General features: G+C 38.9%; 2 protein-coding genes across 7 annotated transcripts; one reads left to right on the top strand and one right to left on the bottom strand.

The window, feature by feature from the left end:
* Positions 1-50,020: 50,020 nt before the first annotated feature.
* LACC1 (laccase domain containing 1) lies at positions 50,021-61,526 on the bottom strand. Of its 4 annotated transcripts, none has more exons than XM_066380851.1 (7): positions 61,380-61,526; positions 59,721-60,328; positions 58,897-59,075; positions 57,960-58,125; positions 55,024-55,249; positions 53,219-53,379; positions 50,021-50,998 (listed from the first exon to the last, which is right to left on the bottom strand). In XM_066380851.1, the coding sequence occupies exons 2-6, from the start codon at positions 60,268-60,270 to the stop codon at positions 53,220-53,222; spliced, it is 1,281 nt and encodes a 426-aa protein (XP_066236948.1). In that variant the 5' UTR covers positions 60,271-60,328; positions 61,380-61,526; the 3' UTR covers positions 50,021-50,998; position 53,219. The 4 variants fall into 4 exon arrangements, with proteins under 4 accessions (XP_066236948.1, XP_066236949.1, XP_066236950.1 ...); XM_066380852.1 differs by having other exon boundaries at positions 61,329-61,525; XM_066380853.1 differs by lacking the exon at positions 61,380-61,526 and adding an exon at positions 61,284-61,366.
* A 252-nt stretch (positions 61,527-61,778) lies between these two features.
* On the top strand, positions 61,779-102,110 carry CCDC122 (coiled-coil domain containing 122). Of its 3 annotated transcripts, none has more exons than XM_066380856.1 (6): positions 61,779-61,960; positions 75,456-75,537; positions 76,442-76,557; positions 78,564-78,962; positions 79,734-79,850; positions 101,530-102,110. In XM_066380856.1, exons 2-6 carry the CDS (start codon positions 75,492-75,494, stop codon positions 101,677-101,679), a joined length of 828 nt encoding a protein of 275 aa, XP_066236953.1. In that variant the 5' UTR covers positions 61,779-61,960; positions 75,456-75,491; the 3' UTR covers positions 101,680-102,110. The 3 variants fall into 3 exon arrangements, with proteins under 3 accessions (XP_066236953.1, XP_066236952.1, XP_066236954.1); XM_066380855.1 differs by lacking the exon at positions 61,779-61,960 and adding an exon at positions 69,447-69,581; XM_066380857.1 differs by lacking the exons at positions 61,779-61,960; positions 75,456-75,537; positions 76,442-76,557 and adding an exon at positions 69,447-69,581.
* Positions 102,111-144,179: the final 42,069 nt, after the last annotated feature.

The raw sequence follows: 144,179 nt of genomic DNA, 5'->3' as shown, positions 1-144,179 counted from the left end.
CTCTCCCTTCCAACTTGCCCAGAGCCCAGCAGGGCAAGACTTTTTTCAGCAAATCACAAACTCAAGATCTAGGACGTAACTTTGATTCCCCAAAGATTCCCAAAATATGTCCCAGGATGTCAATGCCCTACATGTCTGGGAAACACCAACACCCTCCTGGTGCCTTATCACATGCTCACCAGCCCTTCACTGTCTACATGGTTCCTGTTATGTGTGGAGTGGGGGGGGGGGGGCTTCAGCCCTGGCTGCAGGGGCTCTGGAAGCGATCCTGGGAAAGGTTGTACAAGGGGTACATGATGCGGCATCACCAGGGCCAGCAAACGCTCTGGGGCCTACCAGCACTTTCCGTGAGTTGAAGAGATTGCTTCCCGAAATGGAATTTGGGGATAGAAAGAGTTGGAGTAACAGATCACTGCTTTTCATCTATGACCTTATAAAGCTATTTGACTAAATTATATACATATGTAACTTTTATTAAAAGTAAAATTAAGTATAAAATATTAGAAAATGTGCCAGCTACAACTTACTGGTACAAAATTGTAAAGAAAAAAGAGTTTAGTTAGAACTGATTCTAAAATGTATATGAAAATGCAAATTATCTAGGGTAAACAAGGCATGAAAATACTTTTTGTAAAGCTTCATAAGTGAGATGGTGTGGCACTGGAGAGAACTAGACAAATAAAGTAATTAAACAAAGTAGAATGGATAAAATATCCATACATAAACAGCCATCTGATTTGTAACAACATTATCAATGTAACTTAGGGGGAAAAAGTTGAAAAAAAATTTTTTTTATCAAGTGAGAGGCATGGAGGTGGAAAGACAGACTCCCACATGCATCCCGAGTGGGGTCCACCCAGCAACTCCCATCTGGGCTGATGTTCTGCCCATTTGGGGCCACTGCTCCATTGCTCAGGAACTGAGCTATTTTAGCACCTGAAGGAGGCCTTGGAGCCATCCTCAGCGCCCGGGGCCAACTTGCTTATTTGAGCCATGGCTGCAGGAGGGGAAGAGAGAGAGAGAGAGAGAGAAGGGGGAGGAGGAGGGAGAGGGGTGGAGAAGCAGACAGTCCCTTCTCCTGAGTGCCCCTGACCGGAAATAGAACCCAGGACTTCCACTCACCAGGCCGATGCTCTACCACTGAGCCTACAGACCAGGGCTGAAATTTTCAATACATGTTTCTGAACTAACTGGATATCCATGGAGGTAGGGGGAATTAACCTAGGCCTCTACTTCACACCACATATAAAAGTTCATTAGAAATACATTACATATTTAAAAGTAAAAAAAATAAAGCTTTTGGAAGAAGACAGGATATTTATGAAATTGGATGAAATTTAAATATTATAAGTCTTAATTAAAAAATAAAAGATTGATAAATTAAATTTGATCAAAATTAAGAACATCTGTTAATCAAAAAATATCATTAAGAGAGAGAAAAGGCAAGTCGCAGACTGAGAGAAGATGTTTGCAGGCAAGACTAATTTTTAGTGATACATATTAGAGCGAGGACAGCTATACTGACTGAAAAGGAACACAAAGAAACCTTTTGAGATATTGAAAATATTCTGGGAATTTATCTGAAGAAACCCAAAACACTAATTTGAAAGAATATATGCACCCTTATATAGTATTTATTGCAGCATTATTTCCAATAGCCAAAATTTGGAAGCAGCCCAAATGTCCATCAATAGATGAGTGGATAAAAAAGCTGTGGTACATTTACACATTGGAATCCTATGTAGCCATAAAAAAAATAAGGAAATCTTACCTTATACAACAACATGGATCGACCTGGAGAGCATTATGCTGAGTGAAATAAGCCAGTCAAACAAGTAGCAGATGAATTTCACTCATATGTGGAATCTAATGAATAAAATGAACAAGTAAAACAGAGACATACTCACACATAAAGAGCAGGCAGACAACTGTGGGGAGTGTGTTGGGAGAGGAGGTGGTGGAAGGACTGAGCAAAAAAGGACCAAAAAAAGAAAAAATCCATGAACACAGACAACAGTGTGGTGATGGCAGGGAAGCGAGAGGTGGGGGAAGCACAGAGGGGATAGATGGTGATGGATGACGACTTGACTCAGGGGAGCGAACACACAATATGATGTACAGAGATGTGCTATAGAATTGGGCACCTGAAACCTGTATAATTATATTAACCAGTGTCACCCCAATAAATTCAATTAAAAAATATCCTGTATTTTGATATGACTGGTGAATCCATGGATATGTTCATAAAAATTCAACAAAAAATACACCCATGATGAAGGCACTTTACTGGATATGTTATACATCAGTAGAAAAGTTTGTTTGGGGGGGCATCCTCTCACAACCTCTTTAAGCTCTTGACCTCACTCCGTGTCTCCATATCACCACTACCTCTGACCTCCAGTAACCCTGGGGTGTCCTGTCCACTCTTGGAGCTACGATGAGAGCAGGTTCCCAACTGTTCAGCCCAGGATTCTTCCAGTGTCATATGAGACTCCTTCTTCGCTAACCACTCAGAGCTAGAGTTTAACCGTCTGAAGCTTCATCATCTCATAAATGTGTACTATTCCCAACATCCTGGCCTTCCATCAGCTCTAAGTGAAATGCTTGCTCTAGGGGAAACTACATACCTTATTTTTAAGATTCCATGCTATCATGGTATCTCACATACTAAGCTTGCTGTGGTCCTGCTCCTTTCCCATGCCCTCAGAAAGAACAAAGGCAGAAAAGAATAAAGAACAGGTGGCTCTGTAAAATTTTTCTTGGAGGCATAAATACTACTTTATCATTTTATTATTTTCATTTTTTTCTGCCTTTCCCTTTCTTTATTATTATTGTTGTTGTTACTAATTATTTTAGCAAGTGAGAGAGAGAGAGAGAGAGCAGCATCAACTCATGGTTGTGGCACTTTAGTTGTTCACTGATTGCTTCTCATAGGTGCCTTGACCAGGGAGGTCTAGCCGAGCCAGTGACCTTTGGGCTCAAGCCAGTGATCATAGGATCATTCTGATGATGCCATGCTCAAGCCAGCAACCCTGTGCTCAAGCCAGCAACCTCTGGGTTTCAAACCAGGGGCCTCAGCATCTCAAGTCAACACTCTCCACTGTGCCACCAGTGGTCAGGGTGCCTCTCCCTTTCTTCTACACTATTGCTATTCCTTCTCTTTTCTCTAGCTATTTCTGATATATTTTAATGTGACAAATGAAGAATGAGATAGCTCTAGAATGATTTTTTAAAAATTAATATACCTTTTAGAGCAGTGTTAGGTTTACAGAAAAATTGATGGGAAAGTACAGAGAGTTCCCATATACCCCCTCTTAAAAGCACCCCATCTTCTGCCCACATTTTCCTTATTATTAACATCAGGTATTGGTGTGGTACAATCTTACATTGATGAACCAATATTGATACACTATTAACTAAAGTCTACAGTTTAAATTAGGGTTCACTCTTTGTGTTGTACAGTCTATGGCAGGGGTCTCAAACTCGCGGCCCGCGGGCCGCATGCAAACTGCCGAACAATTTTGTGCAGCCCGAAGACTAATCCACGAAGTTCAAAATATTTTGGATAAAATTAAGTAAGCCTAGGGGCCTACTTGTATTTTTCATTTCTCTAGCATCCTAGCTAGATATTAGCTTAGTTAACAGCAGTTGTGATGCGAACTACAGTTTCTGGTCGTTTTGTGACACTGAGTAAACTGCATGTACGATTGTGCTTGTTGTACTGATTTTTTTTTTGTTTTCAACTGCAGTGAGAAAAATGTTGCGTAACAGTTGCCTTTTGTAGACCTAGTGTGGCCCGCCAAACCGCTGTGATCTTGCTCTGCGGCCCACATGCTGAGTTGAGTTTGAGACCCCTGGTCTATGGGTTTTGATATATGCATACTCATGTATCTACTATTACATTATCATACAAAATAGTTCTTCTGCTTAAAAATGTCCTGTGTGCCAATTGTTCATCTACCCCACCCCCCATTCCCACCACCCCCACTGAATCCTTGGCAATCTCTGCTATTTTTACTCTCTCTATACTTTTGTGTTTTCCCAAATGTCATATAGTTGGCTTCTTTCACTTGCAATATGCATTAAGTTTCCTCCATTTCTTTTCAGGTTTGTAGCTCATTTCTTTTTAATTGCTGAATAATATTCCATTGTCTGGATGTACCACAATTTGTTTATCCATTCACCTATTGAAACAGATCTTGGGTGCTTCCAATTTTGGTAATTCCGAATAAAGCTTCTATAAATATTTGTGTGTAAGTTTTTACGTGGACATAAGTTTCCAACTCACTTGAGTAAATACCTGGGAGTGTGGGTCATATGGTAAGATTATGTTTAGCTTTGTCATAGAATAATATTTTTAACATTTTAAAAATAAAGAAATAAGACACTTTTTTAGAATGGGACCTTGGAAGTAGCCTTTCTTCCTTTGCTACTCCAGTCTTGTTCAATAATAGGTCTCATAATAGTTGATGTTTTAACATTTTATCCTCTTCCTTTCTTCTCTTATAAGAGCCTCTGAACTCTTTACAACAAATCAGAGTCAAGTAAACCTGAGAGGGGAGGAATTAAACCAAGTGCCTTGAGCCATGTTTCACTGCTAAGGTTCCTATCCTTCCTTAGGTTAATGAGCTTTGAAATCAGTTAGGTCAAGTTTGCCTCCAAGATTCAAGTTTGACTCACTAGCTCTTCATGGCAGTTACTTAACCTCCTATAGCATCAGTTTCCCATCCATAAAATGGTCATAATTGTAACAGAATAACAGCATTGGAGAAAGAAATTTGATGAAATGGCATGTGCAAGCAATAGGACAGAGCAGACACAGGGGAGACACTCAAAAAAGTTTATTTCCCTTGTTTGAGTAAGACAAGCTGAATAGCACACTATATTTTCCCTCCACTTCCCTGGGCCGTCCATTTCAGTGGACAGACTAGGTCTTCTCAGGAGATCACCCTCTGATAAGACTTCCAAGTGAAGTTTTAAAAAGTCTTAAAAACACTTCTAAGAATGTGTGACATTCTGTGGAATCATCAGGTGTAGGATGGAAATAGACATTGGCAGCTCTTTTGATAGTTTTACTCCTTAATGCTCTATATAATATATTACCTTTCCTGGCATATTTGCATTTTAAATGAGGATTACAGAAGATAATATAAAGAAGGTAATGCCCAGTTGAATTTCAATCTATTTTATGGTTTATTCCCCTTAACCTGCCTCAGGAAATACTGATCTTTCCCCAACATAGTCTATTTTGTCCACAGAATTCAGTTCAAACTCCTCAAACAACAGTGTAATGTGGGATCGTTGTTCCTACAAGAACTGAGAAGTTCAAAAGAAAGGAACACCATGTTGAGACTGCTTGGAGTTTGTGAAAGTGAGACTGCTCTTTTTTGTGGATGTGTGTGTAAGAATCATTTTTGTGGAAATATATCTATCTTTAGATGTTAGATCTACCTACCACAGGGCGTATCCTGTCACACAAAGTTAAGTGAATTAACAGAGATGGAAAGTGCTGGGATTTACTGAGCACATCCAGGATATGTCAGATTTCTCCGAGTTCTGTGCTTTTAGTATCATAATAAATAATATCTCCCTTTTGTCTCCCTAAATGATTACAATGTGATGGGATTAACAGCTGTTAAATGCACCAATATTACCACCTTCTGCCAGTCATACATCCCAATATTTTTCCCCCAGGATCATTCACCATCCTAATTCTCAGGGTTATATTTGTATCATGAAACCAGTATTTTTTTTATTCCTAAAAAGAGGGCATGACCCATGTTTTACTTGTACATGAACTATATAGCATAGAGCTTTGTGCACATAGTGTTGAACAGCTACTGAAAAATACTACATCTTTATTGTAAAACAGTCAATTAAAGATTCAAATGCTTTTTTTACAATGTGATTACCAACCCAATGGTTAATAATTTGCATTTTATAATTTGCTATACAACAGGAACTATGTGGTAATATTAAAAGTAATTAAACAGACCTTGACATTCTTAAGAGATATGTTCTGAGACATTCACAAATTCTCAAAATCACAGATACCATTATAGCATAGAATTTCTCTCATTAAGTTCAGTCGGGTATCACTAAAAACTTTTAATTGACCCTTTAAGACCTTTATAATTCTATAAATAAAGGGCTAGACTCCTTTATAAAGCTAATAATAAGAATTCTGTCTGGAAAATCTATTGAAATGGTTTATGAATTGCCTTTCCTCATTTCCCTATGGAGCACATGGTAAAAGCATTCAGATCATGAGTCATTCCTACTCTATAATTTATCCCCAAATTCAATTTTACTGCATAAGCATCATCTATTTCTTAGACCTGTTAACTTTCTCTTCACTTCCATGCCAACACTCTTCACTGGTTGCTTTGGATTGTTCTTTTATTTAGCAGGGCATTTTTCATATAATACAGAGAGTTTCTTGCTTCAAAAAAGGTGCATGATGGGAAAATGAATTAAGCACTGTAAAATCAGGGTAAGATGAAGGTGCTTGGTATTGGACAGGCTCCATCCCAAAAGAATGACTCACTACTGCCAACCAGCCTCTTCCAGTATGTAGGACTCAGTTGCACACCTCCAAAAAAGCCAAACCATTACAGTATGTAGATCACTGGAGCTATTTAGTGAGAGTCAAAATGGAACATGTTAATTCTCAAAATGCCAACAGTCTTTAAATGACTTTTTAAAAAGCTAATAAAATTTGTGAATATACCTTTTGGAAGAAAGAGACTAAATTAGTGAGCCCTCTGTGAGTAGAGCTGGGATACTTGCTTTATGCTCTAGAGACATGACATCATTTAATTATCCCTGTAACTTTACAAAGTAGGTATATTATTCCTGTTTTTACCAGAAACAAAACTCTGAGAAGATATAAATGGTCTGAATATTATACAACAAATAATTGCCTGGGAACTACTCCAAAGCTAGATCTTTCTGATATTTTTATTGGAACATTGCTGTTCAAAATGGCCTCAGCCAACCCCACAGTTGAATTCTGAAGCTTCCAATGGCTTCAGCACCAAGTCTCAGCCAGAGGTGACAAGTTTTTATATCCCCACGTCAACCAGTACCCGTATACCAGCTGCCCCGAGGAGGCGCGGCAGCTCCGTTGGTTGAGACAATTCCCAAGGAAAGCTGACAGCTAACACTATCTGTCTTCAGTGCTCCAGCACCCGGGAAATGTGTTTTTGTACTGAAGGAGGAAGTGGGGGGCACTTCACAGGAGCCGCCCTTTGGGTCCACTGATCTGTATACATTCTGGAAGCAGCTTTGTTAGGAGGAGGAGGAGTCTTTTCTCAAGTAAAACATATTGAGGTGTAGTGGCATGAATTGCAGCCCTAACCACTGCAACCAGTCTTGGGATCCCAAGTGCAACACGTCTCCCTCCTCTTCTATCCATTCTATATTCTCCCCAACTTCACCTAATACTTCCATGAGTCTAGGTGTCAGCCCTGGTGGCATGACCCAGACCCTCATCCCTGAGGGGTCTAAGGTTCTAGTCATCAGCTCCTTCTCGGACTATGGCTTCTGAACTTAGCTATTCCTGTCAAAATTGGGCAAAAGTATACCAAAAAGCCCCTAAACAAATCACTTGGATGCCAAATATATCTTCCCTGCCTCCACCGTGTGACAGTTGTGCAGCCTCCTCCTGATGCCAGGTGCCTCCTTTCTTGCATGTTGGTGCCTTAGCCCAAAGAATCCAACATTACCCAAAGCCAGCTGTAGCTTATAATTTAATAGAGCTCTTGTGTCCTCAGGTGGAAGCATTCCCATTCGGGCATCAGGAGCCCTGAACCCATAGAACCTGGACATGCAAAGGGAGGACAGCAGGTAACTGGGAGTGACAGTGAGCAGAGATATTCCCACATCACGCTGTATATCTGCCTCATGTACTCTCTTCTACCTACAGGAGATACAGCACTATATAAAATTCATTGACATCAAGTCCACACTGTACCCTATATCAGTGGTCCCCAACCCCTGGGCCACAGACCGATACCAGTCCATGGGCCATTTGGTACCGGTCCGCAGAGAAAGAATAAATAACTTACATTATTTCTGTTTTATTTATATTTAAGTCTGAATGATGTTTTATTTTTTAAAAATGACCAGATTCCCTCTGTTTACATCCGTCTAAGACTCACACTTGACGCTGGTCTCAGTCACGTGATACACTTATACGTCCCACCCTAAAGGCCGGTCCGTGAAAATATTTTCTGACATTAAATTGGTCCGTGGGCCAAAAAAGGTTGGGGGCCACTGCTTTAAATGATGACCATCCTCCTCCCCACAAGGTGTCATCCCAAAGCTACTGCCTCAGCTGTGCCTTGAATGTACCATTTCATCCCTCTGCCAAACCAGCAGCTGTTGATGGCGCATTTGATAGGAGCTATGAATCTCATAGTCATGTTCTTATTCCTGCATTTTTACTTTCCTTGATAGTGGGTCCCTAACTGATGCAGTGTGTGAGGTACCCATGGATCGATTATTCTATAGACCCACAAATAGTGGTGCTGGCTGAAGTCTCATGGGAAGAAAAGGCAAGCCCAAACACAAAATATATTTCTATTTTTGTCAAAATAAGCCACTTTCCTTTCTTGGGTAGAAGAGGTCTATTACAGTTAACTTGCCACCAAGTGGCTGGTTGGTATTCTTAAGGGTTGGTGTTATATTGAGGACTCAGCCTTGGTCTCTGCTACTGGCCGGTTGGACTTCATTTCCGCCGCCAGTAATGGTGTCTTTATTCCTAGCTAGGTAGCAGTATCTGTTTCCTTGGTCCTGCTAAAACTAACTATTGCCAGTCAGGGCTCCCAAGAAGTAGACTGAAGCAATGACTAGTCAGCAGAAAGCTTATTAAGGAGTGCCTATGGAAGAAAAGGAAACAGGATAGGGCAGAGAAAGAAGTTGGGTAAGGATATGGTCTCAACAAAGGCCTCATCTGACCCTATAGAAAGCTGGAATGGACCTTCAGAGTTGTCCTGAGCTGGGTTGAGGTATTCATCCTATATACCTTTATATTGACCAGTTATTAGATAGGGACTATCCCAGAAAGGGCAAGGTGACTCTCTTTAAAGTAATTCCCAAAGGAGGCTGAGAAGTGAGGGTTGTCTGCTAACAGCACCCTCAGTGACTGGAGAAATAAGAGCAGTAGACCTGAAGGGGATCTGGAAGAGTCATCACAGAGTTCATTACAGGCAGGTGTCATCTGAAATTACTGTGCTTTAAAAAAGCATTATCTTATTTATTACATATCTTTCTTAATGAAAAAAAAAACATCATGAGGGCAGATTCTTTACCTATCTGGCATGTAATAAGTAGGCTCTCACTAAATAGTTGTTGAATTTTGAATGAATTAATTTTAAACTGATTATAACCCCATCAAAATAACTAATGGTAATTTATAGAGTTTTATATGAAGAAGCAATTTCACCATTAGATTGAGGGTTCTTTTGTGTCTTGTGTTTCACTTTCTCTCTCTCTCTGTAATTCAAAGCCAGAATATCAAGGTCTAGAGGTCATACAACCAACCAGATACCTGAAGATCATTTCCTTTTTTGGATGCCATCTAGGGAATAGTAGCTACTTGGGGGCCAGGAGAGAAAGAAAGAAAAGGAAATAACCTTGGGACTAAGCTATTCTGTCACTAGAGGAATTGCTTTTCAGTGGTAATAGTATGAGAAAAAGTAAATGGGGGTACTCAGTGTGGAGCACACACCGGGGAGCGAGGTTGGCTCCTCGTAGCCACCACAGGGAGGTCCAGACCACGTCCCCTGTGTCTACAGCCAAGACAGTGTTAACACTAGAGGACTGGGCTCTGTGAAGCCAGTGGCATTGTCAGAGAAAGCACAGTTTGGAATGAATTCTTCCTGTAGCCTGGGACAAAGTTGTGAGAGTGAACTGGCAACCCTTTTAGGGCCACCACAAGCATCAGAATATGAAGGAGGAATTTTAAAAATCAGACTAAATGACTAGAATTTATGGTGCCATGTAGACCTCAAGGGCTTTGGTTCCAGGAACCAGAGCTCTATCATATTAAAATTTATGGAAGGTTCTGAGCTTCCATTGGTATTTATTCTGCTTTACTCCAATTTCAAATTACATTTAAAAAAAAAAAACAAAAGGAAAAGTTATGTCCTTTACACTCATTTATTAACTGTGTATTTGTCAGATAAGAAACCAAATGCCAACTTATTGCCAAAAGCCAAGTGGAATTGAGGATAAACTTTATATATAGTTACTTAAAGAAAACCATATAGAAATACAGTTAACATTTTATATCTGAAACTATCTATCTATCAATCAATGTAAATTTACACATTTAGATATATAAAGATGTATCAGATGTTAGCAGATTGCCAGATAGAGAAATTTGTAATATTCAATTGAAAATAATACTCTTCATGACCATAATTTTTACTCAATTGCTAGGACTAGTTTACCCAAAACACACTTTTAATAATGGCATGAGATATGTGGGAAATACAAGGGAAAAAATTATAAAAGCAGCTAATGCCAAAAGCAAACTGAAAACTCAAGGCATCCAAAGCCCAAAAGCGGTTATGTATAAACAGGCAGCCAGGCTGCAGCTGCAAACAATTCTCTGCTGAGCTGCATGGGTCAGTGCAGGATTTTCTCATTTATCCTGTTCCTTCTTCTTTGGTTTCTGCATGAACCTAAATACTAACTACATTCTTTGTCTAGAGGAGTGTGTCCACCTTCTGTTGTGTGTCTAGCGCCTGGCTTCAGAAAGGAGCCGCCTATTGACACTGGCTGTGGAACTTGGGGTTCACATTGCCTTTGAGCTGCAGGCTTGTTTGCTCTGGGAAAGGAGTTGTCTGGAGGGAGGAGGCGCTTTCTCCCTCCACCACTGAATTTCAATGAGCAGAATCAGTCAACAATGTCAGGACACTGTACCCTGACAGGCGCTGGGCTCCTCTGGAATGAGGCCAGGCTGGGATTTAAACCCGACACAGAACTTGTTACATTTAATACTAAAGAAATATACAGCAGAGAAATGACCCCACGAGGCCCTTTCTCCTGGACCCTGAGGAGTGGAAGTTGCTATGGCTGCATCGCATTTCCCATCCTGCCCTGGTGTCTGAGGCTACACGGAAATAAAAGTATCCTCTTTTGAAGTGAGTTATAGAAACAGAGCATAATAGTTTCTAGTTATACATTTTACTAACGTAATTAGCAAACAAATGCCACGGGTTATACACTGGAAGTGCTTGAATTTAGAATATTATTTTGTTCTTACATTTCTCTTTTTTAAAACTCAAAAGCCTGTTCATTCAGCATAAAACAACTCCACATTTTGGAGGACAGACAAGAGAGCAGGCCTACCTACAGTCACCAGGAGAGCAAAATTCAAAGGTTCACGGCAGAGCTTGGTATATTTTTATCCAGCCGTGTATTGGTGGGGAAACATTTAGTTACAGTAACTCCTTATGCAGCACTTCTCTTAGAAGGTCTGTCTCTGATTCCTCTCAATTTGTTTCACTAACAAAAAGCATGTTTTTAATCTTCCTGCATCACTGAGCCAATGGAGAAGAGATGAGCCCCATTTCTTATGAATTATTGAAGCACGTTGTCAACATTGATAAATCCTGATGGCCACGGAAAGCCTCAGAAGCAGAAAGGACACTGCCCAACCTGTGGAGCCTTGTGGGACAAGAAGGAAAGAAAAGTCACTTCTCCGGTGGAAAATTGAAGAAACACACATCTAGATTTGAAATATGGATTTTGGGGATCTCATTGCAGTCAACCGCAATGGAAATTACTCAGTAAGGTTTTTTTTTTTAATGGTTGGATGAAGTTTTTATACTATTTCTGTTATTCTTGTTCTTTCTTGCACATTTTTACCTGGTTGGGATCAGCGTCAACTAACGTGATTTAAATAAGTTGCAGAGGAAAAGCTTGTGGGCACTTAATACAAGTCCCTCTTACACCTTTTGTAAAAGGATCTTTTTTAAAAAGTACATAAAATAAAAATACCGTAACCACCTGATGAAACTGAAATAAAGGATACCGACTATTTTCCTGGAGCTCCTGTACCATTCTCCCTGCCCTCAGTTCTAATTCACGAGCTACTCATCCAGCGAGCATTTGCTAGGGTCTCTCAGTGACTTCCTCTCTGCTCTTTTTGAAACAAATACATTCTTGGAAGATATTTAAAACTTATTGACCAGCAAAGGATAAGAAAAAACTTATTGACCGGCAAAGGTTAATTTAGGAATTTATTTCCATCCATCCTACATTACTAAATGCCAGGGAGCAGCAAATATTAATTAGATGGTATTTTGTGTTTTGTTTTATTTTTTCAAGAAACATCATGAGGTCCACAGGCTGATTCAGAATGGGCTGGTGGCCTAATGTCAAAGGGAAATAAGGCCCATCAGATGTCAGTTCCCGTGCACCCAGCCTGGGAGGGGAGGCAGCCTGCCCTCTCAGAGCCTGGCGACCTGCACTCATAGGACCCAAGGAGTAAGGCCTCCTTACATTGGGCACCCCAGGCATCTCACTCACCTACTCTACCCGGACCCCCCAGTGACACCGCCTTGGTGAGCTTTCTGACCCTGAGACAGCTTGGATATGAAGAGCTTCTCTCTCTGTCTCCTCGGACTGTACGACCAGTGACTCCAAGACTAATTGTGTCCCCAGAGCACAGATGCGGCTCATGCTTTCCAAGGGAGCTGCCCCTCCCGGGGTGGGGAGATGCGGCTGCACAGAGCGGAGGGCAGTTTCTCAATAATGCTGACTCTGAGCGTTCCTGCTGTGTGCTCATTGCTCCTCTGCTTGCTGTCCTGTGCTTGGGCCCTGAGCTTTTGCTCACTGTGACTTTTGGCTCTGGTTCCTTTCCGGTTTCCACCCCCTGGCTCCCACCTTGTCTTGGTAGCAAAATTTCCAGCTCTTCCTATCAGCTGTAACCTTGATCTGGTGTGTTGCATATATTCCCTTTAGGTCTTCTGCTTTCTTTTCCCCAGAGTCATGAGCTGAGGTCTGAAGGGCACTTCAAAATCAACGGTCTGGTCCCTGACAGCATGTCCCGGAGAGGAAAAATGAGACAAAAGCATGTCTTCTAACATTTTTTCCCTACCATGAAAAACAGACAAAACGTATTTTGCCCTTTGGACTACACAGGTGTGTTATAAAGATTAACATCCGTGAAGCCTGTGTGGATTAATGTGAAAAGCAACCACGCAGAAGATTGCCAAGCTGTTGCCTTGGCAACGTGTCCACATCAGGAAGAAACCTATAACACAAGCTATAATTACAAACTAAGGAGGCTGTTTTGTTTTTATCAAACACACTAAACTCTACCCTTCTAGGTGCCTCTTGTCTCCTTCAAATTAGCCATTGTGGAAAACCATCATTTATTGCACTGTTGCAGAAATTAATCCCTGTTTAAAAACTGCTTGGAATGACCTTTTGGTATTTCCTTTAGAACTGGTGGCACATTCACCCCGTCAAATCTTCCTAGTAGTTAAAACAAAACAAAACAAAAAAAACACCCAGCTTTGGCCCATTAAGATGGCCCTAAATTTAAAAACACCCTTCAGGGTAGAGGGAATTAGCCATCTATTTAGGAAATATTAGAGAAAGAGAGTTGAAGAGAGATAAAGAGAAGGAGAATGAGAGAGAGAGAGAAAGAAATTCCACTTATAAATAAGTATAAAAGAAAAGACCTGATTCTAAGTGACAAGGGGATGTGTGTATGCCTGCATGCACGTGGAGACTGGGGTGAGTGTATATGAGGACAGAGAGAAAGCACATCCCAGGCAGTTCCACTTGTGGGTAGAGTAGTGACTTTATGTCTCAAGGAACAAAGAATGCAAATCTAACAGGCCATGCATGCTTCAACGTTTTCATTCACCCCTGTCAGGAAAATTTCTCAGCTTCAGTCTTGACTGGAAACACAAGGGGTTGTTTGTTTGTTTGTTTGTTTTGCCGAAACAGATGATTCTGTCAGCTGGAAGGCAGAAAGTCCCATGGGGCACAACACATGACAAAGGTCTTTCTTCCACCCAGAACTCACAGAGCCTTGTCATCATCTCTAATGTCTGCTACTGCAGAAGACCAGGCCACAGGGGTTGAACCTGCAGACTTGTGAATGCTTTCAATTGTATTTTTGAGGAAAACGTTACTTTGCAAACTTATCAATTTGCTCCCCAGTTGCAAACTCTGCCCCTCGGCACCCAGTCACTCTCCCCTTTCCTCACTGCCATTAGTCTCTGTTTCCATTATTCCCTCCCTCGGGCCTCTCTCCATCTCTATAAAGATAAGCAATTATTTCCAGCTTCAAGCAGGATGCTGCCCCTTAGGGGACTGCCAAATGCCATAAGTCTGGGAGAAGGAGGATGATTTACAGATCAACAGACCCTGGCAGATACTGTGAGGTACCAAGGGACTGATGAGTGTAGTTTTGCTAGCCTTAGAAAAATCTGTAAAGGAAAAACAAAAAAAAGAGTCAAGCCTCGTCCCGTCCTCTGCTTCTTTTTCTTTCCCCATTAGCAGATAATTCCACTTTTAGATGCCTACAAAAAAAGACAAAAACATTTTTGTTTTGTGAATGCTCGTATTCTCTAACTCATATTGTGTGTGATTTCTGGCCAACATTAACAATGGACTGAGCTCCCTGGCTTTGCAATATATCCCGGATCTCCAGGGGGCTCTGCCTGTCAGATTCTACTGAGGACCAGTTAAGGCTAAGTCAGGACATCGGAGCGCAGCCTGCATTGTTGCTCTAATTCTCAGAGGTACTAACCACCTTCTCACCCTGTTATTGGCATAGCTACCTTCTCAACTTGCCAGAACTGCCAATTTACCGCCCTTCGGGGACTGCTTTGTGCATGCCACAGTGTTCTGAGGTTCTTTGTTCATTTTTTTTTTTTATTCCTCTGGTAGATTACTGCCATATTTTAGAGTAGATTAGTTGGGTCTATTTTGATTGCCAGTTAAATCCAATCCTGCTTAACAAGCATTCATGGAATCCTTGCTAAGGACAGTTAGAAAGGCTGCAGAGGTTACATAAAAAAATTAAAACATAGTTCACAATCTAATTAGGTCAATAATTCCAGCACAAAAAGGGGTGTAACACAGGATAGAGTAAGATAAGAGTCTTAGGATACGTAAAACATTGTTTCTTTACTATTATACTGTTAGCGGTTGGCCATCAGGGATGGGATACTGATGAGAAAAAAGGTGGACCACAGAAAGCATGAAGTGGGCTCTGTTAAACACTTCTACCAAAAATAAGTCTAAACTTGAATTCTGAGAGGACCCTGTGCCCCTCTGGCTACGCTGGAACTCTCCAGTTTGTGTGGTCAATCTGTTTTCAAGATATACGTGTGAAGAAACCATCAACTAATTGTCTAAGACTTTGTTCTTAGAACAGTTTTAGGTTCACAAAAAAACTGAGAGGAAGATACAGAGTTTTTCCATATGTTCCTGCTCTGCACACAGATATAGCTCCCCCATTGTCACATCACTCACCAGCACGGTGCACTTTTTACCGGGGGTGAACCTGTACTGACATTTCATAATCACCTAAAGTCCACAGTTTATCTTGTGATTCACACTTGGGGTTGGGCATTCTATGGATTTGGATAAAAGTATAATGACATGTATCCACGATTATAAAATCAAACAGAGTATTGTCACTGCCCTAAAACAAAATTAACAATAAACAAACAAAAATCCCTGTGCTGCGCTTCTTCATCCTCTGATTCAGCAACTGCCAAACATCTTATGGTCTCCATGGTCAGCCTTTCCAGAATGTCCTATAGTTGGAATCGTACAGTGTAAATCCTCTTCAGATTGTGTTCTTTCACTCAGTGATACCTATTGAAGCTTCCTCCAAGTCTGTTCATGGCTTGATGCCTCATTTCTTTGTAGTGCTGAATAATACTTCATTGTTTGGATGTACCACAGTTGTTTTTCCCGTCCTATGAAGGAAATAATAAACTCCCCGTGTCTTTCCTTCCAGCATGTCTCCTGTACCATACACATAAAACACTTCGCTGCTGACACTTCTGGTCACCAAATGTGTGGACGTTTTTCCTCACAACAAGGAGCCTGCAGCTAACACCAGCCGGGCGTCCCAGTGGGGCCGCGGCACTCTCAGGATTCTGCCGTGTTTAACGCAGGCAGCACGGGAAGGGCGGGGGAAAAGACCAGAGGCTCTCGAGGCAGGAATAGTACTGAACAGCTGGATATACCCCTCTGAAGCTGAGAGAGGGGCTGGGCTAGAGATTCTGATTTGGAAATGATTAACATATAGGCAGCAGTTGAATCCGTGGGAATGGAAGACGGACCCTTTTAACAAACTACCAATACCCTGTCTCTAGTGGCGTATTGAGAACTACAAGGCTGCCGGGACACGTTTTCCAGTAAGTAGTGCAGAGCCCATGCCCCTGCTTTGTAACTGCTCTCTCACTCTGAGCCCTCCTGGCATATTTGTACCGCAGAGCCTCTTCTCCCTTCATTAAGCACATTGATACAAAGTAGAGTACCTTGCCCAAACTGAGTCCCCTTTCTTAGAATTTAGAATGAGCACACATGCACGAGACCAAGTCCCTTTGATAGAAGGAAAGAAGAGAAAGAAACCAAAGCTAATGAAGCCGAGGCTTTTGGAAGGAAGGACACTAGTGTGAGGACCAGAAAGTCCAGCTGGTAACATCCCCAGGACCAACACTCTCTTCTTAAAAGGGTTATATTCCACTAGATTTGAATCCCCCCCACCACAAAACACTCAGTATACACTGCTCACAAAAATTAGGGGATATTTCAAAATGAATATGAATCTATAAAATATCCCCTAATTTTTGTGAGCAGTATACTTAAGATAGGTGGTGTGGGGATAGCTTGGCTGTGTCAAAAATCAGCATCCTCATAACAGTTCATTTGCCGGTCATAAACCCTCAGTCTTAGAGCCTGACAGTGGGAGAGAAATAAAATAAATGTTTACTTTCAGAATAGTAGGTTAGTCATAGAATAGAATGTGTTAATTACCAATTAGAATTCTAAATTCAGCACCATAGATCTTGTTTGTAGAGATACAGCCTAATACTTGCATTTGAAATGTATGGTTACCATGGGTATAAGATATTTAAACATTTCACTCAGAATTTACTGGAAGGCTAATCATTACACCTGGTCCTTTTGCCTCCTTTAGATAATAAGAGGTCAAGTGTCCTACAGTGCTACAGAGGACCACTTCTGGCTCCCAGATTTTCCCAGTGACCACAGGAATGGTTTCACTTCCCGTTCTCCAAGCATAATAAGTGAAAATAATAATTCCATTTTCTAAATGTTCAAGAGTTTTAATAACAATGTGTTGGTAAGGCAATTTGAGGCCTCAAATAATGGAAGGGAACTGGAAGGGTCAAGCTGTGAGTCCTAGCAGAAAAAGGGAGGTTATTATTATTCTTGGAGACTGAGGAATGCCTGCTTCTGCTTCTCAGCAGTGTTGCTGAAACGGCAGAAAGGAGTGCCCACACACCGCCGTTAAGTCCTGACTGGTTCACCAGTGCAGGAGCAGTTAAGCCAAGTCATGCAAACTTGATGTTGCTTTTAGGATTGGAGTTGAAGGCATTTGATTAGTTTACATATGCAAGCAAAACTGATACTAAATTGAAATGCTCTCAGCTGTAGATGAGCACTACATGCTGGGACCACAATAGGGAGGAAGGAGAAGTCAAAGGAAAGACCCTGACAGAGGTACTGATAACCTCAAAGAACTCTCTCTCTTAAAGACAGTTCCAGTGTGTGCATGCACACACCTGATTTCATCACCCCTCACAGTTCCCTCACCCTTATTAATGGTTATAAATGAAAGAAATGTAACTTAATTGCTTTATTTTCTTTGAAAGAAAAAAAATATTAAAAGTGCAATTCCTTATATTTTAAGAAAATAATAAATAATACTTAATCACACTCAATATACAAGATTAATTGTGTATCTTACCGTTGGGTTCTAAGTGTGGTCTATTAAGGGGGGACAGGGAGAAAGGGAAGGGGAGAGGAGGCAACCAAAGAGAGCCTGGGAGAGAAGAGGAATATATAGGAAAAGGGCGATGGGCAATGTGAATTTCCTTCTACTTCAAACAATTATGTAACTCTGAAACTGAGAGGAATGTATGATTACATACTATGCATATTAAAACAAAATTAGGAAATTTTAAATTGCAACGGTAATTTACTTTTTTGTATGGTGGTTTGCTCAAACTAGATCTCTGATGTAGAAAAACAAACTCAGATGTGGTTTTCAAATATATTTTCTCTCGAATAATGGTTACCAAGTTTCAGGTGGTGGAGGAGATGGGGGAATGCTGGTTAAAGGGTACGAGCCTTCAGTGACTCGATCAACAAGCTCTCAGGATCTAATGTACAGCACAGTGACTATCATTAATAATATTGTATTGCGTGCTTGAAATTTGCTAAGAGCATAGACTTTAAGCATTCCAATCACACACGAATAAAAAACAGTAACTACTGTGTATGAGGTGATGGATATATTAATTAACCTAACTGTGATCATCATTTCACAAAGTATATGTTTGTCAAATCATCATGTTGTATCCTTTAAATACAAATTTATTTGTTAATTATACCTCAACAAAGCTGAAAAGAACTTGAAAAATCAAATATACTTTCACCCACCATGAATAATCTTCCCCATAATATAGAGAATAAAAACCTAACTCCTTAGCACAGCATTTTACAGTCAGATCCCTTTCCAACGTCATGTCCTTCTAACTTCTAACTGGATGACTTACCATGACTTGCCATTCTCCCAGAAAAACTGTCCCTGAATGTACCTGTGACTTTGCTCATGCAATCTTCTGCCTTCCAACATTATAGGCTGGCTCTAAAGTTCCGTTTACAACACCTATTTTAAAAAGGCACCTTCCAGCCCCCTGGCATTAACAACTAACTGCACCATCCCCCGAGCTTCCAGAGTACAGTGTTCATACCTGTTTTCATGCTGCCTGGTTTCACGTTAGCTGTTTATAGATCTGTCTTCCTTACCACACTGTTAACCTTATTAAAAACCAGCCTTATTGAGATGAATTTGCATAGCATGTGACTCACCCGTATAGAGTGTGCAATTGAATAATTTCTAGTATAGTTACAGAGTTGTGCAGCCATTGCCACAATTTTAGAAAAATGTCATCACCCCAAAATGAAACCTTATACCCATCAGCAGTCATTTTCCACCCCCTTACTCCCAGCCCTTAAAAAAAACATTAATTCAGTTTCTGTTTTTATAGATTTGCCTACTCTGGAAATTTCACATAAGTGGAGTCATCGAATATGTGATATTTTGTGTATATGTAAACCGTTTATGGGCACAGACCAAGTGCTATTCACAGAAGGAGGGGTTGATGAGCAGGAGGAAGGAGGGGTTGATGAGCAGGATATGTGCCAAAACAGAGAGGGAATGAGCTTGGAGCCAAACTGACCTGAGTTAAAGCTCAATTCAGCTATTTACTGATGGTGCAACTTCGGCCAAGTCATTTCATCTTTCATACAACGTAAAATGAAGATAACAACTCTCTTGAAAGATGGTTGGGAGGATTAGAAAAAGGATATAAAACATTCTTAGAAAAGAGTTATATCAATAAATGGAAGCTTTATTTGAATTTATCTGTATACAGTAGAAACATATCAATTAACTAATTAATGGATGAGTAATGGAGAATTTTAATGCCTTTCTTTCAGACTGGCAATGGACCTTCAAGGGGTACCTATGAGAAAGAGACATTCCCAGGGCCAAATCTGTCCTGGAATATCTACATGATTTCTTTTTGTTTCTCAGCCACAGTCCTCCCTCAGAGACTAGTCAATGGAGAGAAACAACAGAGCCAATGATTCTAGGATATGGGATCAGGGAGGAAGCAATCGGTTCTGGCCCTGATACTGGCATTCCAACGGCACTTTGAAAAATCAGCTCATCTACCTCAACTTATAGTTTTCGTGTGTAAATGCTTCATCGAGTACTCATGTCTTCTGTACCTGATACAGGACTGAAGAAGCGTGAATCACACCTGAAAGTTACTTTCCTTAAGATGGAAAAGCAGCCTGACCAGGCAGTGGCGCAGTGGATAGAGCATCAGACTGGGATGCAGAGGACTCAGGTTCGAAACCCCGAGGTCGCTGGTTTGAGTGTGGGCTCATCTGGTTTGAGCAAGGCTCACCAGCTTGAGCTCAAGGTCGCTGGCTTGAGCAAGGGGTCATTCAGTCTGTTATAGCCCCCTGGTCAAGGTACATATGAGAAAGCAATCAATGAACAACTAAAGTGTCCCAACAGAGAATTGATGCTTCTTATCTCTCTCCCTTTCTGTCTGTCTGTCCCTATCTGTCCCTCTCTCTGTCTCTGCCACAAAAAAATAAAAAATAAAAATAAGATAGAAGAGCAATTCTCCTTAAGATCAAAGAGCAGTACCATCTGAATCATGAGTAGAAAAAAGTACAAAAAGCGAAAGGCACAGAATAAGTGTTGATCCAAAGGAAAGGAAAGCTCAAAACAATTACATTACACCTAGCAATAGCTAAATAAATTAGAAACCTTCGCCATAAGAACAATAAGACTGCCTCACAGGAAAGAAAGGCACTAGCATACCAATCCATCCCCAAAATAAAGGGAGGCAAGAAATAAAAGAAACAAGTCATAATAATAAGTTTAGCTGAGTCATACATATAATAGAGGATGTAATGATTGAATTAACAGCCTAAAAAAATTGAACAGTCTGTCTTAAAACAAAAAGGGTACACAAGTAATTCAATCTAGATGGGAGAGAAAAATGACTGAAATTTTAAAGAAGAAAAGATCTAATTTTCAAAAGATGGCAGTGCAAGTTACATGAGTTTTCTGTACGACTTTTTCTTTTTTAAAACTATAACCCTGCCAACTATGAGAATAATTAAAAGGATATAATCATTTAATTTTTTAATTGACTATGGAAGTAGTTTAGTTTTACCAAAAAACAAAACAAAACAAAACAACAAAAATGAAGAAACTAGAAATGTTTTTAGAAACTTTTACAATTCCAACCTTTTTTATAAAGAGCCAGAAACAACCTTCTAGCTAGAAACTATGTGAAATTCAGATGTTGAAATATCAAATTGTTGCATGGAAATGCTTGAGTTGATATTTCTCCCCCTTAAAGGCAGACTGAGGAAAATTTCAAACCTAGCCATGAGGTAAATATTCATTATTGGCAAAGAAATAGGCTGAGCCTTCCCATCTCAGATTGCTCAGACTCTTTAATTTACCCTTTCCCAAATAATTTATTCCATGATAAGAGCATACTTACCTTCTGATCCAAAGGAAGAGGGCCAATAAGTTTTTCCATCCACAATCTTTTTTTAAAGTAAGACCAAAAAAAAGAAGAAGAAGAAAAAACTATCGATTTCTAATAGATACAGTTTCTCATAGAGTTGGCCCTCTCACATATGTTTAAAAACAAGTCATTTCAAAACCTCCTGCCATCTTCTCATCTCCTGTTTGTGTAAACACACATCCCCTCGAGCCTCTGTTTCTATAGTGAATGCACACCAGTGGGACCAGCTCCTAAACCTCTCTGAGGATATTTGCCCACTGTAAATAAGATCCTCTCTGAGTATCCAGACCTATGGGTAAGAAGGCTGTATCTAATTTTTCCCGTCATTATTTTTTAGACTCTATTAGATATCTATTGAATGTGCTAACAGGTTCAATAGTGAAGGCTACCTTGAAAACAGGACGGACTCTGCCCGAATGTTTAGTCATCGAGGAGGGGAAGCAATGCCTGCAGCTTTGACTTGGCTTTAGCATAAGAAATTCTCAAATCTGAGGCAGATTTTCAATACTGAGCATCCATGAAAGGAATCCTTCTAGTGCTGACAAGCTTGGGAATTGGGGGAAAAAAGAGAGAAAACTGAAGTAACACAACATTGGCATTCAGTCATTCAGTATCAAGCTAAGTATAACCAAAGGGACCCAAAATCCAGACCCCAAATAACAAGCGTGATACTCACTGCAAGAAATGAGGAAAAGACTCACATCCTCCTTGTAAAATGATAGCACAGAAAAATTGTTTTGATTCACCAAACCTCTTAATTTTTTTTTTTTTTTTTTTTTTGGTATTTTTCTGAAGCTGGAAACGGGAGAGACAGTCAGACAGACTCCCGCATGCGCCTGACTGGGATCCACCCAGCACACCCACCAGGGGTGAAGCTCTGCCCACCAGGGGGCGATGCTCTGCCCCTCCAGGGCATCGCTCTGCCGCGACCAGAGCCACTCTAGTGCCTGGGGCAGAGGCCAAGGAGCCATCCCCAGCGCCTGGGACATCTTTGCTCCAATGGAGCCTCCTCGCTGCGGGAGGGGAAGAGAGAGACAGAGAGGAAGGAGGGGGAGGGGTGGAGAAGCAGATGGGCGCTTCTCCTGTGTGCCCTGGCCGGGAATCGAACCCGGGACTTCTGCACGCCAGGCCAACGCTCTACCACTGAGCCAACCGGCCAGGGCCCTCTTAATTTTTTAAATATTCATAGTTGTTATGGTTCTTGCCCGAGCGTCTTGCGTATTAAATTTCTCTTTGACAAGTTACATAAAATTAAGCCTTAGTGGTTGAATTTATTTTTGTGTCATTAACATTCCCCAGAAGTTTTGTGTCAAGAATAAAAAACCTGGCCCTGGCCAGTTGGCTTAGTGGTAGAGCATAGGCCTGGAGTGCTGATATCTTGGGTTTGATTCCCAATCAGGGCTACACAGAAGTGACAAAAAGTTTCTCCACCCTCCATCTCCCCCTCTCACTCTTTCTCTCTCTCTTCCCCTTCCACAGCCATGACTCAGTTGGTTCAAGTCATTGGCCTGGGATCTGAGGATGGTTTCATGAAGACTCTACCTCAGGTGCTAAAAATAGCTTGGTTGTAAGCATGGCCCCAGATGGGCAGAACATCAGCCTCGTATAGGGTTGCCAGGTGGATCTGGTCAGGGTGCATGTGGGAGTCTGTCTGTCTATCTCCCCTCCTCTCTCTTGGAAAAGAAAAATAAAAAAATAAAAAGAAAGAAATAAAAGAGTAAAAAGTCTACTGTCCAGGCTAGACACCTGGCCTATTTTAGACTCTTCCAGTGACTTGTTAATTTATTCAAGTGAACTGCTTTTTTTTTATTTCTCTCTCTGGTTTCTCTTTTTTAAGTATGGAAACAATAATTATGGTGTAGGTTCTGAAAAAAATATGAGAAGCCATTTTATATTGGAAATTTTGATGTAGAATATTATAGTAATAGCCTCCTAGTGGCTAATAGAAGTGAGAGTCGTAATTATACCTACACTCTAGCCCTCAGCATTCCTTATTATTGCCCATAATCCTTTTCACTGCTCAGGACCAAAGAACTTAATAGTCCATTCAGTTTTTTCTTTTATTATCAAAATAGTTTATATTAACAAAAGTTCAATCAACGCAAAGGCTGTGGCCAGTGACTCAGATATTTTGAAAACTGATTAAGGTATCCTTCAGCATCTCAGATCTCTATTAGCCTAGGATAAGTATGCAAATCTCTCTTACTACTTAATATTACAAAGGTTTATTTTTGATGGGTACTGTAAGTCAATTAGTAAAAAGGGCATAATTATAAACAGGGGGAATAATATATCATCCATTCTACGTCTATTATTATTGGCCTCAATTTACCAAGGTGATGGCTTTGTGCTGCCTTAAAGACATAAAGACACAACGATTCTCCCATGAAATGGGTGTAGACTGGATCACCACTGCACTAATTTATGGGGAAGGTTGTATATAATGACAGGAAGAATTTGGGATTTTAATCCTCTATACCCCACAAAATGTTGGATTTCAGTCCTGTCATATAATATTGAACAAATAATTTAATCTTTCTGAGTCTCAGTTTCTTATGATGAGATGGAAATATGATAATTACACTGAACTTGGGGACTTGCAAATGCTTTGTGGGATCCATCACATTTCATTTTGATTTGTTTAGAGTTCTGTCTCTGAGCTTCTTGAGGGCAGGTACTATCTCCTATCTATTGCTGTATCTTAGACACCTAACACCTTCCCAACAAATGAAACATTCAATAAATGTGTGTTACAGTGTATGAATCAACTATTTGCACAGCTGTAGCTCTTGGATGACAACAGATTGAATAATATTTATGTAAAGAAAAAAATACTAGTTTTAAATTTATAGGTTATAGTAGTTCCAATCTCCTCAATGAGAAGAGTGTATTTCCTCAGCTCTTAAATTTAGGCTTTGGCTAACAGGATGTTAGTAGCCATGACATGAGCAGAGGTTTGAATTGTGCTTGTGCAGATGGCCTTGCTCTCTTGACCTTCTGCCTTTCACTAAGTGAAGAACCTGTCTTTAATAGCCACTAGTCAAAGGAAGGTGAGATGCTCGGTGCCAGTGCATCCCAAAGCCAGGCTAGATCAGAGGAGCCTGAGTTGACCTTGAGATGCATAAGCCAGAAATACTTACTACTCTATACCACTGTATGGGTGGTTTGCTAGACAGCATTATTGTGGCATAGCTAATTAATAAAGATTGTGTTCCCTTAAAGAATATGTATCATTTGCTATAGTATTAGTTCTCAAAGTGGACTATATTTTACAACTATTGACTAAATTTATTGTTTAATTGAACTCAGTAAATTACCTGCTAATGTAAATGTGTTATTTGTGTGACAATTCCAGTAGTATATGATTAAAATTGAGGGCAATTTCTTGGATTGAGGCATTTTTCTCCCGGCAACGTTTACCATGAAATGCACTGTTTGAAATTTTGTTTAGTGAGGTTTCCATTTTCCATTGTCATATAAATACTTCCTTGAATGTCTGGTGCTGGCATTTTGGGCAGAAATATCTGTAAGCCAGGACCAAATTCTTTTTTCTTTAGGCGACAGGGCAATAGGGACTCTCCATGGGACCATGACATAAGCTGAAGGAGAGAAGGCAATGAGTACAACTTCTAGTCGTGGGGAGCTGCGTGCGCTTTCATAATTTGCATTTTTAAAAAGTTCCCAGGAGATACAGATACCAATGTGGCTTGTGCCTTCAGATTGCAGACAGACTGGATAAGTGGAAAGAAATGTCTGAAGGAAATTTACCAGCCTCAATCATTCAACCTGGCATGGGCATCAGTCAGCTTTTTTTTTTACAAGGACAGAGAGAGAGTCAGAGAGAGAAACAGATAGGGACAGACAGGAATGGAGAGAGATGAGAAGCATCAATCATCAGTTTCTCGTTGTGACACCTTAGTTGCTCATTGATTGCTTTCTCATATGTGTCTTGACCATAGGGCTACAACAGACCGAGTAACCCCTTGCTCGAGCCAGCGACCCTGGGTCCAAGCTGGTGAGCTTTGCTCAAACCAGATGAGCCTGCGCTCAAGCTGGTGACCTCGGGGTCTTGAACCTGGGTCCTCTGCATCCCAGTCTGATGCTCTATCCACTGTGCCACCACCTGGTCAGGCCATCAGTCAGCTTTTAACCAAGAAGGAAATGAGGGGTGAATTTTGTGTCAATTAAGTAGCAGTTGGTTAAAAAAATCTTTTACTTACCATTTCATACAGTTGCTGTAAACTTTTAAAAAAATTTAAGTTTATTTATTGATTTGAGAGAGAAAGAAAGACAGAGACAAGGACAGAGACAGATACATCAGTCTGTTCCTGAATGTTCCCTGACTGGGAATCAAACCAGCAGCCTCTGTGCATTTGGGCGATGCTTTAACCCAGTATTTTTAAACCACCAGTCCACAGACTGGTGCTGTTCTGCCAGAAATTTTGTGCTGGTTTGTGAAAGAGTTAACCACCCTTATGCTATATGAAGATTATAGACCTAGTGATCTTAGAGAATACGCCTATGCTCAGGGTGATTTCTGCCTTAGCAGTCCCTGAAATAATTCTATTTTCGGCAGTGTAAAAAGCTTGAAAACCACTACTCTGACCAATCGAGCTATCCAAGCAGGACAGTTGCTGTAAACTTTAAATGAGGTTCTGACTATAAAGTGGTCAGAACAGAGCCTGGTATATGAAAGCACTCAATTCTGTTATAACTATTGTTACTATGATGAGTATTTTAGTTTCCTTTTTATTAATTTTAAAACTCATCCAAACAGAGCCAGTAATCACCTTAGCATGTTTGTATAATTTATTTAATCACTTGGGCCTGAGTTTATTCATCTGTAAAGTGGCTGGAATAAATGATCTGTAATATCCTATTCCAGATCTAAAACTCTCTAGCTATACATAACAGGAATCAATCACACATCTTTATTAAGGTTTTACTCACTGAGGATGCTCCTCTTTCTGACCACAACTCTGGCACCCTGAAAATCTTTGTTTCTCATCTGTCTTATCCAAATTTTTTATCCTGTGAAAAACTTTTATATTTTTTAGGAAAAAGTAGATTGAACTTTAGATCACGGTCTACCCTTACTTATGCCTGGGAACTTAGAACTGAGGTACTATAAAGAGAAAAACCCAAACAGGAAAGGTTGTATTTCTGGTCGTAAGGTCATACTTTTCCCATGTGGTTTTTCTCTGAGGCTTTCCTCAAGAAAACCAAAGCCCCATTAACAAAAGCACTACAGAAAGGAAGCTGCTATTGTTTAAATAATATGGCTCTAATTACAATAATGGGATAGAGTATCATACACTGAAGAGGGGAAATTTCAAGTTGTTCTGTTTAGAAACTGCATATAATTCATTAAGAGACCGCTGACTTCACTGAAGGATCAGGCTAAAATTCTGCATAATGGCATTCGTATTATCAGCATAACTTCATTTATATCATGAATAGTAACTTAACAAGAAGGCAAAGCAGAGCAGAAATGAACCGTGTGCTTGCTGAGTGGTGAATTACTCCCACTACCTCTTGACCTTCTTTCCTGAGTCCTCCTCATCTCCCTTACCCTCCTTACTGTCAAAATTCCCAGAGGCACATCTTCAGACCCCTCCTCACTATCTTTATTCTCTGAATGACCTAACTCTTCCTGTGGCTTTAAATGTCCTCTCTGTGCAGATGGCTCCCCAATGTCTCTATGCTCAGGCCTTCCCTGACCATTCTTTCTACAATAATACCTCCTTCTGTAATTTTCTGGGTTTCTTTTCCTGCTTTATGTTTCTTCACAGCACTTACTTTTGAGCAGCGGCTTTATATTATGTTATCTATTAATGTATCTGTCATGAAGACAGTGGTTCGGTCTTGTTCCCTGTTGTATTTCTGGTACCCAGAACGGGGTCTGGTACGGTAAACCTTAGGTACTCCATAAATAATTTTTGAGTGTATAATGTCAAAATTCATTACTCCCAACTGTTCAACCCCCATTTATTTTCTGTAGCAGAGCCAGGCAAACAATAGCAAGAACTCGCCCAGGGGATGACAGAAGGCCACCTGAGTTCTTACTGCTCAGCACACCAGGCTGACAGGGGTTGAGCTGAAGGGCACAGTGAAGGGGAGGCTGGGGACTGGCAGCGATTCCAGTTTGTGTCCAAACCAGGGAATAGCAGATCCAACCCAGTCCAATGTACCTGCTGGTACAGGTGGGGAAACTGGGAGGGGACGGCTCTAGCTTTGAGGCCCAGCTTCATAACTGTCAAGTGAAGCACACAGACAACAGGGCTGCAAACAACAAACAACGTTATCCGGGGAAACTATCCGATGTCCTGGCGCAGAAGAAAGTTTGCAAAGCCCTTGGGAGACCTAGCACCTTAATGCCTATTTTTCTTCATCTCAGCACAGGACCGTGCCTTCCTGCAGATGGACTTGTGTTCGATCCCATACCAGCTGTGAAGATGTGCTGGGACAGACACTGTGGGCCATACAAAGAGAAATAACACAAAAGCTCTGCATTCACAGTCCCTGTAGACTTACAGCAGATGATAAGACAACTAACAGAAGTCAGAGCATTACATAACGTTGAACAGCGGAGCCATGGAATCACAGGTCTGTGGGGAAGGTTATTTCTGGATTGTGTTTAAATATAGAGCTAGTCTCTTGGGTAAAAGAAAAAGAACAATTTACCAGTCACAAATCTCTTCATCTGCAAAATGTAGGCTTAAAAAAGAATTTTTTAATGTTCCCTTCCAGGTCTAAATTGCTATAACTCCTAATTCGCATGCATGCAATATATATACTAACACATAGACAAACACAGGTAACAAAATCTTACGAATTTGGACTTTGATAATATGGATTTTTACGATCAACCATCAGAGTGAGACTAGTTGAATTTTAATTGTACTTTTGCTCCATCAGTGACATTAGTAGCTTGTTCAACACACACTGTAAACAAATTATAAAAGAGAACGCTCACCAACTTTAAAGAACACACTATTTTCAAGTATTCAGAACGCCTATTTGTAAACAAATGGCTGAAGTGGACGTAAGTCCCTCTGACTCGTGCTTTGAAACTTCATGCAGGTTCCTGAGCCAGGGCCCCTGAAAAGAGGGGTGAACATACCAGGTCCTGGACCTTCACTCACCTCACCCAGGAGCCTCCGGAGTTGAAGTCTGACTGGGTGGCGGGGAAGTCAGGGAAAGCAGGGGCAGCAGGACCAGCGCCCAGCTGCTCACCCCTGGAACCACTATGGTATTTCTCGCTCTGGCGGTAAAAAGTGCTTATAAAAAGTGAGTAACACAGAGATATATTCTTCTTTATTAATAGGTTATTATGGAAAATTCATTTTTTTAAATATATTGAATGCTAACTATGCAGGCGGCATTTTTGTATCTCCTTGTTACATTATAGATATTTCAATACTACATGTTTATTTCACCCACAGCTCTTGAAAATGAGCTAAAAGAATATCTTATCAATAGAGAGTCAGGTCTAATGGGAATTGCAATTTCATTGCCTCAAAAGGCTGCCTGTGGGCCTCACAGGCAAATGGGAATGTTGCCAAAAATAGAAACTAGGTTGATCAGGGAAAAGGAAAATTTAGCAAAAGCATTCAGGACTTAGGTCAGAAAAGCTGAAGTTCAGAATGAGACGCACGCTGAATAAAGCCAGGAAGGGGGTGGAAAACAGATCTAGACACTACATAACTAGAATTTTTTCATTATACCGTAGGAAAATGATCGCTCAGTGAGTTCTGCACAGGAGCTGGGTGGGTAAAGGGAGCAGTAATAGCAGTCATGAAACCCATCTGGCTGAGTCAAAGACTAATCAAGACAAACCCTGGTCCTCAATGTGCTTTGAACACATTGAGGTCAGTTCCAATTTGCTGTCTTTCCTAGTGCTGCTCTTCTCACCCAATCTGACTTTTCAGATACCTTTTCCTCTTCAGAGCGATGCTGCAGTCCATGGCTCCTCCTCCAGGCAGTCCTCTCTATCCATGCCTTCCTGGATAAAGCCTTAAACACCCAGTTTAGCACTAAATGGCTGTTTAGTGGGTGTTGAGTTCTTCTTCTGGATTAGACCACAGATTCCTTACTTGCAAGATTGCCTTAAGCCTTTTAATGATTTATGAACTTACTTCTGAGAAAACTCTTTCAAGGTATAAAAAGTAGAACACATTAATTGTGTATTTAATGAATTTTGTTTGGTAAAAGGAATAATACTGTAGGAAAGAGAAACTATCTTGGAAAACTTGGGATGTATGGTCCACAATACCCATTGCACTGGGCTCCTGGGAAGACATGAGGAGGCACTAAAATCGGTGTGGCTGCCGTATTGATTGATTGATGAATGGTAATAAGGAAGTTTCTGGGGTTTATTTTGTTGTTTGTTTTTTTTGTTTTTTGTTGTTTTTTTCTACTGTGACCTTGCATCCTAACTTATATATTCATAATGTATAAAGTTGATTAGTGAAAATAATCAGATAATATGTCCCAAAATAAACTCAAGACCTTCACCGCCCCAAAAATATTGTTCGGTCTCCTGTATCTCCTATCCTGAGCAATGACATAACCATATACCCAGTGAGCTTGGCCATGAACCTGATGGTTACCCTGCACTCTGTCCTTACTGTCATATTTGATTTCTTTTTTAAAGGTTCTGGGACCAATCCAATATAACAATTCCCCACACCACAAAGCAATTTTCCTACACCAGCTGGGTGTCTTACAATTCAACTCAGTTCTGACATGATCTACCTACAGATAGGGTCAGGTCCCACAGGTTAGGGGTTCAGTACAACAGGACTGCCCTCCACCCACATTGCTAGTGACAAGTCCAGGTTGTCATCTGTGCTTCTGACCAACTGGCTATAGATCATAGGTTCCAATGACACCCTCCTTGGGTTCAATTCATTTGCTAGAGGGGCTCACAGAACTCAGAGAAACATTTTACTTATTAGGTCACTGATTTATTCTAAAAGAATATAATTCAGGAACAGCCAGATGGAAGAAATGCGCAGGACAGGGTGTGCGGGAGAAGGCTCCGAGTTTCCACGCTCTCTTGGGTGAGCCACTATCGCAGTCTCCATGTGCTCGCTGACCAGGAAGCTCTCGAAACTCTATCCTTTGGGGTTTTATTTATTTATTTATTCATTTTTAGAAAGGACAGAGAGAGGGAGAGAGAGAGACAGAGAGAGAGAGAGAGAAGGGGGGAGGAGCTGGAAGCATCAACTCCCATTCCCATATGTGCCTTGACCAGGCAAGCCTAGGGTTTCGAACCGGCGACCTCAGCATTTCCAGGTCGACCTTTTATCCACTGCGCCACCACAGGTCAGGTCTATATCCTTTGGGGGTTTTATGGGCACTTTGTTACAAAAACAGGAGTGATTGGTTCAGCCTCCAGCTGTTGTCTCTGCCCCAGAGGTCAGATGGTGGAACTGAACGTTCTAACCTTCTGGTCATAGGGCTGGTTCTCCTGGCAACCAGTCCCTATCTTTAGGTTACCTAATAGCTTTGTAAAAGTCACCTCATCAACATAACAAAAGACAACTTTATGGCCCTCATAATTTAGGAAATTCCAAAGGTTTTAGGAGCTCTGTGCTGGGAACGGGGACAAAGAACAGCTATATATGCCTGGGATGTGGGATGACTAGTAGCAGCTCCCCAGAAAATGATAAGCTTAGTTGCACATTCAGACTAGTTTTCACCACCTGATTTTGAAAATAATGCCTAAGAGGGAAACTGAACAGTTACTTACAATGTCCTTGCCAATCTGAGGGCTTACACCACCTGGTGGCAGTTCATTCAATTTTAGATTTATATATATATACAGGTATTGATAGACTTACAACCTATGCAATTTATGACCGTTAGACTTTACAACCACAATCTCTAGCCACGACTGCTCCACGTCTGGCAGCGCAAGCGTTGCCCAGCTGGGCGTACGACAGTGCTGGCCAATAAAATGTTTCGTACATGTTTATATATTTTGATATGTTTTGCAATTGGGAAAATGTTTTCTATGATATTTTTTATACCTGTATTTTGTATTTTTGTATGCACCTGTATTTTGTAATTTTGTACGTTTTGCAAATATTAAACCAGTTGTACTGGTAATGCAGTGTTTGACTTAAACCTGACGAATGTAAAAATAAGGAACAAAATGGTGTAGAGATGATACAAATGGCATAAAATGAACAAAGAAAATTATGATATATAACAATAATGAAAGAAAATTATGATAAAATATGACTTAAAGATTTTTATTACATCATTTCACAGTACTGTACATATAGCCTACTCAACTTTCAACCAAATTGTGTTACGACTGGTCTGTTGGAACCAATCGTGGTTGTAAGTCAAGCACCAGCTGTATCTCGGTTCAGGCCTTCCCTTAGTTCAGGCCTTAGCATCTCCACCTAGGTGCTATGGCCATTTCCTAACCAGTTGCCTTGTATCTGGCCTCAACTTTCTCCAATCCATGCCACAGATAGTTTGGAATGATCTTTTTAAAATACTAATCTGTTTGAGTCGTTCCCTTTTCTAAATACTGTAATGACTTTTAATGCCTAAAGATAAAGTCCTAACCTTGTTGCACCGCATTGAAGGGCCCTCATAAACTCCCTTTTCCTCTAACACCTGTTCTGGCCCTTTGCCTATATGCATCATGCTTTCTTCCCATGTGTAAAGCCAGTAGCCACAGCCCCCATCACAGCCACCTGGCTCATGCAGGTTCGCATTAGATTCGAACAGACAGTAATGAAGCAACGGAGCCAAGAACTGGTGGGCCTCAGCTTTAATCCTAGCTTGCACCTGGCAGGCAAGAAATACACACAGTGGGAAAACACTTCCCTTTCCATTCAGGGCTCCCAAAGCCACTCACTTATGCGAGTTTCCTAGAATCAAAGATTTCTACCTCACCAACTTTATTCACCTCTGTTCCCCATCTCCTCCTCTCTGCACAAACTCTGCAGAAACTGGCTTCTCCTTTAGCACTCCACCATCTTGGCTGCTTCTCCTCTCTTCCACATGGCCTTTCTCTGTTCTCCTCTCTAATGCTAATCTCAGGAACTGAGGGAGAGCAAGCTCCCGGTCTGCCCAATTTTATAGTGTAGAAATCAAAACCTTTAATCCAATATACAAACAAAGAAGTCTCTGATACAAAGTCACTTAGGGTGGGAAAGGCTTAGTCTTAAAACCAAGCCCCAGGCTATAACAACCCTGACTGCCTACAGCCTGCCCCCCACACTTAATGCAAACTATAAGCGAGCAAACATATATATCATATTTACAAACTTATTTGACCAACGCCATGCTAAAACTGTCAGACTTTAAAATACCATGCCATTTCATCTCACTGTGTAAAACCATCTATGACTCTGTATCTATTTAAACTATTGGAGTTATCTTCATACCTAACCCTAGGAGCAGTCTTTTTCTTGACCACCCTCCAAGGCTGATCCTTTGGTCACCACTATGCCTGGTCAATGCCTCCCATATACTTGTTCATATACCCACTTTACCAAATACATCTTCCCTGCTCTCAGAAAGGTAGGTTGGGTCAGAGCAAGTTCTGGTATGGGAAGAGTACATAGTCTGGCATTTCATATATTGCCATCACCAGAATAACCACTCAAATGTTTGGTGAGTCAGTGATGAAAGAGTTTGAAAGAGAAAAAAGGTCAGGGGAAGAGAGCAGGGGAGCAAAGGCTCGGAGCAGCAGCGAACTCGCAGCTGGCTGAGACCACCGCAGGGTGCTCTCTGACATGGCTGACTTGGAGGTTTTTATCAAGGGGCTAAAGGTGAGGGAAGGAGCCAGTTTGAACAAAGTACTGGCTCAATAAGTAGACCATGAAATTAAACAGAAAAATAACTCCAAGACTTCTGCCTGGGATGCAGAACAATTGGTAGAAACTCTCCAGAAAATGATAAGCTTGATTGCACATTCAGGCCAGTTTCCACCGTCTGATTTCGAAAAAAGAACAAACAGAAAAACCCATCTAAGAGGAAAACTGAATGGTTACCTATAATGTCCTTGCTAATCTGAGGACTTAGGCTACTTGGTGGCAGTTATTCCAATTTTAGATTTAATTCTTTAAGTGGCTTAACTTACCAAATTTGCTCCTGCAAACCCCAGCACAGTGCCAAACATGAAGCAGCTATTGAAAGATATTATTTTGTTGAATGAAAGGATTAATTAACTAATGAGTTGAATGCATAAGTCAATGATTAAATAAAGCAGAGCTCTGTGGACACAGTGCTCTGATCTGAAAGTCAAGGGAGCAGTGCGAGCCCAGGGCGGGCTGCCCCAGCATAGCCCACAACGGCATGGTGATGATTTTGAACTCAACTCACTTGTGAAGCAACAAGAGGAGGAAGAGCTCCCACTCTCCTCTGCCCCTCTACAAGCAGAAAGCAAATCTCCATACAGCTGCCCTCCTCACTCCTAAAGGACAGAGAGACTACCTAATCACCAGAACTGTAAAATCCCGTCCACCAAACCTCGTGGCACCTTTCCTAGTTTCCTACTCAAGCCCCCTCTTTTCTTAAACACCTAACAAATACCCGAACCTGTTTAGGTTCCTCTATAAGGAGCACTGACTTTCTTTGTCCTGTCCATTTCTCACACATGTGTTGTATTGCTTTTTTGTCTAGAGACTATAAAAATGGTGTCTCGTTTGATCAATTCCTTGAGCCTCCATTTATGATTAAACATCATATTGTGATTCTCACGTGCGCATGTATTAGGTTGTTTTTTCTTTTCCTGTTAATCTAGTCCTATGTCAACTTCATTATTTTATTAACTAGTCCAGCCAGAGGAACGATAGAAGGCAGAGCGAGGGAATTCTCTCATGCCCCCAGCAGTAGACATCTATATAGTTCCACACTGCTAACTGTGGGGTTATCCTGAGAGACTCACCAGATCTCTGGGTCTCAGTATTGATGTGGGTAGAATCTGTAAGTAGGTGATCTCAAAGGTCTAACATTATCGACTGAAGTTTCTGTTTATTTATCCAGGAAAAAAAGAGAGATCGTCAAGCTTAATGATATGTAAAAAAATCCCTGAGAGCTATAAAATCATGATTTTTTTGGAACATATATAAAAACGTTATTTTTTCTGGAAAATTATTAGCTAGAACCAAACTTCTTGGAGAGTCACAGCATAAGAAAGTTTATCAGAGGTGACATGCAAACTTTTGGTGTCGTCTGAACTCACAGCTGGAGGAATCTTTCTGCTCTGACCAGAAAGGTTTCCTTCTGATTATGTCATCATCTCTCCTCCTCAGCTACATATTTCTACATATTTCTAGTACGCCATGGCTCCTAGTTTGACCCAGTCCCATGATCCCCTACAGCATCCTTGAGACCTTCCTCAAATCCAGGCCATACCCCCGGGGGGAATCGAAAGGTAAACAAATATGACTATGACTTTTTAAGGCTAATATTAGGTTTAATATATGGAATTATGATATTGTATGTTTGTCTAACTTTCTCAGCTAAAATACAAGATCAAGATGAAAGGGGACTTTTTAAAAACTATATTCCTAGCACAAGGTGACATTCAGTACTTTTAATATAGATGTTTATAATGAAGAGTTAAAAAGCATGAGCCGGCCCTGGCCGGTTGGCTCAGCGGTAGAGCGTCGGCCTGGCATGCGGGGGACCCGGGTTCGATTCCCGGCCAGGGCACATAGGAGAAGCGTCCATTTGCTTCTCCACCCCCCCCCCCCTCCTTCCTCTCTGTCTCTCTCTTCCCCTCCCGCAACCAAGGCTCCATTGGAGCAAAGATGGCCAGGGCACTGGGGATGGCTCCTTGGCCTCTGCCCCAGGCGCTAGAGTGGCTCTGGTCACGACAGAGTGACCCCCCGGAGGGGCAGAGCATCGCCCCTGGTGGGCGGGCCGGGTGGATCCCGGTTGGGCGCATGCGGGAGTCTGTCTGACTGTCTCTCCCCGTTTCCAGTTTCAGAAAAATACAAAAAAAAAAAAAAAAAAACATGAGCCAATTCTAGGACTTAGTCAGGAATTATACAAGATGATTATGGGAGACACGTAGTGCCAGAAAGTAAGGAGATACAAGAACAAACAAACCAAAACCTCATAATAATGATAAGCTATGTCAAAGGGACACATGGGCCCAATGGAAAAAGTCCAAAATGGCCAATTTGAGAAAAAATAAAGTAATCTTGGATTATAATCCAAAGTATAAAATAAATATCCATGAGTCTGTACTGATATAAAGTACTGAATAAATAGTAAACAAAGGAAAGTAGATAAATATCCTGTGCAGACACATTTCAGCACTATGTGGAGATTCAAGGAAATGTCAGAGTACTAATCAGTGCTTTTTGGAAAATTAGATAGCAGAAGGATATATTAAAGAAACAGGAATTTTTCAATCTAGGAAGGAGAAAGATAAAAGATGGTTTATGTAGTTATATATACTTATTCACTTGGAAAAACTATATTTCATTAAAGAAAATATAGAAAAAATTCAGAAACGCTGAAAGAAAACATAAGCAAGCTCTCCTGCTTTCATGATCTATTACAACTGCTAATATTAGTTTCGTTTTCAATTTTTAAAGTATTTTTGTGAGTTTTCTCATGTTATAATCATATGTGATATACAATTTCATTTCTTGGAAGTTTTTGCTCTTTTTTTTTGAGAGAGAGACATAGAGAGGGACAGATAGGAAGGGAGAGGTGAGAAGCATCCATTCTTCGTTGTGGCACTTTAGTTGTTCATTGATTGCTTTCTCATATGTGCCTTGACTGGGGGGCTATAGCAGACCTAGTGACCCCTTACTGAAGCCAGTGACTTCAGGACTTTGAACCCAGGTCCTCTGCATCCCAGTCCAATACTCTATCCACTGCTCCACCACCTAGTCAGGCTTTTCTGTCTTAATTGAAGATCAGTCTTACATAGAGCTAGTTAATGGGTTTTATCTGCATTTGGGACAGAATTTAAGTGAGAAAGAACTATATGACTTTCCAAGATTTAAATATACAAAACCCACTCTGTAGACAAACAGAGGGGGTGTATGTGGTACTACACAGGAGCTGAAAGGTATGTGTCCCTTGATTTTACTATGGAGGGGTGTGCTATTTAAGAAACAAAATGAAAAAAGATAATTCATTGTCAGGTAAGAACCACTGAAATAAGAGGTAGGGCACTATGAGTAATAGAGTTGGAAGATAGTTTAGGGGAATTTAAAAAGGGTATATATTTAAGGAATAAGGTACGAACGACTAAAAAAGGCAAGAAAAGAGAAGACCAGGAGAGATAATCTATTTCACCAAAGTGCGGCGTGTGAACATTCTGGGAGAAGAGTGTGGCTAAGTAAGTGGTAGGAAATAACTAACATTATTAAAACCTCCTTAGTCACTTCTAGATAGCAGCTTGAATACAGATAATACTTTTTCTTAAGATTTGATACAATGGCTACTTTCCAAATTGAAAAATGTTTGGATTCAGTGAGATGGAGGGAACCAGAAACAGTAAACATTCTTGAGTACATATTGCCACCCAGTGGACAAATGTGTACAGTGCACAAAGCATTTGCAAAAGAAAAACAAAAGGAGACAGTGAGATGATAGTGTTAAAACTTTCTGTTCAGTGTAAGCCAGTTAGTGATCTAAACCTGAATCACACCACTTATTTATAATGCCAGAGTATATTTTAATACACATTTAAAAATATTCTGATAAACATTATCAGAGGCTTTCAGCAATGAGAGAAAAATATGAGTGTGCCTACCACATTAGATACTAAAGTCTCATTAATGTTAATGAAACTCATGCCCATGAATTTCCAATAAGACAAGTCTGAGAGATTTAACTTAGAGCAGAAAGAGGGCTGTCAAGGCAGAGTTCAGAGATTCAAATTTTAACTCCCCCTGGGGTGCTAAGAGCTTTGACATGAAGTCTAGGAGGAATTAGATTTTGGAATAATAATCTTGAGTTTCTCGTCATCTGAAGCGCGCGCGCGCGCACCACGGATGCAGGTTGTATAATTTAAATATAGGGAAATTTTAGTGGTTCACTTTGGAGGAGCACTTCTCTTGGGATAAATCATAAGAATCTCTGTAAAAGAAAAAGGGGGAAAAAAGACTCTTCTGGAATTTTGTGGCCAAGTCTATTTATTCTGTTTCCTAAAAATAATAGACTTTATGCAATCTGAATGACATTGAAAATACAACACAAACTAGTCTGGGGCTTTTTTTCTGGCTATGTTTATGTAGTATCTTACTAAGAAGTTTATCCCACACCTCTTTGAACACCTCCAGAGAGAAAAACGACTAATATGCTTCTCCTTTATTGGGTCTTGGATTTATTGATCTAACCTTACTTATATGTTAATAAATCAGCCTACTTCTGTTTCATGAATGTTGGCAGAAGACATGAGATGCCTGAATTAGAGACGAAAGATTTCATTATTCACAGTAATAAGCAGGATGAACATCATATTTGAGTTAGTTTCTCCTACACCCCGAGTCCAAAGAAGGCGCAGAAGGGCCCAGGCATATCTTGTACTATAAAGCCAGTAGCCACGGCCACTATCACAGCCGCCTGGCTCATGCAGGTTCGCATTTGATCCGGACAGACCGTAATGAAACAACGAAGCCAAGAACTGGTGGGCCATTAGCTTTAATCCTAGCTTGCACTCGGTGGGCAAGAAATACACACAGTGGGCAAGAAATACACACAGTGGGAAAACACTTCCCTTTCCATTCAGGCTCCCAAAGCCACTGACATATCCAAGTTTCCTAGAATCAAAAGTGTCTACCTCACCAGCCTTATTCACCTCTGTTCTCCATCTCCTTCTCTCTGCACAAACTCTGCACAAACTGGCTTCTCCTCAGCATTCCACCATCTTGGCTGCTTCTCCTCTCCCCCATGTGGCCTTTCTCTGCTCTCCTCCAGCATGGGCTCCTTTGCCCCACTTTATAGTGTAGAAATCAAAACCTTTAATCCAATATACAAACAAGGAAGTCTCTGATACAAAGTCACTTATCTGAGGCATAATGGGATTCCTCATGAGAGTGCACCACCCCACATCATGCAATCAGTCAAGGGTGTGGGGAAAAGCTTAGTCTTAAAACTAAGCCTTAGGCCAGGGGTCACCAAACTTTTTACACAGGGGGCCAGTTCACTGTCCCTCAGACCATTGGAGGGCAGGACTATAAAAAAAACTATGAACAAATCCCTATGCACACTGCACATATCTTATTTTAAAGTAAAAAAACAAAACAGGAACAAATACAATATTTAAAATAAAAAACAAGTAAACTTAAATCAAGAAACTGACCAGTATTTCAATGGGAACTATGGGCCTTCTTTTGGCTAATGAGATGGTCAATGTGCTCCTTTCATTGACCACCAATGAAAGAGGTGCCCCTTCCAGAAGTGCAGCGGGGGCCGGATAAATGGCCTCAGGGGGCCACATGTGGCCCCCGGGCCGTAGTTTGGGGACCCCTGCCTTAGGCTATAACCACCCTGCCTGCTTACTGCCTGTCCCCCACACCCAGTGCAAACTATAAGCGAGCAAACATATATATTTACAAACTTATTTGACCCACATACACACAATAGGTTTGTGTCCTAAGTTAAGAGTACTGAGCTTCAGGAATCCACTGCTTCTACAGGCAGTGGTAAGAAAGTCCACTTTTTGCCAAACTGGAACTTTTTTTTTTTAATTTTTGAAATCACTTTTATTTTTATTTATTTTTTAAATTGAATTTATTGGGGTGACAATGGTTAATAAGATTACATAGGTTTCAGGTGCACCATTCCATAATACACCACCTGTACTCTGCACTGTGCATTCCTCACCCCGAGTGGTCTCCTTCCATCAGTTTACCCCCCTTTACCTTCTTCTACCCCCTCCTTCCCGTAAACACCACACTGCTGTCTGTGTCTATGACCTTTCTTTCCCTTAATCCCTTCTCTTTTTTTTTCTTTTCTTTTTCTTTTTTTTTACAGAGACAGAGAGAGAGTCAGAGAGAGGGATAGACAGGGCAGACAGACAGGAATGGAGAGATGAGAAGCATCAATCATCAGTTTTTCGTTGTGCATTGTGACACTTTAGTTGTTCATTGATTGCTTTCTCATATGTGCCTTGACCGCTGGCCTTTAGCAGACCGAGTAACCCCTTGCTCAAGCCAGTGACCTTGGGTCCAAGCTGGTGACCTTTTGCTCAAGCCAGATGAGCCCATGCTCAAGCTGGCAAACTCGGGGTCTTGAACCTGGGTCCTCGGCATCCCAGTCCGACGCTCTAACCACTGCTCTACCGCCTGGTCAGGCATCCCTTCACCATTTTCACCCAGCTTCTAACCCCCTTTCTTTCTGATGGCGATCAGTCCGTTTTCTGTATCTATGAGTCTGTTTCTGTTTTGTTTATTAGTTTATTTTGTTCATGAGATTCCACATATAAGTGAAACCATATGTTGGGCAGATAAAATGTATTATGCTCACTTTGTTAAAGATGGCGCTGCCCATGTGAGGCCATCGCCCAGGTGATATTAATGTGTGTCGAGAATCCTTGTAGCCTGGGGCTTGGTTTGGGGATTAAGCCTTTCCCACCCTTTTTGATGTGGGGCGGTACAATCCAATCATGCCTCAGAGAAGTAACTTTGTATTAGAGCAGGGGTCCCCAAACTATGGTCCGTGGGCCACATGCGGCCCCCTGAGGTCATTTATCTGGCCCCCGCCACACTTCTGGAAGGGGCACCTCTTTCACTGGTGGTCAGCATCCATATCCTGTGCTCCTGGAGTACTGTATGTAGCAGCGTCACTCACGTACAGTACTACTTCCGGTGACGCGGGATGCACGCGTCATGGCTCCGGAAGCGCGTCATATCACTTGTTACGGCTAGCAGTGACAAATATGGAACCGGACATTGACCATCTCATTAGCCAAAAGCAGGCCCATAGTTTCCATTGAAATACTGGTCAGTTTGTTGATTTAAATTTACTTGTTCTTTATTTTAAATATTATATTTGTCCCCGTTTTGTTTTTTTTACTTTAAAATAAGATATGTGCAGTGTGCATAGGGATTTGTTCATAGTTTTTTTTTTTTATAGTCTGGCCCTCCAACAGTCTTGAGGGACAGTGAACTGGCCCCCTGTGTAAAAAGTTTGGTGACCCCTGTATTAGAGACTTCCCTGTTTTGTATATTGGATTAAAGGTTTTGAATCTACACTATAAAATGGGGGCAGAACAAGAGAGAGCTTGCTCTCTTGGTTCCTGGGATGATTAGCATGAGAGAGCAGAGGGAGCAGAGCAGAGAGCAGAAAGAGGCCATGTGGCCAGGAGAAGCAGCCAAGATGGCGGAGTGCTGAGTGATATGCCAGTTTGTGCAGAGTTTGTATCTGGGATAAGGAAGGAGATGTGGAACAGAGGAGAATAAGGCTGGTTAGCTAGAAACCTTTGATTCTAGGAAACTTGGATAAGTCAGTAGCTTTGTGAGCACTGAATGTGAGTGGGTTTTAGAGCCCAGTGTGTGTTTTTTACTTGCCCGTCGGGTGCAAGCTAGGATTAAAGATGAAGGCCCATCAGTTCTTGGCTCCATTGTTTCTTTGCCGACTGTCCGAATCCAATGCGAACCTGCATGGGCCAAGCTGCTGTGATAGTGGCCCTGCCCACTGGCTTTACACCATACAATACCGTCTTTCTTTGGTTTATTTCACTTAGCATAATAATTTCCAGGTCCATCGATGCTGTCACAAAAGGTAAGATTTCCTTCTTTTTTTTTACAGTTGAGTAGTAGTATTTCATTCAAAGTAGAATCTTAACATATCCCTCATGGTTGCTTGCTGCAAGCACACTGATAAATGGCCTGGAAAAAAGAGAAGTCAGGCCTTGCTGGGCGATTTCAGGCCTTGGGGAATTTCCTTTACCAGCATTCATGCTAATCCAAAACGGCCTTCCTGTAATTTTCACTAATTAGTTCTGGTTTTTTTTCTGTCCCTTCAGTATTTTGTACTTCAGACATTGGTAGTGTGCTATTCTATTGCCACTTAAAGATCTTTTCTCTAAGCTAATAATTTCTAATCCCTTTGACTATCTCTCTCATAATCAGGCTTTGGGCTCCTTTACCATTAATATTGTCTTCCTCTGAACTTATTTAAAGGTTACTTCCCAAAATAGATTTAACTGTTTTAATATGGTCTGGTTACTTCAGAACAGAATAGAAACATTACTTTCTTTATTCTAGAAGTATACCTCTATATGGCTACCTATGATCCCACGAGCTTTTTTGGTAATCCCATTAATCCCTATTGAAAAACCCCGACTTGTACCAGACTGCTGGAAGACATATACTTAAATTCTATCATATTGTTATTCCAGAAGATGGGAGCACCATGTGGTTTTCCATTAAAGAAATCACCAAGCAGAGTCCCTTTAATATAATAGAAAATGTAAGAGTAAGCTCCTGCTTTTAAAATAGTTATTTAGCAGTTCTAACAGGAAAGTGTAACACTTATTATCTGCTATTTTGTAAATTATGGACCTCCTCTATATAAACTGTTTATTCTTTGTGTTAAAATAAATGGCAGATTCTCATGCTCTTTGTTTAAATAAGAACCTAATAGTCAGAGATGTTTGCTTTCTTTCCTTCCCTCCCCATAGTATACATGTACATAAATAGTGATTGACAATATTTATCTTCTGCTTAACAAAGAACAATTAACATGTGTATATGTGTGTATGTAAATCCCACTAGTTTATATTGTTTTTTAAATGTTTTCAATTCAACATAAACTAAAACGTGTATATAACAGAAATGTTACTCTCTAAGTTTCAGAGAAAAAAGTTTAAAATTTTTTGAATTTTGACTAAATTTCAAACATTGTAAGGCCAGGAGCTGCCACCGTGGCCATTCACATGCAGGTTCACATTGGATTCGGACAGTCGGTAAAGAAACAATGGAGCCAACAGCTTGATGGGCCATCATCTTTAATCCTAGCTTGCACCTGGCGGGCAAGTAAAAACACACTGGGCTCCAAAACCCACTCACATTCAGTGCTCACAAAGCTACTGACTTATCCGAGTTTCCTAGAATCAAAGGTTTCTAGCTCACCAGACTTATTCACCTCTGTTCCCCATCTCCTTCCTTCTCCCTGCACAAACTCTGCACAAACTGGCTTCTCACTCAGCATTCCGCCATCTTGGCTGCTTCTCCTGGCCTCCTCCACGTGGCCTCTCTCTGCTCTCCAACCTGCTCTCTGCTCTAATGATAATCTCAAGAACCGAGAGAGCAAGCTCCTGGTCTGCCCCCATTTTATAGTGCAGAAATCAAAACCTTTAATCCAATATACAAAATAGGGAAGTCTCTAATACTAAGTCACTTATCTGGAGCATGATGGGATTGCACCACCCCACATCAAAAAGTGAGGGAAAGGCTTAGTCCTAAAACCAAGCCCCAGGCTGCAAGGATCTTGCCTGCCCACAGCCTGCCCCCAACACACATTAATATCACCTGGGCGACGAGCCTCCACATGGGCAGTGCCATCTTTAACAAAGTGAGCATAATATATTTTATCTGTCCAACAAACATACAAAAAAATTAAAGAAAATAGTATAGTGAATCTGTCAGATAACCAACCATCACTCAGATTCAACAATTATCAAGATTTTTCCACATTTGCATCATTTATCCCTTTTATTATTATATTATATTATTACTGAAGCATTTGGTAGCAATTCACAGATAACACACTAGCTTAGCCCTAAAGCCATAGTTTGCTAAAGATCAACATGGATATTTTCCCCATAGCCACATTAACACCTAAAAAGTTAATGATTCCGTGGTATTATTTAATACCTAGCCCATATTCAAATTTCCCCAACTGTCTCAAAAACATGTTTTTGTAGTTGGTTTCTTCTTATTGCAATACAAATTAGGTTCACTCATTGCATGAAATTGTAATGTCACCTAAGTCTCTCTTAATCAGAATAATTCCCCTCCTAACCTTTTGAAAATTCTTCCCCGTTTGGAAAAAGCAGATCACTTTTTTACCACTACTCTGAATTTATGGTATCTTAAACTTAATCCTCTCTCTACATATTTCATATATATATATATTATGTATATATTTCTTATAAATTAATAGTTAGCTCTAGAACTTGGTTAGGTTCAGACTCAATACATATTTGTTTTTGGTGGAAGGAATATTTCAGTAATTCTGTGTACTTTCCATTCTGGCACATTGGGAAACAATAGTGTCTGGTTGCCTCACTATGATTGTCATGTTAAGGAAATATTCTTTGACTCTTTTTGAGGTTTTCTTTCTTTCTTCTTCTCCTCTTCTCTCCTTTCACCACTCCTCCCCTTTCTTTTGTCAAGAATATGTGCTGAATTTTGTCAAGCCTTTTAGATATCTATGGACTTAGTGACATTTTTCTTCTTACAGTGATTGCTATGATCAATTTATAAATTATATAACTGAATTTTCTAATATTGAACTAAGTCTTATGGCATTCTCAAAATGAACCCCACTAGTTTATATATTTTTTAACTCTTTTCAATTCAACATAAAATTTTTATTTTTAATTGAATTTATCGGGGTGATATTGCTTAATGTCACCCCAATTTCATTGGCTAATGAAATTATATAGGTATAATTCTATAATATACATCACCTGTGTACTGTGTGTTCACCACCCCAAGTCAAGTCTCCTTCCATCTCCATTTATCCCCGGCCCCTTTACCCTCTTCAAACGCCTCTCATCCCCTTTCCGTCTGGTAATCATCATATTGCTGTCTGTGTCAATGAGGTGTTCTTTAATTATTTTATTTGCTTAATTCCTTCACCTTTTTCATCCAGCCCTCAACCACCCTCCCCTCTGACACCTGTCAGTCTATTCTCTGTATCTTTGGGTCTGTTTTTGTTTTGTTCATTAGATTCTACATAACAAATCATGTTTTTTTGCATTGACAGTCATAAGTGAGATTGTAATTTTCTTTCCTAAATAATCTTTATTAGGTTTTTGTATTAATACATGCTTGTTTTGTAAAAAGAATTTGAAAGTATTTTCTTTCTCTATACTTTGGAACAATTTAAGTAGCATAGTGTTTATCAGATCTTCAAAAGCTTGGCAGAATTCTTTAGTGAAATCAATCGGCCCTGAAGGAATTATTAAGGAAGAGGAGTAGCCAAGAGCAAATTTGACAACTTTCCAGGGTTTTTTAGTGTATTTGCATAGAATTATACAAAATAGTCTCTCTTTCTCATTTTCTTTTTCTGTCTCAAAGATTTCCCGTGTCATTTTATTTTTTGTGAATTTGTACTTTCTCCAGTTTGGTTAAGTAATAGCTTATTTTTATTGATCTCTGTAACCAGCTCATTTATTTAATTAGTCTTTTCCTTTTTTTTCTGCCTTTATTTTTATCAATTTCTTCTGCTTACTTTAACATTCTTGTTTTATATTGTTAAGCTGAAATTTTCTTTTTCTTTTTTTTTTTTTTTTTTTTTTTGTATTTTTCTGAAGCTGGAAACCTGGAAGCAGTCAGACAGACTCCCTCATGCACCCGACCGGGATCCACCCAGCACGCCCACCAGAGGGCAATGCTCTGCCCATCCGGAGCATCGCTCTGTAGCGACCAGAGCCACTCTAGCGCCTGGGGCAGAGGCCAAGGAACCATCCCCAGCGCTCGGGCCATCTTTGCTCCAATGGAGCTTCAGCTGCGGGAGGGGAAGAGAGAGACAGAGAGGAAGGAGATGGGGAGGGGTGGAGAAGCAGATGGTCGCCTCTCCTGTGTGCCCTGGCCGGGAATCGAACCCGGGACTTCTGCACGCCAGGCCGACGCTCTACCATTGAGCCAACCGGCCAGGGCAGAAATTTTTCATTTTTTTATTGATAAAGTTATGTAATACACAATACAGAATATAAGTAACAGTAAAGACCATGTAATATAAGTAAGCAGTAAATGTTCCTTGTAACATTTCTTCAGGTATATGCCATGGATTTAAATTTTTACTATCATTATTTTCTAGACATTCTTGTTTCATTTTGTAACCCCTCTTACTTTTAGCAACTCTTAGCATAGCTTCTCCTCTTGCACAGGTCATGCTCTTGTGGGTGATTTGGTCACATCCACCTTTATTCTTGGATTTTGAGGAGTTTCATGTCACTAACTTTTGTTAAAGATGCTATCCATGTTTTCTTTCTTTCATTTTGTTTTCTATTTTATTAATCTGTTTGGTTTTAATTAAGAGTTGTAAAATGGTCACAAATGTAGAGTACCTCCAAACAGATTACTCACTAAGATAATCAATTAGAACTGCAGATACTTTTTAAAGAGATTAAAGCTTATTGTCAGAGCATACTAACCATTCCTGAAGTCTGGGTGCCTTAATGAGAGTTCTTTGTTAGAAATAACCTTTACAAGGATAGTTTTGTTTTGTTCTGCTTTTTAACTAGAGAAGATGAACCTCTCCCCCACCTTTCATGTGATTTCTTTACTTCCTTCACCAGCAATGTGAGCAGCCTAGTTTCAAGGCCAACCACAGGAATTTCATTAGTACTGAGAAAAGCAGGCCTGAGAAGCTCACAATTCAAGAAGTGAAGGATAAAGTAAGGATTTTAGCAAATGAAATCTGGGGCATGTACTACTCCAACTATATCTTCATCCAAGACCACAGCCTCTGGAAGGGGAATATAGAGTCATGGTGAAGGAGATTCCTACTCAGACCCTCAAATGATTAAGATCTGCAAATAAAAGATATATAAATATATCAATATGAAGATTACAGACTCAATGATTGTAGAGTCTATATAATCTTCATATACCATCAGGGTGGTTAACTCTCACATAATTCTCACAATATCAGGGTGGTTAACTCTTTCATGGAACTGGCACAAAATTTCTGGCAGACCAGCACTGGTCCATGGACCAAGGTAATGAAAACCACTAGGCTAAGGCACCATCGCTAGACTAGCACTGTCTTTAAAAACCTTTGCCCAGGAGACTGGAGAGTGTCTGTGTAGAGTGCAGCATCAAAGCAGGAGGTAAACAGCCAGCTCTGAGAACGTGGAGGGGTAAGCTGAAGAAGTCTCCCACTAACCCAACCTATCTCTCAATTCTCCTTTACTATCAAAGCTCTGGCAACAGCAGGTGGAAAAGTTGAGCAACATAGGAAAAACATAATAAACCAAGCCCTTTTCCTCAATGCCTGCCTGGTCCAAGCTGGGAAGAGGAGCAGCTTTAAATTTAGATTGGACTGAACTTGTTAACATTATCAAATTTGTCATAGGTTAGAAAGAGGAAAGTCTAATAATGGATAAAGTAGCATCGCCAAGCACCTTAAAACACATCTCCATTACAAATGTTCTTTCCTTAGAATTACTTTAATGTATCATTACGATTGACATAAATTCAACTAAATACTGAAGCTACAAAAGTCCTTGGTAAAAATTGACCACACACACACACACACGCACACACACTCAAAAATGGCTTATTCCCTTTAACCTTCCAGATTTTGTAATAGGTCATGTCTCCCCCCCCCCCCTTTTTCCTTCTATAGACATTAGATGATTACCTTGAGTTAATATTCTTGCTAAAGACCAACAATATGAAGATGAGTAAGACATGGTCCTTCCTCTGAGAGAGCTCAGATTTAGCAGCAGACTGTACACAGACCAACATTTAAAAATCAGTCCTCTGACTATGAAAAATAATTCAGAGGATGCTAGTGAGGCAAAAACAAAACAAAACAAGGAAAATGTCTGAAGAGGTAACCCCTGGTCCAAGTCCCAGAGGACAGTGAGGAGCTTTTCAGTTGAAGATGAGCTGAGGACTGCTGCCCACGCAGAGCTAGTCAGGTATGAAACCAGGGAGCAGGGGCAAGGTGGCCGTGGGAGACCACGGCAAGACCTGCTGTGGACCCAACGACACAAAAGAAACTGTTCATGTTTTCAGATATAAGAAAACTTAGCTTATGTGGTAGAAGGCAGACCTTTGAACATTAAGTTGGCCCCTTGCCCTGCCTAATGGAACAAAAGCTACTGAGCTTCCATATGGTCTGACATACTACTCACTGAGTATATACTACATTGATGATGGAACTATGATCATACCTCATGAGGACTTAGAGGGACACAAGAGTACTGTATCCATTCACTTAGATGTATATATTGTATATGTCCTAGGTACTGCTTGTTTGCTAATTGACTAGAAAGCCTACGTGAAAGTAGCCTTGAACCCAATCTGAGTTCTAGTCAGTATTTGAAAGCAAACCAACCTCTGTGGTCTGGCTTAGCTGAATAGCATATTCTAGGAAATAAAGCAAGAATGGCTGGACTACATGGCATAGAGTAGGCAGCGGTAGAAATTGAAGAGGTAATGAGGGTGAAATCATGACAGCAGTTATAAACTTTGGTGAGTAGGTCTTTATCTTGGAGACAGTGAAAAAGCCGTAAAATAATTTCGAGGTATGTAATATGACTAGATTTGTATTTTAGAGCAATCACTAATGACAGTGTAAGAAGGGATTCAATGAGGAAGGACTAGTTAGAGGGCTGCTCTAGTGAGGTAGGTGAGAGATGATGATCTGAATGTCCGTGGAAGTTGAGACAGACACACAGAACAGATGGTAGACTTGCAGTCAGTAGTGCAGGACGGGAAAGGATGAAGGAAAAGGAGGTATGCAGAAACTCTATGTAGGGGCGACTGCATGAACAGTTCCATTCTCTGAGACAGCACACTAGAGGGGAACAGGTTTTGTCAAGAAAATAAGTTGAGTTTGGAAGATTTTGTATTTGAGAGGCCCATAGGACATGTCTAACAAGCAACTCTGTAGCCAAGTCAGAAATATATACTTAAAAGTAGAAAACTCAAATGAATTAAGTTACCTTGTGAATATGAAATCTCAATTACAAAAGCAAGGATGATGGGGAGGTAGATAAAAAATGCAACTCTAAAAATGTGCTGAAGGAAATGAAAAGAATAGGGAAGTATTGGTAAGATGTAAACAAAAGTGACATGTGATGCAAAACTAAGAATCAAGAAAAATGAGGATATTCAAAACTCAATTGTCATCATGAACAAACTCGTTTTCTACAAATGCTTCTCATGAAAAAGAGTATTTTCCTTCTATTGTTGTTAGAAAGGAATGTAGCATTTTGAGCTGTAGAATCTGCTGGAAATTTTAACTGTTTAATAAAATACAGTAACTGGACACCTAGCCTTCTGAGAGTTAAATAAAACAAAAAAGCCTGCTCTAGATACAGAAAGGACATAGTTTACCTCGGGCACTTGGCATGAAGACACAGAGAATGTGATGTAAGCATTTCTTTCTTTACAGAGAAAACACATCTAAGGAGAGTGTAAAGGGTTTGTCTTCACACAACTGACATGTGATCATCATGAGTCCAAACCAAATGTGGTAAAGTCCTGGCAGATCTCCTTTCCCTCCATTAAGCAATGACCTCGCACAGAACAATGCCATTACTTACAGCAGCAGCAGCATCTCTGAAATGACTAGTTTAGAAACACCGCCTACAGTCTACGCTCCAGGCCAGACTTCCCATAAACACATGCAGTAAGTATACGGACCAACTTCCCACTCTTTGTTGCACAATTTACAAAAAACTTAGAGAAAATATGTAATTCTACTGCATCTCATGTGTTTTTGTGTGAATTGATGTTACCTAAAGCAAGAGACTATATATGATACATAGCAGACACATATTTCTTGTTTACCATTTACACACACACACACACACACACACACAAACTGAGCAGTGTTTTAAAGTGCTGGACTTTCATAGATTGGTGACGTTCTCAGAGTTCACATAAAAAATAAAGTGGATACACTGTAAGTTGAACTGAATGAAAATAAATACCAATCCCACTTGGAGATATAAAATGATGTAATTCAAATGTCACTGTCACCTTCCAGCTTCTGAGTTCATGGGTATTATTCACGTTTTTCCCATGTAACACAGAGTAAGTGTCTCTAAATTTTCCCTCCAAAAAATCTACTTGCAGAAGCAGTTAGAGGAGATCTTGTAGAAGTAAGGTCCAAGTGGGAGAGGTTCCTAGATGCTTTTATTTACTTGAACTATAATATGTTACATCTAGCAACACATTCATTAGCATTACATGTCCTCCTTTTTTTCTGTACAAGTGAATGGAGAGATAAAGATTGGTTCAACTTTATATCAATGAATAAAGGAGCAAAACTGCTTATAGAAATACCATCTTCTAATGGAAAGATTTTTTTTATGTGTTTTGTAAAGCAAAGGGGTATAGCATTGTAGTCACATGAAATTCTTCAATTTAAAATTATAATTAGATAAATTTCTGTTTAATAATCAGTACCTCCAAAAAATGTCATTAACTCTTGTTTGATTTCCAAATTCAATTTGTCTTCTTAAAAAAACTACAACTGATATTTCCTATGTGTAGTTAAGTAACAGAGCCTAGATTTGAAAACACAACAAAACTTATTAAGAATTATCATTGTGGTTGTAGCCTAAAAGTCCCAGAAACCTCTATACAAACGCTGGTGACAGACACCTCGTAGAGGCGGTATGATATAATCACATAATAACCCAGTTATTTTGTTTCTGAGTTACTGAATCAATACCTTTCATTCAGTAAAACAGGAGACAACTTTTCACTATATGCTTTGGCACAGATAATCCAAAATCATAGGTAATCAAACAAGTTTTATTTATGTTTTAAATATTTTCGTACGCAAAGTGAAACATGGTTGCCTAATGTTCTGTAAATTTGTAAACATGAAACAAAATAATGCACAGTAAAAAACTGGAATGTTATTAACTGCTCTCGGTGTGATGCCAAGGACATAAAAACACTCCCCTACATTTTATGTGTGGCATTTAAGACCCTAAATAATCTGTTTCCAACCTGTTTTTCCAGTAACTCCTGTCCACACCCTTTTCTTTCTAGAACATGTTATAAACTTTCAGTCCCTGGTGTTCCCTCAATCTGTTATTGTTTTTCATTTGTAAAAAAGCCTGTACATCTTTCAGGACCATGTGATCTGTCATTTTCTCTGTAATATTATCTCTATCTTGCTTTCCAGGTAGTATAAATCCTTCCTTCTTCTGTATGCTTCAACTGCTATTAAAATTAAATTTGTTAGAAGAGTTGCTCTCCTGCACTGCATTATACTCAAAGGGAAAAAGTCTTATTCCCTGATTTCACCCAAGCTTCACACAATGACTGATAAATACAGGGAACGCAATAAATACTGAACTGAACAGACTTAGTCTTGATGTAACAAATAGAGATGACAAACTTTAAGAATAATCCTTATCTATATAAAATGCATAAGCTCATCCCTCATTTTTTTTCAGTTATTGTTAGAATCAAATGAAAATCATTTGTGTCAGTTATTATTATAATCAAGTAAAAATCATTTGAATTTGGGTAACAGTGAAAATTTACCCTAAATACGAATTATCCATTGTAATCATTTGTGTCAGTTATTATAATCAAGTGAAAATCATTTGAATTTGGGTAACAGTGAAAATTTACCCTAGATACGAATTATCCATTGTAATCCTGTTGATATTAAGTAAATCAAACAAACAAAATTTCTCTCTTGCAGTCAGTTTGAAAGGAGGCAGGAAATAACTTTGCAAAATTCCAGTCAAGTATCTGTAAAAACAAACAGAGATCAAATATGAGATCCTTACTAATGTTATTAGAATATTAAAGTAAGAATCATTAAGTCTGTTAAACTCTTTCATATGTTAAAGAGTTAAAGACATTTTGAAGACTAAAAGGAATATTAATTCAGTTAAAAGTAACCTTAAGGAAAATTAGATCTATATTAAACTCAGTGTTAAATTACTCTCATGAAATATTTTTGTATAACTCTAAAAAAACCTAATAACTGATAATTTAATGAAATTGCATTCAATATTGCTCTATGTCTATAAATCTGGTGTCAGCAAACTATAGTCTGTGGGCCAACCTGTCCCTCCCATGTATTTTGTAAATAAAGTTTAACTGGAATGCAGCTGTGCACATTTGTTTCTGTATTGTTCCTGTCTGCTTTTGTTTTGCAAAGTTGAGCAGCTGAGACAGAGATTGTATTTCTCACAAAGCCTAAAATATTCACTATCTGGGCCTTTGAAGAAAACTCTGGCTGTAGATAAACAGTAGGGAATCTAGTTGGAAACCAAGACAGTTTGGGTATGCAAGGATTTATTATTATTCTAGAATTCAGAGTATTTATGCAAAGAGTTCTCAAAAACCAAAAAGAAATTTTCTTTTTAAAAAAAGAAAGTATAGCCCTGGCCGGTTGGCTCAGCGGTAGAGCGTTGGCCTAGCGTGCGGAGGACCCGGGTTCGATTCCCGGCCAGGGCACACAGGAGAAGCGCCCATTTGCTTCTCCACCCCTCCGCCGCGCTTTCCTCTCTGTCTCTCTCTTCCCCTCCCGCAGCCAAGGCTCCATTGGAGCAAAGATGGACCGGGCGCTGGGGATGGCTCTGTGGCCTCTGCCTCAGGCGCTAGTCTGGCTCTGGTTGCAACATGGCGATGCCCAGGATGGGCAGAGCATCGCCCCCTGGTGGGCAGAGCGTCGCCCCCATGGTGGGCGTGCTGGGTGGATCCCGGTTGGGCGCATGCGGGAGTCTGTCTGACTGTCTCTCCCTGTTTCCAGCTTCAGAAAAATGAAAAAAAAAAAAAGAAAGTATAAGGATTTATGACCAAGCAATCTCTCTTCTGTGTATTTACTCAAAAAACTTGAAAATACTTATCTATAAAGATATATGTACCCCTGTGTTCATTGTAGCACTATTCTCACTAGCCAAGACACAGAATAACCTAAGTGCTCTCTGATGACTAGCTAAAGAAGATGTGATACAGATAACAATAAAATACAATTCAGCTATAAAAAGATGAAATACTGCCATTTGTGACAACACGGATATACACTGCTCACAAAAATTAGGGGATCAGGGAACGTGCAGATACTCCAGTACTTTCAGCCTTTTGAATAGTGCATTTTCACCAATGAAATAAAAGTTGTTTTTGCATCTCATTTGCATAATTGAACAACTTTCTTTGACTTGTCATTTGCTTTTCTGATGTTCTTGTTTAATTAAGAAAAAAATCAAATGCTTCTTTTTTTAATCGCTTCATATTCATTTTGAAATATCCCTTAATTTTTGTGAGCAGTATATCTTGAGAGTCTCATGCTAAGTGAAATAAGTCAGATGGAAAAAGATTACAGCCATACAATTTCACTGATATGTGGGATATAAAAGAATAAAGCAGCAATCAAACAAACTCACAGACACAAACAACAATATGGTAGTTACCAAAAGGGCAGGGGGCTGGGGAGAGGATGCAGAGGGTAAAGGAAATCAAATATGTGGTAACAGAAGGAGCCCAGGCTCTGGGTGGTGAGCACACAATGGAATATACATTCCATGTGTTATAAAGTTGTATACCTGAAACTTAAATAATGTTATTAACCAATAATGCCCCAACAAATATAATTTTAAAAAAGGGATGTCATGATAAGAAATGTACAGATGTCAACTACATAGGAGATACAAAGGGCATACATACAGAATGGTTTTTAAAGAATAAATTATTTTTATACCATTAACATATGACTGCCTTATTATTCTCCACTCACTAGGAGAGTCAGTGCTGTGCTTTATATTAAGAGTATGCTACTGAAAATTAACTTTTCTACCACTGTTTCATTAAAAACTAGAAGCATAATTCTTCCTACAGGAATAAAGGAGTAATGTTAAATATCATTAATTTTTTTTTTAAATGAGAGGAAGGAAAAGTAGAAAGAAGAAGACAGAGAGGAGAGGATGAGGAGCAGCGGGGAGAGGGAGGGAGAACGTACTGTACCTCATTCTCTGATTGATATGAAGCCAATCTGTGTACCAAAATTAAGGCCGTCTCGCACATGGGAGAAGAACTTGTCAGGATGGCAGGATGTACAGAGGTTGAGATCTTGCTGCTGGTCCTGAATATTCTGTGGTGGAATTCCTCCTTGTTCTAGAAGAATCCTTAAGATAAAGATAAAAAAATTATTTTACCAATAGTAAAACAATATGAAATAAGTATGGATATTGGTATAAAAGAATTCTGGGAAAGATATATTTGGAACAGTGCAAACTATTACTCAGTTACAGACCACGGACTAGTCAGGAAATAATAGGTTTTATCAGCATTTCTCATCTAAGTTCACATGTAAACTATACAACTTTTCATACTGTCCTGCAGACGTGATCTGGGCACAGAAAATCAAGGACTTATTTTAGAAGAAACTTTAATATTACCAGGGTATTTGGAAACAAGATTCATTTGACTTAGAGCATGCTTTTTAGTCATTTGGTCTTCCCAACTCCTCTGTCCCGTTACCAAATTTTTCACAGAAAATTTGCTTCCCCATAAAGACTTTATGATATGAAATACAATCATAAATTAATGACTTATTCCACAAGAAACGTTTTAAGAATCAATTTTGGCTCTGGCCAGTTGGCTCAATGGTAGAGCATAGGCCTGGTGTGTGGATGTTCCAGGTTCGAGTCCCAGTCAGGGCACACAGGAGAAGTGACCATCTGTTCCTCCCTTCACCCCTTCCCTTCCCATAGCCATGGCTTGATTGGTTTGAGTTCTTCATCCCCAGGTGCTGAGGATGGCTCCTTGTAGCCTCTGTCTCAGGAGCTAAAAATAGGTCAGTTGCAAGAATGGTCCCAAATGAGCAGAGCATCGGCCCCAGATGGGGGTTGCCAGGTGGACCCCAGTTGGGGCACATGCGGGAGTCTGTCTCTCTATCTGCCCTCCTCTCACTTGGAAAAAGAAGAAAAAGAAAAAAATGAAGAATCGATTTCAATCCTTTTTGCTTATGTGCTGAATGAGGCAAAATCTAGGTAATGCTTTGCTGGGTGGCATAGAAACATAGTTCAAATCAGACATCAATTTTCCTTTGTAGAAAGAACAAATAATTTTAAGTTATTAATAGCAAACCTTCATAAAATCAAAAATGCAAGAGGCCATAAAAAACTTTAAAGTGACTATGTGTTTATATGTATTATCTAATATTTTTGCGAAGAAATATATTCTTCTAACTAATTAGATAATACAAATAATTTAAGAATATCAGCTTCCTGATAGTTTATCATATGTAGGAGAATTTAGCTGAGGAATGGTTATGAAGTACATGCCCAATGTTTCTATGTGATGTTTAACCTTCTCTTTTAAATCAAGAACAGATACCAGCCAGGAAAATGTCTGTTATTAAAACTTAGGTGAGAATAGATTTCATATTGAAAATGAGTTTTTGTGTACCCGTATATGTCAGCTATTTAAATATCTGACACCTAAATTTTTCTTGGTGTTATGAATTGCTCTCTAAATTAATTTTCACTTCAGAAGCAACAAGCCTGACCTGTGGTGGCGCAGTGGATAAAGCGTCGACCTGGAAATGCTGAGGTCGCCGGTTTGAAACCCTGGGCTTGCCTGGTCAAGGCACATATGGGAGTTGATGCTTCCAGCTCCTCCCCCCTTCTCTCTCTCTGTCTCTCCTCTCTTTCTCTCTCTCTGTCTTTCCCTCTCCTCTCTAAAATGAATAAATAAAAAATTAAAAAAAAAAAAAAAAGCAACAAGCAATAACCAAACTGGCAGTTCTGCAATGAAATCAAACATACCTGGTGGCTTTACGAATGTCAACATAGGGATCTGGTGAATCAAACAGCCGCACACATTCAGGATCAAGATTATGAAATGCCTCTGCTGATTCCCTTGGAAGAGTAAAACAGCAAGGTCCCACTGAAGGTCCCAGTACCACAATAATATCTTCCATGCTACAGCCATATTCTGCTATCATAGCATTCACAGTAGCCATAGCAACACCTAACAAAGTACCTTTCCAACCTGGTAAATAGGAAGAAAAAGATAAGAACAGTTAAAACATCAACATTTCAATTTAATTTTTATCTAAGTTAAAAATAAGCAGTCAGATTTTTTATAAATCCAGAAACAGTAAATGAATCACAAAATTAAGCTAAATAAATTAACTAATTAAAATACCAGTTTTTAAATGAGGTGTACTATACATAGCAGCTGATACAGAAAAGATATTTAATGGGGGAGGAGTATCCCTTCTTCTTCCTTTTAAAAATGTCCTATACCCTAATTTCCACTGGCATGACGCCTTCTTAGTCTCCCCCCCACACACACACACCTCGGAGCTTCCTTCCCTCACCTTTCCCCCACATTTTTAAAAACTGTGACAAAAACATGTAAAATTTAACTTTTAACTGTTTTAAAGGATATACTTAGTAGTGTTAAGTATATTTACATTGTTGTGCAACAATTCAGAACTTTTTCTTCTTGCAGAATTGAAACTATATGATTATACAAATTTTAAACGATAAGTCTCCCTTCCCACCTTCCCCCAGTCCCTGGCAAACCGCCAGTCTACTTTTGTTGCTGTGAATTGGATTACTCCAAGTATCTCACCGAAGTGGAATTATACCTTTTTTTCTTTTAGTAAGTGGCTTATCTCAGTTAGCATAATGCCTTTAAGTTTCATTCACGATGAAGCATGAGTCAGAATTTACTTTTTTTTTAAGGCTGAATAATATTCCATTGTATGTATATACCACATATTACTTATCCATTAATCCATCATCCATCAGTGGGCACTTGAGTTGCTTCAACATCTTGGCTATTGGGAATAAAGCTACTATTACCATGGGTGTGCAAATATCTTCTTGGGATTCTGTTTTCAATCACTTTGGATACATACTCAGAAGTGGAATTGCTGGATAATATGGTAATTCTATTTTTAAAGTTTTGAAGAAACACCATACCATTTTCCATAGCAGCTGCCTTATTTTACATTCCTACCAATAGTGCACCAGGGTCCCACTTTCTCCACATCCTCACCAAAAACCTGTCATTTTCTTTTTCTTTTTATAGTAGCTACCCTACTAGGTGTGAGGTGATATTTCATTGTGGTTCTGATTTGTATTTTCCTAATTATTAGTGATGTCAAGCACCTTTTCACATCCTTTTTAGTCATTTGTATAACATCTTCGGGAAAATGTCTAATCAAGTACTTTGTCTATTTTTTAAACAGGTTATTTGTTTGTTGTTGAGTTCTAGAAATTCTTTATATATTCTGTATATTAACCTCTAGCCAGATATATAAATTGCAAATATTTTCTCCCATTTTGTAAGCTATCTTTTCATTTTATTGATTATATATTTTGATGCAGAGAAGTTTTTAATTCTGATGAAATCCAATTTATTTTTAATTTGGTTGCTTGTGCTTTTATATTCATATCTAAAAAAAAATGCCTGATCCAAGATCACAGGGATTTATACTGCTTTCTTCTTTGAGTTTTAAAGCTTTAGATCTTATATTTATTTATTTATTTATTTATTTATTTGATCCATTTTTAAGTTAATTTTCATATATGATACAAGATAACGGTCCACCATCCATATTTTTTTGCATGTATCATGTGTTAAAGAGATTATCCTTTCTCCATTATATAGTCTAGGTATTTGACCATATATGCAAGGGTTTATTTCTGGGCTCTCTATTCTATTTTATTGGTCTCTATCTCTGTCTTTATGCCAATACCATACTGCTTTGCTTACTGTAGCTATAAAGCTCAGAAAGTATGAGACTTTGAACTTTGTTCTTTTTCAATAGCTTAATTTTGACAGCTTTGTCTTTGATATTTTGAAACAATGTTTTAAACCTAAGAAGTAACAAATAATATTTCCTTTCTATATCCAGAAACTACAATTCAAATTTTAAATAACTTCTGGCAGTGTCAAATAGCAATCCTGACTTCTAGTTGTCCAAGTGCATTACTTGAACCGCTTTCTTATTTCCCTATGGCGTAAAAAGCAAAGTAGTCATAGACTTACAAGTAGGAAGAAGTCTAAAAGATCACTGCTCATTTCACATACATATATAACCACTGGATAATCTAAAATAGTATTTTAAAACACCTCCAGAAAGCGAAGTGCCTTAACCTTAACATATAATCTAAATATCCTTCTTTGTTCTTAGCATGTTAAACTAAACACAACTTTCCAAACAGTTCTTGCCTTTTCTTACCTTTTTACCTTTACTCATGCTGCTGCATCTTAATGAACACCTCTCAGCAACATGCCTAACCTTCCCATTCCTCACTGCCTACAGCGCAAGGCTCCTCAGTGGCAGTACAACACCACCTGGGGAGTGTTTGAAAAGCATGAAGTATTTTTGTTTTTTAATTGCAACTGGGAATTTCAAAAATCAAGCAAACTGTCTGCAATATAAGATTATCTTGCCCAAAATGTTATTAGCAGGCCTGCTGCGAAACACTGGCAGCTAGCCAAACCCTACACATTCTTCAGGAATCAGCCTTGGTACCACTTTTTTGGGGGGGAATTCTACCTTGATTCATATAATTTGAACTTTTATTTGCTTCTATAACAGGAGCATGCTGAACCTACCCCATCTTTATAAGTATCACCATGTAAAGTAATGGTTTGTCCGTCATGCCTACCAGAAAGAAATCATCATTTTTCCTGTGCTACAAAATGGTAAAATCCTAAATGCTTAGTTAAGTTTACTTACCAGAGTGAGCTACCCCACATGCTTTTCTGACAGGATCCGCAAAAACTATTGGTATACAGTCAGCACCAAGAGCTGCTATCGTGACTCCTCTCTGATTTGTGGTGATCCCATCATAAGATTCAGGCTCCTGACTTCCCAGAACCCAGACGTCACTGGCATGATCAGTCTAAAACCAAAAATGTGCAATAAAAATATTTTCAAAGTAGGACTTTTCATACGATAAATGAATTTTGGAAATTACTCATTTTGTACAAAATTATAAAACCAGCTTAAAATTACTAGTGTTTATTAAATATATCACTTCTACATATGGTAAAATGCCAAATTTACTTATCATTTAAATTTTCATATTATAATCTCTGCATATTTTATTCAAAGGAAAGTAGACTTTAACATTTAAAAATTCAATCCTGTCCATCACAAACAACTACTAGAGATGGGTAAGATTCTACGCGCAGTACTTTTCACAATGAACTAATCCACTGACAGAAATTAATTACCAAGTCAATATTTACTTTTTCAAACATTTTTACTTTTCCTAGACTCAAGTAAAGCTAGAATTCTGTAACAAACAAAGCACTATCTCTTCAATGGTACCCTAAGTTCCACCTGGCAATAACTTAGAAAATAATGGCCTTTCTCATTCACAATTCAGGAAGCTTCCTTCTAAATAAAAAATTACAGTGGTACTACACTTTGTGAGAGTTAACTGTACTTTTAGATGTAAGGAGCTCCAGGAGACTATATATACCATACAACTAACTTTTAGGTTATGGTATAGGATAAAAAACAACAACAATAAAAACTATAAGCATTATCCTCAAGTTTTAGATAAAACACAAGATACAAAAGTTAAATAGCTTGATTATGGTCCCTTCATCATTAGCAGAGTCAAGAATATACTTTAGATCTTCCAAAATATGAAACATAATTTTACCTTGATTCGGTAAAATTTCTTCACATTAAATCCTGCAGCAATCCCCAACCTACGCAGATTTTCTTGAACAACTACCTTGGGATCTCTCCGCTTGGAACTACTGAAGAGATTGCAGGAGCTGAGAGTTGGTATGTAAGATATCCCACCTGTTCTTGTACTAAATCCATGTATAAAAATATCTGTCGAAGATGCACAGTGAAGATTAAAAATATGCTATACAGAAGACTATACAAAACATTACAAACTATCTCTCGGTAAGATTTTCCCTGATCACTTCAACCTGCATGTGTTTATCTGGCACCTAATTACTACGGCACATTGTACTTCCATGTGTTATTACCCACTACTTTGTGTCTGTTTTACCTTACCATGGAGTTTTTGCTCCTCAAAGACTATCTTCTGTCCCATTTGTCTTTGTTATTCTCAGTATCATACAGCTCATAGTAAATATCATTTAACCAAGAAGATCGACTGTTTTAAATGTCACTCTTCTGTAATGATGCCAACAAGTTAAGGTTACAGAATTACTCAACAGAAGATGCTCAGGGTTATAAATCTCATTTTAAAGGAAGCTTGGGTGTGTCCCAAAGCTGAATTTGCATAAAGCAAATTTATTTATGTACGGGGCTTTGAAGGGACTATCCTCTGCTATCCTTGACATCCCTAACACTATAAAACCATCCATGACATTCCCATGTTGATGCTCAACTGATGCTCAAAGAAGCGACACAGTGCACAAAAGAAAGAAGGGAAAAAAGTGAACAACTTCTAAAGAACGAGTGGTTTTTCACATGCATGGTGAAAACAGATAGTGTGTAATATACCTGAGATCAAAGGCGATGTGATAATAGTTAATTCTCCTTTTAGTGCCGGCAGACTTCTTAAATATGTTTCTATTTCATTCTGTATTGCTTCTAGTTCCTGAGCTGTGATCATCTTTATCTCAGCAGATTGTTTCAAAAGCCCTCCATTCAAAGTTAACTGTAAATCTTCAAACTCAAAATTGTAAACATCCGTGAAGAGTTGATCAATAAAAGCCTTCATTAATGTCTTTCGGTGTATGGGTACAATTACCTTAATGCTGCTCAGATTTTTTTCATCAATTTTTTGTTTAATGGTATACAAAGAGGCAGCCATACTGGGATTGCTAACAGTTTCGAATTCTCTCAAGAGGGCTGATAATCCATTGTTTGTTTCTAATTCATAATTATCCTGGTCGTTGTTCCTTTCCCAGTTGATGTTACTGCAACATACTATGCAAAGGAACTTGGCCTTGGCAGCATAGTGGTATCGAACAGCATTCAATGTCTGATGATAGTTTTTCTGAGAATTCAATTTCAAACCAAAAAGATCAATCAACACAACTTCAGCCATCCTTCAGTATCTGTACAAAGTTCTTTAAAGATGACTTCCTGTGGCCCCAAAAAATCCTCTGCAAAGAAATATTAGCATAAATAAGAATGCAATATTTTATCAGTCTTCTTACAGTTACAACAGAAATCTGCACTAGGGGAAAAAAAGAATTGCATTGATCTAACTTGTAAAAATGGTTAACTCTAGATCCCTCCCAGAAGAGTTGGTTTACTGTCATAAGAGAATCGTGACAATTAAAGCAAAGTCATCTTTTAATCCATTTTCTGAAAGTGCATTTATATCTTTCCAGCAAAACAACAGTTCTTCTATTTTTGTTGTGTTTTGTTGTTTGTTTTCATATAGGGAATTTTAAGTAGGAAAGTACCTGTCGACTTAGACAAAGTCCTGTTTTGTAATTACATGGTATATCATTTTATGTGATACAGCATTAATCCTGACATGACTGGCATGTAGGTCGCACCCCTTCACAGGAAATACCGGGGCCTTACATTCAGTAGGTTAAACGGAGCTGCAAAAGCTGGATGACCCACACACTCTCTCCATGACTTCTTACACGATACTCCAGGTGCGGCAGTTACCCCGAAGCGACTACGACTTGGCTGAGACGTGCTTCCCACCTGCATCCGTACTCCTCCCGTGGCGAGATTTTCTCACCGCGGCCCTGCCCTCCGACCCAGGCGGTCGGCCAGTCCCTGGCGACCCGCTTCGGGGACCCCTTGTCCCCGCGGCTCCCTCCCGCCATTACTCCTAACTTCCCCTCCCTACCGTGCAGGACTCCCGCTCCCGTTCAGCTCGCCAGTTTTGAGAAGCATTGAGCGAAGTGAGGTGGAGCGGGAGGTCACGGTGAGACTGCACGAAAGGCGGCTGTTCCCGCCGCCCGCCCGGCGCTGGGCTCCGGGGGCGCCTCCCGACACCACCCCGCCGCTCAGGGCCTCGCGGACAGCCCCGCACACCTCCGCTGCTCGGCGGTCTGGCCCGGGCCCTTGTCTCCGCTAGGGCGTTAGGGTCCTTACCCGGCCCGGAGCCACCGCCAAATACGGACGCCGCGAGCGTGTCACCTGCGCCCCGTGGGCCTCCAGGACGCCGACCACCTCACCCACGTTACCCACCTCGGCGCGCACCGACGGACCCGGGCCTAGCATCTCCGGGCTCGAGCCCGCAGTCTGCGGGAATTCCCGTGTCCGCCCGAGCGAGTGGGGAGGCGGCGGGGCGGGGTGCGCCGGGCGGCCCGAGGGAGTGGGGTGGGCGGCGGGGCGGGGTGCGCCGGGCGGCCCGAGGGAGTGGGGAGGCGGCGGGGCGGGGTGCGCCGGGCGGCCCGAGGGAGTGAGGAGGGCGGCGGGGCGGGGTGCGCCGGGCGGCCCGAGGGAGTGGGGAGGGCGGCGGGGCGGGGTGCGCCGGGCGGCCCGAGCGAGTGGGGAGGCGGCGGGGCGGGGTGCGCCGGGCGGACGCGGGGATCCGGGAGGAGCGGCGGGGCGGGGTGCGCCGGGCGGACGCGGGGATCCGGGAGGAGCAGCGGAACGGGGTGCGCCGGGCGGACGCGGGGATCCGGGAGGAGCGAGCGCCGCGCCGCGCCGCGCCCCGGCCGCCTCAGCAGTTCCGGGTCAGGACGGCCCGTCGGGCAGCACCCGGCGGCCCGGCGCAGGGAACAGGAACAGGAACCCGAGCGCAGAGGGCTCTCGCGCGGAGCCGGGTCAGCGGGCGGAGGCGGGGCGGGAGGGCCGGCGGGTCGGCCGGGTCACAGGGTGCTGACTCCCTTCCGGGACAGGGTCTTCTCTCCCCACGGCCGCTCTTCTTCACGTGACCGTGTGGTCCCGGAGCCCAGGCCTGAGAACCGCAGTGGCTTAGCTCCTGACCGTTTACGTCCAATGTCCAAGTAATGGGTCTCCGAAGGGAGGGTTTTTTTTTTTCTGTTTTTATTTCCAGACACAAGTTGGACGAACTCTCCCTCGCCTTCGTCCTGATTCTGCCTTTTTTCGCAGACTGGGCCAGCACTGTACGGCCTTCACTTTTGTTGACAGACGTCCTGTATGCCCTTTAAACATAGGTGCCACTCGTAGAAAATTAGAAGCCACTCACCATTAAAATTGTGACAATGGTGCAGATTAGCATCTTTTGTCCGCCCTCAAAGAGTGTAACATTCATTTGTTTTAAACAATTAACAGAAACTTTGTGGAAGACAATGGCTATGGTTGAGGGAGAATATATCCAACTTCTGAAGAGTAGGGGGAAGGATGTTTTCAGTGGATTGGTCGTGATGGAAGGAAGAGTTCCCTTTTATTTTATAGTCGCTCAGATGATAAGGACTGAAGAACCTGTATCTGAAAGGGAAGACTCTTGGATACCTGGGAGTCTAGAACAGCACTTGGAGGGGGCAATTTCTTCTCTTCTACTTGGTTGGAGAATGGGATCACCAACCTGGAATAGGAACCTACTGATCAGTGATTCCTGGCAGAGGTTTTTGTCAAAATTTGTATTTTCATTATTTTAGCTAGACATTTGTTAAGAGCCCTGAGTGCTAGATGGTATACCTGGCTAAAAGGTGTACTTTCTGTCCTGAGCTTGTCTTAGGTTAAATACATATTACCTTAAGCAAAATAGAAGTCTTTTAGTTACAAAGTCCGTTGAACACATTAATCTCTGTTTTTATAGACAATAGTGGAAATCATTTTCTTTTGTGTTATGGCAGTGGCAGTAAGAAATTAAAAAGCAAGTAGGGAGCAGTCAAGGAAGAGAGTTTGTCATTCTGTTTCATTGATACACCATTTTCTTTCACCATCTAGTCCTAACACTCACCTCCTAGCTCTTTTACCTTATCTCCCGTCACTCAGCTCCAGCGGTTCTCAATCCCGACTGCACATCCGAGTGACAAGCAGAATTAAAAAATAATAATATTAAATCCAGGGACTCCACTCCAGTTATACATTTGAAACAGAGTATCTGGGAGTCATGTCTGGGCATGTTTCGCTTTGTTTTTCTTTATCTCTACAAATGACTCAAATGCATAATTGGGTTTGAAGAAACAGCGTCCCTATTCAACACACTCAAACTTGGGAGAGCCACATGATTTCATCCTTTACGTATGCTATTTCTTCAACTTAGAACACCCTTCTCTTTATGTATACTTTTTAACTGGTACCTGTTCAAGATCCTTTAAGCACAAATATAACCTTCCTTGAATTCCCATCTCTTCACCAACTAGGATTAAATGCTTTTTCTTTAGCATTTTGTTCATATAGAAAAAGCCCTCTTATAGATGCAGCCTGGTCTCATAGCCAAGCATATACTGAAAAAATATATTAAACAGTCTATCATTTATAAGGGTAAACTTTCTGGTTATAGCTAAATATATCCGTTTAAAAGAAAAGTCAATTAAACCAGAGAGTCATGAAAAAGTCTAAATATCTTAAATATTTTGCTTTAACCTGAAACAGCTGCTTGCTCATCTGCCACTAGACTGAGAAAGTCCAAGGCCTTTTCTTTGCATATGGTCTACTGATTAGAATTCTGCATTATAGCCCTGGCTGGCTGGCTCAGTGGAAGAGCATCGGACCAGCGTGTGGAAGTCCTGGGTTTGATTCCTGGCTAGGGCATACAGGAGAAGCACCCATCTGCTTCTCCACGCTTCCTTCTTGCCTTTCTATCTCTCTCTTCCCCTCCCACAGCCAAGGCTCATTGGAGCAAAGTTGGTCTGGGTTCTGAGGATGGTTCCCGCTGCAACGGAGCAATGCCCCAGATGGGCAGAGCATTGCTCCCTGGTGGGCTTGCCAGGTGGATCCCGGTCGGGCACGTGCAGGAGTCTGTCTCTCTGCCTCCCTGCTTCTCACTTCAGAAAAAAAAGAAAAAGATTTCTGCATTGTATCTCTTGCATACACTGTAACTCTAAACCATCAATTAAGCTATCCCAAGATTGTGTTCCTTTAAGAGGAAGATAACTTAGAAACACTCATGAAGCTGAGGTAGATTTCTTCTTTATAATTTTTCATAGTTATCTAGCATTCAAACAACTCACCTTTATTGGGTCTTTCCAAAATATTGAACATAGATTTTAAAGAAACAACAAGCTTTATTTCCACACTATTTCATTGGTTTACATAATATTTAATTAAATTATGAAAGCACAATAACAAGTACAACTGGCATAAACAGGTTCGGGAACAAACACAAGTAACTCGTCAGATTGTACAAATCAACTGGTAGGAGCAGAACTGGGCAGACTCACTAGAAGGTAGCTTCCTAACTATTTAGCATTCAGCATGATATGGGAATTAGCAGCTTCTGACTTACAAAAGAAATACAATGACTTAGTTGGTTAGAGCTTAAGTGTTATTAGATTTAGACAGTATCTACTGTACCACCTACATTTTAAGTATTTGATTATGTATCTAGCTCCTTCATAGAGACTTAGAGCATTTTGAGGAAGGACATAGTGCCAGACTGTTAAGGGGAACAAGTGGGGAAATCTTCATCCTCACAAGACCATGGAAATCTCATGAGAACAAGTAGAATGTCAAAAATCTGGACAGTTGTTTTTAAGCCACTTACATTAAGGTTTATGGGTACTTCCAGAAAAGGACATATAATGTGCAAATTCTTTTTGTTGTTAAAAGCTCTTAGTTTTCTAAGGTTGCCATAACAAATCATCACAAATTGAATGGCTCAAAATGACAAAAATGTATTCTTTTGTAGTTGTGGAGGCAGAAGTCTCAAATCAAGGTGTGTTCAGGACCGTGGTCCCTTCAGAGGTTTCTCCTCTTCCAGCTTGTTCTGGTGATTCCATGACTTGGGGCTCTATGGCTTCTTCTTTACATGATTTACCTTCCTGTGTGTCTGAGTCTCAAATATTCCTCTGCCTTTCTTAAATAAGGGCACCTGTGTAGAAATAAAAGCCAACCATCTGAGAACAAAGGCTATTGATTCAGAGCTTGGTAAAAGGGAGGCAGCCTCTATCTTGTGTTTTGGCACAGTCTCAAAGGCAGGCAGAGGAGTGGGTAAGCTTTATAGTAGGAAAAGGGAAATCTTCAGGTGTGCCCTATTGGAGGCTGCTGGACGGGGAAGCTGTATGTGCGCTAACTAGAAGCAGGATATCCTATGTGATTAGTTAAGGTTGCATATTTGTTTTTTCTTTTTGGTCCCAAGGTGGAAGTGGGGACAAAAATTAGGGAAGCCCTCATTTATCAAACACTGGCTATTTTTGGCCAATTGTTACATGGGTTGTTTGTGTTCCACAATTGTTATTAGAGATAGGGGTCTAACTTTCTACAAATCTGACATAGAGATGAACAGGATGGCTTCCTGGGCAGGTCACAATAGATAATAGATGGGTGAATGGTAGTTTCCTGGGTTGTTTGCTTCAGGTTGTGGGTCAGAGTTCTATTTTATATATAATCTGGTCACTGCATATCAGTCTCTCGCCTGTCATTGAATTTAGGGAGAACTTTGAACCCAGGATAATCTCATTTAGAGATCCTTAATTTAGTCTGCAGAGACCCTTTTCCAAATAAGATCACATTTACAGTTTCTGGGGGTTAGGACATGGACATATTTCAAGGAGGCACCCTTGAACCCATTATAAGGTCCTCCTGTTTTAGAAATCATGTAACTTTTTTAAAGAGTTCAAAAAGATTTTTGCCCTTACTGTCCTGAATGAGACAAGCAAGTAGGTTATGACTGCATTTCACCAAAGGCCTATAATTTTTCAGACAGTGGCCCGGATATCTCTTAAAGCTTGGATCTGAGCTATACACTTACATGTTTTGGTAGGCTAGTGTTATCTGTACCTTCAGAGAAATCCCACCTATGGTAGAAAGCAATAAGCTATATTAGTAATGTATGAATATTGTCTATGATAGGAAGTTAAGGAATATTACAAATCCTCTGGTTTCTGTTTTCAACATTCTGAAACTAACTAATCTCATTTCATAGCTAAAGAAGAGAATAATCCCTAGTTTTAACAGATTGTAAGACATTGATATATGCAATTTTTAAAAAATATTGATGCCTTTTGGATGATATGATGATGATGTAACTTCTTGAAAATGTGGTTGAAAAGACTTAAAGTCTTTATTACCTGAAGTACATATTATTATTACTCATTTGTACAGTATATCACATTTTCCCCATTATGCCTCTTTATTTGTTGAAACTGAACCACATAGATCTGATTTTATCATGCTGATTATAAATATAGGCCATAATAATAAATGCCCTTGATTATAGGAAAAACTTTTATCTCATCTTTCCCTAGGTTATTTTTTAGTGTTCCCAGTTGAACATAAGCTTTAATATATATATTTTTAAGATTTTATTTATTCATTTTATAGAGGAGAGAGAGAGAAAAGGGGTGAGGAGCAGGAAGCATCAACTCCCATATGTGTCTTGACCCGGCAAGCCCAGGGTTTTGAACCAGCGATCTTAGCATTCCAGGTCAACACTTTATTCACTGCATCACCACAGGTCAGGCCATATGCTTTAATATTAAACTCCCCCTCCCACTTAGAAAAAAACCCAAACAATTTCAAATTTATGTGAAAATTATCAACATAATTTTTCTTTCCTTGTTTTTTAGTAAAATACCTACTTCAAAGGAGGTAGGATGAAATTATAAACTTAGTAACTACTTCAATTACCTGGTGGGTTCACACACCAGCTTTTTCCACTCAGAATGGAAAAACGGTGCTTATGTGATGTGGCTGCACACATACAGTTGCCTCTTCTTAATTCTTCTAAACCAAACGCTCTCAAAAGCCCAGTGGAGTGTGATAGTCTTGGTTCATTTTGCTCTTTAATTTGGAGGGAGGTACCAGATGATGAGAGTCCAAAAGCTGGAACCATGGCCTTTGAAAATGCTCCTCTCAAGGGACAAGTACAGGGGCTTGTCTCCTGAATTCAAGTGAGATCATGCACAAACCATGCTTATTACAGTACTTTATAGCACATGAAGTAAGTACCTCGTCAATGTTAATTTGGATCCCGATTGCTTCAGATTCCATCCTACCTACTTGTTTGATAATTGATCTTTGGCATATTTCCAGTTTCTCTAAGTTGTAGTATTCTCATCTAGGAAATATAGGTACAAATTGAATCTAGCTTTTAGGATTGCTCTGAGGGCAAAAACAAGATAATTCAAGTAAAACTACTTAAAAGAGTGCTGGTTACTTGGTACTCAATAAATGTTGACTATATATAGTTATTATCGAAGACTGATAATTTATTATAGTATTACCATTGCATTATTTTCTGTAAAGCTTTTATAGTTGGAAGTGTTTTTCTTAAACAATTTTGTTTTATATTTAATGTTTGGATATTTACTGTCAAATACTTTAGGTATTGTAGGTTTGTTTGTTTTGGAGTCTGTCACTGAATTCATATCAATATTCCCCATGATACCTCACATATACACATGTCTGGTGTGAATGAAAAATCAGTTTATACCATTTAGTTAGTCTCTAAAGTCTTATTTTAATTGACTTATACAATAATAATGAATTATAAGTAGATAGCAATAGTTTGTTTTTATTTTTATATTTTGTCTATTCTACAATAGAAATTCTGAAAAAAAAGACTAAAACTTTCCCAAATTTTTTTTTTTTTGGTATTTTTCTGAAGCTGGAAACGGGGAGAGACAGTCAGACAGACTCTCGCATGCGCCCGACCGGGATCCACCCGGCACACCCACCAGGGGCGACGCTCTGCCCACCAGGGGGCGATGCTCTGCCCCTCCGGGGGGTCGCTCTGCCGCGACCAGAGCCACTCTAGCGCCTGGGGCAGAGGCCAAAGAGCCATCCCCAGCGCCCGGGCCATCCTTGCTCCAATGGAACCTCGGCTGCGGGAGGGGAAGAGAGAGACAGAGAGGAAGGGGGGGGGAGTGGAGAAGCAAATGGGCGCTTCTCCCATGTGCCCTGGCCGGGAATCAAACCCGGGTCCCCCGCACGCCAGGCCAACGCTCCACCGCTGAGCCAACCGGCCAGGGCCACTTTCCCAATTTTAAAGCAGCTATTTTTTGTGAATAGTTGGTTTAAATAAATGTCACCAAGAGTTCTTCAGTTTATGTTGTTTTAGAAATATAGATCGAGAAATACCAGTTACTTTTTTTTATTGTATGAATCTAATGTTCTTCATTTTTTATGTTTATTTATCAAATACTTTAGAGAACACAAAAAGTGAGTAAGACTTTGTATTCACCTTTCTGGATTTACAGTCTAATGGAGAAATATAAAATAATGGAAATAATAAGAATAAAAATTTGTTGAGTAGCAAGAATTTTCTAGATGCCTTACATGCATTATTTCATTTAGTCCTCAGAGTAATCCTAACAAGGCAAGGACTACTGTTGTTTCTGTTTATAGATAAAGAATCTGAGGCTGGGGTTATAAAGAATTTACCTAATAAACTAGTAAGTGGCACAAACTGAATTCAAGACTAGCTCTATTTTACTCTGGGAGCTATATTATTATACCTCATGATATAATGAAGATATAGAAACAATTATATTAAATAGAAAGAGAAAAATCACATCTACCCAGCAAGATAAAGAAAGACTTCTTAAAGAGGATGCCATCTAAGAGAGTTGAAAGATTGGTTGATGTGATGAGAACTGAGTTTTAAGAACATTTTCAGTAGAACTGAATTGGAGTGGAGATAGAGTACAATTAGATACCTGTTATACGCCAGATACTGTTCTACGTCTCTGCCCTCATGGAACTTATATTAGTAAAAGAAGGGAGAAAAGAAATAAATATATAAGATGTTAGTGGTGGTAAATGCTATTAAAAAATGAGGCGCAGAGTAAGGGAATGAGTCTGAAGGATGGAAAGTCGTGTTTTGGAGTGGATTATCAGGGAATCCTTCTCTATTTAAGAAAATATTTGGCAGTGGTAAGGAGTGATTAGATTCCAATGTAATTTAAAGTTGGAAACTGAGTTTTGCCAAAAGAATTGCATCAACTTGTTAGAAAAAGAAAAGAGTCAAGATTCTGGCTCATCCATTGGGTAAAACAATTGGGGCAGCAGTCATGGGTCACATACTTGGGGAGGATTTCCCAAAGGGCCTATGAAACATCAACAGTAGCTCCTATTTGTGAATATCTTAAGCAAGCCTGGTTCTGTTGCCCTAGGTTCTATACCCTTCTAGAGACCTCCTTGATAATTTCTCCAGGATTTGGGCCTGAACAAGAAAAATGAACTTATAATTTACTGAGACTATGAAGAAGCAGGTTTGTGATGGTGATGGATACCAGCGGCCAGAGAAATCAGAAGTCAGTTTGGAACATACTGAGTTAAAATGACTTTTATTAATCCAACTGGAGATATCAGGTAAGGACAATTTTGTATCAGTCTAGGACTCAAATGGGATGTTCAGGTAAGAGATATCAATTTGGGAGTTGTCAGCCTATAAGTGGGTTTTAAAGCCATGGAACTGGATGGTGTCACCTGCAGAATGAGTATATGGAAAAGAAGAGACCCGAGGATTGAGAACTAGGACACTCTAACATAAATGAGAAAGAAGAGGAGGAACCAGCAAAGAAAAAAAAATGTGTCTCAAGAAGCAGGGAATGATCAAATATATAAAATGATGCAGATAGGTCAAGAAAGATGAGGACTGAACTCATCCACTGAATGTGGCAGCACAGAGGTCATAGATACTTTGATAAAAAGGTTTTAAAAAAAACTAGGAGTGAGGAGAGCTCCAAAAATCTCTCATGAGAAAATCTAGCTATTTTGGGTTGTATAAATGTATGGTTCAGCTGGCAGCGTTGAAAAGAGAAATATTCTACAAAGCATAAATGTCACCATTAGAAATGAAAGCATATGAATGAATGAATGAATGACATTAGCAGAGAAAATGTGTCTTTCCATTGGAGTGAAACTCCACTTTAGACAAGAAGTAATTTCTGAGATGTTTGTTTGGTTCTAACTGATGAAGAGGAAGGAGAAGTGAAAATTCTTGGGAACATCGGTTAACCAATCTGTTGACAGTTATGCACCCTGAGATACACTGGCACTTGCATTATGTACTTGGTGTACTTGGAAGCAGGTAATCTTCAGGGTAGGAGCAAATTATAGTCATGAAGGGAAGTCAGGGGTCAGCCATATATCCAACCTGAGGAATTTGTAGTGATGAGTGAGAGATTCAACAAGGAATGAAGAGGGAGAAAAATTAGGAAGCCAGATCTAATAAAAGAAGATGCAGAGAGGGGTAATTTACACTCTTTAATGGCCATCGGGTCAGTTTTTATTGGATGTGGGAATGAGCAGCCAACTTGAGAGGCTTGACTGACATAGACTAGACAGTAACTTAATTTACTTATCAGTTCTAATCTCTCCTTACATCTGTGTGGATTTAGGCAGTATCTCCTGAATGAGTGAGAATAATGAGACACTTTATTATTTAAATTAGAAAGTAAATTGAAAATATAAAGCAAGTGCTTTCCCGATAAGATTGACATATATTCATGGCTTTCTAAATTACCACACCTTCATGATTCCTTGAACATATTTGTTTACTTGGAATATTATGAGACATGATTCTAGAGAGGTGGGTTGTAGATGGTGAGCCATACAGTAGTTGACCATCTATAATAAAAGTGAGTTTAGATATTTGTGTTATTTTTTTCCATAAACTTGCATTTTATTGCTACCTAGGAATTTATAGTTCTGTGGTTAGGTTCTTTCAAGCAGGCCTTCAAATGATTCTTATTGAAAGAATGAAAATTGTGTTTTATTTTTTTGTTGTATTAGTGGAGTTACATGGTACAGCACAGTTAAGAGTATGTATTCTGGGTGTTGTCATATTTGCTTCCTCTGTCACCTACCAAGGTCTCTGCTATTTGCAGCATTATATGTACCAGCACAGGAAAAACCCACATACTTAGCTTACATTCAACTGCTATTATCCTGCAAACAAGGGTTATTATAGGTCTGTGTTCTATTCCTGAAGACCCTAGAAATGAAACTATGAAGGTTCTGTTGGTAATAGGACACATAGGATAAGGAAGTTCTATCTTATATCTATCTTCAATCTCTTCCAAGTGAACTTGTCTGTCTGCAAAGACTCAAATATGAGTCTGGCTGGCAGAGGTAGGCATATGGCTCTCCACAGAAAAAGAGCCACAATAGGGTTGTGATTGTTTTAGGGCAGTTCACTGGTATTCTGACTCCGTTTCTCTTTGGGTGTATAGTAGATATCACTTTCTTATTATCTAAATTTGGGTGAGACCACAAACTGGCTTTGGCCAATGATATGTAAGTAAAGGTTATCTGTCCCATTATTGGACAGAAAACTTTGAGAGCATGACTTGTCATGTTCCCTTTCCTCTACCATGTTGATTGTGGAACATCATATCAAGATAGAGCTTCCACCAGCCTGAGTTCCCTTAGATGGAACAGCCTCCCTGCCAACCTAGTATTGGCATATAGCATCATAAGAAATAAACCTTTGTTATTTTAAGCCAGTGAGATTTTGAGGTATTATTGTAGCATAACTTTACTTATCTTGTTTACATTTATTTTTAATTGTAGTCTACATACAATTTTATGTTAGTTTCAGGTGTACACATAGATATTTAAAGATAGAGTGGTGAATGATTATAATGGTTTCAAGAAGAATGACAGGAATGGAAGTGGACAGCAAATATCTTGGCTATAAAAAAGAACAAAAAAATAGGTGAAGGGGGTTATAAGGTAAGGCAGGGAGGTTATTACTATTGATTTTATGATGAGCTGTTCCAGATAATATCTTTGACTAAGTTAAAAAGGAAATTCTGTTGATGGAACATTTGAAGTAGTAATGTCATTGAGTAGAACAGAAAGGAGTACAAAAGTGGAGGATTGGCCATAGATAGGACAAGGACACTTCTATTCTTTGCATAAAAAGGATAGACTAGATATATGTACACATAAGGAAGACTGGTAAATCGGGTGATTTACTACCTCTCATTTTCCTGATACCTCAGTTAAATAAGTAGCTGGGTAATCAACTTAAAGAGGAAGGGGAAAGATGTGGGAGGTTCGAAGACAGAAGAGGAGGAGCAACATAAGTATCTGTGAACCTCAATGGATCAATGATTTGTATCAATGATCCACTTGATACAAATAGTTTTGAATTTAAAATGAAACTACAGAATAAGTATTTTTCTTTAGGCAGTTCAGCTAGAGTGTAGGCAAAGTGAAGTAAATGCGAGGGAACCTAAGCCAGGTAAGGAATGAAGTGAATACATGATGAGCTGAGAGAGTGTGAACATATGGAAGAATCAATGTGGATGAACAGCTCTTATAGTCAAAATACTAGGAGGAATGAGTTGAAAATGAAAATAAGAGTTTGAATTTGAGATTACAAATGAGGTGCAGTTATAATCTGTGGGTGGGTGGGGAGGATGGATGAGAGAAAACATCAAAGAACTAAGAAACCAAATCATTACAAGTACCATTGTGTGGATGTTGAAATACCAAAAAAATTTTAAAAATGTAGTAATAGAGATAGTCAATTAGATGCTATAATCTACAAATGAGGAGTGAAGATCTGAAGATCAACTGATAACAGCAAGGAAGGGTAAAGTTTATATAATAGCTCAATGGCATTAACTTCAAAGAAACTAAGCTTTAGGGAAAGTAGAGGATAATACAGTAGTTTGGCAATAGTAACAGAGAACAGGAAACATGCCTCACTCCAGACTTAGTAGTTTGAGGATGAGAAAGCCGTATCTTTGAGGATTTCAGTTCTAACTGAAAAAAAAAAAAAAAAAAAGTGAAAGAAAAATTCACTGAAGAGGTTGAAGATGGAGCTGCTTTTGCTGAAGATGGACTAAGAGTTCCCGGGGTCACCACGGAAATATATAAACAAAATTGGAGAGTGGGTAACATATCAAATTAGGGAACTCACTGAGCCTATTAAGGATGGGTCTTCATGATTAGGAATAACCTGGGGGCCTTGGGCTTCTAGTGAATGAGATTGACAGGGATGTGGGGTATACTGGGAGTAATGCCCACAGTTCTTAGGCAGATTGTGGAACTGACACAATGATTTGGGGGAGAGAGAAATGGGACTCACAGAAAAGTAGCTTACCTAGAAGAAACTTAACAGGAACACAAAGAATTCACTGAGTCTGCTCTTCAGTTGTGCAATTTGTAGTGTTGAGGTCAATGGAGATCTGTAGGAGCTGCAACAGTTTTATCGGTGGACTTGACTGAAATAGTTCCCCTAAAAAGAAATGTGGGGAGTGGTGGGAATAGAAAGGAGAGGGTTGATAAAGTGATATTTTAGCAATATAGGAATACAAAAGTAGTTGTATACTGAAGTGGTATATATAGAAATGACTCTTCCCTTAAAAATATCATAATTTTGGTAGTCTAGCACACTGGTTAAGAACATGAATCTTGGAGCCAAATTACCTGGATTCAAATAAAATCTCTAATAGTTGTCTGATCTTGGATAAATTTATTGATTTTTTTGTGCTCACTGTATTTCTCTTCAAAATAAAAATTATAATAATAGTATCTACCTCATAGGATATGAGCTAATATTTGAAAGCTAATATTTGTAAAGTTCTACATGCAGAAATAATCACTATTTAATATTTGCTTTTGTTATTTTTATCAAAGCACTTAGAACAGTGTCTGGCACAAAGTAAGAGCTATATAATTGTTTACCTTTTTATTTTTACTTTAAATCATTTTTTATTTTCAATTACAGTTGACATACAATATTAGTTTCAGGTGTACAACCCAGTGACTAGAGATTGCATAACTCACTAAGTGGTCATCCTGACAAAACTCATACTCATATGACACCATACATAGTTATTAGAATATTATTGACTATATTTCCTACGCTGTAATTTCCATCCCCATGACTATTCTATAACAACCAATCTACGTATACTTCTCAATCCCTTCTCTTTTTTTTACCCATTCCCTAACACCCTCCCATCTGGCAACCATCAAAACGTTCTTATCTATAAATCTGTTTCTGTTCTGCTTGTTTGCTTATTTTGTTTTATAGATTCAATTGTTGATAGATGTGTATTTATTGCCATTTTATTGTTTTTCTTCTTCTTCTCCTCCTCCTCCTCCTCCTTCTTCTTCTTCTTCTTCTTCTTCTTCTTCTTCTTCTTCTTCTTCTTCTTCTTCTTCTTCTTCTTCTTCTTCTTCTTCTTCTTCTTCTTCTTCCTCCTCCTCCTCCTCCTCCTCCTCTTCTTCCTCCTCTTCTTCTTCTTCTTTTTTCTTCTTCCTCCTCCTCCTCCTCTTCCTCCTCCTCCTCCTCCCCTTCTTCTTCTTCTTCTTCTTCTTCTTCTTCTTCTTCTTCTTCTTCTTCTTCTTCTTCAAGAAGACCCTTTGACATTTCATGTAATATTGGTTTGGTGGTGATGAAATCCTTTAGATTTTTCTTGTCTGGAAGCTCTTTATATGTTCTTTGATTCTAAATGACAGCTTTACTAGGTAGAGTAATCTTGGTTGTGGGTCCTTGCTTTTCATCACTTAGACTATTTCTTGCCAATTCCTCTGTCCTGCAAAGTTTCTGTTGAGAAATCTCTTGAAAGTCTTATGGGAGCTGTTTTAGCAGAGAAAGGAACTCTTTCTCTCCATATTTCAAAGAAGAATACTGTCTACCCCTTCATCTTATCAGTTATTCCTAGATATAGAAAAGATTAAAATATGATTTTAAAGCTGCATAGGACTTACTGTACTCTGGCCTGAATAGCACTGGACAGGAGTGCTATTTATATATCCTATACCCATGGCAGAAATTGCTAATTCAGTTTCTCCTTCATTCTGGCTACAGTTTTAGAATCAATTTCATCATGGTACTGGAGGTACCAGCAACTAATCCATAGTAATTTATTACTCACTGAGTATGTCAGTTACTGAACTAAGCATGTTATATGTATTTATTACTTTAATTATTACAACAGCCCTGTGAGGTTTTACCGATGAGGACACCGATGACCAAACAAGTTAAGAAACTTGCTCAAGATTATAAGAGCTGTAAAGCCCCAGAACCAAGATTCAACTACAGTTCTACTCTCCTCCAAAATTTTCTCACTTAACCATTGTAATTTAATTCTTCAAACTAATGATGAAATGTCATTGCCATCCCTATTTGGCAATTAATTTACTTTCAGAATCACCAAGATATATAAAAAGAAAAGTACAAGGAAAAGTGAAAGATTATCAGCATTGATTATTTTGTAGGAAGGTGAACCAAAAAGAAGGAAAAGAGGCATAAGAATGTCAGGCAACAAAGGAAGGAAGAGTCAAGGAGTTCCTGAAGAAGGTAATGACGTAATCTTAAGAAATAAATAATTAGGCCCTGGCAGGTTGGCTCAGCGGTAGAGCGTCGGCCTGGCGTGCAGGGGACCTGGGTTCGATTCCCGGCCAGGGCACATAGGAGAAGCGCCCATTTGCTTCTCCATCCCCCCCTCCTTCCTCTCTGTCTCTCTCTTCCCCTCCTGCAGCCAAGGCTCCATTGGAGCAAAGATGGCCCGGGCGCTGGGGATGGCTCCTTGGCCTCTGCCCCAGGCGCTAGAGTGGCTCTGGTCACGGCAGAGCGACGCCCCGGAGGGGCAGAGCATCGCCCCCTGGTGGGCAGAGCGTTGCCCCTGGTGGGCGTGCCGGGTTGATCCCGGTCCGGCGCATGCGGGAGTCTGTCTGACTGTCTCTCCCGTTTCTAGCTTCAGAAAAATACAAATAAATAAATAAATAAATAATTAAAAGTTAAGCAGCAACAAAAAAGTACGTGGTAGGATAATTATGTTAAAATTTATAGAATATTAGAATATTGGGAAGCTGTTAAATTTCTCCATGAAGAAACTTAGTGTTTAGAAAAAGCATAATGACCTGAAAATGAAGACTTATAATGAAAATTCATCAACTATAAGTGCTTTATTATTGTTATGGTGGCAGTATAATTATAATATATGTGCTGGTGGTCTGGATAAAACAATTGGGACAATCAAAATACTCTTTTTTTATACAAAACAAGTGTAACATTGCAGTAGGCTATTTTTTAGTTGCCTATTAGTGTGGCCTTTGATTTTAGTTTTGTTTATAGTCAGAAAGGGAAGATTACCAATTCTAAATTTACTTATGAAAAACATCACATTTTCTATGACTTTAAGTATAGAAATATGATTTGTTTGCATTTAAATTTTTATTATGTACATTATTTCCTTGTCTAGTGCTGGCTAAACAGGACACATCTTCATTAACCGATGTTGTAGAGCAAGTTGCAAAGCAACAACAATCACAAACATCACAAATAGAAAAAAACAAAAAACTTCTGTTTCATGTACAGGTAATCTGTTTCCTACTGTCTTTTAAATGAGTCTTTATTTTATTTAAAACGATATTAAGTTAGTAACAGGGAAGTTACTGAGATTACTTAATTTTGGTAGTCAATTTTAACCCATATTTTTTATACTTACCTCTTTCTTAATTATTTTGTTATCCCTCAGTGAAATCCATATGATTATTCCAGTTTTGTGAAACAGTTTACATACCCATTATGCAAATAAACAATAATGTCATTGCAATATGCAATATACTATAAACATATAAAACCCAATGTGTCACATAGAATTATTTTAAATTCACTTCTGTTTGATAGTATTTTCCTAAAAATGATAAATTTAAGGAAGGTTAACTGTAGGCCCTGGCTGGTTGGCTCAGTGGATGGAGTGTCACCTGGCGTGCAAACATCACAGGTTCAATCCCCAGTCAGGGAATACATGAGAAGCGACCATCTGCTTCTCTATCCCTCCTTCTCCCTCTTCTTTCCCTCTTCCCCTCTCACAGCCAGAGGCTCAGTTGGCTCAAGCATCAGTGCCAGGGGCTGAAGATGGCTTGATTGGTCCCAAGCATCCACCTCAGGTACTAAGGATGATTGATTTGAACATTACCCTCAGACAGGAATTGCCCGGGTGGATCCCAATTGGGGCACTGTGGTAATCTGTATCTCTATCTCCCCTCCTCTCATTTAAAAAACAAAAAGGAAGGTTAACTTTTTAAGGCAGTGTAATATTTTAGATACCCCAACTGGCCCAGGCAGCCAAACTAAATCATCTAACAGCCAGCCAACCCCCATCACTTGAGCAAATATAACCAAGGTCAACATCTAGCCTTCTTTAGCAGCTCCCGGTCATGTGAGCAATAAACACTTATTTTATAAGTCACTGAGTTTTACTGTTCTGACAATATATAAGTGATACAAGGAAGAACGGGTTGGAATGATAGGAGGAATAATCTGAGTTTTGGACATGACAAATTTGAGATGACAGCGGCAGCTTAGACATAGTTCAAGATGTAAGTATGGATAAAATTACCCAAGGAATATATATAGAATGAAAAGAAGAAATTATGATGACTTCACCCTAAGGACCTGCATTTGAAGGAACAGTTGTAACTGGGAAGGAATGCTCAGAGCTGTCTGGAGAGAGCCAGAGAAGATGGTGTGAAAACAAGAACCAGAAGACTGACTGATGGCTGCCAGAGAGGAGAAAGGGCCAGAGCGCTCGGGGAGAACGGTGAAGGGAGTGAGGGGTACAGATCGGTAGTTACAGAGTGGCCATGTGATAGAAAGTACAGCATAGGAAATGTAGTCAGTGTTATCCCAATAACTATGGGTGGTGCCAGGTGGGTACTGGAGATATCAGGGGGAACACTATAAACTATATGATTGTCTAACCACAATGTTGTACACCTGAAACTAATACAACATAATATTGAATGTAAACTGTAATTGAAAAAAAATTTTTTTTTTAATATTTTAAAAAGGAAATGCTTGTTAGAATTGCCAAGTGCTCAGAGAGGTAAGATAGATGTTTTATACTCATTTTACAAATAAAGAAATAAGATTTGGATAGCTTAAGTTTGCTATGTGTGATTATACCAGCTAGTAATAATAGTAAGGGCACTAGAACCTAGGTCTTTTGATTTTTTAATCCAGGGATTTATTATTTTTATCACATTATCTTTCTTCAGTGTGTACTTCTGATATAAATATATTATAAAAATGATTGCATTTTTTACATATAAAATGTTAAGACAAATGATAAAATTTTAATATTAAGAATTATATGAACATTGAAAAATAAGAAATATATAATGTTAGGCTCCCACTGAGATTATAACATAATTTTGTTGTGTTATGGAATGTTTCTTTCTATTATACATCAATTTTTCTATATCTGATAAATATTTTTTAATGTTATGAATTCCTACATGCACTATGGATCAAAAAATGACTTTCCTTTTATGTTGAATATCATGAATTAATAATAATAATGTTGAAATATTTTGCAGAGTGAACTTCATGACCTGGAAAAACAAATAGCATCTGTTTCTGCAGAAAATGAAGAAACAGACAGACTCATTTATCAGCAGGATGCTGTCATAGAGAATAGCACACTTCGCTGTGAAAACCTGGAAACACAAATCAAATCTTTACATACAGAGAATGTAAAGATTAAATTTGACATAGAAGCAGCCCAAGAAGATTTCGAAGAGCGCATGATAAGATACAATGAATACTGTACAAAAATAAAAGTGTATAAAGATAGTTTGGAGGAGGAAGAGAGCAAATGGCCATTTATGACTGAACTCTATGAAAAACAAGATACTGTTAAAAAACTAAAGATAACAAAAGAAGAACTTAAGCAAGATCTTCAGAATCCAGAAGGAAACTGGATGAAACAAGTACAGGTTTGAACTATCACTTATTTAAACTTCTTATATTCTTTTTTTATGTACACTTATTAAATGGTAAATTCATCATTAACTTAATACAATACCCATGGCTGTTCCAACTAGACTCAAAAATTATTTTCACAACTCTAGAAAACTTGGATAAGTATATGAGTTATGCAACAACTTTGCCAAATGTGCAAATGCATAAAGAAAACATACTCAGATCTCCTGTGGATTAATAAGAATGCATAGTCAAACAAAATCATGATGAACAACTAATCCATTTGTTCCAGAAAGTGTGACTCACAAAAATGTGGAAACCCTAGCTTCTAAGCTAATGGATCCAGAACAATCCAAGTCAATTTAGAATGCTTAATGCTGTTCTGCAAACAGTATGAATTAATAATTGCAGCTTACATATCTTTCTATTTCTTTACTAGTCTTTGAAAACAGTGGGAGAAGCATACTTAAAATCTCTTATTATGTCTTGCTAGAGACTTACAAGTGTCCTTTACCCTGTTGCTAGACAACTGCTACTCTACTACTATCCTTTATGTCTTATTTTCATTTGGATTTTAGTTCTAAATTTTTAAATCTAAGGTTTACTTGTTTGGTTGGTTGGATAATAGGTGTTTTTTTTATTTGTACCTGTGGAAATAATATTCAAATTCTATTTATCAAAATTAAATATTATGGCTAATTTTTATCATAGAAATACGGAAAATCTTGAATTTATTTTGATCATTCATTGTTGACTTGTATACTTTAAATTTTATAAACATATAGGAGGACATTACAAAGCTAAAGGACAAAATTACAACTATAAAAGAATCTATCGTTGAAAAATCTTGTTTTCTTGAGGAGGAAAATTCGACACATGAAAAATTAAGAAAAGAAATAGAGGTAAGTCTTACTTACCTGGATTTCAATGTTCTATGAGATCTTTCTAAAATGTATACTCATACTTTCTACAGTTTACTCTCAATCTCCAAAACCAGCTAGAGAACAATAAGAATTATATAAAACTATAGATAATTAGAAATTACTCCCTCATTTGAAGATATTTTAATATGAATGTATTTGGATAAAACAAGTACCCACTCCTATTTAAATCTGGCCTAAAATTCTCTCAGGTCTCATTTCACAAACAACCTGGTAGCCAATTAATGGCTAGAAAACAGAGGATTTTGAGTCAAAAAGGATGACTCCTCTTAGATAGACACCAGGACACCTCAAAACAGAATAAAAGGCAATAGAAACCATTAGTATTACAAACTACTTTGACTTCATATTTGCAATTATAGAGCCCAATGAAAAAAAACTGATAGGAAAAATTAGAAGTGAGACTAATTTGGGGTACCACTGGTGGACTTCTAAATCATCATTATTTAGAGGAATGGGAATGAAAATGAAAAAGATATGTTGTTATGGAGAATAAATAATTTACACCCTTAAAACATTAAATTGAAAAATAAAGAGACATGTCTTTAACTTGCTTGTGAGTCATTTGATAAAATTAAAAAGCATATGAGGAATATAAAGATAAAAACCTTTGTGTTTATAAAACATTTGCTTTAAGGAACACCATGATTTTATCTTACATTTCACTAGTAATCTAAAAAATAGGTTTATTTTTGATCTTCTAGATATCAAGATTTATTATTAAACTAGAAAGAGTAAGACAGTATATAAGTGGAATAAAAATAGAAAAAATTAATGAAACAAAAAATAATAAATAACCCATATATATGGTACAAACAAAATAGGTTAGTCATATAAATGAAGAAAATTCAAGAAAATGTTGAAATAAAATTGGATTTATACCTCATAATATATTTCTTAGGAAGATTAAAAACAATATAGGAGACTGACCAGGTGGTGGCGCAGTGGATAGAACATTAGACTGAGATGCAGAGGACCCAGGTTCAAAACCCTGAGGTCATTGGCTTGAGCACAGGCTCATCTGGCTTGAGTGCAGGCTCACTAGCTTGAGCGCAGGGTTGCTGGTGTGAGCATGGAATCATAGACATGACCCCATGGTTGTTGGCTTGAGTACAAAGGTCACTGGTTTGAGTAAGGGGTCATTCACTCTGCTGTAGTCCCCTGTTCAAGGCACATATGAGAAAGCAATCAAAGAACAACTAAGGTGCTGCAATGAAGAATTGATGCTTCTCATCTCTCTCCATTCCTGTCTGTCCTTCTCTCTCTCTCTCTCTCTCTCTCTCTCTCTCTCTCTCTCTCTCTGTCTCTATCTCTCTTGAGAAAAAAGAACAAAACAATATAGGAGACAAGCTTCAACATTTGTGTCAGAGTTATTTTTTTAAAAACACATACAAACTGCATAATTAAGTATTACTTTGTACTATAACTTAATTATTGAAATACACCATAGCAATAGAGAAGACAAGACTCATTTTAAGAGAAGGTATTTGTAATATATATAGATGACTAAGAGACAAGAGAATGTCAAGCAAGCCAGCAGGACATGGGGAAAATGGTTTAAAAAATTCTTTTAAATATGGATTTCCAAAAACCTGGAAAACACTAACATCTCATTAACAATAAGGGATTGATAATATGAGGTCCCGTATTTATTCCATCAGGTTATCAATATTACAATTGGTAAGATATGGAGCACTGAATTCTGACATACTATTGATATGAGTGTAAATTGGTAAGAGCATTTTTGAAAGAAATTTGAAATTACCTAATAATTTTTTATACAAATATACTTTATTGAGGTATAATTGTCATAAGAGTAAGATTACAAATTTTAAGGGCTTAGTTTGATTAATTCTAACTAATGCATACGTGTACCTATGTTATCATTATCTAAACCAAGTTATAAGACATTCCCATCATGACTAGAAAGTTCTTTGGTGCTCCTCCTCTCAGGCTATCATTCTTTTGATTTTTTAATAATAGCTTTATTGAAATATAGTTCACTTACAATATAATTCACCTATTTAAAGTGCATAATTTAATGTTTTTAGTATATTCACAGATATACTATCACCAGGTTCATTTTAGAAATGTTTACCACCTTAAAAAGAAATTTCATGCCCTTTAGCTGTGATTTCTCCATTTGTCTATATTATTTTCTCATATTTTTGCTCTACCACATTCTTTTCTTCTATCCTGAGGTTCCAAGATTCCTTCTAATATCAATTCCTTTGTCTTTAGAAAACTTTTAAATACATTCTTCTAGGATGGGTCTGCTGTTGACAAAGTTTTTTATGTTTTTTAGTTGTTGTTGTTGTTGTTTTAATCTGAGAACATTGATTTCCTCTCCATTCCTGAAAGATGATTTTGCTGGATATGGAATGCTGGATTGAGAGTTCTTTCTACAGTTGGAAAATGTGTTGTCACTTCCTTCTGTCCTCCATGATTTTTTTTTGATTTTTTTTTTGTATTTTTCTGAAGCTGGAAACGGGGAGAGACAGTCAGACAGACTCCCGCATGCACCCGACCGGGATCCACCCGGCACGCCCACCAGGGGCGATGCTCTGCCCACCAGGGGGCGATGCTCTGCCCCTCCGGGGCGTCGCTCTGCGACGACCAGAGCCACTCTAGCGCCTGGGGCAGAGGCCAAGGAGCCATCCCCAGCGCCCGGGCCATCTTTGCTCCAATGGAGCCTTGGCTGTGGGAGGGGAAGAGAGAGACAGAGAGGAAGGAGGGGGGGTGGAGAAGCAAATGGGCGCTTCTCCTATGTGCCCTGGCCGGGAATCGAACCCGGGTGCCCCGCACGCCAGTCCAACGCTCTACCGCTGAGCCAACCAGCCAGGGCCTGATTTTTTTTAATTTTTATTAATTTTAATGGGGTGACATCAATAAATCAGGGTACATATATTCAAAGAAAACATGTTCAGGTTATCTTGTCATTCAATTATGTTGCATACCCATCACCCAAAGTCAGATTGTCCTCCGTCACCTTCTATCTAATTTTCTTTGTGCCCCTCTCCCTCCTTCCCTCCCCCTCTCCCTCCTTCCCTCCCCCTCTCCCTCCTTCCCTCCCCCTGCCCCCTGTAACCACCACACTCTTGTCCATGTCTCTTAGTCTTGTTTTTATGTCCCACCAATGTGTGGAAACCTGCAGTTCTTGTTTTTTTCTGATTTACTTATTTCACTCCATATAATGTTATCAAGATCCCACCATTTTGTTGTAAGTGATCCGATGTCATCATTTCTTATGGCTGAATAGTATACCATGGTGTATATGTGCCACATCTTCTTTATCCAGTCTTTTATTTATTTATTTTTTTACAGTGATTAAAGCCTTTAAGCAAACTCTTGGCCAATACAGCAAGAATCCATAAAAGAGTAGTGTCCTTAACAAGTTCACCAAGTCCAAGTTGGCCCCAACACCATGCCAAGTCCCTGATAAATGCAACCCAACCCCAGTTCAGCCTGTTAGGAGCTGTCCCAAAGGAGCAGGAGTCCAGGAAAAGTCCACGTCCAGGAAAAGTCCGCATGGCACTGGAATTGTTGTCACAATTCTATACTTTGCAAATCACGTCCAAGTCCCAATGACCGCTGCTTCTAGCTGGTAATGATTCAGGTAGACTGGAAAAGCCATCTGCAGCATGTGTGGAGATGGAGCTTCTGTTTTCCTCTGCCTGGACAGATGAGACCAGGTTGCTTTTCCCTTGAGCTCTGCGACTGTGGCTTGGTAAAGAGAACCTTGGGATACACTAAGCTGGGTGGCGAAGGTAGATTCATAATAGAAGTTGGCAAAAGGGGGAAAGAGAGCTCTAAATTAGGAGTAGGTCCCAGCCTGAAATATGAGGGGGGCATTGAGGTAGGAGGAATAAAGGAAACACTATATATTAAACAAAGCACCAGAAAATAGGACTATCAATACCCACAACAAAGATCTTCCAGGGAAGAATAAAAAACCTGACTATTCAGGCAAGACATAGTTAAGTGGCCCTTGTGCAAATGAGATCAGTTTACCTGCTTCTTGGAAGAAATACCCTAGGCTCTTCCACAGTGTCGTAGATGGGACCGATGGCCCTGGGCACCTTCAGCCTTCAGTAGCAAACCCCGGCATTCTGGGCAAGGTTAGGTCATAGGTGGCTGGAGCAGGGTTGGAAGAGCTTGAACCCTCCCTTAGAGGAGCGAGGGGGAAGCCTACCTTCCAGTGTCCCTGTTTCCTCACAGCAGAGGCATGTAAGTCTGGCAGGCTTTAGCTCAATGACCTTCCTTTCCACTATTGAAGGAGGACCCAGATGGCATCCTATGAGACCCCTTTGGGGTGTTGGAGCCTTTTAAGGGCATACCTAAAGCTGGTAGTTCACCTGATTTCTATTGGGCTTTTTCCGCCTCTTGGTATCTTAAAAGCCATGCTCAGAAGATCTCGCTGAGGGGTTTGAGGATCCCCATCCACCTATATAAATCTTTTCCATATATCTGGAGCTATTTAGAAAAAGACAAAACAGTGTTATTAGCTGGATCAAATAAAGAAGGTAGTAGTTTGCAGGAGAAAAAGATTTGGCGTCTCCTGTTCATCAGCATTCAAAAGAAATTTAAAAATTTTTAAGTAAGAAGCATGGTATGGTAGACCCATAGGAGTTCCAGGATATGACTCCCCCCTTTTAAATTTTTTTAAATTGACCTTAAAATATTTGCTGGGTACACTTTAATAATACCTTGACTTTAAAGATTGTAAGAAATACACATAATTCGAAAGGTTTGACAATATACAGTAAATGCTTTTGCTCCATATGCAGGAGCATTGTCAGTTTAACCTGTTTAGGAAATCCAATAATAGAACAATGCATACAGACAATGAGCTATAACGTACATAGCAGCCTCTCCTGTTCTGACAGAGGTTACTATAAATCCAGAATATGTATCCACTGTAACGTGGACATAGGACTGTTTGCCAAATGAAGGTATATGAGTAATATCCATTTGCCAAAGTTGTCCTGGAAGGGGTCCTTGAGGGTTAACTCCAAATGAAGGGACAGATTGTAGTATAGGACCCCTTGGACAGGATTTCCCAATCTGCCATGCTGCTTCCCGAGAAAGTTGAAACTGTTTACACAGGGTTGCAGCGTTCTGGTGATGAATAGTATGAGACTGAATTGCTCGATCTGTCATGGTTGCTCCAAATAATTTTCTTTTGGGTAGCTTGATCAACAAAGGCATTCCCTTGTGCTAAAGCTCCAGGGAGCATGGAGTGAGCTCGAGTATGTCCTATAAAACATGGAGCTCTATGTTGACATGCAAGTCTTTGAAGAAGGAGGAAGTACTGAAATAGTTCATCAGTATTTGTCCCTAAGACCGCAGTCTTTATAGTGGAAACACCATAAGTAAATATTTGCTGTCTGTATATAAATTAAAGGGAGAATATGGCCAATGCTGAAAAGCCATGATAATGGCATATAACTCTAGTCTTTGAGCTGATTTTAAGTTGACAGTTTCAGTATAAAGTTGTCCATTGATTTGCAAGAGCGATTTGCCATTTAGTGGAAGTTTCCCAGAGCCATTGTTGTTGATCCTTTGAAAAAAGGAACAACAATAATTTTGAGGCTCAAAACCTATAAGCTGTAAGGGTCGCCTATGCCCCTTGATAATCTAGGAGGCAACAAGATCAAAATATGGAAGTGTATTCCATGGGCTATTAGATGGTTCAATGTGCCCAAGCTGTAGCTGCTCTTGTACCAATTGAGCAGCTGCCTAAGTTTCTCCTGAGAAAGAGGTCGTTGGTTTACCCATACAGGATTATCTGATGTCCAAGTAATTGGGTCTGCACAATGCGTTATTGAGGTAGCAGGAGCTACCAAGGCCCCTATGCTAAATTTTGATATCCTAATCCACACCTTCTGGTATTGGGTGCCACTTCTATGGGGGTGAGAATTCCTCGCTGTTCTTTCCCTAGTCCCTTGGTGGGCAAAAATCCCCGATCAAGCATCTGAGTACTGACTAAACCATTAGGACTGACAAGCAATGCTCCCATTTTTTTCAAAACATCTCTACCCCACAAATTAACTGGCCATCCAGGGAGCACATAAGGCTTAAAAAATCCAGAATGACCTTCTTAATCTTCCCAATGTAGAAAACTAGAACTTTGTTGAGGGGATTTACTCTGCCCTATATCTTGTAATTCTGTGGCTGCTGCATGAGTGGGCCAGGAAGGAGGTCAATGTAGCTTAGCAATAACAGATACATCAGCTCCAGTATCTAAAAGTCCTTTAAATTTATGCTCATGTATTGTTAGTTCCATTTCAGGGCGTTCCTGACATATTTTTTTTTTAAATCCAATTGGCAAAATCAGAGGAGCCAAATCACCAATTTGCTTTGGGCCCCTTTTGCAGGATATGGCCTGAGAAGCAGAATTAGCATCCTTATACTATTCTTCTAACTGCCTGAATTAGCCGTCAGACAAATTGTTTTTCTTTTTGATTAATTTTGATGGGGTGACATTGATAAACTTGTCTTCCGTCACCTTCTAACTGGTTTTCTTTGTGCCCCTCCCCTCCCCCAACACCCTCCCTCCCCTCCCCCCCATGCTGTAACCCCAACACTGTTGTCCATGTCTCTGAGTCTCATTTTTATGTCCCACCTATGTATGGAATCATATAGTTCTTAGTTTGTACTGGTTTACTTATTTTGCTCAGTATAATGTTATCAAGGTCCATCCATGTTGTAAAAGATCTGATGTCATCATTTCTTATGGCTGAGTAGTATTCCATACTATATAAATACCAAGCTTTTTAATCCACTCGTCCTCTGATGGACACTTGGGCTGTTTCCAGATCTTTGCTATTGTGAACAATGCTGCCATAAACATGGGGGTGCATTTCTTCTTTTCAAACAGTGCTATGGTGTTCTTGGGGTATATTCCTAACAGTGGTATAGCTGGGTCAAAAGGCAGTTCGATTTTTAATTTCTTGAGGAATCTCCATACTGTTTTTCCACAGTGGCTGCACCAGTCTGCATTCCCACCAGCAGTGCAGGAGGGTTCCCTTTTCTCCACATCCTTGCCAGCACTTATTCTGTGTTGTTTTATTGATGAGTGCCATTCTGACTGGTGTGAGGTGATATCTCATTGTGGTTTTAATTTGCATTTCTCTAATGATTAGTGATGTTGAGCATTTTTTCATATGCCTATTGGCCATCTGTATGTCCTCTTTGGAGAAGTGTCTATTTATTTCTTTTGCCCATTTTTGGATTGGATTGTTTGTCTTCCTGGTATTAAGTTTTACAAGTTCTTTATAAATTTTGGTTATTAGTCCCTTATCAGACGCATTGTCAAATATATTCTCCCATTGTGTAGTTTGTCTTTTTATTCTGTTCTTATTGTCTTTAGCTGTGCAGAAGCTTTTTAGTTTGATAAAGTCCCATTTGTTTATTCTGTCTTTTGTTTCACTTGCCTGTGGAGACAAATCAGCAAATATATTGCTGCAACAGATGTCAGAGAGCTTACTGCCTATATTTTCTTCTAAGATGCTTATGGTTTTACGGCTTACATTTAAGTCTTTTATCCATTTTGAGTTTATTTTTGTGAATGGTGTAAGTTGGTGGTCTAGTTTCATTTTTTTGCAGGTAGCTATCCAATTTTCCCAACACCATTTGTTGAAGAGGCTGTCTTTACTCCATTGTATTTCCTTACCTCCTTTGTCAAATATCAGTTGTCCATAGAACTGTGGGCTTATTTCTGGGTTCTCCGTTCTGTTCCATTGATCTATATGCCTGTTCTTATGCCAGTACCAGGCTGTTTTGAGTACAATGGCCTTAAAATATAACTTGACATCCGGAAGTGTGATACCTCCTGCTTTATTCTTCCTTTTCAAGATTGCTGAGGCTATTCGTGTTCTCTTTTGGTTCCATATAAATTTTTGGAATATGTGTTCTATATCTTTGAAGTAAGTCATTGGTATTTTAATTGGTATTGCATTGAATTTATAAATTGCTTTGGGTAATATAGACATTTTAATGATGTTTATTCTTCCTAACCATAAGCACAGTATATGCCTCCACTTGTTTGTATCTTCCCTGATTTCTTTTATCAATGATTTATAATTTTCTGAGTACAAGTCTTTAATCTCCCTGGTTAAATTTATTCCTAGGTACTTTATTTTTTTGGTTGCAATGGTAAAGGGGATTGATTCCTTAATTTCTCTTTCTGACAGTTCATTGTTACTGTATAAAAATGCCTCTGATTTCTGAGTATTGATTTTATATCCTGCCACTTTGCTGAATTCATTTATCAGGTCTAGTAGTTTTTTGACTGTGACATTAGGGTTTTCTATATACAATATCATATCATCTGCAAATAATGATAGTTTTACTTCTTCTTTTCCAATTTGGCTGCCTTTTATTTCTTCTCCTTGTCTGATTGCTGTGGCTAGGACTTCCAGAACTATGTTGAATAAGAGTGGTGAAAGGGGGCACCCCTGTCTGGTTCCTGATCTTAAGGGGATTGCTTTTAATTTTTGGCCATTGAGTATGATATTGGCTGTGGGTTTGTCATAGATGCCTTTATCATGTTGAGGTATGTTCCCTCTATTCCCACTTTGCTGAGAGTTTTGATCATGAATGGGTGCTGGATTTTATCAAATGCTTTTTCTGCATCTATTGAAATTATCATGTGGTATTTCTCCTTCCTTTTGTTTATGTGATGAATCACATTGATTGATTTGCGAATATTGTACCAGCCTTGCCTCCCAGGAATAAATCCCACTTGATCATGGGGTATGATTTTTTTCATATATTGTTGGATCCGGTTTGTTAATATTTTGTTGAGGATTTTTGCATCTAAATTCATCAGGGATATTGGCCTATAATTTTCTTTTTTTGTGTTGTCTTTGCCTGGTTTGGAATCAGAATTATGCTCACCTCATAAAAGTAGCTTGGAAGTCTTCCTTCCTCTTGAATTTTTTGAAATAGCTTGAGAAGGATAGGAGTTAGTTCTTCTTTGAATATTTGGTAGCATTCACTTGTGAAGCCATCAGGCCCAGGACTTTTCTTTTTTGGGAGTTTTTTGATAACTGTTTCGATCTCATGTGTTGTAATTGGTCTGTTTAGGTTTTCTGATTCTTCCAGATTAATTTTTGGAAGATTATATGTTTCAAGGAATTTGTCCATTTCATCTAGGTTGTCTAGTTTTTTGGAATACAGTTCTTCATAGTATTTTCTTACAATATTTTGCATTTCTGTTGTGTCAGTTGTTATTTCTCCACTCTCGTTTCTAATTTTATTTATTTGAGTCCTCTCTCTTTTTTTCTTGGTGAGTCTGGTTAAAGGTTCATCGATCTTGTTTACCTTTTCAAAGAACCAGCTCCTGGTTTCATTGATCCTCTGTATTGTTTCTTTAGCCTCTATGTCATTTATTTCTGCTCTGATCTTTACTATTTCTTTCCTTCTACTAGCTCTGGGTTTTACTTGCTGTTCTTTTTCTAGTTCTTTTAGATGTAGGGTCAAGTTGTTTATTTGAGCTTTTTCTAACTTCTTGAGGTATGCCTGTAATGCTATAAACTTCCCTCTCAGGACTGCTTTTGCTGTGTCCCATGAATTTTGAGTTGATGTATGCTCATTATCGTTCGTTTCTAGGAATTTTTAAATTTCTTCTTTGATCTCACTGTTTACCCATTCATTATTTAATTACATGCTATTTAGTTTCCAAGTGTTTGAGTATTTTTCAGTTTTTCTGTTGTGGTTGATTTCTAGTTTAATGCCATTGTGATTGGAGAAAGTGCTCGATATGATTTCAATCTTCTTAAATTTGTTGAGACCGCTTTTGTGCCTTAACATGTGGTCTATTCTAGAGAATGACCACATTCAAAAGAATGTATATTCTGCTGTTTTAGGGTGAAAGGTTCTGAAGATATCCATTAAATCGAGTTGATGTAATATGTCCTTTAAGTCTGCTGTTTCTTTGTTAATTTTCTTTCTTGAGGATCTATCTAGTGATGTTAATGGGGTATTGAAATCCCCTACTATTATAGTATTGCTGTTGATCTCACCCTTCAAATTCATCAAAGTCCACTTTATATATTTAGGTGCTCCTATATTAGGTGCGTAGATATTTATAACAGTTATATCTTCCTTTTGGATTGCTCCCTTTATCATTATGTAGTGATCTTCTTTATCTCTAACTATAGTCTTTGTTTTAAAGTCCATTTTGTCTGATATAAGTATTGTTACCTCAGCTTTTTTTCATTTCCATTTGCATGAAATATTTTTTTCCATCCGTTTATCTTCAGTATGTGCATCTTTTGATTTAAGGTGTGTCTCCTGTAGACAGCATATGTATGGGTCGTGTTTTGTTATCCATGCAGCTACCCTATGTCTTTTGATTGGATCATTTAATCCATTTACATTTAAGGTTATTATTGATATGTAATTTTTTATTGCCATTTTATTCTTTAAAGCTGTATTCCTCTTTTGCTATATTCTTTTTCTCCTTTGATCTGTTTACAACTGGTTCTTTAGCATTTCTTGCAGCCTTGGTTTGGTTGTAGTGAATTCCTTGAGTTTTTTTTTTTTTGTCTGTAAAGCTTTTTATTTCTCCTTCAATTTTAAATGATTGCCTTGCTGGATAAAGTAGTCTTGGTTGTAGGCTCTTGTTCTGTATTACTTTGAATCTTTCTTGCCATTCCCTTCTGGCCTCCAGTGTTTCTGTTGAGAAGTCAGAAGTCATCCTTATGGGGGCTCCTTTGTAAGTGATAGTCTTTTTTTGTCTAGCAGCTTTTATTATTTTCTCTTTATCACCTAGCTTAGGTATTTTAATTATGATGTGTCTTGGTGTTGATTTCTTGGGGTTTCTCTTTAATGGAGTTCTCTGTACTTCCTGAACATGTGAGATGTTTTCCTGCCTTAATTGTGGGAAGTTTTCAGCTATGATATGCTTGAACAAAGTCTCTATCCCTTGTTCTTTCTCTTCTTCTTCAGGAACCCCTATGATGCGGATGTTATTTCTCTTCAAGTTGTCACAGAGCTCTCTTAGAGTTTCCTCAGACTTTTTGAGTCTCTTTTCTTTTTTCTGCTCTGCTTCTGTGCCTTTATTTATCGTGTCCTTTAACTCGCTGATTCAATTCTCCGCTTCATCCATACTGCTTTTAATTCCTTCCATTTTGTTCTTTATTTCAGATACTGTATTTGTCATTTCTGACTGATTTTTTTTATTATTTTAATGTCCTTTTTTATATTTGCTATCTCTTTATTTAGGTGTTCGTAATGACCATCTATTGTTGTTCTAATATCTTTGAGCATCCTAACAATCATTATTTTAAACTCTGCATCTGGTAATTTGGTTATATCTGATTCATTTAGGTCCTTTTCTGGGGATTTCTCTTGGTTCATTTGTGTTGCATTTCTTTGCCTTTGCATTTTCTCTGTGTAAAGGAAGGTTTTGGCCTCTGGAGTCCACTGGGTATGGCCTCTGTTCCCTAGGTATGGTCTGTCTGCAGGCCCGCCACCCCCTCTTCTGTTGCTGCCTAGGGCTTTTGGGTTTGGGTGTTGCCGGTGCCTGCCCACTGGGGCTGTTGCTGTGGTTTCTACCTCTCCTTCACGGGAGTGGCTGTGATCACATGCTTGGGAGGAGGAGCCCACTTGTGGAACGGCTGCTATCCTTGGCTCTACCGGCCGGGCAGGACTACGTGTCCATGCTCAGCTCAGTAGCGGAACTCCGCCTTTCTTGGCTTTTGGCTCCACCCCCGTGGGATGAGCCAGCTCCCAAGTCAGGCCACAAGCCTCGGTTCCACGGGCAGGGCAAGGCTGTGCTCCTGCGCCCTTGCTCAAGGGCTGGTCTCCACCCCTTCCGGGTTCCCACCCTTCTCCCGCAGGCTGGATTACAGGCTGCCGGCAGCTGGGCTTGACCGCTTTTGCATGCCTACTCCTTCCCAGCCGGGCAAGACTGAGCTCACACGTGAGCCCAGTGGCGGCCAGCAGGTTTCCACCCCTGTCGACAGAACCACGCCTCCACATCCTGCCGCCTGCCCTCGGGGGAGCCCTCAGCTGTGTGGGGTGCAGGCGCTGCAGCTCAGACCCTAACACTCACTACTGTATCCTCGAAAGCTCCCTCCTTCTAAGCAACTCTGCTCTGAGTGCTGTGGGAAAGTTTGTTTGGCTGGTGTCCTGCTTCCCTTTGCTGGTATTGGTGTTTCGGGGGAAATATTCACTTCAGATTTGGGGAGTGACTTGTCCCAGAGGTTAGGGTGACTGTCTCCCAAAATGTTTCTCCCTGTGCCTCCTAGATTACACTCTCTTCCTGCTACTCTGGTACTCTCCTCTCTTCCCGTCCCCCGGAGCCCTGGGTGAGTGATTGTGAGAGAGGTTTTCTGCGCGGTCCCTTTAAGAAGAATCCTGGGTCTGGGAAATCAGACTCTTTCTCACTAACAGTATCCTGACTTATTTCCAGCTAAATACTGTCCTTACGCCTCTTCTAGGCTCCGGGGCTGCAGGCTGGGGCTTTGTTCCTGGGGCTCAGGACCCTCCCCTCTCTGCTAAACTCACTTCCCGCCACGCGAATCTCTCCTGGCTGCTGTTCGCTCAGGGAAGCTGGGAAGCCCTCTCTGTGTTTCCGCTTTTCTTACCAGTCTCGGTGTGGCTTCTTCAGTGTTCCTTGGTTGAAGAGTCAGTCCTCTTAGTTTAGTCCAAAGTTGGTTTTTCCAGATGATAGTTCTTGAAATTATTTTGTAATCCACTTTGGTTCTGGGAGGTGGATGTTGGTACATCCGCCTACGCCAGCGCCATTTTGTCTTCTGATTTTTTTTTTTAAGTACAGTGTGTCCGTAAAGTCATGGTGCACTTTTGACCAGTCACAGGAAAGCAGCAAAAGACGATAGAAATGTGAAATCTGCACCAAATAAAAGGAAAACCCTCCCAGTTTCATACCTATTCAGTGCAGTTCGATGTGGGCTCACACACAGATTTTTTTAGGGCTCCTTAGGTAGCTATCCCGTATAGCCTCTACAGACTCGTCACTGACTGATGGCCTACCAGAATGGGGTTTCTCCACCAAACTGCCGGTTTCCTTCAACTGCTTATCCCACCGAGTAATGTTATTCCTATGTGGTGGCACTTCATTATAAACGCACCGATATTCCCGTTGCACTTTGGTCACGGATTCAAATTTAACGAGCCACAGAACACACTGAACTTTCCTCTGTACAATCCACATCTCGACTGGCATGGCCGTGGGCTGCTCCACTGTATACATGGTGTTACGTCATCATCTGTGCATGCACACATGCTGCCACATCATCCTACAGAAACTGGGAGGGTTTTCCTTTTATTTGGTGCGGATTTCACATTTCTATTGTCTTTTGTTGCTTTCCTGTGACCGGTCAAAAGTGCACCATGACTTTACGGACACACTGTAGAAGAGGGAGGCAGGGAGGCAGCAGACTCCCAAGTGTACCCTTACCAGGATCCACCTAGCAAGCCCCCTACAGGGCAATTCTGTGCCCATCTGGGGCTGCTGCTCCATTGCTCGGCAACTGAGCTATTTCAGCATCTGAGGTGAAGCTGTGGAACCATCCTCAGTGCCTAAGGCTAAATTACTTGAACCATTGGGAGAGGAGGGGGGAGAAGGAAAGAGAAGGGAGAGGAGGAAGGGTGGAGAAGCAGATTTTCGCTTCTCCTGTGTACCCTGACCGGGAATTGAACCCTGGACTTCCACACACCAGGCCAACACTCTACCACTGGGCCAACCAGCCAGGGCTAATGCTTTCTAATAAGAAATCCTCTGCCATTCAAATGGTTTTATTCCCTAGAGATAAGAATCTTGTTTCTTACTGCTTTAAAGATTTCCTGTCTTTTGTTTTCAGAAGTTTTACTGTGATGTGTTTAGAATGAATTTCTTTAGATTTATCCTGTTTGGAACACTCTTAGCTTCTTGATTCTTTAGGTTTATATCTTTTGCCAAATTTTGGAAAGTTGGCAAAATTTATTTTAATACTTTTTTAGCTCTTACCTCTTTCTTCTCTCCTTCCAGGACACGAATGACACAAACAATAGATCTTTTGGTTTTAGTTTCACAGGTATCTGAGGCTCTGTTTATTTCTTTTCTTTTTTTCAGTATACTTTCTCTCTGTTGTTCAGATTGAGTAATTTTCAGCGTCCTCTCTTCTATTCACTGATTTTTTTCCTCTTACCTCCATTCTGCTATTGAACTTAGTTCTTGGTTTGATGAGTGATTTTCTATTGAAATCTGGACACCTTGGGCATTATATTTAAGACTCTGGATTGCTGTTACTTCTGGGTTGTGGTAGAAATTCAGATTCTCTACTTGATCTCCATTGACACTCATGGAGGGAAGAACATGTGGGAGAACTGGCTGCCCACTGGTCCGTGCTGATACCCTCTGGCCGAGAGGGGCAGGGTCACCTCATTACTGCCCCTCACATGGCCTCGACTGAGACCATGCAGATGTGACCTTTTTACTACTGAGTGGTGATGAAAATCCTAACTCTCCACTAGATCTCCTCTGACATTCCATGAGAAAGGGAAGGATGTCATATAACCACCAGATGGGAGTAGTCCAGACTTCCCAAGTGGGCTCCACCACATAACAGTGTGTGGTTTGTTAGCCCAGTAGAGAGAAGTAGTCCTGGCTCCCCAGTTAGCCTTCTCTGACAACACCCCCACAGGGGAATTGGGGTACCTTATTTAAGCCTAGTAATGGGGGAAGTTTAGACTCTTCACTCGTTCTTTGCTAGTGTAGATGTTGCTGATACTATATATATATTTCCCCTGTGGTGTTTGACTTAAGTAGTTGCTATCTGAAAATTTTCTATCTTACTAGGCTGCCCTTTTCATAGTTCTCTGGCAGGAAAGAGTAGGCATTTTTTAGAGCTTCTTTTGTCTGCAGCAATGGGCATTTCTAGGCTGCTGTCTTCTCTAGTGTCCATTCTGGAATACAGGAGGTAAAGTACCCAGGGAACTCATCACCACACTGTGCCTTGGGTCCTCAGGGCCCAGCACAGTTTACCTTCTTTTCTCTACTCTTCAGATGTTTCTCATGTTTGTTTTATATATAATGTCCAGAAAAATATCAAGAACTATTGGACAAAATATTCCCCAAATTGATAAAAAACAAAACTAATAGTCACAAATTTTGCAAGCTTAAACACTTAGCAAACCCCAAGCAGGATAAATATGGGGGGGAGATGACACATAAGGAAATGATCAAACTACTGAAAACCAAATATAAAGAAATAAATCTTAAAAGCAGCCATAAAAACATCACATGAAATACATAAGAACAATGATTGACTAAATTGACTTATTTAAAGAAGGTTTTAGGCTCATAGCAAAATTGAATGGAAAGTGCAGAGCTTCCATATGCCTCCTGCTGTCCCACCTCTGCCACTGTCAACATCTCCCACCAGAGTGCTGCCTTTGTTTCAACTGGTGAACCTATACTGACACATGACTTTCACCCAGAATCCATAGTTTAAGTTCCTGTTCACTCTGAAACTAATATAATATTGTATCCCAACTGTAACTGAAAAATAAATTTAAAAAAATCAATATAAGTGAGATAGCTAGACAATACACAAACACTTCAGAATTGAGCATTACAATTCTAAATAACCCATGAATCAAAGGAGAAATCACAAAAATGATTAGAATACATTTGAAATTGAATGATAATGAAAGCGCAACAGATGAAAAGTTGTGGGGTATAGGAAAAGCAGTATTTAAAGGAAAATTTACACCTTTAAGTGGCCATTTTAGGAAATAAAAAAGGTTTAAAAGTAATTATCTAAACTCCTACCATAAGATACTAGAAAAATAAAAATAAATTTAGCCAAAAGCAAATGGGAGAAATGAAATAATAGCTAGCAGAAATCAATGAAATAGAAAACAAAAACAGAAGAGAAAATCAACAAAGAAAAAGTTGAAAAAACCATTTTTATATATTCTTAAGGAACATACAATAACAACAACAACAACAAAAGACTAATAAGCCAGTAAGTGAATTTAGTGAGGAAGGTTTAAGGATAAAAGTTAAATGTGCAAAAATTGATTGTATTTCCATGTAGTTTCTATGTAGTAGTAATAAGTAACTGGAAAGTGAAATAAAGAATGTAAACTTTTACTTCTATAATAAAAATATTACTGCCTGACCAGGCAGTGATGCAGTGGATAGAGCGTCAGACTGGGATGCAGAGGACCCAGGTTTGAGACTGTGGGGTCACCAGCTTGAGCGTGGGCTCATCTGGTTTGAGCAAAGCTCACCAGCTTGGACCCAGGGTCGCTGGTTTGAGCAAGGGGTTACTCGGTCTGCTGAAGGCCCGCGGTCAGGGCACATATGAGAAAGCAATCAATGAACAACTAAGGTGTCACAACAAAAAACTGATGATTGCCTGACCTGTGGTGGCGCAGTGGATAAAGCGTCGACCTGGAACGCTGAGGTCGCCGGTTCGAAACCCTGGGCTTGCCTGGTCAAGGCACATATGGGAGTTGAAGCTTCATGCTCCTCCCCTCCCTCTCTCCCCCCTTCTCTAAAATAAATAAATAAAATCTTTAAAAAAAAAACACTGATGATTGATGCTTCTCATCTCTCTTCATTCCTGTATGTCTGTCCCTATCTATCCCTCTCTCTGACTCTCTCTCTATCTCTGTAATAAAAAATATATATATCTATATTACTAAAAATGTAAAGAATACTAAATAAATGGAGTAATATATAACATTCATGTTCTACAAAACTCAATATTTTAAAAATGTTAATTTTCCTAAAGAATGATCTATAGTTTCAACACTATTTCATAAAAATCCAAGTAGGTATTTTTTATAGATATTGACAATCTAATTTAAAATTTATATACAAATGCAAAGGATCTAGTTAGCTGAAACAATCTTGATAAAGAAGAATAAAGTTATAATACTCTGCCTGATAGTAAGGTTTATTATGAAGCTGCTATTATCAAGAAAGTGTGTATTGGTGAAAGATAAATGGGCCAATGGAACAGAATAGAATTTAGAAATCAATCACACTTTGTGAATTTTACAAAGGTCTCAAGGTATTTCAATGAAGACGGAAAGCCTTATCACAATTGATACTAGGGAACACATATGGAACCTAAAGAACAAAATAAACAAACAAAACAGAAACAGACTCAGACACAGAGAACAAAGTGAGATGGGGGGTTGATGGGGTGGCTGGATAAAAAAGGTGAAGGAATCAAGAAATTCAAGTTGGTAGTTACAAAGTAGTCATAGGCATGTAAGTACATCATAGGGAATATCATCAGTAATACTGTAATAACAAGACATGGTGCAGGTGAGCACTAGACTTACCAGGGGGTCATTTCATAAATTATATAATTGTCTAACCACTATTCTGTACACCTGAAACTAACATAAAATAACATTGAATATAAACTAATTGAAAAACATTTGTAATTTTTTTTAAAAAGTGAAAAGATAAAATCACATAAGGAGTAAAAGCATTTGCAACATGCATATCTTAGAAAGGACTTATGTGCAGGATTTGTATATAAAGAACTGCAATCATTTCTAAAACTTTGTTAAATATGTTAACAGAAATTTCATAAAAGAAGACATAAGATGACCAATAAGTTTGTAAAAAGATGCTCAGCATCTTTAAACATCAAAGAAATGAAAGTGAAAGCTGTAATAAGATATCTTTTCACACCCGATAGAATGGTTAAAATTACAAAAAATAATATTATCAAATGTTGCCAATGGTGTGGAACAACTGAAAATTTCTTGCATTTTTGTTGAGATTATAAAATGGTGCCACTGCTTTGGAAAATGGTTTGGTAGTTTCTTAAGAAGTTAGCATACACCTACCCTATGTTTATTTAGGAAAAATGAAAACATATCTTTGAAAAATCTTGCATATAGATAGTCATAGAATCTTTATTAATAATAGCCCCAAGATAGAAACATCACAAATGGATACGTAGATTGTGGTATATTCATATAATGGGTTCAGCAATAAGAAGAATGAACTACCAACACACATAACATAGATGTAGAAATTTGACAAAAGTCATTGAACTGCACTTTAGAATCTATTTATACTTTCATAAAAATATTTAACCATACTCTTTAAATTAAACAGATGAAGCAAATAGAAGTTATATAACATACTCAAATGGCAGCAAGTGAGCACCAAGTCTAAGTGGAATATATTTTCCATGGTAAAAGAGTGACATTGTGTGAGTGTTTATTACGTATATGGAGAAATTGTGAACAATACAGAATTTAGCAATATATTTTCCATAACGCTATTCTCAAAATAGGATAAATGCCCTTTAGTTCGCAGTTGTCTCAGTCGTGTATTCATTCATTAATTTAACAGATTTATTGAGATTATACTACGTGCCAATTATTCTTTTATGTTCTAAAAATAGCGTGATGAACCAATAAATTGATTAAAAAATCCCTGTCCTCATGGAACTTGCATTCTAGATGAAGATATAGGCATAAACAAGACATACGAGTACAATGTCTAGCACTAGATGTGGCTGGTGACCTAGAGTCACACTTGCATATCTCTATTCTGATCTGTTGTGTATTCATTTCATACCTTAACTATTGAAGAATAATTTCAGAAACAAGTTAATATGCAACCAACCAAATTTATTGATTAACCAAAAATTTTTTCAATTTTATTATATATATATATACATACTATATAGAGAGACATATATATATATATATATATATCAATGGATAGGTATATATCCTCTTGAATATATTCAACATATAAAAAAATCTTTTGAATATATAACATCATCATTTCATATGATAATATTTCAGTTTATTCCGTATTTATTTCTAATCTTTTAAAAGTCATTTTCTATTTTGCCAACCTATCGTCAGGCCTAGTTCACCAATTTAAATGAGTTTTCTGATTTTGTGTCTGTAGTCTTCACCATACTGTTAAAATGATCCATGTGCTAATAAAGGTAAAGAAGCCCTGGACTAAGGGAGGAGCTGGGAAAGAAAGGCAAAAATGTTGCTGGGGGTGAAACAGAGGTAAAACACATCCAACCTGGGCTGCAATGACCGCTGACAGGCAGAGAGGGGAGACAGGTCAGGGACAGAGCCTTAAGGTCCCAGAAATGCAGCCCTATCTGCTTAAATTCCTCTTAAACTATAAACATACTTTTGACATGTTATTTTGATAACTTTGGTGAATTGGTGTTTTGAAAAATTAATCGCTATTTTTTTTTTTCTTTTTTGTATTTTTCTGAAGTTGGAAACGGGGAGGCAGTCAGACAGACTCCCGCATGCGCCTGACTGGGATCCACCCGGCATGCCCACCAGGGGGTGATGCTCTGCCCATGTGGGGGTCGCAACCAGAGCCATTCTAGTGCCTAAGGCAGAGGCCACAGAGCCAGCCTCAGCGCTGGGGGCCAACTTTGCTCCAATGGAGCCTTGGCTGTGGGAGGGGAAGAGAGAGACAGAGAGGAAGGAGGGGGGGAAGGGTGGAGAAGCAGATGGGCGCTTCTCCTGTGTGTCCTGGCTGGGAATTGAACCCGGGACTTCTGCACACCAGGCCGACGCTCTACCACTGAGCCAATCGGCCAGAGCCTGATCCCTATTTTAATTGACTTAGAACTACTTTCCTGACTTGCTAAAGCCCTCTCTTAAACAGATACAAGAATGAAGAGGTAACTTCTCAGCACTGTTATTCTATCAGTTCACTTAAAAGTGGGTGTTTCACTACAATGAAATACCACTTCAGACCCACTAAGATGGCTATGATAAAAAAGACAGATAATAAGTATTTTCAAGGATGTGAAGAAATTCAAGCCCTCACACATTGATTATGGGAATATTTTATTTTATTTTTTAATTGTTTATATTCTGTGAGAGGAGGAGAGTCAGAGACAGACTCCTGCATGAGCCCTGACTGGAATCCACCCAGCAAGCCCACTAGGGGGCGATGCGCTGCCCATCTGGGCATTGCTCCACTGCTCAGCAACCGAGCTCTTAGCCCCTGAGGTGGAGGCCATGGAGCCATCCTCAGCACCTGAGGCTGACTCACTCTAATTAAGCCATGGCTATAGGAGGGGGGGAGAGAGAGAGAGAGAGAGAGAGAGAAGCAAGAGGGGAGGGGTGGAGAAGCAGATGGGTGCTTCTCCTGTGTGCCCTGACCAGGAATCGAACCTGGGACATCCACACACTGGGCCACACTCTACCACTGAGCCAACCAGCCCAGGCTGCAGATCATGGAAATGTTAAAATGGAAAACAATCTGTCAGTTCCTCAGATGGTTAAATATAGAGTTACCATATGACCTAGAAATTTCACTCCTAGGTATATACCCCAGAGAAATAAAAACATGTCCACACAAAAACTTGTGAATGCATAGCAGTATTATTCATAATAACCAAAAAGTGGAAACAACTGAAATATTCCTCATCTGATAAAATGGATAAATAAAATGTAATATATCACCTGACCTGTGGTAACACAGTGGATAAAGCTTTGACCTGGAACGCTGAGGTTGCCGGTTCTAAACCCTGGGCTTGCCTGGTCAAGGCACATATGCGAGTTGATGCTTCCTGCTCCTTCCGCTCTTTCTCTCTCTCCTCTCTAAAATGAATAAAGTCTTTTAAAAAAATGTAATATATCATACAATGGATATTATTTGGCAATAAACCAGTGGAGTACTGAGTTGTGCTAAAACATGGATGGCCTTTAAAAACATGCTAACTGAAAGAAGCCAGTCACAAAAGACCACATATTATTTGATTCCACATTATAGGATGTCCAGAATAGGCAAATCTATATAAAGAGAAAGTAGATTAGTAGTTGCCTAGTGCTAAAGGGTTGGGGTGGGGAAACGGGGAGTCACTTTTAATGGATATTAGGTTTCATTTTGGGCTAATGAAAATGTTCGAAAATTGACTGTGGTGATGGTTGTACAATCCTGTGAATAGTGAAAACCATTAAATGGTACACTTTAAAGGATGAATTGTATAGTATGTGAATTATATCACAATAAAGCTGTTTTAAAAAGTTCTTTGTATAGCCAACACTAATCTCAGGAATGCTGACATTTTTACTTTCTTGTGTCCTGACACCAAAGTCCTTGCACTTTTCACTGTGCTTCATTGCCTTCCCGAGTAACATTGTCCGGCTCATCATAAATACTGATCTACTTCATGGCAGGGAAATGGACAGCCTGAGCTAGATCTTTAGATCAATGGGTCTATGTTTCAGCGAACTACTAGATACAGAAACAAAATCATTACTCGTAACTGGTAACTGCTTGATAAATAGGAGACACTGTATCACAGATGCTTCACTTGGATCATATCCCAAATATCATCACTTGCTAGCTGGAAAACCTTGGGCAAGTTACTTAATCTCCTTTGATCTTTTGCTTCCTTGTACAAAAATGGGTATCATAATATCCATATCATAAAATGTTATGAGAATTTAATTATATGTAAAAAGCCCTCATCACTGTATCTAACATATAGTAAATGTCAAATAGTTATAATTACTGTTTATTATCATATACAGGTAATAATTTTTAATCAAGGACTTTCCTCTTTAGAGTAGTCAAAGCATTCTTTCAGGCTGCTTACTACTGATCCTTCTCAAGCACTGTTGACATGTGTTTTTCTTTTCATAGGTACAACATAAGAGATATGGTGCAATTCTTAAGCGTTTGCATTGTCAGGTGAACAAGCTTCAGTCAAATAGAAGGCAATGGCAATGGAATATTCAACAACTAGAAAAAACTGCAGCTGAGCTAAGAAAACGCATTGCAATGAAAGATTAATATGGCCAAAGGACAACATAGAGCATGGAGTATTCTTAAAAAAAAATTACAGAATTTTGAGAAATTGTTTATATTCTTTTCTGGGGGGAATTATTAAAATTTATTTTTATTGAAGTATAGTTGGTAATATAATATATATATTTACTTCAGGGGTACACACAGTGACTCTGCATTAATATTTCTTACCAATGAGCTTCCACTATCAGAGGTCTGTCTTAATGACAGATATATTTTCTCTTTTTTGAATCAGTCATTGTTCATTAAAGTGCCTTCCACCCCTGCAGTTGATAGCACTAGATACACAATGGGAATGCTTACAGAAGAACAGTGTATAACTCCATGAATACTTTTCATCTATAAGATGTATTGTACTCATGAATGCCTATTTATAAACTGTTGCCTTCACTATTATGTGAAGTAAAAAGTTAGAAGATAAGAAACACTTGAATTTACAATGATTTAAATTGTTAAGATATTTAAATGGATGTCTGTTTCAAATTTTATTAGAACTTATTTTTTTACTACTGCCTTCACCGCAGTTCATAAATATTAACATTTACAATAATGATGTTATATGTTCAATGCCTCAGATATGTTTCTTAGTTTTCTCTTTCATCAAAAAGATAGTGATCAGTTTTCTTTGTTTTTAGATAACATATTTTAGTGTTGTAAAGCATAAATTTTTTTGTTCATGTTTCTATCTATAAATTCTTTATTACTATTCTATGACTAAAATAACATTGTGTAAGGCAAACTTATAAACTGTAAAAGAAAAATGTTAACCAGTATAGACAAACATATATTTTTTTCATTGAAAGGCAAATGCTGTGTCCATGGCAACAAATCTGTACAATTTAACTTGTCTATTTTAAGATAAAGGTGCTTTTTCTTATAGCTCCACTGAGTCAAATTTTTAGGTGGAAAAATAAAGGATTAATTATTTAACACATGGATTTTATTTTTTTAAGAAAATTTAAATTTTATTTTTTAATTATAGTTTACATTTAGTATTATTTTGTATTAGTTTTAGGTGTACAGCATTCTGGTTAGACAAATATATACTTTACATATATTTTTAGTAGCTACTTGGCACTATACATAATTACCTCAATGTTTTGACTATATTTCCTATGCTGTACATTACTGAATACATAGTTTTTAAATATTTGTTTTTGGATTTAATGATTTTAAATCAACAACATCAAGATGATATCTCAAGTTTATTTCTTCTCACCTTTCTGTGTGGCTACGATTCAGTAAATTATTGATGATATAAACCTGATGTTAATAATCTTATCCAGTCTAACATTAATAGTCTTACTATGCATTAACATGGCTTATTAGGGGCTATCCCTTTAATTGGCTTCTGGTGTAGCACAGTTAGTTTTGGTCCATGACTCAGAAACACAACTATGAATAAAAACAGTTAAAACATTTAAAAGTGTAAATTGTGGAATAATCCTACTATGCTCAACCAAAGACAAAACTGAACCAAATGTGTATTATATAAAGATATTTAAATATAACTAGCTTTTAAAACTTTTTAAGTATATAATAGGTTTTAAAATATTTTTACACAATAGTTACCACCTTGTTATATTTCTGAAAGTTTTTTTTTTTTTTTTAAGTAAGATATAAGGATCCAAGATGGCAGCACAGTAGGTGGAAGTTACAATCACTTCCTCCCAGGACCAAACTGGAACTACAACTAAAATATAAAATAATCATGCTGAATAACCAACTGAAGACTTGCTAAACAGAAGTCTTACACAAAGGATTTACAGAAGAAGCCACATTGAGACTGGTAGAAGGGACAGAGACACCAGAAGGGCTGGGCCCACTCCTATGGGCAGCAGCTGAAAATCCAGAGGGATATCTTAGCTGCAGAGGTTTCTCCTGAAGGGTATAGGGTCTCAGCCTTACACTAGTCACTCCAGGCCAGAGCCCCGGATCCAGGCATTGGCACTCACATAACTTCTGGGGATTCTGTCTGCCATGGACAGAGGGGAGTCTGTTAGAGACCCAGTTGCATTCTTAAAGGGACAGCACATACAATCTCATTTGCAGCCACTCTCCCTGGTCTCTTGCAGTGGAAGAACAGAGGGGACTAGAGTTGTATGAGGAGAGATTGGGGTTTGTTGCTCTGGGGAGAGAGCTAAAAGGACAACTACGAAAGTCCCTGTGTTGATTCCAGGCCTATCCCATACCATAGATACCATCTTTGTTCAGAGGCTCACTCCCATCCGTATGGCATCAGTGTGGGGAAATGCAGTAGCTCCATCCTCCGTTTCCTGTGGCCCCACCCGGAGAAGCGCATGCCCTGCAGAGGAGTCGGCTGCCTAAGTCTGAGAGTAGAGGTCAGGGCAGATTCAGGGGCTATCAGTGACTGAGTTGTGCATCTCTGAAGCTGGGGCCATTCCTCCCACATTCCTGTGAGCCTGACTAGCCCCTTCCCAATACAGAAGTTCCACTAGTTCCCTAGTTCCACTTTTCAGATTCCCAGCAGCCCCTACCTTTCAGCTCGAGTTGGCCTAACCCTGCCTAGCTAGGGCTTTCCAAGAGGTCTAGGCGTAATCTGGGACAGACTGAGTTGTGTGGCTCTGGGATAAGGGTTCTTCCCTCCCCCATTCCCATGAACCTGACTGGCATGTCACCCTCATGGGACATCCTGTAACCCCACCTTTGGACTCTCAGCGCCCCACCCTGCCAAGGTCAGGCTCTCCAGGAGGTTCAGGCAGAATCCAGGACACACTGAGCTGTATGGCTCTAATATGGGAGCCATTTTTTTTATTGCACATCCAAGCAATGCAAAGCCCTCCCTTTACCCAATCTTGATATGTTTAGACCCGATAAACTCTGCTGGCTTCATTCTGATGACTTCATAAGACTCCACCACACCACAAAGGTCTGCAGACACCTGACAGGAAGAAGCTAGCCTTGGAATACCCTGTATTTTTGCTGAGTGGCCTCAGACCTCGGACTGGCAGAGTATGAAACTATCAATCTGGGGGACACCACTCACTTCTACCTGGTAACTCACTGAAAACCCACCTCAAGAAACTCCAGTGCTGCCAGAGGCTCTTGCAGCGACTGAACCTAATGGGAAGTCAGCAGGTGGAGGAAAGCAGAGGCAGATCTCCAGGTTCCTTGCCCTTCTGCTCACCTGTCCCCAGGCTTGGTGCTGGTGGAAGCTGGCCATAGGGCACACACTGACCCTTCCCAAAGACACTCAAGCCCAGCAGAGAAAGCCACAAACTGTGGATCACTTTGTTGCTCCAAACAGGGTGCCCAGGGCCAGTCACAGGGTCTAAAATTGACCTACACTAAAGGCCCTCTCAAGAGGCCCGAGAACCAACACACCTGTAGGTGAGCTTCAGACAACATCAGAGTAGGTTTCAGTTAGCTCCACAAGTGATACACCCCAATGGAGATCTTACCGGGCACTAGACACTGCTGACACAAATTTGACTCTGTGTGGGCAGCACCTGCACAGCAAATTGTATACTGTGGTCAAGGTTTATCCTCACAGTTAGTTAGCCTGAGTGTTGAGCCTATGCATGGATAGGACAATAGCAATCAAGACTCAATTACAACAGGAGGCTGATATAACCCAAACAAGGGTCATTCCTGGAGCATCCAGCTCAGGTATTCAAAGGATTGCACTACTGGGTCCCACAGGACACCTACTACATAAGGCCACCCTAACTAGACGGGGAGACATATCAAATCTGCATAGTACATGGAAACAAACACAAAGAGGCAGCTAAAATAGGGAGATAAAGAAACATACCCCAGGCCCTGGCCAGTTGGCTCAGTGAATAGAGCATCAGCCTGGCATGCAGCATCCCAGGCTTGATTCCCGGTCAGAACACACATGAAAAGAAACCATCTGCTTCTCTCCCATCCCTCTCCCCCTTCTCTCTTTCTTCCCTTCCTGCAGCCAGTGACTCGATTGGTTCAAGAGTTGCCCCAGGTGCTGAGGATAGCTTGGTTGATTGAGCATCAGCCCCAGATAGGGGTTGCTGGGTGGATCCTGGCCAGGATGCATACAGGAGTCTATTTTCCCTTTTCTCACTTAAAAATTATTTGAAAGAAAAACCTTTTTCCTTCCTTCTTTTGAAAATTATTTCGGATGGTGGAGGCTTTCAGATTTACCAAGAAGAACACTTGAGGTGTCCTCAAGCTTGGCAACGTATTTATTTAGTGGATACAGTATTTTCACATGGTCATAAACTCTAAAGTTAGAAAATTAAAGTAATTAAAAATTTTTTTTTCTATAATGTAGCACCAAGCTTAGAATATAGACTCTTCTGCTTAATGGCCTTTCTCACATACACCTCTGGTTTAAAATTCAGTCTCTTTTGGATTCAAAGTTTCCCTTCTTTTCCTCATTTTCTTCTTGAAAGAAGTCTAAGTTCCTGGGGACTTATATTGTTTTGCTATCAGGGGAAGTGTCTAGGTCCAAGTGCTATTTTCTGGCCTTAGTGGCCTCTGCAAAGGTAAAAGCCATTCTTCCTCATTTTGAGGATCATCTTTTGCAGTGGTCCCCAACCTTTTTGGGGCCACGGACTGGTTTAATGTCAGAAAATATTTTCACAGACCGGCCTTTAGGGTGGGACGGATAAATGCACAAAATAAAATTATGCATCCGGCGTAAAAACTGTGGTATTTTTAAATATAATTGTCGAATTTATGAGACAAGCATCAAGAGTGAGTCTTAGATGGATGTAACAGAGGGAATCTGGTCATTTTTTAAAAATAAAACATCGTTCAGACTTAAATATAAATAAAATGGAAATAATGTAAGTTATTTATTCTTTTTCTGCGGACCTGTACGAAATGGTCCATGGACCGGTACTGGTCCGCGGCCCGGGGATTGGAGACCACTGATCTTTTGTCCATACCATCCAGTCAATGAGGTCAACTTCCTTGTCCAATTACAAGGTCTCTTCTGGTCCTATTTAATTTTCTCTTTCTGTATGTTGGCCAAATTGTTCATTGAAGGGCTATATATTTTCATAAAATATATATATATTCTTCTTCACTCTTTGATTTCTGCTATAAATGAGTCATTCAAGGTCTTAACTGCATTGGGATTCAGCAAATTTTTCTTCTCTCCAAATAGCCAGTCTTCTGCAAAGGAAAGCTAGCTATGATTTCAAGAATATTGTTTCTACTGTGTTTTTATTTATTTATTTGTTTATTTATTTATTTATGTGACAGAGACAGAGAGGGACAGATAAGGACAGATAAACAGGAAGGGAAAGAAATGAGAAGCATCAATTCTTCATTGCGGCACCTTAGTTGTTCATTGATTGCTTTAACATATGTGCCTTGACTGTGGGGTTACAGCAGAGTGAGTGACCCCTTGGGCTCAAGCCAGAGACTTTGGGCTTTAAGCCAGCAACCTTTGGGCTCAAGTCAGCAGCCATGAGGTCATATTTATAATACCATGCTCAAGCCAGCGACCCCATGCTCATACTGGTGAGTCTGCACTCAAGCCTGATGAGCCCACACTCAAGCAGGTAACCTCAAGGTTTCAAACCTGGGTCCTCTGCATCCCAGTCCAGTGCTCTATCCACTGTGCCACCGCCTGGTCAGGCATTCCTACTGTGTTTTATAAAGCCTAATATGAAGCTCAAATCTGAAGGTGACTTCTTACATCTTAGTAGTCTGTGTCCTGACCCAAGCATGCTAGGGTCTATTATCCAAATTATTAGGAAAATGTAACCAATGCCAGGTAGCAGAGGGAGGGAAAGAAATCTTACAATTACTGTATCAAAATATTACTTACTATATAGGAAATCTACAGGAAAATTATAGTTTATCAATGTAAAGGAAGTGTTATCTATTTTTAGCCATATCATAACCGTGGAAAACACAAGATTGTCCACATTGGAGCCTGTCACGTCAGCCATCAGGAGCATGGTCATGTTCAGCATAGATGATCTGTATATTATCTGTTAGGCCATGTTTTCCTAATCAATTGATTAATCATGTTATTTTTCAAATGCTACAGTTATGGAATTACCCCAATAACAATAATATATGAGCAATGATGCTCTGAAATTTATATATATTGTACTATTGGACAATTTGCATATATTATTTATTTAAATGCCAGAATCATAGTTCAAAGTATGCATTATCATCCCTAATTTACAGATGGGGAAATTAAGGCTTAGGCAGGTTAAGTAACTTGCCTGAGATCTTATCACAAAGCTCATTAGGGACAGAATAAAAACCCAAAGCTTTATTTCTTTACTTGTATAGTACTGCAAGAAATTATTCCAAAGATAAGCCTCAATCTTACTATAAATAATTTATTTCTATATTCAATCGATCAATTTAATAGATTGTAAGGTATAAAATGAATTTATCAAAAAAAATTTTTTTATGGTTAAAAGGAACAAAACAGGGACTTCTCAAGTAAGGAGATTGGAAGTCCTAACAACAAGTAAAAAGCTAAACAGACTGAAGACAACAACTCTTCTTGGATCCCTTAGGAAGGTGACGACACAGGACAAAGTGCTATTCCCAAGATTGGAGAGAGAGGCAGGTGAATACAAGGAGTCACTGCAGAGCAGAAACCCTCAGGTTGAAGTCACTATGGGAACAGGTGCCAGGATAAGAAACCCTGAAATGTAAGTGATGAATTTCTGGAGGCGCAGTGTAGAAAACTCTCAGAGTTAAAACAATATTATGAAATTTATTACCAAGTACAAATTACATGGAATTCTCCTCAGAAGCCATGTAAACAAGAAGAGAGTAGAGTGAAATATTTAGTGTTGTGAGAAAAAATCTACCAATCTAGTATGCTGTACCCTAAGAAATTATTCTTCAAAAGGGGAGAAGAAATAAAGATTTTTCTCAGACAAATTTAGAGAATGTGTTGCCAGTTGAACTGCCTTGCAGGAAATGGTTAAAGAACAGGGAAGGAAAATATTGTAGATCAGAAACTTGGGTCTACATCTTGGAAGAAAGAGCATAGAAAAAAGAATAAGTGAAGTTCAAATAAAAACATATTTTTCTTATTATTTAAGCTAACAGATAACACTTTGTTCAAAATAATAAAAATAGCAACAAAGTATTTAATTATGTATGCTTACATATATATGCTTATGTGTGCTTATATAGAAGTAAAATGAATGACAACAATAATACAAGGGACAGAAGGAAGGAATTAGAATTATTTTGTTATTATAAAGTACTCATATTACCTGCAAGGCGGTGCAGTGTTATTTGAAAATGGACTTGGATTAGTTAAAAATACGCACTACAAACTCTAGATCCACCAATAAAAAAGTGTTTTTTTAAGAAGTATAACTGATATTCACCAAGGAGAAAAGTAGAATAATATAAAATGCTTCATTAAAACCACAATGGACAGAGAAAATATAACATACTAACACTAATCAAAAAAAAAGCAGGGGTAGTTATGTTAACTTCAGCCAGTCAAACTTTATAGTAAAAATAAGTTATCAGCAATAAAGAAAGACATTATATAATGATAAAGGGGTCAGTTCTTCCTGAGACATAACAACTCTTAATGTGTATATACTTAACAACAGAGAATCAAACTATGTGAGGCAAAAACTGACTGAACTGCTAAGGAGAATTAGCTGAGTCCACTATTATAGTTGCAGAATTAATATCTTTTTATCAGAATGGACAGATCCAGCAGGCAAAAGATCAGTATGGACATTGTTGAACTTAACAACACCATCAATCAACAGGATATAATCGACATTTATAGATCACATCATCCAACACCAGATAAATACACATTTTTGTCAAGCTCACATGAAACAGTCACCAAAATAGATGCCATTATGTACCATAAAATACACCTTAACAAATTTAAAAGAATAGAAATCATAAAATGTCTGCTGTAAAACCACAATGAAGTTAAACCAGAAATCAATAACAAAAAATAACTGGAAAATCTCAAAATAGGTAGTGATTAAAAATCCCATTTTTAAATAGCAAGTGGATTAAAGAAGAAATCTCAAGAGAAATTAAAAAAGATGTAACTAAGTAAAAGTGAAAACAATTTATCAAATTTGTGGGATGCAGTAAAAGCAGTGGTAAGAAGGAAATTTATAAAGTTGAATACATATATTAGAAAAGAAGAAAGATCTATGATCAATCATCTAGGTTTTCACATTAAGAATCTAGAAAGAGAAAATTAAATCCAAAGTATGCAGAAGAAAAAATAAGAAATAGAATGTAAATAAATAAAATTGAAAAAAGAAAATCAATAGAGAAAATCAACCAAATCAAAAGCTGATTCTTTGAGTTGATCAGAAAAATCAGTAAATCTCTAGCCAGGCTCATTATGAAAAAAATACAGGATACCAATTAAATGCCACAAATTAAAGAGAGGCTAACACTTGGTCATTATATGAGGCCAGGATTACTCTAATATCAAAATAAAACAAAAGCAATACAAGAAAAAAAAACAAACTACAGACCAATATCTCTCATGAACATAGATGTAAAAGTCCTCAACAAATTATTAGCAAATAAAATGCAGAAAATTTAAAAGTATATGTAATTTTATACATGACCAAGTAAGATTTATCCCAGGTATGCCATGCTGGTTCAGGTTCTGAAAATCAATTAATGTAATACATATGTACAGACTTAAAATATAAAATCACATGGTCATAGCAATAGATACATAATTTTTTTTTTTATAAAATCCAGCACATATTTATGATTTTTAAAAAAACCCTCTAAATAAACTAAGAATAGAGGGAAACTTTCTCAACTTGATAAAGACCATCAACCAAAAGCCTACAACTAACATTTTATGTAATGGTGAAAAACTTTAAGCATTTCTATTAAGATCAGGTATAAGACAAAGATGTCCCCTCTCACTAGTCTTTAAAACATTGTACTAGAATTCCTTGATAATGCAATAAAGCAAGGAAAAAACCCATATACAGATTGGGAAGGAAGACATAAAACTGTTGCAGATTATATGAAGTTAGAATATTTAAAAGACTCAACCAAAAAAAAAAAAAAAAGAGAGAGAGAGAGAGAAAGAGATAGAAAAGAAAAGAAAAAAAACCCAACAATCTTATAAGACCAATAAGTAATTACAGCAAAGTTACAAGATAAAAGGTTAATATAAAAGTCAATCACTTTCCTTTTATACCAATGATCAAAAGGAATTTGAAATTAAAAACACAATATCATTTACATTTGCACCTCAAAAAAATGAAATAGGTATAACAAAATGTATGCAAGATCTTTATAAGGAAAATTATAAAACTCCAATAAAAGAAATCAAAGAAGAACTAAATAAATGGAGCATTATTTTGTGTTCATGGATAGGAAAATTCAATATTGCAAAGATATTAGTTCTTTCCAATTTGTACTACAGACACAGTAGAATCCAATCAAAATCCCAGCAAGTTACTTTCTAGATATTGACAAATTGATTCTAAGGTTTATGAAAGGAGGCAAAAGACCCAGAATAGCCAGCACAATATTGAAGAACAAAGTTGGAGAACTGGTCCTACTTGACATTAAGACATACTATAAAATAACAGTGGATGAAACAGTATGGTATTGAAATAACAGAAACATCAACAGAATAAAATAGAGAGTCCAGAAATAGTGTCATATAAATATAGTCAACTGATTTTTGACAAAGGAGCAAAGGCAATACAATGTAGCAAAAATAGTTCTTACAAAAAAAATGGTGCTGGAATTGGACATTCATATGCAAATAAATGAATCTAGACACAAATTATACACTCTTCAAAAAAATTAACTCAAAGTAGATCAAAGACCTAAATGTAAACTGCAAAACTAAAATACTCTTAAGATAACATAGAAGGAAGCACAGATGACCTTGGGTATGATTATGTCTTTTAAATACAATTCTGAAAGTACAATCCATGAAAGAAATAATTGAAATGAAAATAATTAAAATAAGAAAAATTGTTACCTGAAGCCTATATACTCTTATTGATCAGTGTCATCCCATTAAATTTAATTTCTAAATAAAATTTATTTAAAAGACACTGAAGAGAATAAGACAAGCCACAAACTGAGAGAAAATATTTGTAAGTAACACTTCTGATAAAATAGAGAACTCATAAAACTCAACAATAAGTAAAGAACCTGATTGAAAAATGAGCCAAGATATAGATGATGTCAGAGTAATGGCGGGGTAGGAAGCGATACCGATAAATCTCCCCCAAAACTCAACAAGATCTTCAACCAGAAACAGAAAAACCTATACTTGGAGCTTCCAGATGCTTCGCAATACACCCAAAGGTACAAAAAAAAACAGAGCCACAAGTAAAAGCTCCAAGAAGAACACAATAAAACCAAATTTAAACTGTGACAACAACAAAAAGAAAGAGGGGAAGAAGATGGAGATTAACAGTAGCAAAGGATGATGGAGTGCAAAAGTACTCACAAAATAGTTCGCTACAATGAACAGGGTAGGGACCCTTTTCATTACTCAAAGGTAACCACCATTGAAAAAACCACCACAGAAGCACATGAGATAAAAAAGATACCAACAGAGGAAAGATGTATGGAATACAACCAAATAAAAACAAAAGATAGAAAAACAAAAGAGAAGGATCAAACAAGACACAAAACTAACAGAAAGCAAGATATAAAATGGCAATAGGGAACTCACAAGTATCAATAATTACACTAAATGTAAACGGATTAAACTCACCAATAAAAAGGCACAGAGTTGCTGAATGGATTAAAAAAGAAAATCCAACTATATGCTGCCTACAGGAAACTCATCTAAGTAACAAGGATAAAAACAAATTCAAAGTGAAAGGCTGGAAAACAATACTCCAAGCAAATAACATCCAAAAAAAAGCAGGTGTAGCAATAATCATATCGGATAATGCTGACTACAAGACAGGAAAAGTACTCAGAGACAAAAATGGCCATTTCATAATGGCTAAGGGGACACTGAATCAAGAAGACATAACAATTCTTAATATATATGCACCAAACCAAGGAGCACCAAAATATATAAGACAGCTACTTATTGATCTTAAAACAAAAACTGACAAAAATACAATGATACTTGGAGACCTCAATACACCGCTGACGGCTCTAGATCGGTCATCCAAACAGAGAATCAACAAAGACATAGTGGCCTTAAACAAAACACTAGAGCACCTGGATATGATAGACATCTACAGGACATTTCATCCCAAAGTGACTGAGTATACATTTTTCTCCTGTGTACATGGATCATTCTCAAGAATTGACCATATGTTGGGCCACAAAAACAACATCAGCAAATTCAGAAAAATTGAAGTTGTACCAAGCATATTTTCTGATCATAAAGCCTTGAAACTAGAATTCAACTGCAAAAAAGAGGAAAAAAATCCCACAAAAATGTGGAAACTAAACAACATACTTTTAAAAAATGAATGGGTCAAAGAAGAAATAAGTGCAGAGATCAAAAGATATATACAGACTAATGAAAATGACAATACGACATATCAGAATCTATGGGATGCAGCAAAAGCAGTGATAAGAGGGAAGTTCATATCACTTCAGGCATATATGAACAAACAAGAGAGAGCCCAAGTGAACCACTTAACTTCCCACCTTAAGGAACTAGAAAAAGAAGAACAAAGACAACCCAAAACCAGCCGAAGAAAGGAGATAATAAAAATCAGAGCAGAAATAAATGAATTAGAGAACAGAAAAACTATAGAAAAAATTAATAGAACAAGGAGCTGGTTCTTTGAAAAGATCAACAAAATTGACAAACCCTTGGCAAGACTTACCAAGGAAAAAAGAGAAAGAACTCATATAAACAAAATCCAAAATGAAAGAGGAGAAATCACCACGGACACCGTAGATATACAAAGAATTATTGTAGAATACTATGAAAAACTTTATGCCACTAAATTCAACAACCTAGAAGAAATGGATAAATTCCTAGAACAATACAACCTTCCTAGACTTAGTCAAGAAGAAGCAGAAAGCCTAAACAGACCTATCAGTAGAGAAGAAATAGAAAAAACCATTAAAAACCTCCTCAAAAATAAAAGTCCAGGCCCTGACGGCTATACCAGCGAATTTTATCAAACATTCAAAGAAGACTTGGTTCCTATTCTACTCAAAGTCTTCCAAAAAATTGAAGAAGAAGCAATACTTCCAAACACATTTTATGAGGCCAACATAACCCTCATACCAAAACCAGGCAAGGATGGCACAAAAAAAGAAAACTACAGACCAATATCTCTAATGAATACAGATGCTAAAATACTAAACAAAATACTAGCAAATCGAATACAACAACATATTAAAAAAATAATACATCATGATCAAGTGGGATTCATCCCAGAATCTCAAGGATGGTTCAACATACGTAAAACGGTTAATGTAATACACCATATCAACAAAACAAAGAACAAAAACCACATGATCTTATCAATAGACGCAGAAAAGGCTTTCGATAAAATACAACACAATTTTATGTTTAAGACTCTCAACAAAATGGGTATAGAAGGAAAATATCTCAACATGATAAAGGCCATATATGATAAACCATCAGCTAACATCATATTAAATGGCACTAAACTGAAGGCTTTCCCCCTTAAATCAGGAACAAGACAGGGTTGTCCACTCTCTCCACTCTTATTTAATGTGGTACTAGAGGTTCTAGCCAGAGCAATCAGACAAGACAAAGAAATAAAAGGCATCCATATCGGAAAAGAAGAAGTAAAGGTATCACTTTTTGCAGATGATATGATCCTATACATCGAAAACCCCAAAAGAATCCACAAAAAGACTACTAGAAACAATAAGCCAATACAGTAAGGTCGCAGGATACAAAATTAACATACAGAAGTCAATAGCCTTTCTATATGCCAACAATGAAACAACTGAGAACGAACTCAAAAGAATAATCCCCTTCACGATTGCAACAAAAAAAATAAAATACTTAGGAATAAACATAACAAAGAATGTAAAGGACTTATATAATGAAAACTATAAACCATTGTTAAGGGAAATCGAAAAAGATATAATGAGATGGAAGAATATACCTTGTTCTTGGCTAGGAAGAATAAATATAATCAAGATGGCTATATTACCCAAAGCAATATACAAATTTAATGCAATTCCCATCAAACTTCCAATGATGTTTTTTAAAGAAATAGAGCAAAAAATCATCAGATTTATATGGAACTATAAAAAACCCCGAATAGCCAAAGCAATCCTAAAGAAAAAGAATGAAGCTGGGGGCATTTCAATACCTGACTTCAAACTCTATTACAGGGCCACGACAATCAAAACAGCATGGTATTGGCAGAAAAATAGACACTCAGACCAATGGAACAGAATAGAAAGTCCAGAAATAAAACCACATATATATAGTCAAATAATTTTTGATAAAGGGGCCAACAACACACAATGGAGAAAAGAAAGCCTCTTCAATAAATGGTGCTGGGAAAACTGGAAAGCCACATGCAAAAGAATGAAACTGGACTACAGTCTCTCCCCCTGTACAAAAATTAACTCAAAATGGATCAAAGATCTAAACATAAGACCTGAAACAATTAAGTACATAGAAGAAGACATAGGTACTCAACTCAGGGACCTGGGTTTTAAAGAGCATTTTATGAATTTGACTCCAATGGCAAGAGAAGTGAAGGCAAAAATTAATGAATGGGACTACATCAGACTAAGAAGTTTTTGCTCAGCAAGAGAAACTGATAACAAAATAAACAGAAAGCCAACTAAATGGGAAATGATTTTTTCAAACAACAGCTCAGATAAGGGCCTAATATCCAAAATATACAAAGAACTCGTAAAACTCAACAACAAACAAACAAACAATCCAATAAAAAAATGGGAAGAGGATATGAATAGACACTTCTCCCAGGAAGAAATACAAATGGCCAACAGATATATGAAAAGATGCTCATCTTCTTTAGCTATTAGAGAAATGCAAATCAAAACGGCAATGAGATACCACCTCACACCTGTTCGATTAGCTGTTATTAGCAAGTCAGGTAATAGCAAATGTTGGAGAGGCTGTGGAGAAAAAGGAACCCTCATACACTGTTGGTGGGAATGTAAAGTAGTACAACCATTATGGAAGAAAGTATGGTGGTTCCTCAAAAAACTGAAAATAGAACTACCTTATGACCCAGCAATCCCTCTACTGGGTATATATCCTAAAAACTCAGAAACATTGATACATAAAGACACATGCAGCCCCATGTTTATTGCAGCATTGTTCACAGTGGCCAGGACATGGAAACAACCAAAAAGCCCATCAATAGATGACTGGATAAAGAAGATGTGGCACATATACACTATGGAATACTACTCAGCCATAAGAAATGATGACATCGGAACATTTACAGCAAAATGGTGGGATCTTGATAGCATGATACGAAGCGAAATAAGTAAATCAGAAAAAAACAGGAACTGTATTATTCCATACGTAGGTGGGACATAATAGTGAAACTAAGAGACATTGATAAGAGTGTGGTGGTTACGGGGGGGAGGGGGGAATGGGAGAGGGATAGGGGGTGGGGAGGGGCACAAAGAAAACAAGATAGAAGGTGACAGAGGACAATCTGACTTTGGGTGGTGGGTATGCAACATAATTGAACGACAAGATAACCTGGACTTGTTATCTTTGAATATATGTATCCTGATTTATTGATGTCACCCCATTAAAAAAATAAAATTATTAAAAAAAAAAAAAAAAAAAAGACAAATGAGCCAAAGACCTGAAGAGACACCTCACCAAAAAAGGTATACAGGTAGCAAATGTGCATTTGAAGAGTCGCTTCACATCATATATTATCAAGGAAATGTTTGCTACAACAATGAGACACCACTACACACCTAGTAGAATGGCCAAAAACGGGAACACTGACAACAACGCCAAATGCTGGTGAAGATGTGGAGCAACAGGAACTCTCATTCCTTACAGGTGGGAATGCAAAATGGTACAGCCACATTGGAAGACAGTTTGATAGTTTTACAAAACTAAAAATTCTCTTACCATATGATCCAGCAATCACACTCTTCAGTACTTATCCAAAGGAATTGAAAACTGGTGTCCACACACAAACACAAATGCTTGATCATGGTGTATCAATGTAAGATCATCCTGGTTAAAGATAAATGTACCACTTTGTGAATGATATTAATAATGGAGGAGGTTATGCATGTGTGGGGACAGGGAATATATGGAAATATTCTGTACCTTCCACTGAAATTTGTTGTAAACCTATAACTGCTTTAAAAAAAATTAGGTATTTTTAAAAATTAAAAAAAAAACACCCAAAATGTATAGATAATACTACTATATATGAGCGTCAGTGTCATTTAAACAGTTTGGCTAAGGCAAGTAAAATCTTGCTATAAAAACTGCTTTAGAATCTTTTAAAGTTCACATAGGTGCTGGCAATTAAAACTGTAAGTTTTGTATCATTTTGCATTAAGTACAGAATTTATTATTGATCCATAAAAATCATTAAGGCTAATATTAATACTGTGACAACTTGGGACCATTTTTTGGTGGGTAGATTCAGCAGTTTCAGAAGAACTTGTGGTTTTGCAACTAATAACAATTTGATTTGCTCGTTGCTCATATTTTCAATATTATAAATATTTTATTTTTCATTAACTAAGCTAATGATTATTAAAGCTAATAACCAGAATATGAAGTTATATGCAAGTCAAAAATAGCCTATGCTATATTTGCTTATTTGAATTTATAATGTATTTCTAAGGGAAGGAGTTTTTGTTTGTTTAATTTTTCTGATAAATTCAGCAGTGTAAGGAATACGTCTTCTATGTCACATTAGCTATCACATAGCACTTTCTCCTAAATGTTACTGAACTATGACCAAAACCAGGAAAAACAAATTGAAACAGAAACTAGTAACACAATGGATTTAGCCAATACATAGCTAAGGATGTATGCTCCAAATTTCTTATTTGTCTTTTGTAATGTTTTGTGTAAATGATGACTCTGAGCTCTAGATCTTGAGAAAAGAAAATAGCATATGATTTGGGAATGACAGAGTTCAGTTTACACAATCTAGTGAAGACAGATATGAAATATTGAAGCTTCAGCCCTTTAATTAATAAGATGGTGTATTCCAAATGCAAAACCAGAGTTCATGTAGTAAACAGTTTAAAAAGTCTTCCTATCCAGAAAGCTCTTTTGAAGAACCATTATGTCAAATTGGAATAAAACACTTAAATTACAGATATTTGCCAGTATCTTTTAATCACAGATACAAGGTAATTTAGAGGCAATGATAATACATTGTTAGTCTAAGATACATTTCCATTTTTGTCTAAAATATTTGTCAAGATGTACAATCCACCTCATCTACTATTATTTATTACTCCCCATGACATGACTTGCATAGAATAGACATGTAAGCCCATGCTTGCACTGGAGAAACAGCCTCGAGGTGTTTTCTGACTTTCTCCTACGACCCATAGTGCTTCTTTGTGTATATGACATGGAAAAAAATAGGAAGTCTTTGATTTGCAGGAGTCATTTTGTCTTCAGTTACTATTGGTAACTAAGTCATGCACAGGGATGAAGCCAGATCTCAGCACATCTACTTGGCTGAAAATATCACACAACTTTCTCTTTATCCACCTTTTCCACAGAGACCCTGTGCAGTCATTCTCAAGTATCTGTCATTGTCATTTCTTAGAATAAGACCTCTTTGAGGACACTCCATCCCTTAGATGCAATATTGACTTTGCTTGGTGGTTAGATAGTGTTGATATTATATTAATTTATGGCTCACACAGATTTGTATAACACACTTAATTGTCAGAAAGGTCCATTCTTTTCTGATCTTTCACTAATTTGAATTATTTGCAAAAATAAATAAGACATAACTCTTTCTATCCAGAACATCAACTTCATTGGCAAGAGAGTCACTGCAACATAAAACATCCTACAATAAGAGCATAAACTAAGTGTTGTATAAGCACTAAGTAAGGGGCAATTAATTCCAAATATAAGTGCAGGGAACTTCAAAGAAGGGTAAGATTTGAGGTGGGTTGAAAAGCAATTAAGCTCGGATGACCCTTTCCACTCATCAGACTGAAAGTTTCTATTTTATTCCCCTTTGTATTACCTCCAGTTAGTAGCTACCTGACAAATATAAGAGGTGTTCTGATGTATGTTGAATGCATTAGTGAATATGTTAATCAACCACTATTCTTGTTATCAGTATCTTCTAACAAACCCATCTTTAGTATTCCCTAGCTCTAATCTTACTGCTAGTATTATTGCTTGAGTTATCTTCTTTGATTAAATACTGAGCATGCAATATCTTACTAAGAAGAAAGAAAAACATTTTTTCTATCCGCACAAAATTCACTTCACAATTAAACAGAAACTCTTTTATTTATTTATTTATTTATTTATTTATTTATTTATTTATTTATTTATTTATTTTTGAGAGAGAGAGACAATGTTGGGGAGGAGAGAGAGATGAGAGGAATCAACTTGTAGCTGTCACTTTAGTTATTCATTGATTGCTTCTCTTATGTGTCTTGCCGGGTAGGGGGGGACTCAAACCAAGCCAGTGTCCATAGTATCGTTAGATGATTCCACACTCAAGCTGGCACACTGCACTTAAGCCAGCACTCTGCCTCAAGCCACTGTCCTCAGGTTTTGAATCTGGGACCTCAGTGTCCCAGGTCAACGCTCTATCCACTGCACCACCACCAGTCAAGCTAAACAGAAACTCTTAAAAATACAGGTCTAATATGGACAGGCTAGCATGAGATTATTTGATTGACATAGGATAATAGCAAATAACAGACAATTTATTATTTATAATAGAATGTGACAATGACAATTGTTTCATGACTACTCCCAAAATCTGTGTTTATGATTTTAACCCAAAATATATAAATATTTATAAAAATAAAAGTTTTTAAAATAATGCTTTTCTAGAAATTAAAATGATACTTTTAGGTAGCTCTAATGAAAGAAACATGATTAAAAAGCTCTAAGAAATATGCTTTTGTGTTCTTCAATTATAAATACTTTGAACCATGATTTTAAAGAGTTTTATATATTGAAAAATTATATAAAATGTTTCATACTTTAAAAAGAGTTCTGTAATATATTTCATAAAAATACAACTAAACAGGTAGGACTGTAACTGTATAAGAATTGAAAAGAAAATATTTATTAAAAATTGAAATCATAACATTTTGCTGAATATAATATTATACATTAATCATAAGATTACTGTATATTTAAGATAATTTTAAACAATCTCACTTTGCTTTTATTGTTTCTATATGGGTTATGCATAATTACAAAGCTTAACTATAATTCTAATATAATTTTTCCCAATGACACACTTTTTATCTTTCCTAATTACATTTGCAGAAAAATAATTTTCAAGAAACCTATGTCTATCTATTATTCTTTATTTTTCTTTTATTTTTAAAAAAGATTTTATTTATTGATTTTAGAAAGAGGAGAGAGAGAGAGTGAGAGAGAAAGGGTGGAGAGAAATGGGAAGCATCAACTCATATAGTAGTTGCTTCTCATATATGCCCTGACCAGGCCAGCCCCAGGTTTCGAACCAGCAACTTCAGCATTTCAGGTCAATGCTCCATCCACTACCTCACCATAGGTCAGGCTATTTATTATTCTTTACACCACTAAAAATAACCTCTATTTAAATCACTTGCAAATATTCCTTACTTTTCCCCTTGGAATTACACTATTCAGTTAGCTGATGGTACAGGGATTTTGAGTATTTTTCAGAATTTGGCATCAGAGTTATCCTTAACCATGCTTATTAGGCCTTAGAGAGTGCTAATTTTCTTGTACAAAGGGAGTTTTGAGCTCTCTTTAGGATGTTTCCCAGATGCTTTAATTTGAGATACTGGTTAGTACAATTATGGCTGCTCTAACCAGAGACATCTTAGAAACAAACTACATAGCAAAGTGGAAAAGCACTGACATGCTAATAAATAAAGTCACAATAACATGGTTTAATAGCCCACATAACAATGGGATATGTGCATTTTGTGATATTAACTAGTGTAATTGCTAATATACTACCATTTAGGTAAATAAGTTCAAACAATACCACAGTCCTTGACCATGTAAACCTTTTGAATCTGTGCATCTGAATTTAAAATGCACACATTTAAATGGACACATCCACTTTTTTTTTTTTTTTTAATTTTCTGAAGCTGGAAACGGGGAGAGACAGTCAGACAGACTCCCGCATGCGCCCGACCGGGATCCACCCGGCACGCCCACCAGGGGGCGACGCTCTGCCCACCAGGGGGCAATGCTCTGCCCCTCCCGGGCATCGCTCTGTTGCGACCAGAGCCACTCTAGCACCTGGGGCAGAAGCCAAGGAGCCATCCCCAGTGCCCGGGCCATCTTTGCTCCAATGGAGCCTTGGCTGTGGGAGGGGAAGAGAGAGACAGAGAGGAAGGAGAGGGGGAGGGGTGGAGAAGCAGATGGGCGCTTCTCCTGTGTGCCCTGGCCGGGAATCGAACCCAGGACTTCTGCACGCCAGGCCGGCGCTCTACCACTGAGCCAACCGGCCAGGGCCGACACATCCACTTTATAAATAAAAAATGAAAGGCCACATACCTTATTAAATAATCAGGGAATAGCTTATTAATATGCATATTATCAAGAGTATGAATTCATTGAATGAATTAAGAGAGAACATAGATTATAAAATTTTATGGATAATATACTCTAATTATGTTTTTTTTTAAATGTCATTATGAGCTGTATCTCAAAGATCTAGGAATAGTTAGTCCACATTCAGCCCAGGTACTGGTTTCTCTGGCCTAAAAATCTCCTGTTTTTCTGCAGGTCATGTGACATAAGTTTGAGTGTCTTCACCATCCTGGTCACAATCCTCATTGTCCTATGAAAGATGCAGACAGAAAACCATACTTTAAGGTGTGGTCTGATCAGCTGCTTGCAGATGAGACCTATTTAACTCTGTATTTGAGATTTTTTTTTTTAGTTGAATGCAACCTAAGTTTCCAAGGGCTTTTATGGTAGTCCATCATGTTGCTCACTCATATAGAACTCACTCCCCAAACTGAGAGATTATGTTGGCATACAAAGGGTTAACATTTTTGCCTGAACTTGGAACCATTATCTATTGTCATTTATTTATTTATTTATTTTTGCTGACTCATCTCATATGAAATGGCATATGGGATGTAATATTTTACAACAAAATATGGTTTAGGCTAGTGAATATTGTAAATTGAAATCAAACATTGTATAATTAGGAAAATAAATTTTAATGATATTCTCAATAGCATGATGTGCACTCCCTATAACAGCTTCAAAAAGAGAAATTATACTCTTCAAAAGAGTAATTATAACTGCTAACATTTACAGAGCCTTTACTGTGAGATACATAGATTACAAATGTTTCCATTTTAGAGATGAGAAACTTATTTGCTAGGATTCTTACATAAAGGAAAACTGCTTTACCAACTTTTTGATTAACCAGAAATACATGTGGCTCATTGAAGAGAAGCAACATCTATACTAGATTTTGTCACTTTAATTTTCAATTTTCAGAATAATGAGCAGATGTCCTATGTAAATGAATCCAAAAGGCACTGGAGTGAAAAAGGAGAAACTGTATTCAAATAAGAGATTCCAAACCAGGGAGATACAGCCTCCAGTAGAAATGGAAAGTGTGCCCTGTGGAGACAAAGGAGAAGCCATTTTTACAAAAAAAAATATCCAACCAGTTTCCATATCAGCCTATTTCATGTAAAAAAGATTTCCTAATTGTCCAGTCTGCATCGATCCAGGCAGATCACAGTCTGTTGGTTGGAGGATAGCAGGTAATGGCAGAACAATGGACTTCTGGCAGCATTTGACTCAGCTGCCTCAGTAGGCGGGGCATAGTGTGGGAAACCACGAGTTCAGCCTGTGGTTCTTCCTGGTATGGAGAGTACCGTGGAAGCCCCCTTAGTAAATGGGAACTAGACTCCAGGTTTGAATCTAGGCCCAATTAACCATAAGGAATCTGAGTCCTTCTCGGGGTTCACATTAGATAATTTTCTTCTCAGGGTCTATCTACATCCAACAACTTCTAATGGTTATAATCCATTTTGATTTTGAAATCATTATAATGAACTCATGGATTTTTATATATTTAATGTTTGAATCAATGGCAATATCATTATCATTAACATTCAAATAGCCCGCATTTGACCAGTGAGAGATTCAGCAGGTTAGCTTTTATATTCCTTGGCAGATCACAAGTTTTCCAAAGTTTATTTGCTTTTGAGAGTGACAGCTGTCTGAGACTCATCTTCTCCATTCCCTGAGTCAGATTTGACACCTGCTACTTTACCATGGAGCTCATATTACTTTATTAGGAAGTGGTATTTAGGGAAAGCAAGCTGAACACTAAGGATGCTACATGTTAGGTCGTTCGCTTGAGTGCAGTATCATCAGCATGATTCCAAATCACTGGCTTGAGCCTGAGGTCGCTGGCTTGAGCAAGGGGGTCACTGGTTTGGCTGGAGCCCCTCTTCCTCACCAAGGCATGTATGAGAAGCAATCAATGAGCAGCTAAAGTGCTGCAACTATGAGTTGATGCTTCTCATCTCTCTCCCTTCCTGCATGTCTCTCTCTCTGTCTCTCTCACTCAAATAAATAAATAATAAAATAAATCTAAACTTATACTAAATAAATACAAAGAGGTAGCAATTTAAAATTTTTAAATTCTCATTTAAAGCCAGAACACTGAGCCCAGATATTTTTATTGTTTACAGCTCTAAAAACAGCTAACGAGTTGATGCCATTTTATCACACCCCTTCCCCCCCCCCCCTTTCTTAAGTATGAAAAGTAAGGAGGCAGATGCCAAAACTTACCAGAAATGGCCTGGTAAGTTTTACTTTGACAAATGCTTAAACAAAGTCTGCAAGAATATATCCTACAATCCCCAAAGTGACCTGTCAGACACAACACCAGGCTGACTCTGAATTGGAAACCCCTGGACAGTTGCATGAGTTGTTGTAAGGGACAGTTTAGGTCTTCTCATCTGTCCCAAATCCCCAGCTCTTCACGTACAGTAGCTAGTTTGGGAGTCCAGGCTGTGCTGCCATACCTTCTGCCCACACCTCCCAACATGCCTGACATTTCCACAGATCATTCAACAAAAATACCTGTGGAGCAGCCACTCTGTGCATGGTACTGGGATCCAGTATGGAAAGATAGATGTCATTCCTGAAGTCATGAAGCTTATACCTGAGTGGGGAAGGCAGATGTAAAATAACAACAGGCTCACTATTGGATTGTAAGGATGGTAAGTACTCTGAAGTAGCAGGGAATTCCTGAGTCTGGGGAGCTCCAGTTAGACTTTGTCTAGCTGAGGAATGCTACACATGTAGCAAATTTATTGCCCCCATGGAAAGTATCTCCATGACTCTAGAATGATGGAGAGAACAAACAAATTATCATTGGCAAGCACTCTTTTTGTACTCACTATGTCTCATACACTTCATAAGCATTTTATAAGCATTAACTCTTTTTCTTAACTTCCTTGTGAGGTAGGTGTCATTATTAGCATCATTTCCATTTCACATGTGGGGAAACTTGTGTATGGTCACATAGTGATGTACTAGCTTAGCCAGGATTTGAACCCAGGTGCTCTGAACCATCATGCCCTGCAGCTTCTCCTTTGTGGCGTCTATAAAGCACAGGGGGAAGAAGCAAGCACATCAAGGTATAAAATAAGCTGTGATTAGCTTAAGTACATTTGTCTTCTGCATCCAATAGCAGAATTCAATTGGATCAAGGATTATTAAATTCCACCAGAAATCAAAGTGGAGTCGGATAATATTATGATATATAATTTATATTTTTCTCATCTAGTTTTTCTCTCACCCCTTTCCATATTCAAGTCAATAGCTAACTCTGTGCTCCACTGCCTCAGATGGAGAAAGTAGAGTAACCTCTATCTTTTCTAGATTTTCTTCCTAAAAATAAAACTAAGCCCATAGAAGAACTCAATACTGACTATAGAGCAGGGGTCAGGAACCTATGGCTCGCAAGCCAGACATGGCTCTTTGGATGGCTGCATCCGGCTCGCAGACAAATCTTTAATAAAAAAAATAATAACGTTAAAAATATAAAACATTCTCATGTATTACCATCTATTCATTTCCTACCACTCATGTTCATGGTTGTGGGTGGCTGGAGCCAATCACAGCTGTCCTTCGGGACAACACCAAATTTTTATTGGATAATGTGTAATGTACACGGATCGTTGTATGGCTCTCACAGAATTACATTTTAGAATATGTGGCGTTCATGGCTCTCTCAGCCAAAAAGGTTCCCAACCCAAGCTATAGAGGATGAACAAGGAAGAAAAGGTATGCAGGAGTATGGAAAAGTGGAATGAAGAGAAGTGCTTTCCCCAGAGAGTGAAGTCCGGGATCAGGAGTCGGGTGCAGCCTCCAGAAACTCTCCAGAGGCAGGAGAGCCTAGTGCAGACAGGCTTCAGTGCTGGCTGGGACTAGCCTGGAAGAACATGGAAACATCAGAGAGTGGAAGAGACAACCACTGTGGAAAGAGACAGTGGGTGTGAACTCAGTAGGACATCAGCAGGAAACCACTGTTTTCACATGTTCTGGTGGGTATATACTCTCTGCTGCTCAGCAACCTCTCAGAGAGATTCATATAGCATTTCTGATCATTTTCAAGCATAGCTACAGTTTCATCTTTGAATACTAATCTGACTTCAATTCCTTGTTTCAATTAAAGCTTCTTCTTTTCTCTCAACTGAAGTCTGACTTCCGGCTTTGTTTGGGTAGCAAGACTGGGAAGTGCAGGCTATTGCTACTGGTGTCTTCTTCCAAACTCCAGCTTCCAGCACCACCGCAGTGTGGAGGAGGAAGGCTGAGAGAAAGAGCAACGGCCTATTTCCTTAGTTTTTGCTGTTTGTAGTTCTATAAAATGTAGACTCTCTCTCTTAAAATCTGCTTATATTTGCAGATTATCTAAATACTCCCCTGCCAGGGACCTCTAGGCTGCACCATTCTCAAATGAGATACCTCCCAAAGGACCACTTTACCATCCCCTGTAGTGCCAGCCCACTAGGGACGCACACACAGGCTCTTTCTGCTCCAGTCCTGTCACTTCAATAGGCAGCAGCCTCCGGAGCTGGCTCATCCCTGGCTCCCCTGTTGTCCATTTAGTAATATGTAAAATCCCACTGCAAAGACACCTTGTGTGTGTGTTTGGGGGGGAGTTGCAAGAAAGGTAGAGGTTAAATTTTCCTCCAGGCAAGAATGATGGGAAGTTCAGAGTCAGAAACTCAGTGATAGAAAATAAATGCTATTTCAAACATGGTAATGTCTCAGCTTGAGAGTCACACCTAGTCAAACAGGAAGCCTACTGTATGAATGTGGATGCTTGAAAGTGAGGGTACATGACCCCTATCATCTATTAAATGTAGGTCAAGAACTTTTTTCTTATTTCATAAATTTCCTGGACTTCCCTGGAATAGTTGTAGAGGAGAAGTCAATTGCCATTATCCTATAGAAGGTTGAAAGAACAATTTACTTTCTAACCCATTTGTAACCATGGAAACTATGATATCCAATAATGGCTTCTCCAAATTAAGAGGTGTTCTCAGTTCTCTGGTTTCTCATTCAAGGGTTTAAAGGCAGTTTTCTTTAGTAGGACAATGTGGAGAAAGAGATTTCTTTCCTTTCTTTCCTCTCCTCTCCCTGTCTCTCTTTTTGTCAATTGATCAGTAGTAGTTCAAAATTATGAAGTCACTGCTATCACTAACTGTCACAAAGCTGCCTGGATTTTACCTTGTCCTTGTTGTGACAACAGGAGACCATTTTTGACAAAGTTCTATTCCATTGCTCTTCTCCGTTAACTTTCAAGATAGTTAGCAAGAAAGTCTTCTATTCTGTGTTAGGGGGGAAATCTGTCACTTGCATTTATTCAGTATTAAAAACAGTTCTCAAAGAACAAAATTTCATACATAAAAGTATATGATGCTACTATGTCACTGGATTCCACTTTATCTCTAAAGAACTATTATTTGCGGCTGGGTCAACTCTGACATGCTCAGTGAGTGGGAAAAACAAAGAAAAGAAACCTACAGGATGGTCTGCAGACTAAAAAGAAGGTAGCATGGTTGGGGGTCTTTCCAGAATCACACATCTATGTGTTCTGCCTCTCACTCTGGCTTTCGGACTTGTCACATCTTTTATGATTTTTCAATTATACATCTCTGAATCCTTAGGAAAAAAACTCCAAAACAAAAACACCCTAAACCTGACAAATCTGTTAAAATTCTGAGGGTTAAAAAAGAAACCAAAAACAAGGAAGTAGGACAGAAATATAGAAATGGCTGTTCTCAGCTGACAGCATAGAGAATGTTTTGGGGAGGATGACCTGGTTGCAGGCAGTTTCCAGTCAATACTGCAATGCTTCTTCTCCAAGGCTCATCCCTAAATTGGTTATGAGTTCTTTCACAATAGTCCTCAAAGTTCCCTTTACACCCATAATTGCCTAGCTTGGCAGATAAAAACGCTCATTCTTTAAATGTGCCCCAAATCATGTTTATAAATTAATTGTATATTCCAGATCAGCTAGTTTTTCCTGATAAAATAGGCATTAGACATGCAGATTTTATTCCATCCTAATTTCTATTGATTACTGACAGAAATATTAGGGATCTCATAGTGTAGCATACCATTAAATAAAGCAATTTCAAATGGATGAAGGAGGGCATCTTGGCCTCAGGTGAATCATGTTGTTTTTGTGAAACCTATTATGCACATATAGTTATTAGCCATTCACATATAGACACTTACGTGCTATGCAAACATAGTGGTGGGCTGAGAAATATCCCATGCTATTGTATTTGATGGTAATTAACATTTAAAATCCTGGAAACAGTGCACTGAGTGGGCAGTAAACTGAGTTAGATATGATAGCTGGCCACATCATCTACTGGGCAGCACATGCGAGTCAGAGTCCATTCTAGGCAGGCCTCTCCTCAAAGAAAGTTACATATCTTGACTCTTTAGTTTCTTCAGCCTTAATGGTTGGGAGAAATGCTTGGGAAGAGAGAACATTGATGAAGATTCCCAAGGTCTTATTTTATCAGAGTTTTTCATTTCATACCAATTCATAATTCATATATTAACTAGATAGTTCTAAAATACATTTAGGGAATCCTTAGATGTGAAACCTTTGACATAGCTGAGGATCTATACTGCTCACAAAAATTAGGGGATATTTTATCACTTCATATTTATTTTTGTGACAGTATAGTTACTCCCATAAGGCAAGAGAAGTAGGGTAGAGAGTCCAAGATGGTGACAGAGTAGTCGGACATTCCAACTACCACCTCCCAAAACCAAATTGTTTTACAATTTAAGAACAATTATCTTGAAAAACCAACTTTGAACTAAACAATGAAGTGAAGTGTATAACCAAGGATCATAGAAGAAGCCACATCGAGACTGGTAGGAAGGGCGGAGTTGTGGCAAGGGCTGCCCCTCTTCCAGGAGCGAGCGGCGGCTGAGGGTCCACAGGGACTCTCACTGCAGGGAGTGTCACCTGAGAGGTGTGGGGGCTCAGCCCCAGGCCCAGAGCCCCAGCCTAGAGCCCCCAAACCTAGAAGAGGCTCCCACACAGCATTTAGCAGTGAAAAGAGCTAGGGTTTCTGTCTGCAAGAAAGAGACGGAGTTCTTGGAGATGCAGGCTCTGTCTTAAAGGACCAAAGCAGAAAATCTTGTTCACAGCCACTTGCCCAGGGCTCTGGCGGGGCAGAGCTGAGTGGACTACAGTTGCATGAGGAGATTATAAAGTTGGAGGCCTAGGGAGAGACACTGTGGGCAACAGCCACTGGAACCCCTGTGCTGAGTCATTCTCTAATATGCAGTTGGCATCTTTCTTGGGTGGAGCAGTCCTCTCTGAGTGGCATCAGCCTGGGGAAAAGCAACTGCTCTGCCCTCGGGAGTCTCTCCTGCCCCAGTCATGGAGACTGGGTTGAGCTGAGAAACCAGGAAGCAGGGGGCCCATCAGTGACTCAGTGTTCTGACATTGAGGCTGGAGCTTTCCCTCACACACTCCTGAGTCTAAGACTGGTACTTCTGCCCCACAGGACACTCAGTAAAAACTGTCCAAACTGTGGGCAGACCACACCTCTGGGTCTCAGAGGTCACACCCACTGGATTCCTGGAGCCACACCCTACTGAGGTCAGTGAAAAAAGTCTGGACACACTGACACCTGGGGCTGAGCGAAGCCACACATGCCACCCTTCGTAATCCCTAAATTGCCGCAGGCTCCAGACGCTACCAAAGGCCTTTTCAGTGGCCGAGGCCAGCAAGCAGCCAGCAGACAGAGGCTGCAAGAGATGGGACTCAAGGAACCTTGGCCTTTTAAGTGGACCTACCCCCAGGCCCAGTATGAATAAAAGCTAGCCTAAGTGTGCAACTGGGAATTTTTCTGTGTACCTGGGCCCAGCAGAGGCAGCCATAAACTCTGAGTTGCTTGTAGCTACAAGAAGGTTGCTAAAGGCCAGTCGCAGGCAGTGTCTCCCACTGGTCTGCACCAGGTTCCTGGCAGGGGGGCCCAAGGCTGGCACATCCAGTGGTCAGCTGCAGAAAGTATTGGTTCAGGACCTAACAATCCTTGCTAGAGTGGTATCCTAAGGAAGGGCGCCTCACACCTGGCCCAGCTGAAGTGAGTTCTGCTTTCTGTGATCAGCACCAGCACCACGGCTCATGTGCATTGGATAGGGTGGAGCTATACGGTCAACCACCCTGGGTGCTGGATATCCAGCTGCTGGGCTAGATTTCACAGGGGGAGGGGGAGAGGCTTGAAGCATGAACATTTAAAATGTGGGTTCCTGTAAGCCTATTGTTGGATCTGGTTGAGGGACTTTAGGGGGGGCACAGTCAGTCCCAGGAGAGGACTCTCTCAGTCCTCCTCCCTGAGACCGAGGTCTCACCAGCTGTAAGAACTTCTGCAGAGGGAACTGTTGGGCCCACTTGATCTGAACCGGCTGCTCACCTTGTTGAGGAGAAATAAAATTTGAGTATCTAGCAGTGACTGAGGGTTTAGGCTCTGGAATAGGGGCTACATTCCCCATACTGAACTCCTGACCAAGAGACCCCTGAAGTAGGGGGTCCCACTAATGCTGTATTCCCAACCTCAGCTGCTGCTGTAACCCAGCAAGCTTGCAATTTATAGAGGGCTTGGTTGTGTGAGGCCAGTCTGAGCCCACACCACAGTCTTTCTACAGAAAACTCTGTTGGAAGACAAGGCAGCTGCAAGAGGAGGTGGAGCAGCTGAAAAGTGGAGGCAAATGTTACAGAATTTAGGGCTTTTATGGAGCTGCTGTCACCTCTAAGCAAGAGGGAGCTGATCGTTATACATAGTTTGGCCCCTCCCACACACCCAGAAACAGAAAATGCAGACACAAACAGTGAAAAGAGCAGTAGCTGCAGACAGGGAGCACATAGCAGGTTATAAACAACAGCTGATGCCAATCCAACAAGATCTAGAGCCAGCAGAACTGGTAGGGGTGTCACATAGCACCAAACCTAGACTCAGCTAGCAACACAAACAGCACTCCCAAAAGAAGAGTCTAGCAGGCACCAGACACTATGGAGAATAAGTATGTCCAACAGGACAGACATTGCACAGTGTGTAATACACATGATCAAGGTTGACCCTTAGAGACAGCCAGCCTGAAAGGATAACAATACTCATGAAAGGACCAACTGCATTCAATACTCACATACCACAGAAAGTAAAATAGTACCTTCAAGAAGCATTCCTTTATTATTATTATTATTATTATTATTATTATATTTGTTTTTATTTATTTCAGTTTTTTTCCTCAAAAGGAAATATTTAATTTAACATGAAATATATACAGACATACAAAGATATTTGAAATTAAGCCATTGATAGGGCTTCTCAGGAAATGAGTGACAGACACAGGGACGTAGGTCTGGTTCTGAGAACACCACAGCTAGTGGTTCTCTGTGGCAGACTTCCTTTCAAAGGGAGAATCACGCAGAGCCCCTCAATGACAGCCTCCTGAAAACCTTTGCCAGCAAGCCCCTGAGAATGTAATGGCAGAGTCCCGCGCTTTCAAAGGCTGGTCAGGAGGAGGGCTTCCTGATGGGATCGGATCACCCATGACTCTCTGTGTCTTTCAAGCCCAGGAGGTACATGGGAAGCTCTTACAAAAAGGTTTCCCCTCACACCCTTTCTAGTCCCTGGGACTTCCTTCATGTTTTTCATTTCTTCTGAAGTCACCTACAGTTAACTTGGGGTAGGGAGATGTTGCCTCACTCCTCAGTCTCTTCTTTTCGTTTCCTGAGGTCACGTTGTATATGAAGGAAAATGACAGGTGAATGCCACAAAACCAGGTTCCTAAACTGTTAGATCACCCTAAGAATAATAGCATATAGCAAGTAGCCCATATTCTAATGAGAGGTGTTAGACCATGGTGATGTCCATCTGAGATGTGCTATGTCACTATGCAGCTTTGGGAGCAGGTGTTCTTTAGATTGAAGGTACCGGCCATCTCTTTTTTTTTTACTTTTTTTTTTTCTGAAGTTGGAAACGGGGTGGCAGTCAGACAGACTCCCGCATGCGCTTGACCGGGATCCACCCAGCATGCCCACCAGGGGGTGATGCTCTGCCCATCTGGGGCATTGCTTGGTTGCAACCAGGGCCATTCTAGTGCCTGAGGCAGAGGCCACAGAGCCATCCTCAGTGCCCGGGCCAACTTTGCTCCAATGGAGCCTTGGCTGCAGGAGGGGAAGAGGGAGAAAGAGAGAAAGAAGAGGGGTAGGGGTGGAGAAGCAGATGGGCGCTTCTCCTGTGTGCCCTGGCCGGGAATCGAACCTGGGACTCCTGCACACCAGGCTGACACTCTACTACTGAGCCAACCAGCCAGGGCCTTTTTTACTTTTTTAATTATTAATTTTGATGGGGTGACATTGATAAATCAGTGTACATGTGTTCAGAGAAAATATCTCCAGGTTTTTCAACAGAAACACTTGAGGCTTTCAACAGAAAGGATTGGCAAGAAATATTAAGCATTCTTAGAACAAGGAAAACAGGTGGCCTAAGATCAGTACCACCAAGGTCATCTTCCTCATAAAGACACCACAAAAATTTCAAAGTCAGGCAGCGCTAAATAATACACAGACAAAATGGGCAGACAAAGAAATGCAACCCATGAATCAACAAGAGAAGTCCCCAGAAAAAGAATTAAATAAAATGGAAGTAACCAAACTACCAGAGGCAGAGTTTAAAATAATGATTTTTAGGATGCTCAAGGATCTGAGAGCAAAAATGGATGCTCATAATGAGAACTGAAATAAAGAGATAGAAGCATCAAAAAGGACATTGAAATCATAAAAAGAACCAGTCACAAATGACAAATATGATATCAGAAATGAAGACTGCACTAGAAGGAATCAACAGCTGGTTGGATGAAGCAGAGGATCAAATCAGTGATTTAGTAGACAAAATAAAGAGAAGCACAGAAGCAGAGCAGCAAAACAAAGAGGTGCAAAAAGACTGAGGCAGCTCTAAGAAACCTCTGTGACAACATGAAGAGAAACAACATCTGCATTGTAGGGGTTCCTGAAGGAGAAGAGAACAAACAAGGGAGAGACAATCTATTTGAAGAAAGCATAGCTGAAAATTTCCCTAAATTGATGAAGGAAAAAGTCACACAAGTTCAAGAAGCACAGAGAATCCCATTAAAGAGAAACCCAAGGAGGTCTACACCAAGACACATGGTAATTAGAATGACAAAGTTAAGAGACAAAGAAAGAATACTATAAGTGGCAAGAGAAAGGCAGTTAATTACCTACAGAGGAGACCCCATAAGGATGACATCTGACTTCTCAACAGAAACACTTGAGGACAGAAAGGATTGGCAAGAAATATTAAAATGATGTAAAACAAGAACCTACTACCAAGACTACTTTATCCACCAAGGCTATCATTTAAAATTGAAGGAGAAATAAAAAGCTTCCCAGGCAAAAAAAGACTCAAGGAATTCTTACAACCAAACCTGTACTGCAGGAAACATTAAGGGGCCTGTTATAAAAAGTGCAAGGAAAAAAAGAAATTGAGAGAAAAAAGATTGTAGATTTAAAGAATAAAATGGCAATAAATTAGTACATATCAATAATAATCTTAAATGTAAGTGGATTAAATGCTCCAATCAAAAGACAAAGAGTAGCTGAATGGATAAGAAAACAGGACCCATACATATGCTGTCTACAAGAGACACACCTCAGAACAAAAGATACACAGAGACTGAAAATGAAGGGATGTAAAAAAGTATTTAATGCAAATGGAAATGAAAGAAAAAAAAGCTGGGGTAGCAATACTTATATCTGACAAAATAGACTTTAAAATAAAGGCTATAGTAAGGGATAAAGAAGGTCACTACATAATGATAAAGGGAACAATCCAACAGGAAGATGTAAACATTGTAAATATTTATGAACCTAATATAGGAGCACCTAAATATATAAAGCAGATTTTGATGGATATTTGGGGTAAGATTGATGGTAATACTATAATAATAGGGGGTTTTAATACCCCACTAACATCAATGGACAGATCCTTCAGACAGAAAATTAACAAAGAAACAGCAGCCTTAAATGACACACTAGATAAACTGGATTTAATTGATATCTTCAGAATCTTTCACCCCAAAGCAGCAGAATATATGTTCTTTTCAAGTGCCCATGATACATTCTTTAGGATAGACCACATTTGTTTGTGTTAGGACACAAACAAATCTCAATAAATTTAAGAAGATTGAAATCATATCAAGCATCTCCTCTGATTATAATGACAAACTAGAAATCAGCTAAAATAGAAAAACTTAAAAACAATCAAACACTTGGAGGTTAAGAAGCATGTTATTAAATAACTACTGGGTTAACAATGACATCAAGGAAGAAATAAAAAATTTCCTTGAAACAAATGAAAATGAACATACAACAACTTCAAAATTTTGGGACACAGCAAAAGCAGTCCTGAGAGAGAAGTTCATAACATTACAGGCATACCTTAAGAAGCAAGAAAAAGCTCAGATATACATTTTAACCCTGCATCTAAAAGAACTAGAAAATGAACAACAAATAAAGCCCAGAGGAGGTAGAAGGAATGAAATAATAAAGATCAGAGGTGAAATAAATGACATAAAGGTTAAAAAACAATACAACAGATCAATGAAACCAAGAGCTGGTTCTTTGAAAAGGTAAACAAGATTGACAAGCCTTTAATCAGACTCATCAAGAAAAAAAGAGAGAGGACTCAAATAAATAAAATTAGAAATGAAAGTAGAGAAGTAACTGCAGGATTGTAAGAAAATACTATGAAGATCTATATGCCAAAAAATTGGACAACCCAGATGAAAGGGATAAATTCCTAAAAACATACAATCTTCCAAAATTCAATCTGGATGAAACAGAAAACTTAAACAGACCAAATACAACAAATGAAATTAAAACAGTTATCAAAAATCTCCCAGCAAACATAAGTCCTGAACCAATGGCTTCACAGGCAAATTTTATAAAACATTCAAAAAACTAACACCTATCTTTCTCAAGCTATTTCAAGAAATTCAAGAGGAGGGAAGACTTCCAAACTTTTTATGAGGCAAGCATTATCTTTATTCCAAAACCAGGTAAAGAGATTACAAGAAAAGAAAACTATAAACCAATATCCCTGATGAACTTAGATGCTAAAGTTCTCAACAAAATATTAGCAAACTGGATCCAACAATACATCAAAAAAGATCATACATTATGATCAAGTGGGATTCATACTGCGGAGACAAAACTGGTACAACATTTGCAAATCAATAAATGTGATTGATCACATAAACAAAAGGAAAAATAAAAATCACATGATTATATTAATAGATACAGAAAAGGCATTTGATAAAATCCAGCACCCATTTATGATCAAAACTCTCAGTAAAGTGGGAATATAAGGAACATACCTCAATAATAATAAAGATCATCTATGATGAACCCTAAGCCAACATCCTACTCAATGGGCAAAATTTAAAAGCAATCCCCTGAAGATCAGGAACAAAGCAGGCATGCCCCCTTTCACCACTCTTATTCAACACATGTAGTTCTGGAATTCCTAGCCACAGCAATCAGACAAGAAGAAGAAATAAAAAGCATCCAAATTAGAAAAGGAGAATTAAAACTATTTGCTGATGACATTATACTGTACATAGAAAACCCTAAATTAAAAAATCTACTAGATCTGATAAACGAATTTGGCAAGGTGGCAAGATATATAATTAATACTCAGAAATCAGTGGCATTTTTTTTTTTTTTTGTATTTTTCTGAAGTTGGAAACGGGGAGGCAGTCAGACAGACTCCGCATGTGCCCGACCAGGATCCACCTGGCACGCCCACCAGGGGGCGATACTCCGCCCATTCGGGGCGCCGCTCTGTTGCAACCAGAGCCACTCTAGCGCCTGAGGCAGAGGCCATAGAGCCCTCCTCAGTGCCCAGGCCAACTTTGCTCCAATGGAGCCTTGGCTGCGAGAGGGGAAGAGAGAGATAGAGAAGAAGGAGAGGGGGAAGGGTGGAGAAGCAGATGAGCACTTCTCCTGTGTGCTCTGGCCAGGAATCAAACCCGGGACTCCTGCAGGCCAGGCTGATGCTCTACCACTGAGCCAACCGGCCAGGGCCATTCAGTGGCATTTTTATACACCAACAATAAAGTGTCTGAAAGAGAAAATAAGAAAACAATTCCTTTCACTATTGCCACAAAAAAATAAAATAACTAGGAGTAAATTTAACCAAGAAAGTAAAAAACTTGTACTGGGAAAATTGTAGGACATTGAAAAAGGAAATAAAAAAAGATACAAACAAATGGAAGCATATGTCATGTTCATGGATAGGAAGAATGAACATCATTAAAATGTCTATACTACCCAAAGCAATATATAAATTCAATGCAATTCCCATCAAAGTATCAATGGCATACTTCAAAGATATAGAACAAATATTCCAAAATTTTATATGGAACCCAAAAAGAACATGAATAGCCTCATGTTCTTTCTCAATCTTGAAAATGAAGAATGAAGTGGATGGTATCCCACTTCTTGATATCAAATTATACTACAAGGCCATGGTAATCAAAACAGCTTGGTACTTGCATAAGAACATGCACACAGATCAATGGAACAGAACAGAGAACTCAGAAATAAACCCATGCCTTTATGGTCAATTGATATTTGACAAAGGAGGTAAGAGCATACAATGGAGTAAAAACAGTCTCTTTAACAAATGGTGTTGGGAAAATTGAACAGCTACCTGCAAAACAAATGAAACTAGACCACCAACTTACACCATTTACAAAAGTAAACTCAAAATGGATAAAAGACTTAAATGTAAGTCACGAAACCATAAACATCTTGGAGAAAAACATAGGCAATCAATGCTCCAATATCTTTCATAGCAATATTTTTTCTGATTTTTCTCCACAGGCAAGTGAAATAAAGGACATGATGAACAAATGGGACTATATCAAACTAAAAAGCTTTTGCAGAGCAAAAGACACCATGAACAAAATAAAAAGACAAGTCATGCAATGGGAGAAAATATTTGCCAATAAGTCTAATAAGAGATTAATAATCAAAATTTATAAAGAACTTCTAAAACTCAACACCAGGAAATTGAACAATCTACTTAAAACATGGGCAAAAGAACTGAATAGACACTTTTCTGAAGAGGACATACAGATGGCCAATAGGCATATGGAAAAATGTTCAACATCACTAATTATCAGAGAAATGCAAATTAAAACCACAATGAGATACCACCTCACACCTGTCAGAATGGCGCTCATTAACAAATCAACACACAATAAGTGCTGACAAGGGTTTGGGGAAAGGGGAACCCTCTTGCCCTGCTGGTAGAAATGCAGACTTGTGCAGCCACTGTGGAAAACAATATGGTGTTTCCTCAAAAAAAAATTAAAAACGGAACTGCCTTTTGACCCAGCTATCCCACTTTTAAGAATATATCCTAAGAATCTCAAATCACTGATTCAAAATGAGAAATGCACCCCCATGTTTATGGCAGCATTGTTTACAATAGCCAAGATCTGGAGACAGCCCAAGTGTCCATCAGTGAATGAGTAGATAAAAGAGCAGTGGTACATATATACACAATGGAATACTACGCAGCCATGAAAACAAAGGAAATCTTACCATTTATGGTGGCATGGATGGACCTGGATATTATTATGCTAAGTGAAATAAGCCAGGCAGTAAAAGAAAAAAATCATATGATCTCAATTATATGTGTATTTTAATAAACAAAGTGAACTGAGGAAGGAAATACAGGCAGAGGCAAGGTCACAGGGAGCAGTCGAAGAGCTATCAGAGGGAAGAGGGATGAGGGAATGAAATCAGAGAGGGTGAAGAGATTAGTGAAATTATATATACATAACACAGAGATACAGATAATAGGACAGCAAATCCCAGAGGGAAGGGGAAGAGGGAGTTAGGCGGAAGGGGCCAAGGGGGTATAATAGGGGACATGCAGGTGTGGTGAGGGTGTTTTATTAAGTGGGACACTCAAATCCATGTTAACACAATAAATTAAAATTAATAAAAATTTTAAAAAAAGAGAAGTAAAGTATAATACTCCTCTACACTGCATTCATATAGTTACATTCAGGTTTCTCTAGTTTATATTCCTGTCTTCTTACTTTTTGTCAATTTCTATATCTTCATACATTAATTCTTAATAGTTAAATCTCAAGCCAGGGATTTTGACCTAAATTTGAGGAGAAAGGAAAAATAGGAACTTCTTAGCTTAGTACAAGAAAAGCAGAATGTTCTCAATTCTGGCTGCATATGAGAATTACTTGAGTGTTTATATTTATTTATTTATTTATTTTTTAAAATACTGAATCCTCAGTCCTTCTCCACCCCGAATTTATGTCTTATTTCTAAGGAGAGGTGTGAGAGAAAATGTTGCATCAAATGGTGCACTAATTATTGATCACTTGGTCTGTATGAGATGCTATGAAAGATAAAAGTAAATGCAAGTCATGGTCTCCGTTTCTAATGAGTGTATTTTCAATGAGTTGCAATAATTTTAATAACAATGCTCACATTACATATAATTACATATTTTCACTTTTGTGTCATCTTTATTTACATCCTTCTTCTTCAATACAAGGTAAGAACTACCATATTTCACCATGTATAAGATGCACCTTAATTTTGAGGCCTGAAATTTGAAAAAAATATATATATTACTTAATGTTATTGAACTCAAGACTTATTCATCATAAAATTCATACAACTCCTCATCACGGGCAAAGTACCCATTCATTAGCTTGTCATCTGTGTCTAGTGACAAATAACTGTCTTAATATATTGCTTCATCTTCAGTTCCATCTATGGCATTTGAAATGCCAAACTGCTTATATGACTTAACAACTATCTCAATCTTGATATTATCCCAGGATCTTTTCACCCAGGTAAAAACTTCTCCTATAGCTGGTTTCTTCACTCTTTCTGCTGGTGTCAAATTGTCCCTGGAAGACTTCATCCATTGGTTCCATTTGGTTCTCATGGCAGCTTTGAAGGGTTTGTCGATGCTGACATCAAGTGGTTGGAGCTGAGATGTCAAGATTCCAGGTATGATGGCAAGTTTTGGTTTTACTCTGCAGCAATCAATCTTCTATGTGTTTTTTTTTATATGTACCCTGAACTGATCAAGCACCAATAAGGCAGGTTTTCTTAAGAGCTTACCTGGGGGGACCTGAACATGCAGCAGAGTAGGCAGATGCACAGACTCACAGCTCGCACCACCGAACTGGATTACAAACTAATTTATGAACAATCAGTGTAAAAAACCAAATCTGGACTACAAGAACTGCTTTCAAAAACCAAGAAGCAAAGAAGAAGCCACAACAAACCTGGTAGGGAGTGCCTGAATCTCCCTTGCTTACAGGTACAGAGGGGGTGTGAGGCTAAGAGCCCAGAAGGGATCTCATTCCAAGGAAAAGAGCAGTAAATACTGCTCACAGCCAGTTGCCTGGTGACCAAGGAATGAGGTGTGTTGAAAGGGCCAGCTTGTCTTCCAAAAAGAAAGGGGGGGAAAGAGAAACAAATGGTGAGGGGCAGAGGAATGCAGGGGATGATCTGAAAAGCTGACTCATTCAGTGCTGGAGGTGGTCATAGCTGGGGGAGGGGCTGATCCTTCCACAAAACAAAAGTCAAAGTGCGTCCAAGGCACAGATCTCCAGACATCGCTCCAGCTCCAATCAGCGTGACAAAGCACAGCTGAAAAAAAGAAGTGGGGAAGAGGGGCAGTAGTAAACTCAGATCTCCATGAAGATTTGAGATACACCTCCCCCTACTGAAGCTGAAAAAGCACCTGCCACAGAGAGATTAACTGGCAGAAGAGGACTTCAGAGTCTCAGTTTATACCCACCGCATTCCTGGATACAGTGTCAAATAAGCCCCCTGCTGAGATCAGCAAACAAGACAAATCACCTGTTAAGAAAACAAACAAATCAAGACTTCAAAGCAGCCCAAATCCGAAAGTGGATACAAATAATAGCTGATGCCAACCCAAGAAGACCTAGAAATAACACAATTGGACACAGACAACGCCAAGCCTAGACGCAACCAGCTCTACAAACAAAACAACCAAATACACAGATATAATGAGAAGACAGAGAAGTGCAATCCAAATGAAACCACAAGAGAAACATCCAGGAAAAGAACTGAGTGATATGGAAATAACCAAACTTAGAGATGCGGAGTTCAAAATACTGATTGTAAGGATTCTTAGGAATCTTATAACAACAATGGATGGTCATTACGAACACCTAAATAAAGAAATAGCAAGTATAAAAAAAAGATATTGAAATATTAAAAAAGAATCAGTCGGAGATGACAAATACAATATCAGAAATGAAGACCACAATGAAAGGAATTAAAAACAGGATGGATAGAGCTGAGGATCGAATCAGCAAGTTGGAGGACAACTAGACTGAAGGCATGAAAGCAGAGAAGAAAAAAGAAAAGAACTCAAAAGTTCTGAGGAAACTCTTAGAGAGCTGTGTGACAACATAAAGAGAAATAATATCCACATCATAGGGGTTCCTGAAGAAGAAGAGAAAGAACAAGGGATAGAGACTTTGTTCAATCATATCATAGCTGAAAACATCCCTAAATTAATGCAGGAGAAACTCTCACAAGTTCAAGAAGCACAAAGAACTCCACAAAGAGAAACCCAAAGAAACCTACACCAAGACACATCATAATTAAAATACCAAAGCTAAGTGATAAAGAGAAAATATTAAAAGCTGCTAGAGGAAAAAAAGGCTATCACCTACAAAGGAGCCCCCATAAGGATGACATCTGACTTCTGAACAGAAACACTTGAGGTCAGAAGGGAATGGCAAGAAATGTTCAAAGTAATGCAGAACAAGAACCTACAACCAAGCCTGACCAGGCAGTGCACAGTGGATAGAGCGTCAAACTGGGATGCCGAGGACCCAGGTTTGAGACCCCGAGGTCTCCAGCTTGAGCGCAGACTCATCTGGTTTGAGCAGAAGGCTCACCAGCTTGGACCTAAGATTGCTGGCTTGAGCAAGGGGTTACTCAGTCTGCTGAAGGCCTGCGGTCAAGGCACATATGAGAAAGCAATCAATGAACAACTAAGGTGTCATAATGCGCAACAAAAGACTAATGATTGATGCTTCTCATCTCTCCATTTCCATCTGTCTATCCCTGTCTATCCCTCTCTCTGACACTCTGTCTCTGTAATAAAACAAAACAAAACAAAAAAACCTACAACCAAGACTACTTTATCCAGTAAGGCTATCATTTAAAATTGAAGGAGAAATAAAAAGCTTCCCAGACAAAAAAACCCAAAAAAACTCAAGGAATTGATTACAACCAAACCAATGCTGCAGTAAATTTTAAGGGGCATGGTGTAAACAGATTAAAGTGGGAAAAGAAAATAGCAAAAGAGGAATACAGCTTTAAAGAATAAAATGGCAATAAACAACTACATATCAATAATAACCTTAAATGTAAATGGATTAAATGATCCAATCAAAAGACATAGGGTAGCTGCATGGATAAGAAAACAGGACTCGTACATATGCTGTCTACAAGAGACACACCTTAAAATAAAAGATGCACATAGACTGAAGGTAAAAGGATGGAAAAAAACATTTTATGTAAATGAAAATTAAAAAGAAAGCTGGGGTAGCAATAGTTATATCAGACAAAATGGACTTTAAACCAAAGACTATAGTTAGAGATAAAGAAGGCCACTATATAATGATAAAGGAAGCAATCCAACAGGAAGATATAACTATTATAAATATCTACACACCTAATATAGGAGCACCTAAATATATAAAGCAGACTTTGATGGACATAAAGGGCGAGATCAACAGCAATACTGTAATAGTAGGGGATTTTAATACCCCACTAACATCACTAGATAGATCCTCAAGAAAGAAAATTAACAAAGAAACAGCAGACTTAAAGGACACAGTAGATCAACTCGATTTAACAGATATCTTCAGAACCTTTCACCCTAAAGCTGCAGAATATACATTCTTTTCAAGTGCTCATGGTACATTCTCTAGGATAGACCACATGTTAGGGCACAAAAGTGGTCTCAACAAATTTAAGAAGATTGAAATCATATCAAGCACATTCTCTGATCACAATGGCATTAAACTAGAAATCAACCACAACAGAAAAGCTAAAAAATTCTCAAACACATGGAAACTAAATAGCAGGTTGTTAAATAATGAATGGATTAAGAATGAAATCCAAGAAGAAATAAAAAAAATTCTTAGAAATGAATAAAATGAGCATACAACAACTCAAAATTAATGAGACACAGTGAAAGCAGTACTCAGAGGGAAGTTCATAACACTACAGGCACACTTTAAAAAGCTAGAAAAAGCTCAAATAAACAACTTAACCCTGCATCTAAAAGAACTAGAAAAAGAACAGCAAGTAAAGCCCAAATGTAGTAGAAGGAAGGAAATAATAAAGATCAAGCAGAAATAAACAACATAGAGGCTAAATAAACAATTCAGAGGATCAATGAAACTAGGAGCTGGTTCTTTGAAAAGGTAAACAAGATCGATGAACCTTTAACTAGACTCAGCAAGAATAAAAGATAGAGGACTCAAATAAATAAAATTAGAAATGAGAGTGGAGAAATAACAACTGACACAACAGAAATACAAAATATTGTAAGAAAATACTATGAAGAACTGTATGTCAAAAAACTAGACAATCTTGATGAAATGGACAAATTCCTTGAAACATACAATCTTCCAAAAATCAATCTTGAAGAATCAGAAAACCTCAACAGATGGATTATACCAAATGAGATAGAAATAGTTATCAAAAAACTCCCCCCCAAAAAAGTCCTGGGCCTGATGGCTTCACAAGTGAATTCTACCAAATATTCAAAGAAGAACTAACTCCTATTCTTCTCAAGCTATTTAAAAAAATTTAGGAGGAATGGAGACTTCCAAGCTCCTTTTATGAGGCGAGCATAATTCTGATTCCAAAACCAGGCAAAGACAACACAAAGAAAAAAAATTATAGGCCAATATCCCTGATGAATATAGATGCTAAAATCCTCAACAAAATTTTAGCAAACCCCCTGGCCGGATGGCTCAGCGGTAGAGCGTCGGCCTGGTGTGCGGGGGACCCGGGTTCGATTCCCGGCCAGGGCACATAGGAGAAGCGCCCATTTGCTTCTCCACCCCCTCTCCTTCCTCTCTTTCTCTCTCTTCCCCTCCCGCAGCCAAGGCTCCATTGGAGCAAAGATGGCCCGGGTGCTGGGGATGGCTCCTTGGCCTCTGCCCCAGGCGCTGGAGTGGCTCTGGTTGCGGCAGAGCGATGCCCCGGAGGGGCAGAATGTTGCCCCCTGGTGGACAGAGCTTCGCCCCTGGTGGGCGTGCCGGGTGGATCCCAGTCGGGCGCATGCGGGAGTCTGTCTGACTGTCTCTCCCTGTTTCCAGCTTCAGAAAAATACAAAAAAAAAAATATTAGCAAACCGATGCAACAATATATGGAAAAAATCATATACCATGATCAAGTGAGATTTATTCTTGGGAGGCAAGGCTGGTACAATATTCACAAATCAATCAATGTGATTCATCACATAAACAAAAGGAAGGAGAAAAACCACATAATAATTTCAATAGATGCAGAAAAGGCATTTGATAAAGTCCAGCACCCATTCATGATCAAAACTCTCAGCAAAGTGGAAATGCAGGGCACATAACTCAACATGATAAAAGCCATCTATGACAAACCCTCAGCTAACATCATACTCAATGGGCAAAAATTAAAAGCAATCCCCTGAAGATCAGGAACAAGGCAGGGGTGCCCCTTTCACCACTCTTATTCAACATAGTTCTGGAAGTCCTAGCCACAGCAATCAGACAAGGAGAAGAAATAAAAGGCATTCAAGTTGGAAAAGAAGAAGTAACACTATCATTATTTGCAGATGATATGATATTGTATATAGAAAACCCTAAAGTCTCAGTAAAAAAACTACAGGACTTGATAAATGAATTCAGAAAAATGGCAGGATATAAAATTAATACTCTGAAATCGGAGGCATTTTTATACACAAGCAATGAACAGTCAGAAAGAGAAATTAAGAAAACAATCCCCTTCACTATTACAACCAAAAAAATAAAGTACCTAGGAGTAAATTTAACCAAGGAGACTAAAGACTTGTACTTGGAAAATTATAAAACATTGATAAAAGAAATCAAGGAAGATATAAACAAGTGGAAGCATATACCGTGATCATGGTTAGGAAGAATAAAATCATTAAAATGTCTATATTACCCAAAGCAATTTATAAATTCAATGCAATACAAATTAAAATACCAATGACATACTTTCAAAGATATAGATCACATATTCCAAAAATTTATATGGAACCAAAAAGGAACACGAATATCCTTGGCAATCTTAAAAAAGACAAATAAAGTGAGAGGTATTACACTTCCTGATATCAAGTTATACTACAAGGCCATTGTACTCAAAAGAGCCTGGTACTGGCATAAGAACAGGCATATAGATCAATGGAACAGAACGGAGAACCCAGAAATAAACCCACAACTCTATGGACAACTGATATTTGACAAAGGAGGTAAGGGCATACAATGGAGTAAAGACAGCCTCTTTAATAAATGGTGTTGGGAAAATTGGACAGCTACTTGTAAAAAAAAGAAACTAGACCACCAACTTACACCATTCACAGAAATCAACTCAAAATGGATAAAAGACTTAAACGTAAGCCGTGAAACCATAAGCATCTTAGAAGAAAACATAGGCAGTAAGCTCTCCGACATCTCTCTCAGCAATATATTT

Source organism: Saccopteryx leptura, chromosome 4 (assembly GCF_036850995.1).
Source record: "Saccopteryx leptura isolate mSacLep1 chromosome 4, mSacLep1_pri_phased_curated, whole genome shotgun sequence".
Classification (NCBI taxonomy): domain Eukaryota; kingdom Metazoa; phylum Chordata; class Mammalia; order Chiroptera; family Emballonuridae; genus Saccopteryx; species Saccopteryx leptura.
Note: the sequence above shows the minus strand (reverse complement) of the source record. Positions and strands in the feature narration are given on the sequence as shown.

Excerpts from the sequence above, each read along its gene's own strand:
- LACC1 (XM_066380851.1), bottom strand. The coding sequence starts at position 60,270 with ATGGCTGAAGTTGTGTTGATTGATCTTTTTGGTTTGAAATTGAATTCT. Across the intron at positions 59,076-59,720 it reads CACATCGCCTTTGATCTCAG|ATATTTTTATACATGGATTT; the intron begins GTATATTACACA and ends CATCTTCGACAG. Across the intron at positions 53,380-55,023 it reads GACATTCGTAAAGCCACCAG|GATTCTTCTAGAACAAGGAG; the intron begins GTATGTTTGATT and ends CTTTATCTTAAG.
- CCDC122 (XM_066380856.1), top strand. The coding sequence starts at position 75,492 with ATGTCAGGCAACAAAGGAAGGAAGAGTCAAGGAGTTCCTGAAGAAG. Across the intron at positions 76,558-78,563 it reads AACTTCTGTTTCATGTACAG|AGTGAACTTCATGACCTGGA; the intron begins GTAATCTGTTTC and ends AATATTTTGCAG. Across the intron at positions 78,963-79,733 it reads ACTGGATGAAACAAGTACAG|GAGGACATTACAAAGCTAAA; the intron begins GTTTGAACTATC and ends ATAAACATATAG.